The sequence below is a fragment of the Bombina bombina genome, chromosome 1 (genome assembly GCF_027579735.1).
Source record: "Bombina bombina isolate aBomBom1 chromosome 1, aBomBom1.pri, whole genome shotgun sequence".
Taxonomy (NCBI): Eukaryota; Metazoa; Chordata; class Amphibia; order Anura; family Bombinatoridae; genus Bombina; species Bombina bombina.
In genome coordinates, this window is record NC_069499.1 from 242,616,743 (window position 1) to 242,760,921 (window position 144,179).

The window sequence follows — 144,179 nt, forward strand, 5'->3', positions numbered from 1 at the left end:
GAGAAACCTTCTTTGACCAAGAATCAAGCGTTCAAACTCCATACCTTAAAATTTAAGGATTTTAGATCCTGATGGAAAAAAGGACCTTGCGACAGAAAGTCTGGTCTTAACAGAAGAGTCCACAGCTGGCAAGAGGCCATCCGGACAAGATCCGCATACCAAAACCTGTGAGGCCATGCTGGAGCTACCAGCAGGACAAACGAGCATTCCTTTAGAATCTTGGAGAATACTCTTGGAAGAAGAACTAGAGGCGGAAAGATATAGGCAGGATGATACTTCCAAGGAAGTGATAATGTATCCACTGCTTCCGCCCGAGGATCCCGGGATCTGGACAGATACCAGGGAAGTTTCTTGTTTAGATGAGAAGCCATCAGATCTATTTCTGGGAGTTCCCACATTTGAACAATCTGAAGAAATACCTCTGGGTGAAGAGACCATTCGCCCGGATGCAACGTTTGGCGACTGAGATAATCCGCTTCCCAATTGTCTATACCTGGGATATGAACCGCAGAGATTAGACAGGAGCTGGATTCCGCCCAAACCAAAATTCGAGATACTTCTTTCATAGCCAGAGGACTGTGAGTCCCTCCTTGATGATTGATGTATGCCACAGCTGTGACATTGTCTATCTGAAAACAAATGAACAACTCTCTCTTCAGAAAAGGCCAAGACTGAAGAGCTCTGAAAATTGCACGGAGTTCAAAATATTGATCGGTAATCTCACCTCCTGAGATTCCCAAACCCCTTGTGCCGTCAGAGACCCCCACACAGCTCCCCAACCTGTAAGACTTGCATCTGTTGAGATTATAGGCCAGGTCGGAAGAACAAAGAAGCCCCCTGAACTAAACGATGGTGAACTGTCCACCATGTCAGAGAGTGTCGTATAATCGGTTTAAAGATATTAATTGAGATATCTTTGTGTAATCCCTGCACCACTGGTTCAGCATACAGAGCTGAAGAGGTCGCATGTGAAAACGAGCAAAGGAGATCGCATCCGATGCGGCAGTCCTAAGACCTAAAATTTCCATGCATAAGGCTACCAAAGGGAATGATTGTGACTGAAGGTTTTGACAAGCTGATATCAATGTTAAACTTCTCTTATCTGACAAGGACAGAGTCATAGACACTGAATCTATCTGGAAACCTAAAAAGGTTACCCTTGTCTGAGGAAACAATGAACTGAATGGTAAATTGATCCTCCAACCATGATCTTGAAGAAACAACACAAGTCGATTCGTATGAGATTCTGCGAAAATGTGAAGACTGAGCAAGTACCAAGATATCGTCCAAATAAGGAAATACCAAAACCCTGTTCTCTGATTACAGACAGAAGGGCACCGAGAACCTTTGAAAAAAAATTCTTGGAGTTGACGCTAGGCCAAACGGTAGAGCCACAAAACTGGTAATGCTTGTCTAAAAAGAGAATCTCAGAAACTAAAAGTGATCTGGATGAATCGGAATATGCAGATATACATCCTGTAAATCTATTGTAGACATATAATGCCCTTGCTAAACAAAAGGCAGGATAGTCCTACAGTTACCATCTTGAATGTTGGTATCCTTACATAACGATTCAATATAGATAGATCCGGAACTGGTCTGAAGGAATTGACCTTCTTTGGTACAATGAAGAGATAGAATAAAACCCCAGCCCCTGTTCCAGAACTGGAACTGGCATAATTACTCCAGCCAACTCTAGATCTGAAACACATTTCAGAAATGCTGAGCCTTTGCTGTGTTTACTGGGACACGGGAAAGAAAAAAAAATCTCTTTGCAGGAGGCCTTAACTGAAGCCAATTCTGTACCTTTCTGAAACAATGTTCTGAAACTAGAGATTGTGAACGGAATTGATCCAAATTTCCTTGAAGAAAATGTAAACTGCCCCATACCAGCTGAGCTGGAATGAGGGCCGCACCTTCATGGGTATTTAGGAGCTGGCTATAGGTTTCTATAAGGCTTGGATATATTCCAAACTGGAAATGGTTTCCAAACTGAAACCGCTCCTGAGGATGAAGGATCAGGCTTTTGTTCCTTGTTGTGAGGAAAGGAACGAAAAATTATTATTAGACCTAAATTTACCTTAGATTTTTTATCCTTTGGTAAAAAAGTTCCCTTCCCTCCAGTAACAGTTGAGATAATAGAATCCAACTGAAAATCGAATAATTTATTACCCTGGAAAGAAAGGGAAAGCAAAGTTGACTTAGAAGACATATCAGCATTCCAAGTTTTAAGCCATAAAGCTTTTCTAGCTAAAATAGCTAGAGACATATACCTGACATCATCTCTAATGATATCAAAAGATGGTATCACAAATAAAATTATTAGCATGTTATAGAAAAATAATAATGCTATAAAAATATGATATGTTACTTGTTGCGATAAAGCTTCTAACCAAAAAGTTGAAGCTGCAGCAACATCCGCTAAGGAATAGTAGTACGTTTAGCAGGAGTAGAGACAGCCCCATTAACCTTAGAGATTTTGTCCCAAAACTCTAATCTGCCAGATGGCACAGGATATAATTGCTTAAACGTTTAGAAGGAGTAAATGAATTACCCAAATTATTCCATTCCCTGGAATTACTTCAGAAATAGCATCAGGGAGAGAAAACACTTCTGGAATAACTACAGGAGATTTAAAAACCTTATTTAAACGTTTAGATTTAGTATCAAGAGGACCAGAATCCTCTATTTCTAATGCAATTAATACTTCTTTAAGTAAAGAACGAATAAATTCCATCTTGAACAAATACAAAGATTTATCAGCATCAACCTCTGAGACAGAAACCTCTGAACCAGAAGAACCATTATTAGTATCAGAATGATGATGTTCATTTAAAAATTCATCTGAAAAAAGAGAAGTTTTAAAAGACTTTTATGTATACTAGAAGGAGAAATAACAGACATAGCCTTCTTAATGGATTTAAAAAATAAAATCTCTTATGTTATCAGGAACACTCTGAAAATTAGATGTTGACGGAACAGCAACAGGTAATGTAACAGTACTAAAGGAAATTTTATCTGCATTAATAAGTTTGTCATGACATGCAATACAAACAACAGCTGGAGAAACAGATACCAAAAGTTTATAGCAGATAGCTATACCAGCTTGGTAGCTCCAGCACTGGGCAGCGATTTTCCTGAAGTATCTTCTGACTCAGTTGCAACGTGGAACATCTTGCAATATGTAAAAGAAAAAACAACATATAAAGCAAAATTGATCAAATTCCTTAAATGACAGTTTCAGGAATGGGAAAAAAATGCCAGTGAACAAGCTTCTAGCAACCAGAAGCAATAAATGAGACTTAAATAATGTGGAGACAAAAATGACGCCCATATTTTTTAGCGCCAAAAAAGACGCCCACATTATTTGGCGCCTAAATGCTTTTGGCGCCAAAAATGACGCCACATCCGGAACGCCGACACTTTTGACGCAAAAAAAACGTCAAAAAATGACGCAACTTCCAGCGACACGTATGACGCCAGAAACAGAAAAAAAAATTTGCGCCAAAAAAGTCCGCGCCAAGAATGACGCAATAAAATGAAGCATTTTCAGCCCCCGCGAGCCTAACAGCCCACAGGGAAAAAGTCAAATTTTTTAAGGTAAGAAAAAATTATTGAAACAAATGCATTTATCCCAAGTATGAAACTGACTGTCTGAAAATAAGGAATGTTGAACATCCTGAGTCAAGGCAAATAAATGTTTGAATACATATATTTAGAACTTTATAAAAAAGTGCCTAACCATAGCTTAGAGTGTCACAGAAAATAAGCTTACTTACTTACCCCAGGACACTCATCTACATGTTGTAGAAAGCCAAACCAGTACTGAAACGAAAATCAGCAGAGGTAATGGTATATATATATAAGAGTATATCGTCGATCTGAAAAGGGAGGTAAGAGATGAATCTCTACGACCGATAACAGAGAACCTATGAAATAGACCCCGTAGAAGGAGATCATTGCATTCAAATAGGCAATACTCTCCTCACATCCCTCTGACATTCACTGCACGCTGAGAGGAAAACCGGGCTCCAACCTGCTGCGGAGCGCATATCAACGTAGAATCTAGCACAAACTTACTTCACCACCTCCATAGGAGGCAAAGTTTGTAAAACTGAATTGTGGGTGTGGTGAGGGGTGTATTTATAGGCATTTTAAGGTTTGGGAAACTTTGCCCCTCCTGGTAGGAATGTATATCCCATACGTCACTAGCTCATGGACTCTTGCTAATTACATGAAAGAAAAGAACCTTCAGGACAACAATTTAATGTCAACTTCATGCATAGGCTCAAACGGAGCCCGTTGCAAAACCTTAAAAACAAAAATTTAGACTCCAAGGAGGAGCCTTAGATCTAAACACAGGTCTAATCCTAGTCAGAGCCATGACAAATTACTGTACATCTGGAAGCTCTGATAGCCTCTTGTGCAGTAAAACAGACAGGGCCGAAATCTGTCCCCTCAGGTAACTGGCAGAAAGGCCCTTCTCCAGTCCATCCTGGAGAAACAATAGGATCCTGGCAACCTTAACTTTATGCCAGGAAAATCCATGCGCTTCATATCAGAATAAGTAGGCTCTCCACACCTTATGATAGATGCGACGAGTAACCGGTTTACAAGCTTGAAAGAGAGTATCAATAACTCAGAAAAACATCTCTTGGCTAGGACTAAGCGTTCAATCTCCACGCAGTCAGCCTCAGAGAATCTAGATTTTGATGAACAAAAGGACCTTATTCCAGCAGATCCCTGCAACAAGGTAATTTCCACGGAGGAGATGATGACATCCCCATCAGATCCGTGAACCACATCCTTCGCGGCCATGATGGAGCAATCAGTATCACTGATGCCTGCTCCTGCTTGATGCGGGCCTCTGCACGAGGAAGGAGTGGTAACGGCGGGAAAATAAATTAGAAATCCTCCAAGGCACTGCTAATGCATCTATTAGCTCCGCCTGAGGATCCCTGGACCTCGACCCATATCTGGGAAGCTTGGTATTGAGATGGGATGCCATGGGATCTATCTCCAGGGTCCCCCACCTGTTGCATATCTCCGCAAACACTTCGGATGGAGAGACCATTCCCCCGGATGAAAGGATTGTCTGGTGAGAAAATCCGCTTCCCAGTTGTCCACACCTGGAATGTAAATCGCTGACAGCAAACAGCTGTGGGCCTCCGCCCCCTCTACAGAATCCGAGATACTTCCCTCATTGCTAGGGAGCTTCTCGTTCCCCCCTGATGTTTGAAGTAAGCCACCAAGTTATATTGTCTGATTGGAATCTGATAAACCAGGACGTACCCAGAAGGGGACAAGCCTTCAGAGCATTGCCCGAAGTTTCAGAATGTTGATAGGGAGGGAGCAGGCCCTGTGCCTTCTTGACACCCCAAACAGCTCCCCATCCTGATAGGCTTGCGTCCGTAGTCACAATCTTCCACAATGGTCTTAAGAAGGATGTCCCTTGGGACTGATGATCTGGACAGAGCCACCAAGAGAGCGATTCTCTCGACCGGTTGTCCAGAGAAATCTGTTGAGACAGATCCGAATGATCGCCATTCCACTGCCTCAGCATGCACAGTTGCAACAGTCTAAGATGGAACCTGGCAAAGGAGGTCCGGAGGGAAAGACATGCTGAAGCTAGCTTGCAACATCTCTGGTCTGTTAGAAATATCCTCATGGATATGGAGTCTATTATAGTACCCAGAAATTCCTCCATGGTACTTGGGATAAGAGAACTCTTTTCTAGGTTTATCTTCCATCTATGAGATCGAAGAAGAGAGAGAAGAGAGTCCGAATGGTCTTCCTCCAGATGAAAAGATGGTTGTATCAGAATATCGTCCAAGTAGGGAGCTACTGCTATACCCCGGGTTCTGGCAACGGCTAGAAGAGCCCCTAGAACCTTTGTAAAAATTCTTGGAGCAGTAGCTAGACCAAACAGAAGTGCAATGAACTGGAAGTGCTGATCCAGGAAGGCAAACTTTAGGAACTGGAAGTGGTCCTTGTGGATTGGAACGTGAAGGTAAGCATCCTTCAGATCTATAGTGGTCATGAACTGTCCTTCCTGAACTAAGGGAAAGATGGACCTTATCGTCTCCAGCTTGAATGAGGGGATATTTAGAAATGTGTTTTAGCCCTTTAGGTCCAGAATCGGGCAGACAGTTACCTCCTTCTTTGGGACCACGAAGAGGTTTGAATAGTATACCAAACCTCTTTCTGCGATAGGCACCAGGACAATGACTTCTAAGGAGGACATATCCTGCACGCACCCCAGAAAGGCTTCCCTCTTTTCTGGTCTGGAAGACAGAATTGAGAGAAGAAATCTGCCCTTGGGTGGATGAGATTTGAAACCTATCTTGTATCCCTGAGCTATGACCTCAAGGACCCATGGATCCTACACTTCCCTGAACCAAACAGCTGAAAAGAGCGACAGTCTGCAACCTACACGATCCATAGCCGGATCGGGGGTGGCCCCTTCATGACAATTTAGTCTCGGCAGGCTTCTTGCTTTGCTTGGACTTATTTCAGGACTGAGCCGGCTTCCAAGTACTCTTGGTTTGCTCAGGCTTAGCGGACTGCTGTGGTTGGGATTTATCAGAACAAAAGGAACGAACATTAGAAACTTGTCCCTTAGACTTGTTTTTTTATCTTGCGGTAGGAAGGCACCCTTGCCCCCTGTAACCGTAGAGATAATGGAGTCCAAGCCGGGACCAAATAAAATCTTTCCCTAAAGGGGAGGCGAAGAAGTCTGAACTTAGAAGTCATATCCACAGACCAGGACTTCAGCAAGAGCCCCCGACGGGTCTGAACCGAAAAGCCAGGAGCCTTAGCATTTAGGGAAATAATCTGCATGTTTGCATCACAGACAAAAGAATTAGCAATTCTCAAGACCTTAATTCTTTCTTGAATAATGTCGAGGGGACCCTCCACCTCGGTTAATTCCGATAAGGAGTCACACCAGTAGGTAGCTGCTCCAGCAACCGCAGCAACAGCCGTTGCCGGTTGAAACAAATATCCCGTATGCTGAAACATCTTTCTTAGAAGAGTTTCCATCTTTTTATCCATCGCTCTCTGAACAACGAGCTATCCTCAAGCGGGAGAGTAGTGCGTTTGGCAAGCGTGGAGATAGCGCCATCCACCTTAGGGACGGAACCCCACAATTCCAATTGAGAGTCCAGGACCGGAAATAATTTTTTAAAAGAAGACGAAGGGGAAAAGGAAGATCCAATTCTGTCCCATTCTTAATAATGTTCGCCATCTTTACAGGCACAGGAAAAGTTAAAGGCACTACCCTGTCCCCTTAAACTCAGTCTAATTTAGGAATCAAAGGTTCACCAGGCAGCTTGGCCTCTGGAAACTCTAATGTAGACTGGACTTCCTTTAGAATAAAACGTAAGTGTTCAATCTTAAATCTAAAGGCTGGTTCCTCCACAGCAGGCGGCTTAGAGGCAGCAGAATCCGTCTCCAGACTCTAACTTCTGTCAATGCTCTCACTGAGAGGCTGACAAGACTACTTAAAACTCCAGTCCCATATCGAAGGGCAGATACCCTTCCTAAGGAACTACTCTGAAATCTTCTGACAATCTTCACATCCTCCTGTGACGAAAGGCAAAGAATGACTGGGGGATGGGGGAAGTGGGAGAGGTATTTAAGCCTTTGGCTGAGGTGGCTTTGCCTCCTCCTGGTGGCCAGGTTCAGTATTTCCCAACAGTAAGGAATGATGTCGTGGACTCGCCTTATATTAAGAAGGAAATGTGCATTTCATATCCATTTAATGTTGCATGATTTAGCAGCACAAGAATGTGCAAAAGATACAACAGATTAATTCTGACAAAAGTAGCATTGATTTTAATTCGAGTTAACAGGAGCAACCCCTTGTACCATGTTACAAAACACTGCATTCAAATTACTGCCACTAACCCCCTTTAATTGCACTGCGGGCTTGGCCTGATATGACCCAGTGAGGCGTACACAAATTTCAATAGCGCGCCAAGCAGACTATTTCTTACCGGGTCAATCAGACTTGTTCCTTTAGAATAGCACAGCAGCCTCTGCCTTTCATTTTGTATCTATTGACGCTTACCTTTCTAACTATACTATAACGCCATATTCATTGGGAGAGTACTCACTCAACCATGCTTTTGATAGGCCAATTGTATTGTCGTTCAAAAATCATATACATTGATTGGCTGAAATCGATGTCCCTCAAGATCTAATCCTGTAGCATTTTTTGTGCCCGACCATCAGACTGTTAAATGACCTGCCCCTTCACACACTGCGGTAGATAAAGCGGGATCCTTAGCAACAATACTCTACTCACGCCCCATTGTTAAGATCACGTAACTTGACCACATCATTTTGATCATATTGGTCGCCATCTACGAGCAGCTCCTTCGGGATCTACTGGTAGATCCCGATCTACCTATTGAACACCCCTTCTATGGACTATACTCGTCTTACGAAAGAAAATATAATAATAGATATGTTAAAAATATCAGGCTTTAGGTAAATGGTTATATTTACACAGTGTGTGTATGTGTGATAGATATGTATACATACAAATTATTGCTGTATGTTTTCTAAGAATAGGAAGAATTGTAACTTCAATTTGCAATAAAGTATTTATTCAGCAATAAACAATTACATATTTACATGTTTTTACACATAAAGACCAATATAATAACAAACAAAAAAGAAAATGATATTGTAGTGAGAGGAAAAAAAGCAGCATATATAAAATCTACCTATAGTAGTAGATATAAGGCAGGGAAGTGTTACATTTTCAAGTGCTGTAAAGAGATGATAATTTAACATATAAACGTTTGGGAGAGGTTTGCGTTTGCACTTCCTTACGAGCAGTCAAGCTTAACAGTTCTGAGAACAACTTTAATATGCACCTTGTCTATGGTGTATAAAGGAATCGGGCACAGTATACACCCCAATTGACAAGTTTTTTTCAGGGAAAATGACTGCTTTTAATATATACACTCTAGAAACGTTAACAAGTAGTAAACAACAACTTGAAAGAAAAACCTAAACACAATAACGTTTAATCTCCCTCTGTGCAGACAATGTAAACAAGTACAACTGTTATGTGATGTGTTAAAAGTTGTTCCTCTGGATGATACATATACAATGCGCATCCAGCCCCCTCCTTTACATCATAAGTCCAGCCACTGCTCTGCCTGCTGGAGTGCAGCTCGGAACTGATCCAGCTCAATATCAAAATCTTTTTGCTCCTCTAGAAAGACATTTCTGTTCTCCTCTGCCTGATTCCACTTGTCTATAACAGCCTGCAAAGAAAAAGGTGGATTCCTAGGTAAGACTGGCTCATCAACAGTATTTCACTTTATTTTGGAAAAGACCACAATTGCTCTCACTTGGGTATAACAAGAGTTTAGAAGCAGTTATTTAAGTTTTTGCAATAATCAGAACAAGTCAGATTTTACCTGAACTTGTGCTATTTGCTCATTTGCCATTTGACCAAAAATCTTCAGCTCACTTAGAAGATTATCTGTAGAAGCCTGGAAAAAAGAGCATATAATGTGTTTATAAAAAAAATGTACATGGAAATCAGAATTAAGCTTTAATGATTGAGAGAGTGCATACAATTAAAAAAATACAATTTATAGGACAATATTTAATTTGTTCTCTTGGTATTTTTTCCATTGCAGCATACCTAGGAAGGTTGAGTGTTTGCTGCCATATTGATGTTATATGTATAATTCTGAAGTCATGTGCATATTCCTGAATTAACATTAGTATGATCTCATGGAAAGGAGCTATGTTTCAACAACAGATTCCAAGAAAAATAATTTGTTTTTTTTTAGAATTGCATACTTTATCTAAATCATTAAAGTCTAATTTTCAGTTTTATGACCCTAAAATATACACCATGCAATGTTTCACAAAAAAACATACAGTCATTAATTTTGCTCATCCTATTCAACTTCATTGGCAGCTTGTTCTTGACACTCGGGAACAGCCTCTTTTTGACCAATTGTTGCTTTCACAGAAAATCACTTTTCCGAAGTATATGCGTCTGATCTAGCCTATAAAGGTCAGTCCAGCCCCAAAATACCAGGCAATCATCCTTTGAACGAGGAACATGACAACCCCAGACACTCATTTCAGCCTTCTTTGGGCCTAGTGAGTCATATCCCTCTAGGCACATTGGGAAGGGAGGGAGTCCACGTTTGGGTTTAACACACCTCATGAATGAAGCCACGTGCAAGGTTATCCTGGAAGAAAAATTGCTTCAGTCTGCTCTGACAATGTTCCCAAACTCTGAGGATTAGTTTTTCTAGCAGGATAATGCTCCAAGATGCATGAAAGCTGTGATTGAAAATCAGGGCTATTCCATTAAATATTAATTTCTGAACTCTAAGTTAAAACATTAGTAATGTGTTTAAAAATGAATAGGAACTTGTTTTCTTTGAAATATTTGAGGTCTAAAAACAATGCATCTTTTTTGTTATTTTGACCAGTTGTAATTTTCTGCAAATAAATGCTCTAAATGACAATATTTTTATTTGGAATTTGGGAGAAATGTCATTATTTTTTTTATTTTTTATTATTCTATAAACCACTAACACATCTATAATCTCAATAAATAAATAAAGCTTTACTTTTTGCTTCATCCTTTTGGTATAATTTGTTGAAGGAGCAGAAATTATAACAAGAAAATGAAGCAAATTAGATAATAGAAGTAAATTAAAAAGTTGTTTAAAAGTTTTTCTGAATCATGAAAAAATAATTGTAACTTTAATATCTCTTGAATATCATTTTAAGCTGTGTATTGCCAACTTTCTAGGTACTGGTCTCTTACATGAACATACACAAAAAGTCAGTTCCTAAAGTAATTTGCTGTTGGGACATTGCACCACCAGTCACTGGATAATACAAATGACCAGTGACCATAAGCAGACACATTAATTGTCACACAAGTACCACACCTTCGTCTCTGCCCGTAGCTTGCTTTTTTCTTCTGCAGATGCCAGGATAAGTTCTCCTGAAACTAAACAACGCAAATGCATTAACCATGTATACTGTGATGGGGTTTTTTTTTTTACAATATTTATACAAAATACTTTTTCTAAACACAGAATAAACTAATAAATTGACTGTACGGTCATTGATTGCTAGGTATTGGAAGTCAGCCTCTTTTCCCAGCTTCCTCGAATGGAAAGAGAGAACCCAAGAATTGTTAGTAATCGAGGAGTTCTCATATCAGACTAAACAAATTGATCATGTTTCAGGATATTAAAATCTATTGGGAAACATTGCAAACATAAATAGGAACTTAGGCACAACTTGGGCCCCTAGCCAGATACACAACACAGGACGTCTCACCTTCACTACTATCCCTTGTTCATTCTCTATTTCTCTCTTGCCTTATCCCGTCTTAGATCCGGTTTTCTTTCCTCTTCTAAATCCCTTACTCATTTCTCCCTTTTCTTCTTCATTGCTACAAATGTTTTTTGTTGTTGTTATTTTCATATTTAAATGGACATCACTATAGCGGTCAAGTATTAGCTTAGTAACATTTGCTCTGCTGATCTATACAGATTGTTTGGAATGAAGACAATCTATCTTGCTCTAAAATATTCTGCAACTCTCTCTCACAGCTCTATAGCTTATTTTTGGATAGCCCACTGTGGCGAGTTATGTCTTGCATCCAATCTTCTTCATGGTCCAATGTTATATTTATCTTAATTATTGCTGTCAACAGTTTTGCTATGTTTTTCTTCTGTTTGTTTAAAACTCAATAAAAATAAACAAAACTAAAAATAGTAATAAATTGATTATTACTTTATTGATATCATTAATATACAAATGTTTCCATTAATCGGCTATGAATTTCGAATAGGTTATGGAAATAACATAATTTATGCTTACCTGATAAATTCCTTTCTTCTGTTGTGTGATCAGTCCACGGGTCATCATTACTTCTGGGATATAACTCCTCCCCAACAGGAAATGCAAGAGGATTCACCCAGCAGAGCTGCATATAGCTCCTCCCCTCTACGTCAGTCCCAGTCATTCGACCAAGAATCAACGAGAAAGGAGTAACCAAGGGTGAAGTGGTGACTGGAGTATAATTTAAAAGATATCTACCTGCCTTAAAACAGGGCGGGCCGTGGACTGATCACACAACAGAAGAAAGGAATTTATCAGGTAAGCATAAATTATGTTTTCTTCTGTTATGTGTGATCAGTCCACGGGTCATCATTACTTCTGGGATACCAATACCAAAGCAAAAGTACACGGATGACGGGAGGGATAGGCAGGCTCATTATATAGAAGGAACCACTGCCTGAAGAACCTTTCTCCCAAAAATAGCCTCCGAAGAAGCAAAAGTGTCAAATTTGTAAAATTTGGAAAAAGTATGAAGCGAAGACCAAGTTGCAGCCTTGCAAATCTGTTCAACAGAGGCCTCATTCTTAAAGGCCCAAGTGGAAGCCACAGCTCTAGTGGAGTGAGCTGTAATTCTTTCAGGAGGCTGCTGTCCAGCAGTCTCATAGGCTAAACGTATTATGCTACGAAGCCAAAAAGAGAGAGAGGTAGCAGAAGCTTTTTGACCTCTCCTCTGTCCAGAGTAAACGACAAACAAGGAAGAAGTTTGGCGAAAATCTTTAGTTGCCTGCAAGTAGAACTTGAGGGCACGAACTACATCCAGATTGTGTAGAAGACGTTCCTTCTTTGAAGAAGGATTTGGACACAAGGATGGTACAACAATCTCTTGATTGATGTTCCTGTTAGTGACTACCTTAGGTAAGAACCCAGGTTTAGTACGCAGAACTACCTTGTCTGAGTGAAAAATCAGATAAGGGGAATCACAATGTAAGGCTGATAACTCAGAGACTCTTCGAGCCGAGGAAATAGCCATTAAAAACAGAACTTTCCAAGATAACATTTTTATATCAATGGAATGAAGGGGTTCAAACGGAACACCCTGTAAAACGTTAAGAACTAAGTTTAAACTCCATGGTGGAGCAACAGCTTTAAATACAGGCTTGATCCTAGCTAAAGCCTGACAAAAGGACTGGACGTCTGGATTTTCTGACAGACGTCTGTGTAACAAGATGGACAGAGCTGAAATCTGTCCCTTTAATGAACTAGCTGATAAACCCTTTTCTAAACCTTCTTGTAGAAAGGACAATATCCTAGCGATCCTAACCTTACTCCAGGAGTAACCTTTGGATTCGCACCAGTATAGGTATTTCCGCCATATTTTATGGTAAATCCTTCTGGTAACAGGCTTCCTAGCCTGAATCAGGGTATCAATAACCGACTCAGAAAAACCACGTTTTGATAAAATCAAGCGTTCAATTTCCAAGCAGTCAGCTTCAGAGAAGTTAGATTTTGATGTTTGAATGGACCCTGTATCAGAAGGTCCTGTCTTAGAGGTAGAGACCAAGGCGGACAGGATGACATGTCCACCAGATCTGCATACCAAGTCCTGCGTGGCCATGCAGGTGCTATTAGAATTACTGATGCTCTCTCCTGTTTGATTTTGGCAATCAATCGAGGAAGCAGCGGGAAGGGTGGAAACACATAAGCCATCCTGAAGTTCCAAGGTGCTGTCAAAGCATCTATCAGAACTGCTCCCGGATCCCTGGATCTGGACCCGTAGCGAGGAAGTTTGGCGTTCTGGCGAGACGCCATGAGATCTATCTCTGGTTTGCCCCAACGTCGAAGTATTTGGGCAAAGATCTCCGGATGAAGTTCCCACTCCCCCGGATGAAAAGTCTGGCGACTCAAGAAATCCGCTTCCCAGTTCTCCACTCCCGGGATGTGGATTGCTGACAGGTGGCAAGAGTGAGACTCTGCCCAGCGAATTATCTTTGATACTTCCATCATTGCTAGGGAGCTTCTTGTCCCTCCCTGATGGTTGATGTAAGCTACAGTCGTGATGTTGTCCGACTGAAACCTGATGAACCCCCGAGTTGTTAACTGGGGCCAAGCCAGAAGGGCATTGAGAACTGCTCTCAATTCCAGAATGTTTATTGGAAGGAGACTCTCCTCCTGATTCCATAGTCCCTGAGCCTTCAGAGAATTCCAGACAGCGCCCCAACCTAGTAGGCTGGCGTCTGTTGTTACAATTGTCCAGTCTGGCCTGCTGAATGGCATCCCCCTGGACAGGTGTGGCCGATGAAGCCACCATAGAAGAGAATTTCTGGTCTCTTGATTCAGATTCAGAGTAGGGGACAAATCTGAGTAATCCCCATTCCACTGACTTAGCATGCATAATTGCAGCGGTCTGAGGTGTAGACGTGCAAAAGGTACTATGTCCATTGCCGCTACCATTAAGCCGATCACCTCCATGCATTGAGCTACTGACGGGTGTTGAATGGAATGAAGGACGCGGCATGCATTTTGAAGCTTTGTTAACCTGTCTTCTGTCAGGTAAATCTTCATTTCTACAGAATCTATAAGAGTCCCCAAGAATGGAACTCTTGTGAGAGGAAAAAGAGAACTCTTCTTTTCGTTCACCTTCCATCCATGCGACCTTAGAAATGCCAGAACTAACTCTGTATGAGACTTGGCAGTTTGAAAGCTTGAAGCTTGTATTAGAATGTCGTCTAGGTACGGAGCTACCGAAATCCCTCGCGGTCTTAGTACCGCTAGAAGGGCACCCAGAACCTTTGTGAAGATTCTTGGAGCCGTAGCCAGTCCGAATGGAAGAGCTACAAACTGGTAGTGCCTGTCTAAGAAGGCAAACCTTAGGTACCGGTGATGATCTTTGTGGATCGGTATGTGAAGGTAAGCATCCTTTAAATCCACTGTGGTCATGTACTGACCCTCTTGGATCATGGGTAAGATTGTCCGAATAGTTTCCATTTTGAACGATGGAACTCTTAGGAATTTGTTTAGAATCTTTAAATCTAAGATTGGCCTGAAAGTTCCCTCTTTTTTGGGAACCACAAACAGGTTTGAGTAGAACCCTTGTCCTTGTTCCGACCGTGGAACCGGATGGATCACTCCCATTAATAACAGATCTTGTACGCAGCGTAGAAACGCTTCTTTCTTTATCTGGTTTGTTGACAACCTTGACAGATGAAATCTCCCTCTTGGGGGAGATAATTTGAAGTCTAGAAGGTATCCCTGAGATATGATCTCTAGAGCCCAGGGATCCTGAACATCTCTTGCCCAGGCCTGGGCAAAGAGAGAGAGTCTGCCCCCCACTAGATCCGGTCCCGGATCGGGGGGTCTCGGTTCATGCTGTCTTTGGGGCAGCAGCAGGTTTCCTGGCCTGCTTGCTCTTGTTCCAGGACTGGTTAGGCTTCCAGCCTTGCCTGTAACGAGCAACAGCTCCTTCCTGTTTTGGTGCAGTGGAGGTTGATGCTGCTCCCGTTTTGAAATTCCGAAAGGGACGAAAATTAGACTGTCTAGCCTTAGCTTTGGCTTTGTCTTGAGGTAGGGCGTGGCCCTTACCACCTGTAATGTCAGCGATAATTTCTTTCAAACCGGGCCCAAATAAAGACTGCCCCTTGAAAGGTATATTAAGTAATTTGGACTTAGAAGTCACATCAGCTGACCAGGATTTTAGCCACAGCGCCCTACGTGCCTGTATGGCGAATCCTGAGTTCTTAGCCGTGAGTTTAGTTAAATGTACTACGGCCTCCGAAATGAAAGAATTAGCTAGTTTAAGGACTCTAAGCCTGTCCGTAATGTCGTCTAGCGTAGATGAACTAAGGTTCTCTTCCAGCGACTCAATCCAAAATGCTGCCGCAGCCGTAATCGGCGCGATACATGCAAGGGGTTGTAATATAAAACCTTGTTGAACAAACATTTTCTTAAGGTAACCCTCTAACTTTTTATCCATCGGATCTGAAAAAGCACAGCTATCCTCCACCGGGATAGTGGTACGCTTAGCTAAAGTAGAAACTGCTCCCTCCACCTTGGGGACCGTCTGCCATAAGTCCCTAGTGGTGGCGTCTATTGGGAACATCTTTCTAAATATTGGAGGGGGTGAGAACGGCACACCGGGTCTATCCCACTCCTTAGTAACAATTTCAGTTAGTCTCTTAGGTATAGGAAAAACGTCAGTACTCGCCGGTACCGCAAAGTATTTATCCAACCTACACAGTTTCTCTGGTATTGCAACGGTGTTACAATCGTTAAGAGCTGCTAAGACCTCCCCTAGTAATACACGGAGGTTCTCCAATTTAAATTTAAAATTTGAAATATCTGAGTCCAATTTGTTTGGATCAGAACCGTCACCCACAGAATGAAGCTCTCCGTCCTCATGCTCTGCGAGCTGTGACGCAGTATCAGACATGGCCCTAGCATTGTCAGCGCACTCTGTTCTCACCCCAGAGTGATCACGCTTGCCTCTTAGTTCTGGTAATTTAGACAAAACTTCAGTCATAACAGTAGCCATATCTTGTAATGTTATCTGTAATGGCCGCCCAGATGTACTAGGCGCCATAATATCACGCACCTCCCGGGCGGGAGATGCAGGTACTGCCGCGTGAGGCGAGTTAGTCGGCATAACTCTCCCCTCGCTGTTTGGTGAAATTTGTTCACATTGTACAGATTGACTTTTATTTAAAGTAGCATCAATACAGTTAGTACATAAATTTCTATTGGGCTCCACCTTGGCATTGGAACAAATGACACAGATATCTTCCTCTGAGTCAGACATGTTTAACACACTAGCAAAAAACTTACAACTTGGTTATAATCTTTTTTAGCAAAAAAATACTGTGCCTCAAAGAGGTACTAAACGATTAAATAACAGTTGAAATAATGAACTGAAAAACAGTTATAGCATCAAACTTTAAAACAACACAACTCTTAGCAAAGGTTTGTTCCCATTAGTAAAATAACAATAATTAAATTTGACATAAAAAGTACAAAGCAACGTTTTTATGCACAGTCACTATAAGAATTCTCACAGCTCTGCTGAGAGAAGTTACCTCCCTTCAAAGAAGTTTGAAGACCCCTGAGATCTGTCAGAGATGAACCGGATCATGCAGGAAAAATAAAAGTGACTGATTGGAATTTTTTGATGCGTAGTAAAGAGCGCCAAAAACGGCCCCTCCCTCTCCCACACAGCAGTGAAGAGAAACGAAACTGTCACAATTACAAGCAAAAAACTGCCAAGTGGAAAATAATGCCCAAATATCTATTCACACAGTACCTCAGCAATGTAAACGATTTTACATTCCAGCAAAAAACGTTTAACATGATAAATAGTTATTAAAAGTATTAGTGACCTTTAGCAGAGTAGTTCCGGTGAAATACCATCCCCAGAATACTGAAGTGTATACATACATGTCATTTTAACGGTATGGCAGGATTTTCTCATCAATTCCATTCAGAAAATAAAAACTGCTACATACCTCAATGCAGATTCATCTGCCCGCTGTCCCCTGATCTGAAGCCTTTACCTCCCTCAGATGGCCGAGAACAGCAATATGATCTTAACTACTCCGGTTAAAATCATAGTAAAAAACTCTGGCAGATTCTTCCTCAAACTCTGCCAGAGAAGTAATAACACGCTCCGGTGCTATTGTAAAATAACAAACTTTTGATTGAAGTCATAAAAACTAAGTATAATCACCATAGTCCTCTCACACATCCTATCTAGTCGTTGGGTGCAAGAGAATGACTGGGACTGACGTAGAGGGGAGGAGCTATATGCAGCTCTGCTGGGTGAATCCTCTTGCATTTCCTGTTGGGGAGGAGTTATATCCCAGAAGTAATGATGACCCGTGGACTGATCACACATAACAGAAGAAAATTGTCCTATGTTCATTTAATTACCTGGGTCTATGTTTCTGCTCTCCAGAATAATTAGATTTTTCTCTAAACGCCTGTTTAGCTCTTTGATCTCTTCTTTCTGCTCATCTTCATGTTCAGTCATTTGTTTAATAGTTTCCTGACAAAAAAAAAATGTAAACATATTCAGCCCATTGACAATGAATATGGAGATCTAAAAATTAGAAGCAGTTATCAGGTTTAAAAAGTACAATCTAGGAGCAGTCAGAATGTGCGGACTATATGCACACGTTGTACAGTTTGTTATGCTAAGGGATAGATTTATCAAAGCTGAGGCATACAGGGGCACGTATACGCGCCCCTGTACGCCTCAGCTCACCTGTGGTGGGGCGAAATTATCTGCAGGTAATCAACATTGCACACGAGCGCAATTTTGCGCTCGCGTGCAATCCTGCCCCCTGCCCACGCACAGCCAATCACGCGCGGGCAGGAGCTGTCAATCTCCTCGGTCGGACTCGACCACGGAGAATGAATTTCGCCACCTTAGAGGTGGCGAAAAGGTTAAGGAAGCGGCGGTCTGGTGACTGCTGCTTGATAAATTACGGCGAGCAAGTTCTTGTGAGAACTTGCAGCCGTAGGACTTTGGTAAATCGAGCCCTAAGTGTTCAGTAAAGAACACATTTTCTTGCAATACACTAACACCATGTCTGGATTTGTCAATTCTAAAATCACAAAAAAACTAAGAAAATAAACAAACATAATTTATGCTTACCTGTTAAATGTATTTCTTTCATGGTGGTGAGAGACCGCGATTCATTATTCCTGTGAATTACTTTTAACTGCCAGTACGAGGAGACAAAAATTCCCAAATCCAAAGAGCTCTATAAAACCCCTCCCACCTCACTGGTAAATCAGTCTGACCTATAGTCATGCAAAATTGGAGCAGGGAAAAAGGATGTGCACAAAAAAGAAGAAGAAAGAAACCCTAAGAATAAATAGGGTAATATGCAATTAAAATGACCAACAAGCAAAAGTAAAAGTATCCTGTGACAGCTGCCTGAAGGATTTCCTACCAAAGGCTGCCTCGGAAGAAGCAAAAAACAGATCAGAATTATAGAATTTAGTTAAAGTGTGCAAAAAACTACAAAGAAGCTACCTTGCAAAATTGGTCAGATGCCTCATTCTAAAAAGCCCAAGATGTGGAAACTGATCTGAGAGAATGGGTAGTAATAGGTCTAGATGGAGGCTGTCCTATCACCAAGTAAGCCTTATTGATTAAAAGTTTCAACCAAGAAGCCAAAGAAAAAACAGAAGCTTTCTTCTAGAACCAGTAAAGTGAACAAAAACTAGAATTTTGTCTGAAATCCTTATAATACTTCAAAGCTCTTACAACATCCAAGTTATGAAGAAGCCTATCTGAAGAATTCTAAGATTAAGACATATAAAAGAGATACAAAAAAAAAGAGAAAGATCAACTATCTTCTATTGCAACAAAACTGAAAGAGCAGAAATCTGACCTTTCAAATAGATAAACTCTTATATAAATAATTCTACAAAACCAAATGAATTCTAAAATGCCAGGGAAAAAACAAACAAAAACAATCTATACACCAGAAAATAAAAGGCCTTGCAGACCTTATGATAAATCTTACTAGTCCCAGTCCTGTATCAAAGTCTCAACAACAGAACAAGAGAAATCTTGTTCATTAAATTAAAAGCGAAATTGTACAGTTGAAGACACATATGAAGCTAAAGCAGGCAGCTTAACAACTCAATAAAATAGAGCGTACCCAAGAAAAATAATAAATAAAGCGAGATCACAGGTAGAACAAATAAGGAGTATTGATCTATTGAAAGCTAACCTAATGGATGTATAGAAAAGAGATAATGTGAGTTCCATCACACAATATAGTGCCCAATATAACCAGATCTGCAGTATAATAAACACACATTTTCCCTTATTGGTGGCAGAAGAAGGGTTGGTAGACACCGTTAGCAAGGGTAGCAAATTTGCCTACAAGAAAGGATTATCTATTGGTAATCAAGTAGCATCCACTCACCTAAAAAGACAAGACACTCCTAGAAATACATGGCTTACACAACAAGGAGTGTTTAGATGTAGTAATTCTACTTGAAAGGCTTGTGAACATCTTTCAGTGGGTGATGGCTTTAAGTGCTCTGTTATAGGAATAGACGGACGTGTAGGGCGACATGTGGTGTATTTATGGACTTGCTCACTTTGTAACATACAGTATTGTAGGGCTCACATCTAGAGAAAACCGGGTTCGTATAAGAGAACATCTAAATAATATAAAGGAAGGTTTGCTAACCATACCATTGGTACAACATTTTAATACTAAACACCAAAAATGAGGAGATAGTTTAAAATGGACTATTATAGAACAAGTGAGGACGCACCCAAGAGGTGGAGATAGGAATCTCCTGTTAGCTAAAAGGGAGGCCTTCTGGATTTGTAAATTAGCTACGAGGGTCCCAGGAGGACTTAACTCTGAATTTGATCTCATTCATTTTTGGTATTGACACAATTTATCTTTGATTGAACTCCTGTAGAATTGTAACTAATAGTAAGACGATGTTTGGATAGATCTGTTTCCAATGAAGAGGTATCCATGAACACATTTCTGGTACTTTTTTGATAATGTTCAATGTTTTAGTGCAGTAGGCAGAACTAAATAGGTTTCTCGTATTTGTTTGCACATGTATAAACTAAGCATGTATATGTGTGGGAAAAATAAATCAAGAACATCAAAACAAAGCAACCAGTTCTAAATGTATAGGTAGAAAGATTACCCCTCCCACCCCAATGATGACGATACCTTGTTTTTTACCAATTAATGTAGGTTTGGTATTTTAAAAACATGCAGGTATTGAAGTGAAAACACAGCTATGAGTACGGCCCCAGCCGAAATGTGTCAGATGTTTCACGGCTACGTTTGGGGGTTGTGTTATCTGCAATGATGTCCGTTTTGTACAATTTATCCATGTTTTAAGTTAACAATAAAGGTGAAGTTGTATGCATATGCTGGTGCTCCTTGAACTGTTCTAATGTTTTGAAGTCCCCACCCCGTCTGTCTGAAAAAAGAAATGACGCCTATAACATTAACTGGCAAACTTGCTTCCCAAGGAAACCAAACCCTTTGTAACCTCAAAGGCCACCAGATGGCCCCCTCCAAACCTGAAAGACTTGCATCGGAAGGAATCACAGTACAAATAGGACAAGCAAAAGAAGTCCCCTGCATAATAAGCTGATTATTTAGCGACCCAGACAGGGATTAATTTGCCCTGTAATGTACATACATCTTTTAAATACATCAAACTATGATCTCTGCACCATTGCTGTAGCATACAAAACTTCAAATTAGTAGATTTTTTTTCCTGACAAATTTCATTTGAGTCTATTTCCACTCCCTTTGTATCATGTGACAGCTATCAGCCAATCACAAAAGCATATACGTATATTCTGTCAATTTTTGCACATGCTCAGTAGGAGTTGGTGACTCAAAAAAGTGTAAATATAAAAAGACTGTGCACATTTTGTTAATGGTAGTAAATTGTAAAGTTGTTTAAAATTGCCTGCTTTAACTGAATCCTGAAAGTTTGATTTTGACTTGAGTTTCCCTTTAAAATGCATTAAAACATGTAGCATATATATGCTGAAGGTAATACCTCAGACTAAACACATTTAACACTGATAGGAAAGTGTTCAGAGGGTTCAGCTTCTAAAGTAGGTTTAGGGAGAGAAACAAAAGGCTACATAACAGCAGAAAACTACAAAAGTAGTAATGTGCATATAAAATAAAACAGTCATATCCCCAAACAGAGCTTTTGAAAAAAGGGAAAATACTTACCCCCCCCCCAAAAAAAAGCAGCTCTTTAAAAATCTTACTAGGCCAAAAGCTTGCTAATCCGACATACAGAATTACACACTATGATACAGATGCATTACATTCAACCTACAGATATAGCGCACTTAAGAAAAGGAGGGAGAACATGCGTTATCCGGTATCAAAGAAAAAAAATTGTTTCAAAAAAGGATGTGTGCTCTCTCGAGACGCCTACATGCGCTATCCTGACGTGCGCAGACTTGAAAGCTGGAACGTGAAAAACATAATTTATGCTTACCTGATAAATTTATTTCTCTTGTAGTGTATCCAGTCCACGGATCATCCATTACTTATGGAATATATTCTCCTTCCCAACAGGAAGCTGCAAGAGTCCACCCACAGCAAAGCTGCTATATAGCTCCTCCCCTAACTGCCATATTCAGTCATTCGACCGAAAACATGCAGAGAAAGGAAAAACCATAGGGTGCAGTGGTGACTGTAGTTCAAATGAAAAAATTACCTGCCTTAAAGTGACAGGGCGGGCCGTGGACTGGATACACTACAAGAGAAATAAATTTATCAGGTAAGCATAAATTATGTTTTCTCTTGTTAAGTGTATCCAGTCCACGGATCATCCATTACTTATGGAATACCAATACCAAAGCTAAAGTACACGGATGATGGGAGGGACAAGGCAGGTACTTAAACGGAAGTTACCCACTGCCTGTAAAAAACCCTTTCTCCCAAAAATAGCCTCCGAAGAAGCAAGGTATCAAATTTGTTAAATTTGAAAAGTATGAAGCGCAGACCAAGACTCCGTCTTGTAAATCTGTTCAACAGAAGCCACATTTAAAAAAGGCCCAAGTGAAAACCACAGCTCTAGTAGAATGAGCTGTAATCCCTTCAGGAGGCTGCTGTCCAGCAGTCTCATAAGCTAAATGAATTATGCTTTTTAACCAAAAAGACAGAGAGGCTGCTGAAGTCTTTTGACCTCTCCTCTGTCCAGAATAGACAACAAACAAGGTGAACGTTTGATGAAAACTGTAGTAGCTTGTAAGTAAAACTTTAAAGCACAAACCACGTCCAATATTGTGTAATAGACGTTCCTTCTTTGAGGAAGGATTAGGATACAAGCATGGAACAACTATCTCTTGAGTGATGTACTTGTTAGATACCACCTTAGGAAAAAACCCAGGTTGGTACGCAGGACTACCTTATCCGTACGAAGGACCAGATAAGGAGAATCACATTGTAACACAGATAACTTGGAGACTCTACGAGTCGAGGAATTAGCTACCCAAAAGGAACTTTCCAAGATAAAGATTGATATCTATGGAACAAAAAAGGTTCAAACGGAACTTCTTGAAGAACCTTAAGAATCAGGTTTAAGCTCCATGGCGGAGCAACAGTTTTAAACACAGGCTTGGATCTAACCAAAGCCTGACCAAATGCCTGAACGTCTAGAATACCTGCCAGACGCTTGTGCAAAAAAATAGACAGAGTAAAAATCTGTCCCCTTTTAAGGAATTAGCTGACAACCCTTTTCTCAAAAACATCTTGGAGAAAAGATAATATCCTGGGAATCCAGACTTTACTCCATGAGTAACCCTTGGATTCATAACAATCAGATATTTACACCATATCTATGTTCAATTTTCCTAGAGACAGGCTTTCATGTCTGTATTAAGGTATCAATGACTGACTCGGAGAAGCCATGCTTTGATAACATCAAGCGTTCAGTCTCCAGGCAGTCCATCTCAGATTGATTCTATTTAGATGGTTGAAAGGACCCTGAGGTAGAGGGACCTGTCTCTGAAGCAGAGACCGTGATGGAAAGGATGACATGTCCACCAGATCTGCATACCAGGTCCTGCGTGGCTACGCAGGCGCTGTCAAAAACACCAAAGCCCTCTCCTGCTTGGTCTTGACCTCCGGAGGAAATCCCACTCCCCCGGAAGAAAAGTCTGATGACTTAGAAAATCCACCTCCCAGTTCTCAACACCTGGGATATGGATAGCTGATAGACAAGAGTGAGTCTCTGTCCAGTGAATTGTTGTAAGACTTCTAACATCGCTAGGGAACTTCTGTTCCCCCTTGATGGCTGATGTAAGCCACAGTCGTGTATATTGTCCGACTGAGTATGATGTACCTCAGAGTTGCTAACTGAGGCCAAGTCTGAAGAGCATGGAATATCACTCCCAGTTCCAGAATATTTATTAGAAGGAGGGTCTCCTCCTAAGTCCACTATCCCTGAGCCTTCAGGGAGTTCCAGACTGCATCCCAACCTAAAAGGCTGGCATCTATTGTAACAATTGTCCCATCTGACCTGCGGAAGGTCATACCCTTGGACAGATGGACCCGACATAGTCACCAGAGAAGAGAATCTCTGGTCTCTTGGTCCAGGTTTAACAGGGGGACAAATCTGTGTAATCCCCGTTCCTCTGACTGAGCATGCATAGTTGCAGCGGTCTGAAATGTAGACGTGCAAACGGTACTATGTCCCTTGCCGCTACCATTAAGCCGATTTCATTCATGTACTGAGCCACCGAAGGGCGCGGATGGGATGAAAAAAACACGGCAGAAATTTAGAAACTTTGACAACCTGGACTCCGTCAGGTAAATTTTCATTTCTACAGAATTTATCAGAGTCCCTAAGAGGGAAACCCTTGAGATTGGGGATAGAGAACTCTTTCCTTGTTCACTTTCCACCCATGTGATCTCAGAAATGCCAGTACTACGTCCGTATGAGACTGGGCAATTTGGATGTTTGATGCCTGTATCAGGATGTCGTCTAAATAAGGGGCCACTTCTATGCCCCGCGGTCTAAGGACCGCCAAAGCGACCCCAGAACCTCCATAAAGATTCTTGGGGCTGTAGATATCCCAAAGGAAAGAGCTACAAACTGGTAATGCCTGTCTAGAAAGGCAAACCTGAAAAACGATGGTGATCTTTATGCATCACAATGTGAGGATAAGCATCCTTCAAATCCATTGTAGTCCTCTATTGACTCTCCTGGATCATAGTTAAGATGGTACGAATAGTTTCCATCTTAAATGACGGAATTCTGAGGAATTTGTTTAAGATCTTTAGATCCAAAATAGGTCTGAAGGTTCCCTCTCCTTGGGAACCACAAACAGATTTGAGTAAAAACTCTGTCCCTGTTCCTCTCTTGGAACTGGATGGATCTCGTACACAATGTAAGAATGCCTCCTTCTTTATCTGGTTTGCAGATAATTGTGAAAGGCGAAATCTCCCCTTTTTTTGGGGGGGAATTTTTGAAATCCAGAAGATATCTCTGGGATATAAATTCCAATGCCTAGGGATCCTGGGCATCTCTTGCCCACGCCTGGGCAAAGAATGAAAGTCTGTCCCCTATAGGATCCGTTACCGGATAGGGGTCCGTTCCTTCATGCTGCCTTAGAGGCAGCAGCAGGCTCCTTGGCCTGCTTATCTTTGTTCCAGGTCCGATTGTCTCCAGACCGCCTTGGACTGAGCAAAAATTCCCTCTTGTTTTGCCTTAGAGGAAGAGGATGCCACACCTGCCCTGAAGTTTTTAAAAGGTACGAAAATTAGACTTTTTTTTTTTTTTTTTTTGCCCTTGATTTAGACCTATCCTGAGGAAGGGCATGACCTTTTCCTCCAGTGATATAAGCAATAATCACCTTGAAGGGAAGTTAAGTAGCTTATTTATTAAAGTCACGACAGCTGACCATGATATAAGCCATAGCGCTCTGCGCGCCAGTATAGTAAAAAACAGAATTCTTAGCCGTTAGTCTAGTCAAATGAACAAGGCATCAGAAAACAAAGGAATTGGCTAGCATAAGCTTGTCAAATATATTCATCCAATGGAGTCGCTTAACTGTAAAGCCTCATCAAGAGACTCAACCCAGAACGCCGCAGCAGCAGTGACAGAAGCAATGTATGCAAGGGGCTGCAGGATTGAATAAACATTTTTTATCCATTGGATCTAAAAAGCACAACTGTCCTCGTCAGAGGTAGTGGTACGCTTAGCTAGAGTAGAAACTCTTCTCTCCACCTTAGGAACTGTCTGCCAGAAGTCCCGTGTGGTGGAAACTATTAGAAAACATTCTTCTAAAAAATAGGAGGGGAAGAGAACGGCACACCTGGTCTATCCCATTCCTTATTAAAAAAAATTTTTAGTAAACCTCTTTAGGTATTGGAAAAACATCAGTACACACCGGCACTGCATATTATTTATCCAGTCTACACAATTTCTCTGGCCCTGCGATTGTACACATTCATTCAGAGCAGCCAAAGCCTCCCTGAGCAACAAGTGGAGGTTCTCAAGCATAAATTTTAAATGTAGAAATATCAGAATCAGGTTAAATCATCTTCCCTGAGTCAAAAAAAAAAAAAAAATCACCCACAGACTAAGCATATTGTGAGGTAGTATCATACATGGTTCTTAAAGCGTCTGTATGCTCTGTATCTACCCCCAGAGCTAACTGCTTTCCTTTAATTTCAGGTAGTCTGACTAATACTGCTGCCAGAATATTATTCACCACCTTTGCCATGTCTTGTAAAATAAACGCTATGGGCGCCCTTGATGTACTTGGCGCCATTTGAGCGTGAGTCCCTGAAGCGGGAGTCAAAGGGTCTGACACGTGGGGAGAGTTAGTCGGCATAACTTTCCCCTCGACAGAATCCCCTGGTAAAGAAACGCTATGGGTGCCCTTGATGTACTTGGCGCCATTTGAGCGTGAGTCCCTAAAGCGGGAGTCAAAAGGTCTGACACGTGGGGAGAGTTAGTCGGCATAACTACCCCCACGACAGAATCCTCTGGTGATAATGTTTTTAAAGACAAAAAATGATCTTTATTGTTTAACATGAAATCAGTACATCTGGTACACATTCTAAGATGGGGTTCCACCATGGCTTTAAAACATAATGAACACAGAGCTTCCTCTATGTCAGACATGTTAGAACAGACTAATAATGAGACTAGTAAGCTTGGAAAACACTTTAAATCAAGTTAACAAGCAAATATATAAAACGTTACTGTGCCTTTAAGAGAAACAAATTTTGCCAAAATTTGAAATAACAGTGAAAAAAGGCAGTTAAACTAACAAAATTTTTACAGTGTATGTAACAAGTTAGCAGAGCATTGCACCCACTTGCAAATGGATGATTAACCCCTTAATACAAAAAACAGATTAACAAAACGAAAAACAGAATTTATGTTTACCTGATAAATTACTTTCTCCAACGGTGTGTCCGGTCCACGGCGTCATCCTTACTTGTGGGATATTCTCTTCCCCAACAGGAAATGGCAAAGAGCCCAGCAAAGCTGGTCACATGATCCCTCCTAGGCTCCGCCTTCCCCAGTCATTCGACCGACGTAAAGGAGGAATATTTGCATAGGAGAAATCATATGATACCGTGGTGACTGTAGTTAAAGAAAATAAATTATCAGACCTGATTAAAAAACCAGGGCGGGCCGTGGACCGGACACACCGTTGGAGAAAGTAATTTATCAGGTAAACATAAATTCTGTTTTCTCCAACATAGGTGTGTCCGGTCCACGGCGTCATCCTTACTTGTGGGAACCAATACCAAAGCTTTAGGACACGGATGAAGGGAGGGAGCAAATCAGGTCACCTAGATGGAAGGCACCACGGCTTGCAAAACCTTTCTCCCAAAAATAGCCTCAGAAGAAGCAAAAGTATCAAATTTGTAAAATTTAGTAAAAGTGTGCAGTGAAGACCAAGTCGCTGCCCTACATATCTGATCAACAGAAGCCTCGTTCTTGAAGGCCCATGTGGAAGCCACGGCCCTAGTGGAATGAGCTGTGATTCTTTCAGGAGGCTGCCGTCCGGCAGTCTCGTAAGCCAATCTGATGATGCTTTTAAGCCAAAAAGAGAGAGAGGTAGAAGTTGCTTTTTGACCTCTCCTTTTACCAGAATAAACAACAAACAAGGAAGATGTTTGTCTAAAATCCTTTGTAGCATCTAAATAGAATTTTAGAGCACGAACTACATCCAAATTGTGCAACAAACGTTCCTTCTTTGAAACTGGATTCGGACACAAAGAAGGCACGACTATCTCCTGGTTAATGTTTTTGTTAGAAACAACTTTCGGAAGAAAACCAGGTTTAGTATGCAAAACCACCTTATCTGCATGGAACACCAGATAAGGAGGAGAACACTGCAGAGCAGATAACTCTGAAACTCTTCTAGCAGAAGAAATTGCAACCAAAAACAAAACTTTCCAAGATAATAACTTAATATCAACAGAATGTAAGGGTTCAAACGGAACCCCCTGAAGAACTGAAAGAACTAAATTGAGACTCCAAGGAGGAGTCAAAGGTTTGTAAACAGGCTTGATTCTAACCAGAGCCTGAACAAAAGCTTGAACATCTGGCACAGCCGCCAGCTTTTTGTGAAGTAACACAGACAAAGCAGAAATCTGTCCCTTCAAAGAACTTGCAGATAATCCTTTCTCCAAACCTTCTTGAAGAAAGGATAGAATCTTAGGAATTTTTATCTTGTCCCAAGGGAATCCTTTAGATTCACACCAACAGATATATTTTTTCCATATTTTATGGTAGATTTTTCTAGTTACAGGCTTTCTGGCCTGAACAAGAGTATCAATGACAGAATCTGAGAACCCTCGCTTTGATAAAATCAAGCGTTCAATCTCCAAGCAGTCAGTTGGAGTGAGACCAGATTCGGATGTTCGAACGGACCTTGAACAAGAAGGTCCCGTCTCAAAGGTAGCTTCCATGGTGGAGCCGATGACATATTCACCAGGTCTGCATACCAAGTCCTGCGTGGCCACGCAGGAGCTATCAAGATCACCGATGCCCTCTCCTGATTGATCCTGGCTACCAGCCTGGGGATGAGAGGAAACGGTGGGAATACATAATCTAGGTTGAAGGTCCAAGGTGCTACTAGTGCATCTACTAGAGTCGCCTTGGGATCCCTGGATCTGGACCCGTAGCAAGGAACCTTGAAGTTCTGACGAGAGGCCATCAGATCCATGTCTGGAATGCCCCACAACTGAGTAATTTGGGCAAAGATTTCCGGATGGAGTTCCCACTCCCCCGGATGAAAAGTCTGACGACTCAGAAAATCCGCTTCCCAATTTTCCACTCCTGGGATGTGGATTGCAGACAAGTGGCAGGAGTGAGTCTCCGCCCATTGAATGATTTTGGTCACTTCTTCCATCGCCAGGGAACTCCTTGTTCCCCCTTGATGGTTGATATACGCAACAGTCGTCATGTTGTCCGATTGAAACCGTATGAATTTGGCCTTTGCTAGCTGAGGCCAAGCCTTGAGAGCATTGAATATCGCTCTCAGTTCCAGAATATTTATCGGGAGAAGAGATTCTTCCCGAGACCAAAGACCCTGAGCTTTCAGGAGTCCCCAGACCGCGCCCCAGCCCACCAGACTGGCGTCGGTCGTGACAATGACCCACTCTGGTCTGCGGAAGCTCATCCCCTGTGACAGGTTGTCCAGGGACAGCCACCAACGGAGTGAATCTCTGGTCCTCTGATCTACTTGTATCGTCGGAGACAAGTCTGTATAATCCCCATTCCACTGACTGAGCATGCACAGTTGTAATGGTCTCAGATGAATCCGCGCAAAAGGAACTATGTCCATTGCCGCGACCATCAAACCTATTACTTCCATGCACTGCGCTATGGAAGGAAGAGGAACAGAATGAAGTACTTGACAAGAGTTTAGAAGTTTTGATTTTCTGGCCTCTGTCAGAAAAATCCTCATTTCTAAGGAGTCTATTATTGTTCCCAAGAAGGGAACTCTTGTTGACGGAGATAGAGAACTTTTTTCTACGTTCACTTTCCACCCGTGAGATCTGAGAAAGGCCAGGACAATGTCCGTATGAGCCTTTGCTTGTGGAAGGGACGACGCTTGAATCAGAATGTCGTCCAAGTAAGGTACTACTGCAATGCCCCTTGGTCGTAGCACCGCTAGAAGGGACCCCAGTACCTTTGTGAAAATTCTTGGAGCAGTGGCTAATCCGAATGGAAGTGCCACAAACTGGTAATGCTTGTCCAGAAAGGCGAACCTTAGGAACCGATGATGTTCCTTGTGGATAGGAATATGTAGATACGCATCCTTTAAATCCACCGTGGTCATGAATTGACCTTCCTGGATGGAAGGAAGAATTGTTCGAATGGTTTCCATTTTGAACGATGGAACCTTGAGAAACTTGTTTAGGATCTTGAGATCTAAGATTGGTCTGAATGTTCCCTCTTTTTTGGGAACTATGAACAGATTGGAGTAGAACCCCATCCCTTGTTCTCCGAATGGAACAGGATGAATCACTCCCATTTTTAACAGGTCTTCTACACAATGTAAGAATGCCTGTCTTTTTATGTGGTCTGAAGACAATTGAGACCTGTGGAACCTCCCCCTTGGGGGAAGCCCCTTGAATTCCAGAAGATAACCTTGGGAGACTATTTCCAGCGCCCAAGGATCCAGAACATCTCTTGCCCAAGCCTGAGCGAAGAGAGAGAGTCTGCCCCCCACCAGATCCGGTCCTGGATCGGGGGCCAACATCTCATGCTGTCTTGGTAGCAGTGGCAGGTTTCTTGGCCTGCTTACCTTTGTTCCAGCCTTGCATTGGCCTCCAGGCTGGCTTGGCTTGAGAAGTATTACCCTCTTGCTTAGAGGATGTAGCACTTGGGGCTGGTCCGTTTCTGCGAAAGGGACGAAAATTTGGTTTATTCTTAGCCTTGAAAGACCTATCCTGAGGAAGGGCGTGGCCCTTGCCCCCAGTGATATCAGAAATAATCTCTTTCAAGTCAGGGCCAAACAGCGTTTTCCCCTTGAAAGGAATGTTAAGCAATTTGTTCTTGGAAGACGCATCCGCTGACCAAGATTTTAGCCAAAGCGCTCTGCGCGCCACAATAGCAAACCCAGAATTTTTCGCCGCTAATCTAGCCAATTGCAAAGTGGCGTCTAAAGTAAAAGAGTTAGCCAATTTGAGAGCATGAATTCTGTCCAAAATCTCCTCATAAGAAGAATCTTTATTGAGCGCCTTTTCTAGTTCATCGAACCAGAAACACGCTGCTGTAGTGACAGGAACAATGCATGAAATTGGTTGTAGAAGGTAACCTTGCTGAACAAACATCTTTTTAAGCAAACCCTCTAATTTTTTATCCATAGGATCTTTGAAAGCACAACTATCTTCTATGGGGATAGTGGTGCGTTTGTTTAGAGTAGAAACCGCCCCCTCGACCTTGGGGACTGTCTGCCATAAGTCCTTTCTGGGGTCGACCATAGGAAACAATTTCTTAAATATAGGGGGAGGGACGAAAGGTATGCCGGGCCTTTCCCATTCTTTGTTTACAATGTCCGCCACCCGCTTGGGTATAGGAAAAGCTTCGGGGGGCCCCGGGACCTCTAGGAACTTGTCCATCTTACATAATTTCTCTGGAATGACCAAATTCTCACAATCATCCAGAGTAGATAACACCTCCTTAAGCAGAGCGCGGAGATGTTCCAATTTAAATTTGAATGTAATCACATCAGATTCAGCTTGTTGAGAAATTTTCCCTGAATCTGAAATTTCTCCCTCAGACAAAACCTCCCTGGCCCCCTCAGACTGGTGTAGGGGCACTTCAGAACCAATATCATCAGCGTCCTCATGCTCTTCAGTATTTTCTAAAACAGAGCAGTCGCGCTTTCGCTGATAAGTGGGCATTTTGGCTAAAATGTTTTTGATAGAATTATCCATTACAGCCGTTAATTGTTGCATAGTAAGGAGTATTGGCGCACTAGATGTACTAGGGGCCTCCTGTGTGGGCAAGACTGGCGTAGACAAAGGAGGGGATGATGCAGTACCATGCTTACTCCCCTCACTTGAGGAATCATCTTGGGCATCATTTTCTCTAAATTTTGTGTCACATAAATCACATCTATTTAAATGAGAAGGAACCTTGGCTTCCCCACATACAGAACACAGTCTATCTGATAGTTCAGACATGTTAAACAGGCATAAACTTGATAACAAAGTACAAAAAACGTTTTAAAATAAAACCGTTACTGTCACTTTAAATTTTAAACTGAACACACTTTATTACTGCAAATGTGAAAAAGTATGAAGGAATTGTTCAAAATTCACCAAAATTTCACCACAGTGTCTTAAAGCCTTAAAAGTATTGCACACCAAATTTGAAAGCTTTAACTCTTAAAATAACGGAACCGGAGCCGTTTTTATATTTAACCCCTATACAGTCCCTGGTATCTGCTTTGCTGAGACCCAACCAAGCCCAAAGGGGAATACGATACCAAATGACGCCTTCAGAAAGCTTTTTCTATGTATCTGAGCTCCTCACACATGCATCTGCATGTCTTGCTTCCCAAAAACAACTGCGCAATAGAGGCGCGAAAATGAGGCTCTGCCTATGATTAGGGAAAGCCCCAAGAGAAAAAGGTGTCCAATACAGTGCCTGCCGGTTATTTCACATAATTCCCAAGAATAAAATAACTCCTCAAAGCTATGAAGTATGAAAAATGCTTATATATCAATCGTTTTAGCCCAGAAAATGTCTACCAGTCTTAAAAGCCCTTGTGAAGCCCTTTATTCTTATGTAATAAAAATGGCTTACCGGATCCCATAGGGAAAATGACAGCTTCCAGCATTACCTAGTCTTGTTAGAAATGTGTCATACCTCAAGCAGCAAAAGTCTGCTCACTGTTTCCCCCAACTGAAGTTAATTCCTCTCAACAGTCCTGTGTGGAAACAGCCATCGATTTTAGTAACGGTTGCTAAAATCATTTTCCTCTTACAAACAGAAATCTTCATCTCTTTTCTGTTTCAGAGTAAATAGTACATACCAGCACTATTTTAAAATAACAAACTCTTGATTGAAGAATAAAAACTACATTTAAACACCAAAAAACTCTAAGCCATCTCCGTGGAGATGTTGCCTGTACAACGGCAAAGAGAATGACTGGGGAAGGCGGAGCCTAGGAGGGATCATGTGACCAGCTTTGCTGGGCTCTTTGCCATTTCCTGTTGGGGAAGAGAATATCCCACAAGTAAGGATGACGCCGTGGACCGGACACACCTATGTTGGAGAAAATATGTTTTAAACAGTCATAACAGCTCCTACTTTTGAAGCCCTTTTGAGCCCTTCAGAGATGTCCTATAGCATGCAGGGGACTGCTGAGGGAAGCTGAATGTCACTGTTTGTAATTTTAACTGCACCAACTGTAACTTTTATACTATAACAGTGGAAAGCCTCAGGAAACTGTTTCTATGCAAAATTTAAGCCAGCCATGTGGAAAAAACTTAGGCCCCAATAAGTTTTATCACCAAACATATGTTAAAAAACGATTAAACATGCCAGCAAACGTTTTAAAACACATTTTTACAAGAGTATGTATCTCTATTAATAAGCCTGATACCAGTCGCTATCGCTGCATTTAAGGCTTTACTTACATTACTTCGGTATCAGCAGTATTTTCTTAGTCAATTCCATTCCTAGAAAAATATTTTACTGCACATACCTTATCTGCAGGAAAACCTGCACGCCATTCCCCCTCTGAAGTACCTCACTCCTCAGAATGTGTGAGAACAGCAAATGGATCTTAGTTACGTCTGCTAAGATCATAGAAAAACGCAGGCAGATTCTTCTTCCAAATACTGCCTGAGATAAACAGCACACTCCGGTGCCATTTAAAAATAACAAACTTTTGATTGAAGAATAAACTAAGTAGAAAGCACCACAGACTCTCACAACCTCCTATCTATGTTGAGGCTTGCAAGAGAATGACTGAATATGGCAGTTAGGGGAGGAGCTATATAGCAGCTTTGCTGTGGGTGGACTCTTGCAGCTTCCTGTTGGGAAGGAGAATATATTCCATAAGTAATGGATGATCCGTGGACTGGATACACTTAACAAGAGAAAAGATGTACACAAACCTATTGAAAAAAAGATGTGAATAAAAAACCCCAATGCACGCTAAAAAATACTTTGAGGGGAATGCTTCCGGGCGGCGGCCATGATGGTCGCTTATTTTAGAGGCTGAAGAGTCTGGCTAATATATCTGCTGCATATCACCTGACTATGGCACCATCTATGATCTGAATTACTATATACTGAAACTGTAACTCCTGCTAAATCTTTTGATCTAGATTGTGACGCCAACTTCTGTCCTGAGGTACCGGAACGGTGAGGTACGCAGTGGCGGCCTAGAAGTGGGCCAGACCTCCACCTAACTCCCCTGGTAATCCGGGTATAGCAGCGCTGTACGCTGTCCCTTCGCCTGCCAAAGCAAGCTTGTAAAGCTATCTTCTGACACCCTTAACTACATACATTGTCGGCAGAACTATGGCATCCTGTTGGCAAGTTCTCGAAGATACAATTTGCAATATTTTAGAAGAGCACTATCAGAGACTGTCTCGCCTAATTGCGTATAGCTTTAGCACACAACCGCAACTTTGTGCAGGTGATGGAGACATTCCACTGCCTATGCTGCCCCTGAAAGAACAATTACCTACGGAGAAGGCTTTAACTTACCCTAAACCCACAGCTCAGCCAGATGCAGACCCAGTGGACTCCAAGAGTGAGAATCCCTTAACGTTCCAAATACCTATCTCTAGAGCGGAGAGAAACAGCAGAAATAAATATAAAGCTGGCCAGAGAGGTACTCCGAGAAGTGTGGGACTACCTTCTGCAGAACAACCCATACCGGCTAATGCATACAGACCTGGAGTCAACCAGACACATAACAAGGCAAAGTACCGCAACATGAAGAGGAGACAATCGGACCTGAGTCTTCCATGTATGAAGGCCGACCAGCCCTCTGAGCAGGCTACTTGGCGATCTACTCAACTCAGTGGACTGGCAGATCAACGAATCGCTCCTTCAGTTAGTGTCTCCCACGCTATATGGGACCTGCTTACCCCCTCAAAGACAGATTATCACAATGAGGTGAGACACGCTATAGCAGGGCTCAACACGACAGGAGTGGGTTTGTGTGCCGATGGACGGATCATCTTTGGCACATTGCTGGTCTGTTTGCTCTCAACATATGGTCACATCGTAATGTTCGTTTTACCTACACTGGATCCAGCAGGTATAGGCTAGGTACTGATTTGCTTCAGTGATTTTAAGATCACTTATAATTATGTGAGACTTCTCCATATGAACGCTACGCTTTTCTTTCAAAGATGTTCTTCTGAGTCTGGCATGCTACCATAATAGAACGCTACCAAGATATGCCGTATGAGACTTTTCTAATACACTGTTGGATAATTTGTTGTTTCATGTATACGTTACTGGTTAGTAAGTGGGATAAAGATAGTAGCCGTTTTAAGTATATACCATTAGCTGGACAGTGCAAAGCTTAACACATACTGATATGAGGGACCTTTATTTTTGTCATGCACCGTTCCCATTGCTCTACTAGCTAGGATAATTTGCCAGATAGCTTACTATGCCAACCACATTTCATATAGCTATATCCTGTTGCTCATACCCTTTTAAATATGGTAGCTACTCCTGCTTTATGGTTTTATATCTAGCCATGTGGGAAGTCTGTACCATCCCAAGTCCCCTTGTTTCTAAATACTAAGCTATACCAACATTTATCTCTATTCAACTACATATAGGTGGGTGCCTAATTTATTAATCATACCTGATTCATTTTTGATTGTAGTGAGACAGGGTTCTAAAGAGTAAGTACTCCAAAATTAAGTTTAAAGTACCTGATTACTTATATCACGTCCACTACCTGCCTTCAGGGTTTTTTTAAAACAATTTCTTAAAGGGACACTGAACCCAATTTTTTTCTTTTGTGATTCAGATAGAGCATGCAATTTTAAACAACTTTCTAATTTACTCCTATTATCAATTTTTCTTCGTTCTCTTGCTTTCTTTATTTGAAAAAGAAGGCATCTAAGCTATTAATTTGGTTCAGAACCATGGAAAGCGCTTGTTTATTGGTAGGTGAATTTACCCACCAATCAGCAAGAACACCACAGTGTGTTCACCAAAAATGGGCCGGCATCTAAACTTACATTCTTGCATTTCAAATAAAGATACCAAGAGAATGAAAAGAATTTGATAATAAGTAAATCAGAAAGTAGCTTAAAATTGCATGCTCTATCTGAATCACGATAGAAAAAAAATGGGGTTCAGTGTCCCTTTAATAGTAGTATGTCTTTTTTTTTTTTTTTTAATAGATGCTTTTATTTTCTCACTCTTAACCCACTGTGCATTACAACACTAGATAATGGTCTGAACTTCTTAATAGGCCACTGCTTTCACACTTCAATTTCTACTTGGTTTCCCAGTTTCGCTCTGTCAGTGGCTGAGGCGGAGTAAAATATGTGTTTAAAACCATATGATACTCGTGGTGTCCTACTACACAGAATGTATAAGATAGAGAAAACCTAATGCAAAATTTCGAACTGACACAGGACCTATCTAATGTAATCCACTGGGAGAATATATACATAGTTCCTTTCTGGTCCTACAAAAGAGCTTCAAAGGGAAAATAATAATACAATTTACCTCCATATGTAACATGCTAAACGCTCCTCACATTCTTAGAGAAATAGCTTAATGATTTACTAGATAATGTTTAGAGGCAAACATATATATCTTCAGTCTCTATGACATAAAACAGATATTAAGGAAACACATTGGTACGTTCTTGTATTTTAATTGCACATTGATTATTGGTTTATCAGTCACAAATTTATTCCACTGTGCTAGCTGATGCTGTACATCTGAGGATATAAAACTCATTACCTCCCAGGTAACGTTAAAGGGATAGTATAGTCAAAAATAAACTTCCATGATTCAGACAGAGCATGCAATTTGAAGCAACTTTCTAATTTACTCCTATTATCAATTTTTCTTTGTTCTTTTGGTATCTTTATTTAAAAAAACTGGAAAGTAAGTCTAGGAGCCGGACCATTTTTGGTTCAGCACCTGGGTAGCGCATGCTGATTGGATGGCTACATTTAGACACTAATCAGCAAGCACTAGTCAGATGCTGAACCAAAAATGGGCTGGCTTCTAAGCTTACATTCCAGCTTTTTAAAATAAAGATATCAAGAGAACGAAGAAAAATTGATAATAGGAGTAAATTAGAAAATTGCTTAAAATTGCATCCTCTATCTGAATCATACAAGTTTAATTTTGACTAGACTATCCCTATAAGTATTGTTTGTATTACTGTGCCCTCTACTGGTGTGTAGCCCCATATATATATTCTAGCTGAAGCATGAAGGATCCTTATAATTTAGCACTGCGGAATCTGTTGGCGCTCTACAAATAACCGATAATATTACATGGGTACTGTACATTGTTTGTTATCTAGTAGTTGTTGGCATCTAATTTAATAGTTTACTTATACCTTTACTCTATACATTTGTACAATTTACCATGCATAGTCCTCATAAAATATTCTCAGTCAATAAGTCTTGGGCTAATGGTTGCTCCTAGATCTCTACATCAAAGCTCCTGTTATATACAAATGTATTTACCTACTTAGCCATATTAATTTTTGGTACAAATCAAAATATATAAAGCTCACAAACCCCTAGGTAATGTCAAGCATTGTTTATATTACCATGTCCCCTACTAGCTTGTGCCCCTATATATATTCTAGCTAAACTATGATGGATCTTTACATATTATATAAGTACATTGTTTAAGCTACTTATAACTAAAACAGAGGTTTGATATGAGACCCAAAAGTGGTCTCCTTTATTTCAGGATAACCTCTATTATTAGTTTTATATTATGATAATACGAGGTCCAAAAGTGGCCTTTCGAGTATATTGGAGAGTTTACATATTGATTGGCAAGCTACCATATTATTGTATACCAGAACTCTTTCCTAATGGTTCTTTTTCTGGATTTTTCTGTATACAATTTATAATGGAATGTATTTGAAATTTTATTTTCTGTGCTCTTTTGCTTGTACGCCATTCTATAAACCTCAATAACAAAAAAATATATACTTTTTTTTTAATGCGGAATATAAAACTTAATAAAAAAATAAAACTGTCACAGTTTTTATACATATGTTGTTAGTATATGGGTAGGTTACAAAATTATTATTATCTTAGCAGTAACCTCCAATAAAATGTTGTATATATTATTTCAGTAGTTGCCAACCAATAAAATGTATATACGTAACAATATATTTATTAGAAACAATATTTATTCCTTAATTATAGATTAGTTACCTTTATAGACACCTTGAATTATATTTATTTAGAAACTAGATTATGAAGCAATTATATGACTATCCTGTTACAATATTCTTTACAAAGCAAACCAAAATATATCTCTAAAATTAACCTTACTTATAATGAATCACATTAAAATCCCCCAATTGATAATACCAGAATAGTCTATAATTAGCCAATAACTCTAATGCTGAACTTATAACTATCAGAGAAATTGTATATTATTAACTCAATAACGAATTTATATGCAATTAATATGACTAGTTCTAAACTATACCAGGCTATGGAACATAGATTTAAAATACAAAGTATCTCTTAAAGTGCCGGCTTCAATTAAACTATAGCTTTAGAATACCTTGATTTAAATATTAAAAATATAGAGCAACTGTATACATTACAACATAACCAGATGAGTGTTCAGTTTTTTCAGATTAATCCAGTTCACCTCATATGAGAGGTATTGCAATTATGGATAAAGAAAGGTTAGCCCAAATTTTGCTTATAGAGACTGTGTTCCAAAGCCAGTGGTTGTTAGTCAAAAATCCAGCAAAGACCTTTTTTCTCCTATGCATCAGGCTTTTATGTAAAGTCATACAGCCCACCTCTATTCTAATCATTGGTGAATACTTGGATACGTACTCGGTGCTGAACATTTCATTGGCTTACTGGGAATGGATGGGTTTTAACAGTCAATTTGTTTGGCTGTTATACCAGTTTCAGTCCATTAGGGGGCAGCAGACAAAGAAAAAATAGTTTCATTACATTCATTGGTACAGAAAATACAGATTCTTATATATATTTTTTATCAAATGTCTATATTTGATATATTCATATCTTCCAGTTCAGTAAACTTATCTGGTCAGTATCTATCTCCTCTGAATGGTTCACTACACTCCTGGAAAAATCAAGATGATGTTATTTGTTTCATACATCTTTAAAATAAGGCTATACAGTGTTTTCAATTGTTATATGCTTTCAGCACTCACAGGGTTAAAGATGTTTCTCTGTTTTCTCCTGCTATTTTCCATTGAGGCGTATGTCTGAGCTTCGTGTATTTGAACTCATTATGGGACAATTTGAGCTACATCCTCTGAGAATCATCTAGCTTCAAAGATCACTTCAAACTTAGCGACTGCTCCTTCAGATAGGAAAACTCATTATACAGGCTTCCTTTGAAGTGGATAATTGAGACATCCTTGGTTTACAAGCGTCTATTTCTTTGTTCTACAAATCTATGTTTCAGAACAAAGGGGGGTTGATATCACCCATTCCAGCGTTTGTTCTTAAGAAGTCCTGTTTAATGAAACTCTGAACAGCAGGAGGTCTGAGTAAACATTTTTTTTCTGTGCAGTGATACCTTACAGTAATAACTTGATACCATTAGCTTCATATATGATATCTATTTCAATATATATATATATATATATATATATATATATATATATATATATATATATATTTGTGCACATAGCTTCCACTGATATGTCACCTTTTACATGACAATATAGAAAAAAAAAACTATCCTATCTGGCTTAATAAAGTGCATATGTATATATATATATATATATATATATATATATATATATATATATATATATAAATAATATAGGGATGCACCGAAATTTTCAGCCAAAAATGGGCCTATCCTATTTCAGCCGAAAGAGAGGCAAACTGGCCGAAAATTGCATGCTATATTTGTGCCACACTTACACTTGCTGGCCGCCGCTAACCGCATCCACCCACACCTAAATTTAGACCGGTGCAGCTAGAGGCTTTCTAGGCCATTAGGTTAGTAAACTACATTTCCCACAATGCCACTCATGCACGAATAGCACAGCCTCCTCCCCCCCCTATCTAGAGCGGTTCTTTCTGAAGAATCTGCAGTGCGTGCACTTCCTGAAAGGCTCTGGTATTTTGTTGATTTAGTGCGGACCTTAGTGTGGAGGAAGAGTTGCTCCGGTTCAGGTTCAGCTCTGTTAGAGACAATGGAGGTTTGATTTTTTTTGATTTACAACAGCCTAAAACGGAGCAACCCCCAACCCCCCCCCCCCCCCCCTCTACCTCCCCGCACTATAAAGCTGTAAATCAAACCTCTGTTGTCTCTAAGGGAGCTGAACTGCTGAACCGGAGCAACTCTTCTTCCACACTAACAGCAGGTTAACCCATTTCCTCCACGCTAAGCAGCAGCAGTTAACCCTGTGGCAACAAAAACAGCAATATTATGTAGTCCTCAATCAAAGTCCAATTGGCAGGATAATACCATATACGTGGAAACCTTTCAGACTTAATTTTAGTCAGCTGACATGGGAACTGAAATTGCAAGATATTACTAATGCTGCTTTTAAGGATCCACTATTTGTTATGTTTTGTTAGAGAGCACAAGTATTTATCAAATGTTAAACTATTAGAGCTGTCATTCACATAAGTGCCTTAAGAGAGCTGTCATTCATATGTGAATGACAACTCTCTGTATAAAGCACTTATGTTACCGTCTTCTTGCTGTATAAGGTTCTTCTGTGAATGACAGCTCTCTGTATAATGCACTGCTGCTTATTACAGCTCTCTCTTTTATATAGGGCACTCATGTGACTGACAGCTCTCTTAATAATGCACTTCTATTACTAATAACATCTCTCTGTATAATGCTCTTCTGTTACTAAAGGCTCTCTGTATAAGGCACATCTATTACTGACACCACTTTGTTGTATAAGGCTCTTCTGTTACTGGCTTCTCTCTATATAAGGCACTTATGTTACTGGCTGCTCTCTGTATAAGGCACTTATGTGAATGGCATCTCTCTGTATAAGGCACTAAGGTGACCTATTAATAGAGAGAGCTGTAATAAGCAGCGTGCATTATACAGAGAGCTGACATTCACAGAAGAGCTTTATACAGAGAGATGTCAGTAACAGAAGAGCCTTATACAGAGAGATGTCAGTAACAGAAGAGCCTTATACAGAGAGATGTCAGAAACAGAAGAGTCTTATACAGAGAGATGTCAGAAACAGAAGAGGTTTATAGAGAGAGCTGTTAGCAACAAGAGCCTTATACAGAGAGATGTCAGTAACAGCAGAGGTTAATACCGAGAGCTGTTAGTAACAATAGCCTTATACAGAGAGATGTTAGTGACAGGAGAGCTTTATACAGAGAGGTGCTAGTAACTGAAGAGCCTTATACAGAGAGATGTTAGTAACAGGAGAGCATTATACAGAGAGGTGCTAGTAACTGAAGACCCTTATACAGAGAGGTATTAGTAACAGGAGAGCATTATACAGAGAGGTGCTAGTAACTGAAGAGTCTTATACAGAGAGATGTCAGTAACAGCAGAGGTTTATATAGAGAGCTGTTAGTAAAAAAAGAGCCTTATACAGAGAGATGTTAGTAACAGGAGAGCTTTATAGAGAGAGGTGCTAGTAACTGAAGAGCCTTATACAGAGAGATAAATAAAAAAAGAGAGAAGCGCTCAACCTGGAAACGAACAATAGCATAATAGCTTGTTCTATGGCTAGTTACCACCCAAGAAGCAGCCTCTTTTTGCTCAACATGTGCCTTTCACAGAGAAAAACTTTCCTGAAGCATATCAGTCTGATCCTGACTTCACAGTACAGTCCAGCCCCGAAATACCAGGCAATCCTTCTCTGAACGAGAGAAACAGCAAAACCCCAGACGTACGTTTCGGCCTATTGTGGGCCTCGTCAGTGAGGTGCAGCCATATCCCTCTAGGCACACTGAGCAATGGGTCCACGTCTGGATTCCCGCATCACACTTAGGGAGACTTCCCAAAATGTCATAATTTGCATAAATAAAAAGAGAGAAGCGCTCAACCTGGAAACGAACAATAGCATAATAGCTTGTTCTATGGCTAGTTAACACCCAAGAAGCAGCCTCTTTTTGCTCAACATGTGCCTTTCACAGAGAAAAAATTTCCTGAAGCATATCAGTCTGATCCTGACTTCACAGTACAGTCCAGCCCCGAAATACCAGGCAATCCTTCTCTGAACGAGAGAAACAGCAAAACCCCAGAAGTACGTTTCGGCCTATTGTGGGCCTCGTCAGTGAGGTGCAGCCATATCCCTCTAGGCACACTGAGCAACGGGTCCACGTCAGGATTCCCGCATCACACTTAGGGAGACTTCCCAAAATGTCATAATTTGTGGGGTTTTGCTGTTTCTCTCGTTCAGAGAAGAATTGCCTGGTATTTCGGAGCTGGACTGTACTGTGAAGTCAGGATCAGACTGATATGCTTCAGGAAAGTTTTTCTCTGTGAAAGGCACATGTTGAGCAAAAAGAGGCTGCTTCTTGGGTGGTAACTAGCCATAGAACAAGCTATTATGCTATTGTTCGTTTCCAGGTTGAGCGCTTCTCTCTTTTTATTTATGCAAATTATGACATTTTGGGAAGTCTCCCTAAGTGTGATGCGGGAATCCAGACGTGGACCCGTTGCTCAGTGTGCCTAGAGGGATATGGCTGCACCTCACTGACGAGGCCCACAATAGGCCGAAACGTACGTCTGGGGTTTTGCTGTTTCTCTCGTTCAGAGAAGAATTGCCTGGTATTTCGGGGCTGGACTGTACTGTGAAGTCAGGATCAGACTGATATGATTCAGGAAAGTTTTTCTCTGTGAAAGGCACATGTTGAGCAAAAAGAGGCTGCTTCTTGGGAGGTAACTAGCCATAGAACAAGCTATTATGCTATTGTTCGTTTCCAGGTTGAGCGCTTCTCTCTTTTTATTTATACAGAGAGATGTTAGTAACAGGAGAGCTTTATACAGAGAGGTGCTAGTAACTGAAGAGTCTTATACAGAGAGATGTTAGTAACAGGAGAGCTTTATACAGAGAGGTGCTAGTAACTGAAGAGTCTTATACAGAGAGATGTTAGTAACAGGAGAGCTTTATACAGAGAGGTGCTAGTAACTGAAGAGTCATACAGAGAGATGTCAGTAACAGCAGAGGTTTATATAGAGAGCTGTCAGTAAAAAGAGAGCCTTATACAGATAGATGTTAGTAACAGGAGAGCTTTATACAGAGAGGTGCTAGTAACTGAAGAGTCTTATACAGAGAGATGTTAGTAACAGGAGAGCTTTATACAGAGAGGTGCTAGTAACTGAAGAGTCTTATACAGAGAGATGTCAGTAACAGCAGAGGTTTATACAGAGAGCTGTTAGTAAAAAGAGAGCCATATACAGAGATCTGTCAGTAAAAGATGAGCTTTCAACAAACAAATATCAATAGCGAACTTAGAAGAGTCTTATACAGAGATTTGTTTAAAGGGATAGGTAACACAAAATGTTTTTTTCATAATTCAGATACAGCAGTGATTTTAAACAACTTTCTAATTTACTTCTATTAATTTTTTCTTCATTCTCTTGGTATATTTTGTTGAAAAGCAGGGACGTTAGAATAGGAGCCAGCCCATTTCTGGAGCACTATTTAATAACAATATATTATTCTTCATTCAGTCCTATATAACGGAAACAGATTTAAAGGGACAGTCTAGTATAAATTAAACTTTCATTATTCAGATAGGACTTTTAATGTTAATCAACTTTCCAATTTACTTTTATCATCAAATTTGCTTTTTTCTCTTGGTATTCTTAGTTTAAACAAAACATAGGTAGGCTCATATGCTAATGTCTAAGCCTTTGAGGGCTGCCTCTTATCACAGGCTTTTTAAATCTCTTTTCAACACAAAGAGACAGAAAGTACACGTGGGCCACATAGATAACACTGGCCTAGATTTGGAGTTTGGCGGTAGAAGGGCTGTTAACGCTCCGCGGGTTTTTTTCTGGCCGCACCATAAATTTAACTCTGGTATCGAGAGTTCAAACAAATGCTGCGTTAGGCTCCAAAAAAGGAGCGTAGAGCATTTTTACCGCAAATGCAACTCTCGATACCAGAGTTGCTTACGGACGCGGCCAGCCTCAAAAACGTGCTCGTGCACGATTCTCCCATAGGAAACAATGGGACTGTTTGAGCTGAAAAAAAACCTAACACCTGCAAAAAAGCAGCGTTCAGCTCCTAACGCAGCCCCATTGTTTCCTATGGGGAAACACTTCCTACGTCTGCACCTAACACTCTAACATGTACCCCGAGTCTAAACACCCCTAACCTTACACTTATTAACCCCTATTCTGCCGCCCCCGCTATCGCTGACCCCTGCATATTTTTTTTAACCCCTAATCTGCCGCTCCGTAAACCGCCGCAACCTACGTTATCCCTATGTACCCCTAATCTGCTGCCCTAACATCGCCGACCCCTATATTATATTTATTAACCCCTAATCTGCCCTCCCTAACATCGCCGACACCTACCTTCAATTATTAACCCCTAATCTGCCGAGCGGACCTCACCGCTATTCTAATAAATGTATTAACCCCTAAAGCTAAGTCTAACCCTAACACTAACACCCCCCTAACTTAAATATAATTTACATCTAACGAAATAAATTAACTCTTATTAAATAAATTATTCCTATTTAAAGCTAAATACTTACCTGTAAAATAAATCCTAATATAGCTACAATATAAATTATAATTATATTATAGCTATTTTAGGATTAATATTTATTTTACAGGCAACTTTGTAATTATTTTAACCAGGTACAATAGCTATTAAATAGTTAAGAACTATTTAATAGTTACCTAGTTAAAATAATAACAAATTTACCTGTAAAATAAATCCTAACCTAAGATATAATTAAACCTAACACTACCCTATCAATAAATTAATTAAATAAACTACCTACAATTACCTACAATTAACCTAACACTACACTATCAATAAATTAATCAAACACAATTCCTACAAATAAATACAATTAAATAAACTAGCTAAAGTACAAAAAATAAAAAAGAACTAAGTTACAAAAAATAAAAAAATATTTACAAACATCACAAAAATATTACAACAATTTTAAACTAATTACACCTACTCTAAGCCCCCTAATAAAATAACAAAGCCCCCCAAAATAAAAAATTCCCTACCCTATTCTAAATTAAAAAAGTTACAAGCTCTTTTACCTTACCAGCCCTGAACAGGGCCCTTTGCGGGGCATGCCCCAAGAATTTCAGCTCTTTTGCCTGTAAAAAAAAACATACCATACCCCCCCCCCCAAACTTTACAACCCACCACCCACATACCCCTAATCTAACCCAAACCCCCCTTAAATAAACCTAACACTAAGCCCCTGAAGATCTTCCTACCTTGTCTTCACCATCCAGGTATCACCGATCCGTCCTGGCTCCAAAATCTTCATCCAACCCAAGCGGGGGTTGGCGATCCATCATCCGGTGGCTGAAGAGGTCCAGAAGAGGCTCCAAAGTCTTCCTCCTATCCGGCAAGAAGAGGACATCCGGACCGGCAAACATCTTCTCCAAGCGGCATCTTCGATCTTCTTCCATCCGGTGCGGAGCGGGTCCATCTTGAAGCAGGCGACGCGGATCCATCCTCTTCTTCCGTTGTCTCCCGACAAATGACGGTTCCTTTAAGGGACGTCATCCAAGATGGCGTCCCTCGAATTCCGATTGGCTGATAGGATTCTATCAGCCAATCGGATGTCCTCTTCTTGCCGGATAGGAGGAAGACTTTGGAGCCTCTTCTGGACCTCTTCAGCCACCGGATGATGGATCGCCAACCCCCGCTTGGGTTGGATGAAGATTTTGGAGCCAGGACGGATCGGTGATACCTGGATGGTGAAGACAAGGTAGGAAGATCTTCAGGGGCTTAGTGTTAGGTTTATTTAAGGGGGGTTTGGGTTAGATTAGGGGTATGTGGGTGGTGGGTTGTAATGTTGGGGGGGGGGGTATGGTATGTTTTTTTTTACAGGCAAAAGAGCTGAAATTCTTGGGGCATGCCCCGCAAAGGGCCCTGTTCAGGGCTGGTAAGGTAAAAGAGCTTGTAACTTTTTTAATTTAGAATAGGGTAGGGAATTTTTTATTTTGGGGGGCTTTGTTATTTTATTAGGGGGCTTAGAGTAGGTGTAATTAGTTTAAAATTGTTGTAATATTTTTGTGATGTTTGTAAATATTTTTTTATTTTTTGTAACTTAGTTCTTTTTTATTTTTTGTACTTTAGCTAGTTTATTTAATTGTATTTATTTGTAGGAATTGTGTTTAATTAATTTATTGATAGTGTAGTGTTAGGTTAATTGTAGGTAATTGTAGGTAGTTTATTTAATTAATTTATTGATAGGGTAGTGTTAGGTTTAATTATATCTTAGGTTAGGATTTATTTTACAGGTAAATTTGTTATTATTTTAACTAGGTAACTATTAAATAGTTCTTAACTATTTAATAGCTATTGTACCTGGTTAAAATAATTACAAAGTTGCCTGTAAAATAAATATTAATCCTAAAATAGCTATAATATAATTATAATTTATATTGTAGCTATATTAGGATTTATTTTACAGGTAAGTATTTAGCTTTAAATAGGAATAAGTTATTTAATAAGAGTTAATTTATTTCGTTAGATGTAAATTATATTTAAGTTAGGGGGGTGTTAGTGTTAGACTTAGCTTTAGGGGTTAATCCATTTATTATAGTAGCGATGAGCTCCGGTCGTCAGATTAGGGGTTAATAATTGAAGGTAGGTGTCGGCGATGTTAGGGAGGGCAGATTAGGGGTTAATACTATTTATGATAGGGTTAGTGAGGCGGGTTAGAGGTTAATAACTTTATTATAGTAGCGGTGCGGTCCGCTCGGCAGATTAGGGGTTAATAAGTGTAGGCAGGTGTCGGCGACGTTGAGGGGGGCAGATTAGGGGTTAATAAATATAATATAGGGGTCGGCGGTGTTAGGGGCAGCAGATTAGGGGTACATAGGGATAACGTAGGTGGCGGCGCTTTGCGGTCGGAAGATTAGGGGTTAATTATTTTAAGTAGCTGGCGGCGACGTTGTGGGGGGCAGGTTAGGGGTTAATAAATGTAATACAGGGGTCGGCGGGGTTAGGGGCAGCAGATTAGGGGTACATAAGTATAACGTAGGTGGCGGTCAGCAGATTAGGGGTTAAAATATTTTAATCGAGTGGCGGCGATGTGGGGGGAGCTCGGTTTAGGGGTACATAGGTAGTTTATGGGTGTTAGTGTACTTTAGGGTACAGTAGTTAAGAGCTTTATGAACCGGCGTTAGCCAGAAAGCTCTTAACTCCTGCTATTTTCAGGCGGCTGGAGTTTTGTCGTTAGAGCTCTAACGCTCACTTCAGAAACGACTCTAAATACCGGCGTTAGGAAGATCCCATTGAAAAGATAGGATACGCAAATGGCGTAGGGGGATCTGCGGTATGGAAAAGTCGCGGCTGAAAAGTGAGCGTTAGACCCTTTAATCACTGACTCCAAATACCAGCGGGCGGCCAAAACCAGCGTTAGGAGCCTCTAACGCTGGTTTTGACGGCTACCGCCGAACTCCAAATCTAGGCCACTGTGTTCAGGCACAGGGGGTTATTTAAGATTTAGCACAAAACAATGCTAAATTTAAGAAAATAAGATAATAAACAGTCACAGTCATGTGATCAGGGGGCTGGAAGAAGGTTCCAAGATTCAAGGTAATCACAGAGGTAAAAAGTATATTAATATAACTGTGTTGGTTATGCAAAACTGGGGAATGGGTAATAAAGGGATTATCTATCTTTTAAAACAATACAAATTCTATTGTAGACTGTCCCTTTAACATATTTGTATTTATTTTGGTTTATTAAGTTATTTTCTGTCTAATTTTGGCGAGTTACTTTCAATAAAAGTGTGGTTATTTATTTTAATGGCTTGTAGTTTTTCATTTTAGAGTAATTACATTCATTAAAAAAGTCTAATATTATTAATACAATTATAGAAAAAACCTATTTTAAAATCATTTGGGAAAAAGGTCATTTTCGGTTTCAGTTTTCCGCCAAGGGCATCCTGAATTTTCGGTTTCGGTGCATCCCTAATATATAATAAAAAAAATACTTACCTATAAGCCATCATCTACTAGAAACAAACAGCAGAAATACAAACAGTGCTGAATTATATCAGCAGAGGATATGGAATAGGAGTATATCGATGAACCGACAGAAGGAGGCAAAGGACCGGTTCTCACAACACCTGTGGAAGCTTGTGAGTAAATTCCATGAGGTGAAAAAAATAGTCACTACCCATACTCCCAATACATCCCTCCATCAAACACTGCACTCAGAGTGAGTTGAGGCCCATTTCCACTCAAAGAACACCTCTCACTGACAAATAAGATGCATATCTTTATTCTTCACCTTCCTGCAGGGGAGGCAAAGACAAGACTAATTTACCAGTGAGGTGGGGGGGGGGGGTTTATAGCGCTCTTGGGGTTTGGGAATCTTTGCCTCCTAGTGGCAGGGAAGAATAATTCCCAGGAGTAATGAGTCATGGACTCTCAACAACATTATATCTGTGGTACTGATATGGTTGAAGAGTTACTTCTGTTATTTAGGTAGTTTAATGAATCGGCAGTTTTCTCCCTACCTGTGCGTTCGTCAAACTGTTGTGCAGACTAATATTTGCTGCCTCCAGAAGCTGATTCCTATCTTTAAGTTCCGCTTCCAATCTGTACCTGGTAACCGGACTATACAAAACAAATCAGTCAGGCATATAATATTAGGCAAGTTAATAGCAAATGTATATATATAGAAGTATTCTCCCCAGGACAAGTTCAACTAGCACACTAAACAGCTGATTTTACTGACCAACCTGCTTAAATTTAAGCCAATAGTAAGCTAAAATTATCTATTTTTTAATGTTTGTTGCACAAATTACAATAAAATCATTAAATTTAAGTTAAATTATGCAATTAATTTGTGCTTTTGATATTTAAAAATAAGAAACTGTTATAATATTGCAAAGTATTAAACTGCTCCCAGCCAGCTATTTCACAATGCCACCTGGCTGGCAAAATTTTCTATGGCAAACACTGTAAAGAAATTCTTCTTAAAGAATGATGGTCACAAATAACAAAAAATTATGCCCAAAAAATATGTAAATATATATGTGTAGAACGACAAAAGAAAATAAACTACTGTAAAACGTCTAATAGTTATTTCTGTTTATTGCACATATTGAAATATTCTAAAAATGCACAAATCACTATCTGCTAGATTACGAGTCTTGCGTTAGCCGTAAAAGAGGTCCCAACGCTGCTTTTTTCCTAACGCTGGTATTACGAGACTGGCAGGTACAGGTGCACCGCTCACTTTTTTTCCGCGACTCGAGCTTACCGCAAATCCCCTTACGTCAATTGCATATCCTATCTTTTTAATGGGATTTTCCTAACGCCGGTATTACGAGTCTTGGAAGAAGTGAGCGATAGACCCTCTCCTGTCAAGACTCCTACCACATTTAAAAGTCAGTAGTTAAGCGTTTTATGGGCTAACGCTGTATCAGCCAATCGGAATTAAGGTAGGAAAAATCCTATTGGCTGATCCAAACAGCCAATAGGATTGAGCTCACATTCTATTGGCTGATTGGAACAGCCAATAGAATGCAAGCTCAATCCTATTGGCTGATTAGATCAGCCAATAGGATTGAACTTCAATCCTATTGGCTGATTGCATCAGCCAATAGAATTTTTCCTACCTTATTTCCGATTGGCTGATAGAATCCTATCAGCCAATCAGAATTCAAGGGACGTCATCTTGGATGACGTCATTTAAGGGAACCGTCATTCGTCGGTCTGGATGGATGCTCCGCGTCGGCTGGCTTCAAGACGGACCCGCTCCGGATGGATGAAGATAGAAGATGCCGCCCGGATGAAGAATTCTGCCCGTCTGGAGGTCCTCTTCTGCTGGATCGGATGAAGACTTCTGCCCCTCTGGAGGACCACTTCTGCCCGGTTGGGTGAAGATGTCTCACGGTAGGGTGATCTTCAGGGGGTTAGTGTTAGGTTTTATTAAGGGGGGATTGGGTGGGTTTTAGAGTAGGGTTGGGTGTGTGGGTGGTGGGTTTTAATGTTGGGGGGGGGGGGTATTGTCTTTTCTTCTACAAGATACGACGAGTCCACAGATTTCATCCTTACTTGTGGGATATTATCCTCCTGCTAACAGGAAGTGGCAAAGAGCACCACAGCAGAGCTGTATATATAGTTCCTCCCTTCCATCCATCCCCAGTCATTCTCTTTAGCTGTGTTTAGTACTAGGAAGAGGTAAAGTGAGGTGTTAGTTTTAGTTTCTTCAGTCAAGAAGTTTTTTATTTTAAATGGTACCTGTGAGTACTATTTTCCTCAGGGAAGATATGGAAGAAGATTTCTGCCCTGAGGTTGATGATCTAAGCGGATGTAACTAAGATCCATGTTGGTTCCCACAGAGCTTCTGAAGGTAGTACAAGAGAAATCTTCAGTGTGGAGAACGGTTTCATGCTACAAGCAGCATTGAGGTATGTTCAGTCCTTTATTTCTGAGGAGACTTAGTATATCAGAACTGGCTGACATTTTTTCCCTGCAAGGGAAGGGGTAAACAGTAGTCCTGTAAACAAAGGGTATTACTGAAAATCCTGTGTGTATTATTTATTGACATAGTACTGGGCTTAATGCAGCAAAGGGCTTATTGCAGCATATATCAGAGACACTGGGAGAGGCAGCTTAACGGTTTTGTTTTTATTTGGAAAGATAAGAAATAATTATTTGGCTGTTTAATGAGGTTGTGTTGAGGGGACCACATGGCTTATTGCTAAAATGCTTCCCATGCGGTTGTACAGGCTAATGCGAACTCTGACTGAGAAGGCAGCAGGCATTAGCTCCGGTTGGGCCTAAACTGATGTTCTGTTAACCGGATCATTGTCGAGTCATTTTGCAGTACCCTGGGGGCAGGTAGGCGCCACAGCAGAGCTGTGGCGAGGTGCAGGGGTCAGTTTTTTCAAATCAAATAAATTTTTTGCTATAAATATCTTTTAGAGGTTAATTTCACCCTTTGCTCTTAGGGTGCAATAATTTTTGGCACTATTGTATATGTGTAGCTAATTAGATAGCGTTTTTTAAAGTTTTTAGGTAGTTTGGGAAAAATTGTGCGCTTTTTTATTTCTTAAAGGCGCAGTACACGTTTTTAAAAAAATTGTTTAAATCGATAAATAAAGTGTTTAACGACTATTGTGGTTATTACTAGTCTGTTCAACATGTCTGACATTGAGGAAACTCATTGCTCTATGTGTTTGGAAGCCATTGTGGAACCCCTCTTACATTGTGTACCTCTTGTACTGAAAGGGCCTTACATTGTAAAAAGCATATTTTAAGTAAAGAAAGTGTGCCTAAGGATGATTCTCAATCTGAAGAGAATCAGGATATGCCATCCAATTCTCCCCAAGTGTCACAATCTTTAACGCCCACACAAGCGACGCCAAGTACCTCTAGTGCGTCTAATTCTTTTACTCTGCAGGAGATGGCTGCAGTTATGTCAACTACCCTTACAGAGATATTATCTAAATTACCAGTGTTACAGGGTAAACGCAGTAGGTCAGGTATTAATGTGAATACTGAATTCTCTGATGCTTTATTGGCTATATCCGATGTACCCTCACAGTGCTCTGAGTTGGGGGTCAGGGAATTGCTGTCTGAGGGAGAACTTTCAGACTCAGGAAATGTATTACCTCAGACAGATTCGGACGTGATGTCCTTTAAATTTAAGCTTGAACACCTCCGACTGTTACTTCGGGAGGATTTAGCGACTCTGGATGATTGTGACCCTATTGTTATACCACCAGAGAAATTGTGATGGACAACTATCTAGAGGTACCTACATAAACTGATGTTTTTCTGGTTCCTAAAAGAATTTCGGAAATTGTTAAAAAGGAATGGGATAGGCCAGGTATACCGTTCTCTCCCCCTCCTAATTTTAAGAAAATGTTTCCCATATCAGAAACCATTTGGGACTCTTGGCAAATGGTACCTAAGGTGGAGGGAGCTATATCTACCCTGGCTAAGCGTACAACTATACCTATTGAGGACAGTTGTGCTTTCAAAGACCCTATGGATAAAAAGTTAGAGGGTCTTCTAAAGAAATTATTTATTCATCAGGGTTTCCTTTTACAACCTACGGCTTGCATTGTTTCAGTTACTATTGCAGCAGCTTTTTGGTTTGATGCTTTAGCAGAGTCTCTGAAGGTTGAGACTCCATTAGATGAAATTTTGGATCGAATTAAGGCTCTCAAGCTAGCTAATTCTTTTATTACTGATGCCGCTTTTCAAATTGCTAAATTAGCGGCGAAAAATGCAAGATTTGCCATTTTAGCGCGTAGAGCGTTATGGCTCAAATCTTGGTCTGCTGATGTGTCATCAAAATCTAAGCTTTTAGCTATTCCTTTTAAAGGTAAGACCCTATTCAGGCCTGAATTGAAGGAAATTATTTCTGACATTACAGAAGGTAAAGGCCACAAAATCATTTTCGTTCCTTTCGAACCTTTAAAGGAGGACCCACTGCTTCCTCTTCCTCCACAAAGCAGGAAGGGAATTTTGCTCAATCCAAGTCAGTCTGGAGACCCAATCAGGCTTGGAATAAAGGTAAACAATCCAAGAAGCATGCTGCTGCTGCTACAAAGACAGCATGAAGGGGCGGCCCCCGATCCGGGACCGGATCTAGTAGGGGGCAGACTTTCTTTCTTTGCTCAGGCTTGGGCAAGAGATGTTCAGGACCCCTGGGCACTGGAAATTGTGACCCACGGGTATCAACTGGAATTCAAGGATTTTCTCCCAAGAGGGAGATTTCATCTTTCACGATTATCTGTAGACTAGATAAAAAGAGAGGCATTCTTACGCTGCGTAAAATACCTCTCTACCATGGGAGTAATTTGTCCCGTTCCAAAACTGGAACAGGGGCAGGGGTTTTACTCAAATCTTTTCGTGGTTCCCAAAAAAGAGGGAACTTTCAGACCCATTTTAGATCTCAAGTGTCTAAACAAGTTTCTCAGAGTTCCATCATTCAAGATGGAGACTATACGAACAATCTTACCAATGATCCAGGAGGGTCAATATATGACTACCATGGATTTGAAGGATGCATACCTTCATATCCCTATTCACAAGGATCATCATCAGGTACTAAGGTTTGCCTTCCTGGACAAACATTATCAGTTCGTGGCTCTTCCCTTCGGGTTGGCCACAGCACCCAGGATCTTCACAAAGGTTCTAGGGTCCCTTCTGGCGGTTCTCAGACCGCGGGGCATAGCAGTGGCGCCTTATCTGGCCGATATTTTGATCCAGACGTCAACTTATCATCTGACAAAATCTCACACGGACACACGGACACAGTGTTGTCTTTCCTGAGGACTCACGGTTGGAAGGTGAACATAGAAAAGAGTTCACTAGTTCCACAGACAAGGGTTCCCTTCTTGGGAACTCTGATAGACTCGGTAGACATGAAAATATATGAAAATCAAAGATTCTAAATACTTGCCGAGCACTTCAGTTCATTCCTCGGCCATCAGTGGCTCAGTGTATGGAGGTCATTGGATTAATGGTAGCGGCAATGGACATCATTCCGTTTGCTCGCTTTCATCTCAGACCACTGCAGCTGTGCATGCTCGGACAGTGGAATGGGGACTATGCAAATTTATCTCCTCAGATAGATCTGGATCAAGAGACCAGAGACTCTCTTCTTTGGTGGTTGTCACCAGATCATCTGTCCCAGGGGACTTGTTTCCGCAGACCCTCGTGGGTGATAGTGACAACGGACGCCAGTCTACTGGGCTGGGGTGCAGTCTGGAATTCCCTGAAGGCTCAGGGTGTTTGGACTCAAGTGGAGTCTCTACTTCCAATCAATATTCTGTAACTGAGAGCAATATTCAATGCGCTTCAGGTGTGGCCTCAGTTGGCTTCGGCCAAATTCATCAGATTCTAGTCGGACAATATCACGACTGTGGCGTATATCAATTATCAGGGGGGAACAAGGAGTTCCTTAGCAATGATAGAAGTATCAAAGATAATCAGATGGGCGGAGGCCCACTCTTGCTATCTGTCGGCAATCTACATCCCAGGAGTAGAGAACTGGTAAGCGGATTTTCTAAGTCGTCAGACTTTTCATCCGGGGGAGTGGGAACTCCACCCGGAGGTGTTTGCCTCATTGATTCGCCAATGGGGCAGACCGGAATTAGATCTGATGGCATCTCATCAGAATGCCAAGCTTCCACGTTACGGATCCAGGTCGAGGGATCCTCAGGCCGAACTGATAGATGCCTTGGCAGTACCTTGGTCATTCAGCCTAGCTATGTGTTTCCACCGTTTCCTCTCCTTCCACGCGTGATTGCTCAGATCAAACAGGAGAGAGCTTCAGTAATCCTGATAGCGCCTGCATGACCACGCAGGACTTGGTATGCGGATCTAGTGGACATGTCCTCTCTGCCACCATGGAAACTTCCTTTGAGACAGGACCTTCTCATTCAAGGTCCTTTCCAACATCCAAATCTAAATTCTCTGCAGCTGACTGCTTGGAGATTGAACGCTTGATTTTATCTAAGCGGGGTTTCTCTGATTCGGTCATCAATACTTTGATACAGGCTCGTAAGCCTGTCACTAGAAAAATCTATCATAACCTGGACGTGGTCTGTGCCTTGAAGTTTGGCGTAAATATCTTTATTGGTTTGAATCCAAGGGTTACTCATGGAGTAAAGTTAGGATTCCCAGGATTCTGTCTTTTCTCCAAGAAGGATTGGAGAAAGGGTTATCAGCAAGTTCCTTAAAGAGACAGATTTCTGCTTTGTCAATTTTGCTTCACAAACATTTGCCAGATATGCCAGATGTTCAGTCTTTTTGGCAGATATGCCAGATGTTCAGTCTTTTTGTCAGGCTCTATCCAGAATAAAGCCTGTATTTAGACCAATTACTCCTCCCTGGAGTTTGAATTTAGTTCTTCGAGTTCTTCAAGGGGTTCTGTTTGAACCCACGCATTGCATAGATATTAAGTTGTTATCTTGGAAAGTTTTGTTTTTGGTTGCTATTTCTTCTGCTCGAAGAGTTTCGGAGCTTTCAGCGTTACAATGTGATTCATCCTATCTTATATTTCATTCTGATAAGGTGGTTTTGCGTACCAAACCAGGATTTCTTCCTAAGGTTGTTTCAAATAAGAATATTAATCAGGAAATTGTTGTTCCTTCCTTGTGTCCTAATCCTTCTTCTAAGAAGGAGCGTCTGTTACATAACCTGGACGTGTCTGTGCCTTGAAGTTTTACTTACAGTCAATCAAGGATTTCCGTCAATCATCTTCATTATTCATTGTTTATTCTGGAAAGCGTAGGGGTCAGAAAGCAACGGCTACCTCTCTCTCTTTTTGGCTGAGGAGTATCATCCGCCTGGCATATGAGACTGCTGGACAGCAGCCTCCTGAAAGAATTACGGCTCATTCTAATAGGGCTGTGGCTTCCACATGGGCCTTTAAAAATGATGCTTCTGTTGAACAGATTTGTAAGGCTGCGACTTGGTCATCCCTTCATACTTTTTCCAAATTTTCCAAATTTGATGCTTTTGCTTCTTCTGAGGATGTTTTTGGGAGAAAGGTTCTTCAAGCAGTGCTGCCTTCCGTTTAGGTCTCTGTCTTGTCCCTCCCTTTCATCCGTGTCCTGTAGCTTTGGTATTGTATCCCACAAGTAAGGATGAAATACCTGGACTCGTCGTATCTTGTAGAAGACAAGGAAATTTATGCTTACCTGATAAATTGATTTCTTCTACGATACGACGAGCTTACCTGATAAATTGATTTCTTCTACGATACGACGAGTCCACGGCCCTCCCTGTCATTTTAAGACAGATTATATTTTATTTTTACAACTTCAGTCACCTCTGCACCTTTTAGCTTTTCCTTTTTCTTCCTAAACCTTCGTTTGAATGACTGGGGGTGGAGGGAAGGGAGGAGCTATATATACAGCTCTGCTGTGGTGCTCTTTGCCACTTCCTGTTAGCAGGAGGATAATATCCCACAAGTAAGGATGAAATCCGTGGACTTGTCATATCGTAGAAGAAATCAATTGATCAGGTAAGAATAAATTTCCTTTTTTTTTTACAGGTAAAAGAGCTGATTACTTTGGGGCAATGCCCCGCAAAAGGCACTTTTAATGGCTATTTGTCATTTAGTATATGGTAGGGTTTTTTTTTATTTTGGGGGCTTTTTTATTTTATTAGGGAGATTAGAGTAGGTGTTATTAGTTTAAAATTCTTGTAATTATTTTATTTTTTTCTGTAATTTAGTTTTTTTTTTCGTACTTTAGTTTATTTAATTTAATTGTAATTAATTGTAGTTAATTTAGTTCATTTATTTAATGATAGTGTAGTGTTAGGTGTAATTGTAACTTAGGTTAGGGTTTATTTTACAGGTAAATTTGTACTTATTTTAACTAGGACGTTATTAAATAGTTAATAACTATTTAATAACTATTGTAACTAGTTAAAATAAATACAAAGTTGCCTGTAAAATAAAAATAAACCCTGAGATAGCTACAATGTAACTATTAGTTATATTGTAGCTAGCTTAGGATTTTATAGGTAAGTATTTAGTTTAGTTTTTTAAGTTTTTATTTAGGGGTTAATAACTTTATTATAGTGGCAGCGACGTTGTTGGCGGCGGCAGATTAGGGGTTAATAAGTGTAGTTAGGTGGCAGCGACATTGGGGGCGGCAGAGTAGGGGTTAATAAGTGTAAGATTAGGGGTGTTTAGACTCGGGGTGTCAGCGATGTTGGGAGCAGCAGATTAGGGGTTAATAAGTATAATGTAGGTGTTGGCAATGTTGGGGGCGGCAGATTAGGGGTTAATAAGTGTAAGATTAGGGGTGTTTAGACTCGGGGTTCATGTTAGGGTGTTAGGTGTAGACATAACTTTTGTTTCCCCATAGCAATCAATGGGGCTGCGTTAAAAGCTGAACGCTGCTTTTTTCCAGGTGTTAGTTTTTTTCTATCCGATTCTGCCCCATTGATTTCTATGGGGAAATCGTGCACGAGCACGTTTTGCCAGCTCACCGCTACCGTAAGCAACACTGGTATTGAGGTGAGATGTGGAGCTAAATTTTGCTCTACGCTCACTTTTTTGCGGCTAACGCCGGGTTTAAAAAAACCCGTAATACCAGCGTTGTCTTAAGTGAGCGGTGAGAAAAAACTGCTCATTACCGCAAAACTCGAAATCTCTGTGTATGAATGGGAAGGGGAAAAAAAGACACTGGTGATGGTAGTCATTTTTTTTTCTCACAATTTTTTTTCTCTCACAATTTTTTCTTTCTCTGATATTGGGTGAAGCACGACTAAAATATAAATCTAAGGATAATTTGCTGACTGCACTATGTAAAATGTGCCACTAGAGGTCATGAGCATTGATCTAAGTAGATTATGTTTCACAATTTATTCAAATTATAATTTTTGTAATCAAATTAGTAGGTATATATATATAAAAATAAAAAATAGGTACACACATACATATATACATACACACATATATATATAAATTACAATATTTTTATAACAGAACTAGATCAAATAGATTATTAAAATGATAGATATAAATATACAGGTAGCCCTCAGTTTACGCCGGGGTTAGGTTCCAGAAGGAATGGTTGTAAATCGAAACCGTTGTAAATTGAAACCCAGTTTATAATGTAAGTCAATGGGAAGTGAGGGAGATAGGTTTCAGGTCCCTCTCAAAATTGTCATAAGTAACACCTAATACATTATTTTTAAAGCTTTGAAATGAAGACTTTAAATGCTAAACAGCATTATAAACCTAATAAAATAATCACACAACACAGAATATATAATTAAACTAAGTTAAATGAACAAAAACATTTGCTAAACAGCATTATAAACCTAATAAAATAATCACACAACACAGACTTCACTTGCATTTTTCTGCAAACAGTTCTTTCTATGCATTCCAATCTGGACCGATTTATAGACAGGAAGATCTTGTTCCTTTGAAATCTGCTCGATAGCTCAGGTCTGGTTAAACTGATTAATTTCAGCTTGCTTGGCTTTGCTGCAACACAAGCCGACAGCTCCAGCTACTGGCTATTTTAATAAATGCACTGCTTCTCAATGCTTTTCAATAGCAGTCACATGACTAGAAAAAAAGGTTGTTATTCTGAAACGGTGTAAATTGAACCGTAGTAAAACGAGGGCCACCTGTATATACATACCAAGAAAATAAAAGAAGTCTCAGCACTGCTTAATTAAAGTGAATCCTTTATTGAGGTGTAGAGGATAAAACAGAGCGACGTTTCGGGCCTACATAGCCCTTACTCATGCTATGTAGGCCTGAAACGTTGCTGTGTTTTATCAACTACACCTCAATAAAGAATTCACTTTGATTAAGCAGTGCTGAGACTTCTTCTATTTTCTTGGATTGGATAAAGAATGGGGTTAGCAGGACCCTGCAAGTCTACGTGCTCTTGGAAAATGTAAAAAAGTTTTTGGAACTACAGTGCTGTAACCCATCTTATGTATATATATATATATATATATATATATATATATATATATATATATATATATATATATACACATACATATACACACACACATACAAAAAATATTTAAGTTATGGTGGAGATAAAAGTCTGAGATTAAAATCCTCCATGTCTCAAAAGTAAATCAATAAAAATTGTTGCATAGGAAATTGCATAGGAAAATTTGCTTCATACTGTGTTAACACACAGCAATTAAATGCAGCAATACAGAAATCACCACTAGACATTCTGTTTCGTTCTTGTTAGAACTCATCAGTAGCAGATAGATTTCTGATTGCTGCTTAGGTAGAGTTCATTTCAGGGTTAAATCAAAATTCATTTAAATTATGGTGGAGATAAAAGTCTGAAATTAAAATCCTCCAAGTGTCCCCGCTTGCTTTTACCCAGTACAACTCCATATATACTGTTACCAATACAGAAGAGGAGTCTGGGTGAGATATGCAAATTAGATATTCAACATCTCAGATTTTTTTCTTCATACTGTGTTAAGCGGGGACACTTGCCTAAATGCGCTAAAATCCTGATTAATCGCATCATGCAATTAATCGTGCAGTCCTAGTTTTGTGTATCATTTACAAATTACTTTGTATTAATTCTATTTAAAATAAAACTGAAAACAAGTATCAGCTTCCCAGAGATCTTCATTACCTTCTCTAGTTTGGAGAGAAATTATAGTGTAGACTTCCCAGGGCTGAACTATGTGAATTCCATAAGAAGAGGGGTGGAACCTAAAAGTCCCAGAGAGATGCCTTCCCATAGAAAGTAATGACGTTCTCTGGGATACAGAATTTCACAGGGGAGAGAGAACTTAAAACATAAAACCCTAAAAAATGTTCTCATTCATGGTTCAGACTGAGCATACCATTTCAAACAACTTTCCAAAGTTCTTGTGTTATCAAATGTTATTTGTTTTCTTGTTTTCCTTTGCTGAAAAGCAGGAAGGTACGTTCACGAGCGTGCACGAATCTGCCGCACTATATAGCAGCAGTTTTGCAACAATGTTATACATTAGCAAGAGCTCTAGATGATGGCAGCACTATTTCCTGACACGTACATGCTACCTAGCTAGATATCTCTTAAAGGGACAGTCTACACAAAAATTGTTATTGTTTTAAAAAAGATAGATAATGCCTTTACTACCCATTCCCCAGCTTTGCACAACCAACATTGTTAGATTAATATACTTTATAACATTTAAACCTCTACATTTCTGCCTCTTTCAAAGACTCTCTTTACAGCATCTTAATCATATGATTTTGTATTTGCTTTTTCACAACAGGAGACTGCTAGTTCATGTGGGCCATATAGATACCAATGTGTTCATGCCCGGGAATTTATTTAAGAGTTAGCACAACACAGTACTAACTGCAAGTCAATAGATTTTAAATAGTCACAGTCACAGCTGTCAGAAGATGCTTAGTTACAAGGTAATCACAAAGGTAAAAAGTATATTAATATAACTGTGTTGTTTGTGCAAAACTGGGGAATGGGTAATAAAGGGATTATCTATCTTTTAAAACAATACAAATTCTATTGTAGACTGTCCCTTTAAATAAAGAACATGACAAAGCAAATTTGATAACAGAAATAAATTGGAAACTTTTTTTTTTTTTTTTTATCGTAAGCGGTTTCTGGATAATTAAAGAAAACAATGTGGGTTTCATGTACCTTTAACCCCTTAAGGACCGGGCATTTCAGACAAAAACTTCCCTAAAAGACCAGAGCATTTTTAGCATTTTTGCCATCACTACAGAAATAAAGCTTTTTTTTTATATGTACCTATCAAAACTATATATATTTTTTTTAGTACACAACCCAAAGTATTGATCTAGGCCCATTTTTGGTATATTTCATGCCACCATTTCACCGCCAAATGCATTCAAATAAAAAAAATTGCTAGCTTTTTCACAATTTTAGGTATCTCACTGAAATTATTTACAAACAGCTTGTGCAATCATGGCACAAATTGTTGTAAATACTTCTCTGGGATCCCCTTCGTTCAGAAATAGCAGACATATATGGCTTTGCCATTGCTTTTTGGTAATTAGAAGGCCGCTAAATGCCGCTGCGCACCACACTTGTATTATGCCTAGCAGTGAAGGGGTTAATTAGGTAGCTTGTAAGGTTAATTTTAGCTTAAGTGTAGAGATCAGACCCCCAACTGACACATCCCATCCCCTGATCCCTCTTCCCTCCCCCACCCCCAAAAAGGTCACCCCCATCTTTAGCATGGGCAGAAAGTCTGCCAGTACTAAAATAAAAGAGATATATATATATATATATATATACACACATACATACATACACTGTGTATATATATATATATATATATATATATATATATATATATATATATATATATATATATACTGTGTATATATATATATATATTTTTTTTTTTTTTCTGCAGTGTAGGATTCCCCCCTTACCCCCCAACCTACCTGATCCCCCCCCAAACAGCTCTCTAACCCTCCCCCTCTATCTATTTGCCGCCATCTTAGGTACTGGCAGCTGTCTGCCAGTACCCAGTTTGCTGTAAATTAGGCCAATTAAAAAAACAACCAAAAAAACAACCAATTTTTCTGTAGTGTAGCTGCCCCCCCTCAATACCCCCCCTCCCAGATCGACTTCCCACCCCTCAGTATTATAACCAGGATTCCCCTCTCTGTGTTTTTTTCCCTAACCATTGCGCAAAAGTCCTGCCCACCTCCATCGATGGGCCGCCCACCCGTCTCTCTCCTTAAACCAACCGACTGACACCACTGCTGCCTGATGTGGGGCCCTCTCTGCATCGGTAACTTTGCCCGTCTATTTCTGCACTGCCCCACTCGTGGGGCATGCAGAAATAGCGCAATCTCGCTATTTTTAGCGAGATTGCAGCAGAGAGAGACCCTACAGGGTACGGCGCTGGTCGTTAAGGGGCTAATTATTATTATTATCCTTAGTGTAAGATTACCCCCTTACCTTCCAACCTCCCTGATTCCTCCCAAAAAGCTCTCTAAACCTACCCCTTCTAACCAATTCCCTCCCCACTTCCCAATTTTCTATTTTAAATTTATTTTAATCAAAAAAACATTTTTCTCCCTCCCCATCCATGATCCTTTCCCTACTCTCTATTGGTTTCCTCCACAGAGGATCCCCCTCTCCCTCCTTCCCCCTCCTATGCCGCTCTCAGAGTTTTTTTTCTGTAGCGTACGGTAACGGTTCCACCCGCTCCTGCCCACTCCAGCGATGGGCTGCTGACCCGCCTCCCTCCTAACCCTCCCACGACACCAACGATCGGCACCACCGCTGTAGCGAGATCTTTTTAGCGCGATCAAGGCAGAGAAAGGCCCAGGACAGCAGCGTCGTACAGGGTGTGACGCTGTTCCTTAAGGGCTTAACGACCAACATCGTAAAGGGTATAGCCCTGGTCGTTAAGGAGTTAACAAGAGGACACCTGGTCTTAGTCTTAGTTTGCGGCCAATACAAATTAAGCAAATGTTTTCTCTACAATTCAACTTGCCTTTAGATTAGTATATATTACTTTTCTGTCATTTAAATTTATTAACAGCATTTCACAAGAATTACCCTGGTAACTCCCCTGTTCGGCCCATGGAAATCTCCTGTCCCTTCCACTTTCTGAAGCTGTCAGTTTTAGTTTAAAACAGAGCAAAATACAAAGTGCAATGTAATCTGTAAAAGATACACAGAAACATATAAATTATCCTAATTATTTTTCTTTTATGATTCAGAAACATTTAGCCACCAATCAGCCAGCGATGCCCAGGTGCTGAACCAACAATGTGTCGTCTCCTAAGCTTAAATTCCTGCTTTTTAAATAAAGATACCAAGAGAACAAAGAAAAATTGATAATAGGGAGCAAAAAAAAAAATCTGAAGTATAAAGTAATATAAAAATATAAAAACATAAATTATGCTTACCTGATCATTTTTTTTTCTTCTGACGGGAAGAGTCAACAGCTGCATTCATTACTTTTGGGAATTCAGAACCTGGCCACCAGTTGGAGGCAAAGACACCCCAGCCAAAGGCTTTAAATACCTCCCCACTTCCCTCATCCCCAAGTCATTCTGCCAAGGGAACAAGGAACAGTAGGAGAAATATCAGGGTGAAAAAAGATGCCAGAAGAACAAAAAGGCGACAGTACCATAGAAAAAACGCGGGCGGGAGCTGTGGACTCTTCCTGTCAGAAGAAAAAAGAAAATTATCAGGTAAGCATAATTTCTGTTTTTATTTTTAAACCGGAGTCCACAGCTGCATTAATTACTTTCGGGAAAACAATACCCACTGAATGCAAACAAAGGGTGGGTGCAAAAAAAGGCGGCTCCTTCGAAAGGCACCACAGCCTGAAATTACTCAACACCCTTAAAAAAAAACGACATACGACAAGGGAAAAACCAGAAGCCAGGGTAACCATTCATCAGTTACACAACCTGCAAGCCGTGCTAGAGACCATTCAGACCCAGAGTCTGCTGAGCACAAGGCCTCCGAGGAGTCAGCCCTGCGGCACTTAACTCCCTCCAAAAACGTCTGACCTAAACCCAAAAAGAAACCCTCTATCAACCCCCAAGAGGGAGAGTAGAGGATCCATAAGAGATCCGAAGGACCATCCAACACTGGCTCAAGTCAAACTGGTCAAAAAAACCCTATCTTCCCACGAGAGGAAGAAAAGAGAACCCCATGAGATATCCCAAGGACCAAATCAACTCAGAGCAACCCGAGGTTGTCACAGGACCACTGTCCAGGGAAATACTAGGAGGACAAGGACCAGAAGATAAGTCCATAGTCAGGAGAAAACGTCACTAGGACGACCGGAAGGCCACCCTCATATTCCTGACATAGCACCATACCTACTATGATGTTCGAGAAAACCGCAAGTTCCCCCTTGCAACCTAGACAAGTCAAAACCCGTCAGGCTAGACAAGCAAGGACCGGAAAAAAAACGTCCTAGCAGCTTAAAAATAGCTCTCCAAGAAGTCACAGAACCACCTGTGAGCAAAACTCGCGATGACCCATCAATAGGCAGCAAGCCATTGTGGGACCCGCCAAGAAGCGAACCATCCCGGCAGCAGCTGCCACCAGAATAGAGATGGGCACTAAGAGTGCTCCCATCAAAGGGGAGGACAGATGCAATACAAGTAAACAGTCCATACTGCAAAAGCAGACTAATACCTGGCCTTCCTTCCAGGAAAACGGTCCCAGCCCAAGGCTAGTGAAGACCGACGACAAGAGTCTCAGACAATTGAAAGAAAAAAGGATGGATCTAAGAGGAATCGAAACCCCAGAGTAGAACTCTGACCGCTACTAAAAAATTGGCATGCTACCCTGAACCATGACAGGAACCTCATGCTCGGGTCCAAGGACCCCTACACTGCAGCCTTCCATAAGAGGAACACTCCTCAAGGGAAGAAAGCACTTTGACCCACAGCATTCCGATACCAGAATTCAACTTTAAAGGTCTGGGAGGCATTCTGCTCGAAAGAGCTATGTGAGTATTTGAACCTGTGGCTCTGTGCTTACTACACTAATTGCTTGTCTGTTGAGCCACAACCAGTTCTTGAGAATGCAAGAGAGGGAAAAACCCTACGAGACGAGAAAAACAAAGAACCCACGGGCCCTTCACAGATACTGAGGTACCTCCAAATCAAGGAGAAAACGTAAGAACCCCTTCCCCACCCTATGTGAGAAAAAGAGGATTAAGCAATGGTAACCACCCTACCAATAGAGGCAAAACCCCAATATTGTCAGTCCAGTTGGTAAAGCAACTGGAGTCTACCAGAAAGCATCAGATGCCCCAGCAGGCAAGTAGGGATTCGTCAGAAATCTCAAACTGAAGCCTCAGGCTGATATTAATCTCCCATGAGAGTCAAAGGGACACGCGGGAGAAACAAACCCTAAGGTTAAGCAGCACTGTTCATACCCGTTCCAGGCAAGAGACATGGTCCCTAAACCAGAGTACTCGAAAACAGAACCAATCTGAAGATTTAAAGTTCCTGAGGAGCACAGAAGTCTTCTCCTGTGGTTAGGAGCGCCCCGGACAGTACCTTCCGCCATCTAAAGTCCTAAGATGTAAAGAACCAAGCAACATCCCCAACCCCAAGAGTCTGTAAAAAGACTCCAACCGGTTTAGGAAATGGGCAACCAGGTAATCCATATAGACAGGCCTAACGACCTGACCAACACACTGGAGAAGATAAATGGTCAATTTCCTGACCCCAGACTTCCTACCCTTATGCCCAAAAGGGCTAAATCTGCAATAAGATCGACAGCTAGTATCGTAGAGTCTAAAGACCATGGGATGACAAGGGGCAGTTTTTATCTTGAGAAAACGACAGTCTACAGAGATCCTTGCAGGATCGGTTTTACCAACATCCTTGAAACGGGATAACAACGGAAGCCTTGCAGCTCCTGGTAGAGAGGTCCCTGTACTCTACGTTGTAGAGCAAACGAAAAACTGAGAAAAGGAAGAAGGAAATGCCCTCCAGAACAAACGACCCAACCCAGATGGAAGGGAAGGAAACATAGCCACCGCAAAAAGAATGCGACTAGGCCACAGAGTCGTCATCTGGAGATACCACAATAGAAGACGCAAATCGTCCACCAGATACTAGACCTCCGGAAGTCAATTACATCTCCAGAGCCCCCAGGGACCCTAGGAACCACAATGACATCTGAAAAAGTCGGTCACGCATCTCAGTAATAATGCCAGAAAGAACCAATTTATATTGTAGCTCAAAACCTTCCTATCAGAAGTGTTGGATCTACGCCCCAGGCCCCAAACGTCGTAGAAGGATCCGAGCCCGGAGTCCATAACACTAGGCCATAAAATACTTTTTTTTTTTAGAATCCGACAGGATAATCAGCACCATGAGGGTGACATGAACCCAAGAAAACAGCAGACAGCACCCCGACCAGTACCCGCCTGGCACAGGAACACTCCAGAGCTGTCCAAGAAAAATCGACCCTGAAAGTTCAATAATATGAACTATAACCTGGGTCTTAACCAAAGTGTGCAACTTCCGAGGAAGTGCCCAGGCGACCAGAAAATCGCATCAGTTCCAGAGAAAGAACGTTCCCAAAAATGGAAGTTTTATCAGACGTGAACTTAAACAAACAAATCAAATACATCCTATCCTGATCAAAAATAAAAGTAAGGCAGCACCCTCGGGTGAACCCCCAGGAAAAAAGGTACGCCAACCGGACCAGCCGATCAGAGGCCCCCTTCACCCAAACTCAGAACTGGAACTGATACCTAAAAGAAAGAAAAACCAGACGTCAAGGAGATTACTTAATCCCTAAGCGTCTAACCCAGTTTGCCATCCGGCATCTAAGGCCTCTGATCCATTGGCCCACTAGGACTGGGATCCTCTAGCAATGCCAAAACATGTCTTAGTAGGATACGTGCCAACCTATAACGGAAGGCAAAATTATCCCTCACCGGATCGACAAACGACTCCGGCCCCAAGGTTGGGGCCCTTGAAACCTCAGAGGCCCACGCTTCCCCAGGAGCCCGAACTGGATTGGGCGATCCCACGCTCGACGGGCCCTGGTTGACAGAGCACGGACAGTATCTTAAAAATATTTCACTTGGGAGATACAAATGAGCCAGCGCCCTAGATATGGCCATGCGGAACCGTGCAGTAACCTCTGGAGGAAACAAGCCGCCTTCCGGAGAAGTAGTAAAAGCCATAGGGACACCTGCCTGCGTAGCAAAGGAATTTTCTGGGACCTGCGCCTCATAGGACCTAGAATCCTCGGGGCGGATGGCTCAATGCACTCTGAGGACCCGGAATCGGGAGAAGAGAGTACTCTGGAACGAACGGCAATCGGAACATAACAGATGGGCATGGATAACCCGGGCCATTTCTGTCTAAAAAATTTAAATCCTCCATCTTGGGATCACAAAAAAGACAAACACAAACAGGCACCTTTTGACTGGGGCACTCACCACCTCCTGAGAACCAGACACCAATGAGCAGACTCTCACTGTCCTCACACAGTCAGCATACGGAAGTAAAAAAAAACAACGTAACCGCACCCGGTCACGAGGTGCACTGTGCAAGTCATATAAAAAGAGGGCACAAATCTAAAGATCGCGCCAATTGATGAGGCCGAAATGTTCCGAAAAGCCATGAGCTCAAAGTATTACTACACATCAGCAGATAGAACCACATAAACATGATTATAGCCCCCCCGTTCAATAACCCCCCTCAGGAGATATTAACCCATGATTACTATTTTAAGTCAAAAGGAGTCCAACTGGGACCCTACCTTCTTGTTAAAATCACATTCTCATACAGCTAGATTACGAGTTTGGCGTTATGAGTGAAAAAGCATTGTTATGTTTCATAACGCAGCTTTCTCCCTAACGCCGCTATTACAAGTCTTGTAGGTATAGGTGAACCTCACACCTTTTTGGCCGTCACGCAACGTCAGTACTGCACTTTTAAAAAAGTCCTTTTTCAATGGGACTCCCATAGTGCCGGTATTACGAGTTTGCCTGGGAGGCCAAAAGGTGAGCGGTACACCCTATAACCACAAGATCCGTACCGCCATCTAAAGTCAGTAGTTATGAGTTTTATGCTACAGCTTTGTAACGTAAAACTCATAACAAAAGTGTTACAAAGTGTTACAAAGTACACAAACACCCATAAACTACCTATTAACTCCTAAACCGAGGCCCTCCCGCATCGCAAACACTATAATAAATTTATTAACCCCTAATCTGCCGCTCTGGACATCGGCGTCACTACAAAATTTTTTATTAACCCCTATTCCGCCGCTCCCCGACATCGTTGCCACTATAATAAACCTATTAACCCCTAAACCAACCGCCCTCCCACTTTGCAAACACTATTTAAAGATTATTAACCCCTAATCTGCCGTCTGCCCACACCGCCGCTATAATAAACCTATTAACCCCTAAACCTCTAACCTCCCACATCACTAACTCTACATAAATATATTAACCCCTAAACTTAACGTAACCATAACCCTAACACCCCCTAACTTAAATATAATTAAAATAAATATAAATAAACCTTACAATTATTACCTAAATAATTCCTATTTAAAACTAAATACATACTTACCTGTAAATATATATCTTATGTTTTATTTTTATTTCACAGGTAAGTGTGTATTTATTTTAACTATGTAGACTAGTTAGTAAATAGTGATGAACTATTTACTAACTACCTAGTTAAAATAAATACAAAGTTACCTGTAAAATAAAACCTTACCTGCCTTACACTAAAAACTAACATTACAATAAAATAAATTAAACTATTAAAATACAATTTTCTAAATTACAAAAAAAATAAACACTAAATGATCAAAAAAAGATCATTAATCTTTTGAGGGGCATTGCCCCAAAGAAATCAGCTCTTTTACCTGTTAAAAAAAATATACAAACACCCCCCAACAGTAAAACCCACCACCCAACCAACCAACCCCCCCCCAATAAAAACCTAACTAAATAAAAGGGCGTTTAGCTATTTTACATTCCCCAAACCCTAAGCTAAAAAAACTCCCAAAAAAACCTTAAAAAAACCTAACACTAACCCCCGACGATCCACTTACAGTTATCGAAGTCCTGGCATACTCCTCTGACACGATACCTACGCAGATGCTCCCGTACTGCTGAGCGACATTGGAGGAAATCTCGGAGTTCAGCTGACTTTCTTCACTACAAGTTCATCCTGAACTCCTACTATTCTGCCCTTAATCTTTATAAGCAACAATATTTTTCTAATCTCATCTCTACTCTTTCCTCTAACCCTAAACGTCTGTTCTCCACGTTCAACACTCCACCCCCACCTCCTAACACAACCTCTCTCTCAGCTCAAGATTTTGCCAGCCACTTCAACAACAAAATTGATTCCATCAGAAGTGAAATCAGCTCTCAACATACTTCCAATCTCCCACCCCCTCAAAAGCTCACCCAAAACCCAAATATCCAAAAAACATAATTTATGCTTACCTGATAAATTCCTTTCTTCTGTAGTGTGATCAGTCCACGGGTCATCATTACTTCTGGGATATTACTCCTCCCCAACAGGAAGTGCAAGAGGATTCACCCAGCAGAGCTGCATATAGCTCCTCCCCTCTACGTCACTCCCAGTCATTCGACCAAGGACCAACGAGAAAGGAAAAGCCAAGGGTGAAGTGGTGACTGGAGTATAAATCAAAAAATATTTACCTGCCTTAAAAACAGGGCGGGCCGTGGACTGATCACACTACAGAAGAAAGGAATTTATCAGGTAAGCATAAATTATGTTTTCTTCTGTTAAGTGTGATCAGTCCACGGGTCATCATTACTTCTGGGATACCAATACCAAAGCAAAAGTACACGGATGACGGGAGGGATAGGCAGGCTCTTTATACAGAAGGAACCACTGCCTGAAGAACCTTACTCCCAAAAATAGCCTCCGATGAAGCAAAAGTGTCAAATTTGTAAAATTTGGAAAAAGTATGAAGCGAAGACCAAGTTGCAGCCTTGCAAATCTGTTCAACAGAGGCCTCATTCTTGAAGGCCCAAGTGGAAGCCACAGCTCTAGTAGAATGAGCTGTAATTCTTTCAGGAGGCTGCTGTCCAGCAGTCTCATAAGCTAAACGAATTATGCTACGAAACCAAAAAGAAAGAGAGGTAGCGGAAGCTTTTTGACCTCTCCTCTGCCCAGAGTAAATGACAAACAGAGAAGACGTTTGTCGAAATTCCTTAGTTGCCTGTAAGTAAAATTTTAGAGCACGGACTACATCCAGGTTGTGCAGTAGACGTTCCTTCTTTGAAGAAGGATTTGGGCATAAAGAAGGAACAACAATCTCTTGATTGATATTCCTGTTAGTAACTACCTTAGGTAAGAACCCAGGTTTAGTACGCAGGACTACCTTATCCGAATGAAAAATCAAATAAGGAGAATCACAATGTAAGGCTGATAATTCAGAGACTCTTCGAGCCGAGGAAATAGCCATTAAAAATAGAACTTTCCAAGATAACAACTTTATATCAATGGAATGAAGGGGTTCAAACGGAACGCCCTGTAAAACATTAAGAACAAGGTTTAAACTCCATGGTGGAGCAACAGTTTTAAACACAGGCTTAATTCTGGCCAAAGCCTGACAAAAAGCCTGGACGTCAGGAACTTCTGACAGACGTTTGTGTAACAGAATGGACAGAGCTGAGATCTGTCCCTTTAATGAACTAGCAGATAAACCCTTTTCTAAACCTTCTTGTAGAAAAGACAATATCCTAGGAATCCTAACCTTACTCCAAGAGTAACCTTTGGATTCACACCAATATAGGTATTTACGCCATATCTTATGGTAAATCTTTCTGGTAACAGGTTTCCTAGCCTGTATTAAGGTATCAATAACTGACTCAGAAAATCCATGTCTTGATAAAATCAAGCGTTCAATTTCCAAGCAGTCAGCTTCAGAGAAGTTAGATTTTGATGTTTGAAGGGACCCTGTATCAGAAGGTCCTGTTTCAGAGGTAGAGACCAAGGTGGACAGGATGACATGTCCACCAGGTCTGCATACCAAGTCCTGCGTGGCCACGCAGGTGCTATTAGAATCACTGATGCTCTCTCTTGTTTGATTCTGGCAATCAATCGAGGAAGCAACGGGAAGGGTGGAAACACGTAAGCCATCCTGAAGTCCCAAGGTGCTGTCAGAGCATCTATCAGGACTGCTCCTGGATCCCTGGATCTGGACCCGTAACGAGGAAGCTTGGCGTTCTGTCGAGACGCCATGAGATCTATCTCTGGTTTGCCCCAACGTCGAAGTATTTGGGCAAAGACCTCCGGATGAAGTTCCCACTCCCCCGGATGAAAAGTCTGACGACTTAAGAAATCCGCCTCCCAGTTCTCCACTCCCGGGATGTGGATTGCTGACAGGTGGCAAGAGTGAGACTCTGCCCAGCAAATTATCTTTGATACTTCCATCATAGCTAGGGAGCTTCTTGTCCCTCCCTGATGGTTGATGTAAGCTACAGTCGTGATGTTGTCCGACTGAAACCTGATGAACCCCCGAGTTGTCAACTGGGGCCAAGCCAGGAGGGCATTGAGAACTGCTCTCAATTCCAGAATGTTTATTGGCAGGAGACTCTCCTCCTGACTCCATTGTCCCTGAGCCTTCAGAGAATTCCAGACGGCACCCCAACCTAGAAGGCTGGCGTCTGTTGTTACAATTGTCCAGTCTGGTCTGCTGAATGGCATCCCCCTGGACAGATGTGGCCGAGAAAGCCACCATAGAAGAGAATTTCTGGTCTCTTGATCCAGATTCAGAGAAGGGGATAAGTCTGAGTAATCCCCATTCCACTGACTTAGCATGCACAGTTGCAGTGGTCTGAGGTGTAAGCGTGCAAAGGGTACTATGTCCATTGCCGCTACCATTAAGCCGATTACCTCCATGCATTGAGCCACTGACGGGTGTTGAATGGAATGAAGGGTGCGGCAAGCACTTTGAAGTCTTGTTAGCCTGTCCTCTGTCAGGTAAATCTTCATTTTTACAGAATCTATAAGAGTCCCCAGGAAGGGAACTCTTGTGAGTGGAACGAGTGAACTTTTCTTTTCGTTCACCTTCCATCCATGTGACCTTAGAAATGCCAGCACTAACTCTGTATGAGACTTGGCAGATTGAAAGCTTGAAGCTTGTATCAGAATGTCGTCTAGGTATGGAGCAACCGAGATTCCCCGCGGTCTTAGTACCGCCAGAAGAGCGCCCAGAACCTTTGTGAAGATTCTTGGAGCTGTAGCCAATCCGAATGGAAGAGCCACAAACTGGTAATGCCTGTCTAGGAAGGCAAACCTTAGGTACCGATAATGATCTTTGTGAATCGGTATGTGAAGGTAAGCATCTTTTAAATCTACAGTGGTCATGTATTGACCCTCTTGGATCATAGGTAAAATTGTCCGAATAGTCTCCATCTTGAACGATGGAACTCTTAGGAATTTGTTTAGGATCTTTAAGTCCAGGATTGGTCTGAAAGTTCCCTCTTTTTTGGGAACCACAAACAGATTTGAGTAAAACCCCTGTCCCTGTTCCGATCGTGGAACTGGATGGATTACTCCCATTAACAAGAGCTCTTGTACGCAGCGTAGAAACGCCTCTTTCTTTGTCTGGATTGTTGACAATCTTGACAGATGAAATCTCTCTCTTGGAGGAGAGTATTTGAAGTCCAGAAGGTATCCCTGAGATATTATCTCTAGCGCCCAGGGATCCTGAACATCTCTTGCCCAAGCCTGGGCGAAGAGAGAAAGTCTGCCCCCCACTAGATCCGATCCCGGATCGGGGGCCCTCAATTCATGCTGTTTTAGGGGCAGCAGCAGGTTTCCTAGTCTGCTTGCCCTTGTTCCAGGACTGGTTAGGTTTCCAGCCTTGTCTGTAGCGAGCAACAGCTCCTTCCTGTTTTGGTGCAGAGGAAGTTGATGCTGCTCCTGCTTTGAAATTACGAAAGGAACGAAAATTAGACTGTCTAGTCTTGGCTTTGGCTTTGTCCTGAGGCAGGGCATGGCCTTTACCTCCTGTAATGTCAGCGATAATCTCTTTCAACCCAGGCCCGAATAAGGTCTGCCCTTTGAAAGGTATATTAAGCAATTTAGACTTAGAAGTAACATCAGCTGACCAGGATTTTAGCCACAGCGCCCTGCGTGCCTGAATGGCGAATCCTGAATTTTTCGCCGTAAGTTTAGTAAGATGTACTACGGCCTCCGAAATGAATGAATTAGCTAGTTTAAGGACTCTAAGCCTGTCCGTAATGTCGTCCAGAGTAGCTGAACCAATGTTCTCTTCCAGAGACCCAATCCAGAATGCCGCTGCAGCCGTGATCGGCGCAATGCATGCAAGGGGTTGCAATATAAAACCTTGTTGAACAAACATTTTCTTAAGGTAACCCTCTAACTTTTTATCCATTGGATCTGAAAAAGCACAGCTATCCTCCACCGGGATAGTGGTACGCTTAGCTAAGGTAGAAACTGCTCCCTCCACCTTAGGGACCGTTTGCCATAAGTCCCTTGTGGTGGCGTCTATTGGAAACATTTTTCTAAATATCGGAGGGGGTGAGAACGGCACACCGGGTCTATCCCACTCCTTAGTAACAATTTCAGTAAGTCTCTTAGGTATAGGAAAAACCTCAGTACTCGTCGGTACCGCAAAATATTTATCCAACCTACACATTTTCTCTGGTATTGCAACTGTGTTACAATCATTCAGAGCCGCTAACACCTCCCCTAGTAATACACGGAGGTTTTCCAGTTTAAATTTAAAATTTTAAATATCTGAATCCAGTCTGTTTGGATCAGAACCGTCACCCACAGAATGAAGTTCTCCGTCCTCATGTTCTGCCACCTGTGACGCAGTGTCTGACATGGCCCTAATATTATCAGCGCACTCTGTTCTCACCCCAGAGTGATCACGCTTACCTCTTAGTTCTGGTAATTTAGCCAAAACCTCAGTCATAACAGTAGCCATATCCTGTAATGTGATTTGTAATGGCCGCCCAGATGTACTCGGCGCTACAATATCACGCACCTCCCTCTGAGCGGGAGATGTAGGTACTGACACGTGAGGCGAGTTAGTCGGCATAACTCTCCCCTCGTTGTTTGGTGAAATTTGTTCAATTTGTACAGATTGACTTTTATTTAAAGTAGCATCAATACAGTTAGTACATAAATTTCTATTGGGCTCCACTTTGGCATTGCAACAAATGACACAGGTATCATCCTCTGAATCAGACATGTTTAACACACTAGCAAATAAACTTGCAACTTGGAAATACAATTCAATTAGAATAATATTAAAATGTACTGTGCCTTTAAGAAGCACAGAAGATCTATGACAGTTGAAAATTAATAAATTGAAACAGTTATAGCCTCAATCCTTGTAAACAACACAACTTTAGCAAAGGTTTAATCCCATTAGCAAAGATAACAAATTCTGAAAGCAGGAAACAAAATACAGAATAAACGTTTTTTATCTCAGTCAAACTATAATTCTCACAGCTCTGCTGAGAGAAATTACCTCCCTCAAAATAAGTTTTGAAGACCCCTGAGCTCTGTAGAGATGAACCGGATCATGCAGGGAATACAATGAGTTGCTGACTGAAATATTTGATGCATAGAAAAAGCGCCAAAAAACGGCCCCTCCCCCTCACACACAGCAGTGAGGGAGAACAGAAACTGTCAGAAAAACAGATTAAGCAACTGCCAAGTGGAAAAATAGTGCCCAAACATTTATTCACACAGTACCTCAGCAAATGAAAACGATTTTACATTCCAGCAAAAACGTTAAACATAATCTCTAGTTATTAAACAGCTTTATGTATTTCTTACAGTGTAATTCTAGTGAAGTACCATTCCCCAGAATACTGAAGTGTAAAGTATACATACATGACATTATATCGGTATGGCAGGATTTTCTCATCAATTCCATTGTCAGAAAATAAAAACTGCTACATACCTCTATGCAGATTCATCTGCCCGCTGTCCCCTGATCTGAAGTTTACCTTACTCCTCAGATGGCCGAGAACAGCAATATGATCTTAACTACTCCGGCTAAAATCATAGCAAAACTCTGGTAGATTCTTCTTCAAACTCTGCCAGAGAGGTAATAACACACTCCGGTGCTATTTTAAAATAACAAACTTTTGATTGAAGATATAAAACTAAGTATAATCACCATAGTCCTCTCACACATCCTATCTAGTCGTTGGGTGCAAGAGAATGACTGGGAGTGACGTAGAGGGGAGGAGCTATATGCAGCTCTGCTGGGTGAATCCTCTTGCACTTCCTGTTGGGGAGGAGTAATATCCCAGAAGTAATGATGACCCGTGGACTGATCACACTTAACAGAAGAAATGCAGCTCTTTTGCCCCTGTTAATGAGGATGAGGTTTCTGCCCTTATACTGTCCTCCCACCACACCAACTGTCCCCTCGACACCATCCCCTCACAGCTACTCCCATCCCTCTCTTCTACCCTCACCCCCATACTCACACACATGTTCAACCTCTCCCTCAGCACTGGTATATTTCCCTCATCTCTAAAACATGCACTGGTCACACCTATCCTCAAAAAACCATCCCTCGATCCAACCTCCCCTTCCAATTACCGCCCTATTTCTCTACTCCCTCTTGCCTCAAAGCTCCTCGAAAAGCTAGTTTATGCACGTCTATCCCATTTCCTTACACTAAACTCTCTTCTTGACCCACCGCAATCTGGATTTCGTTCCCATCACTCTACAGAGACAGCAATTGTCAAGGTTACCAATGACCTACTTACAGCAAAATCCAAAGGCCACTTCTCTCTGATTACCCTCCTTGACCTGTCTGCAGCCTTTGACACTGTTGACCACCCTCTTCTGCTCCAACCCCTCCAATCCTTCGGCATCTGTGACACAGCTCTCTCGTGGTTCTCTTCTTATCTGACTAACCGTACATTTAGTGTAGCCTTCTCCGGAGCATCCTCTGCCCCGTTACCACTTTCTGTTGGGGTACCTCAAGGCTCTGTCCTTGGTCCCCTTCTCTTTTCAATCTACACGTCGTCACTAGGTTCCTTAATAAAGTCCCATGGGTTTCAATACCATTTGTATGCCAATGACACCCAAATCTACCTCTCTGCACCAGACCTACCTCCTTCCTTACTAACCCGTGTCACTAACTGTTTTTCTCACATCTCATCTTGAATGTCCTCTCACTACCTTAAGCAAAATCTCTCCAAAACTGAACTCCTTATTTTTCCCGCTTCTTCCAATGTCTCCACCACCAAAATTTCTATAACTGTTGATAATTCCATCATTACCCCTACCCCGCAAGCCCGATGTCTTGGGGTCACACTTGACTCAGATCTTTCCTTCACTCCTCACATTCAGTCCTTGGCTAAAGCCTGCCGCTTCCACCTTAAAAACATCGCTAAAATTAGACATTTCCTTACACAAGATACAACCAGGATTTTAATCCACTCTCTCATCCTTTCCCGCCTCGACTACTGCAACTCCGTCCTCTCTGGTCTACCTAGCTGCCGCATAGCTCCTTTACAATCCATTATGAATGCCTCTGCCAGGCTCATCTTCCTTACTTGTCGCTCTTCATCTGCTGCACCTCTCTGCCAATCCCTTCACTGGCTTCCTCTTGCCTCTAGGATTAAACATAAAATCCTCACTCTGACATACAAAGCTCTCAACTGCACTGCTCCCCCCTACATCTCAGAACTTGTCTCTAGATACTCTCCCTCCCGTCCCCTTCGATCAGCTCAGGATCTCCTCCTCTCCTGTTACTTCCTCACATTCCCGTTTACAGGACTTCTCCAGACTGGCCCCCATCTTGTGGAATTCCCTGCTTCGCTCCATAAGACTCTCCCCTAGTTTTAACAGCTTCAAGCACTCCCTAAAAACTCTACTATTCAGGGATGCATACAACTAACACTAACCTTTCCCAACTCCATTGCTTTCCCCTTGAACCCCTTAGAATGTAAGCCTATGGGCCCAGCTGTTTACAGATCGCTTCACAAGAGCCGACTACAACAGTGAAACTCTCGGCAGGGCCCTCTACCCATTTGACCCCTACAAAAGCTATCCTGTACACCGACTATGTTTACAGTGCTGCGGAATCTGTTGGCGCTCTACAAATACCTGATAATAATAATATTGGCTGATTGCAACAGCCAATAGGATTTTTTCCCCTTTAATTCCTATTGGCTGAAAGAAATCTTTCAGCCAATAGTGTTAGGCTTCTTTTTTGCCGGCTCTCCACATTAATGTCTATGGGGAAATAAAGCACGAGCACGTCAAAGCAGCGCTTGTATTTCGGTGCGGTATGGAGCTCAACGCCACCATATCGCCCGCACAAGCCTGCTTTTTGAAAACCTGTAATAGCAGCACTATAGGGAGGTGAAATAACACCGTTTTTGTGGCAGTCGGTAATTTCCATTTAGCGCTGAAAACTCGTAATCTAACTGATGATGAAGTAAAATGAAACAATCTTACCGGAATCTACGCAGTGGAACAGGAATACGGCCCTTCAAGTGTGACAGATGGTAGCCTCGCTTCTGACATGGACTTGAGTGAATAAAGGCAGGCAGCGAAACTCGTCAACGCTGATTGCCAAGGAGCTGTTACTCTGAGTCGGGATGGTTTCGCAGAAAGACACTCCCTGCATCTCCGGCCTCTAACTTTCATCCATGCTCTCACTGAGAGGCTGACAGGATTACTTAAAACTCCAGTCCCATTTCGAAGAGTACTAACCTCCTTAAGAAAGAGACTATCTCGAACTTCTGACACTTTTCTGCCAACCTGCAAAGAACGACTGGGGGATGAGGTAAGTGGGGAGGTATTTAAGCCTTTGGCTGGGGTGTATTTGCCTCCTCCTGGTGGCCAGGTTCTAAATTCCCAAAAGTAATGAATGTAGCTGTGGACTCTTCCCGTTTAAGAAGAAAATACAAAAGCACAAAGTATAAGTGTACCTAAAAATCTCATATCATGCAGTGCTATACTGCACTGGGCTTGTCTCTCCTTCACATACAGAAAAACAGAGAACAACTCTTAGACAAGTATAGCAAAACTTGCCTGTGTAGAACCTTGTGAGAGACCTTGCAGTGCTGGAGTGATCCATCGTTTTTCGTTTAGCATTTAGTGAGTTCAGCTCCTGTGAAGTCTGCACTGCAATTTCTCTCCAAGCAAGAGTCTAATCATCAGGCTCTAAGTGTTGGAGTTTGATATTTAGAGATAATATAAAGAAGTATGTGTGTCTACAGAAAATGATAAAATAAGGAAATCTGATTTCCCTGCAAGCTCAACCTCTTTTAATGGGTTGTGGTTTTAAAGATTTTAGCCAGCTATTTCACAACAAAAACAAACAAAAATAAGCAATTTCCCATACAGCTGGTTATTGTAAAACATATTAAGGGAAAAACTATTTTACAGTACACTACCTAATAATAGTATTCATTATCAATCTTTTCTTCACAAGATTAACAGATGTAAAAAATGTTTTATATATTTTCTCAGTTTGGTTACTCACCCTCGTGTAGGAGCAGCTGCAGCCTTCTTATTCACAACAGTTCTTTTACTGTTTATGAAAAATTACAAACATAATTTATGGTTAATGCCATTTGGGGTAATAGAAACAGCATATCTCAAATACATTTACTTTACCATTCAGATAAAAACTGCACGACATGAACTGAAACAATACTCACGTACTAGTTGTAGCTTTAAAAACACCATTGTCAGGAACATTGGCTGTGAAATTGATGTTGGGATCCTTACTATAGAGAGGTAAAACCGGCTTCGGGGGACAGGTTTTTTTAAGACACGGGTATGCTAATTCCGAGTCTGAAAAAACAACAACAAAAAAACATAAAAGAATATAATGACAGCAATGCTTAAAGGGACATTCAACACTTAGTGTAACATGTTTTGATATTGTAAATTAAAAAACGGAGGTCCGTCTACACTATACCCCTCCTCCCTTGCCGCCTTCTGTCCTAATCAGCGGCGCTAACTACTCTAATACCCGGTCAATATGGATGCCGAACTCCCCCCACTATTACGTAGCTGCCTTCTTCTTCAACTGATAAGCAAATCAGAATCCAGTCCTCGGACAGAAATTGCACGCGCTTGCAATTTCTGTCCGAGGACTGGATTCTGGGAGGAGGGTGGAGGAGGGGTATAGTGTAGGCGGACCTCCGTTTTTTAATTTACAATATCAAAACATGTTACACTAAGTGTTGAATGTCCCTTTAACAGTGAGCAGACTATAATGAAAAGGCCCTGGGGAAAAAAGGAAAAATTGGGGGGAGATTGGGCTTGGAGTATAGAATATTTTCTTTACAATGATAAATTATATATTTATGACATAGTGTTCATATATTTAAACCTCCAAAATTATTTCTAAAAAACTATAAAACATGAAGACTTTTATGAAAGACTTATGAAACTTTTTGACTGCAATTTTTTCTGAGCAAAGAACTGCAATTTGCAAATACTGTCAGAAGAAATATGCTTTCCCAAATGCTACCAGAGTAACAAAACAATAGGCGCCCTAAAGACATTAAAAACAGACAACAAAATTAAAGGGATATTAAACAGTGCACATATTAAATAAAAGTAAGCATAAAAAGTAACAGATTGTGTAACAAAAAAAAAATTAAATTACTTTCTTTAAAAATTACCACTTAGAAATTCTCAGTGTAGCTCTGGCCCCAGTGTGATAAGAGTGGAACATTTTTAAAAACATAAATTATGCTTACCTGATAATTTCATTTCCATCGAGGGGAGGAGAGTCCACAGCTTCATTCATTACTGTTGGGAATTTAGAACCTGGCCACCAGGAGGAGGCAAAGACACCCCAGCCAAAGGCTTAAATACCTTCCCCACTTCCCTCATCCCCCAGTCATTCTGAGGAGGAAACAAGGAACAGTAGGAGAAATATCAGGGTATAAATGGTGCCAGAAGATAATTAAATTTAGGTCCGCCCATCGCAGATAAGGGCGGGAGCCGTGGACTCTCCTCCCCTCGATAGAAATGAAATTATCAGGTAGGCATAATTTATGTTTTCCATCTAAAGGGGAGGAGAGTCCACGGCTTCATTCATTACTTTTGGGAAACACATACCCAAACTCTAGAGGACACTGAATTAAACCGGGAGGGTAAAAGGCGGACCCTAATCTGAGGGCACCACAGCCTGCAAAACCTCTCTCCCAAAACCAGCTTAGGCAGAAGAAAAAACGTCAAATTTATAAAACTTTGTAAAAAAGTGTATAAGGAGGACCAGGTAGCCCCTTTAAAAAATTCTTGAAGGCCCAAGACAAAGCCACAGCTCTAGTTGAATGAGCCATGATCCTCTGAGGAGGCTCATGTCCCGCTGTCTCATAGGCCAATCGAATCAAGCTCCTCAACCAAAAGGACAAAGAAGTAGAAGAGGCTTTCTGCCCCTTGCGCTTCCCTGAATACACGATAAAAAGAGATGTAGACTGTTAAATCGTTTGTAGCCTGAAGATAAAACTTTAGGGCACGAACCACATCCAGGTTATGAAGTAACCTCTTTTTAGAAGAAGAAGGGTTAGGACACAAAGAAGGAACCACTATTTCCTGATTGATGTTACGGTTAGACACCACCTTGGGAAGAAAACCCAAACCAGTGCGAAGCACAGCCTTATCCGCATAAAAAAAAAAAAACAGATAAAGGAGGCTTACATTGCAAGGCAGCTAGTTCAGAAACTCTGTGCACCGATGCAATGGCCAACAGGAAGAGAACCTTCCAGGATAGAATCTTAATGTTAAAAGAATGCATAGGCTTAAACAGAACCTTCTGCAATACTTTACGGACCAAGTTTAAGCTCCATAGGGGAGCAGACTGTCTAAAGACTGACCAGATTCTGGACAGAGCCTGAACAAAAGATTGGATGCAAGGGAGCTCAGAGAGTCTCCTATGCAAAAAGACTGATAATGCCTTTAAGGAACTGGCGCCAAGATCCTTCTCCAAACCATCTTGGTGAAAGGACAGCATCCTAGATACCTTCACCATATGCCAAGGATATCCATGCTTCTCACACCAGGACAAGTAAGTCCTCCACACCTTATAGTAGTTGCGACGAGTGTCTGGCTTCCTTGCCTGAATTAGAGTATCAATCACACCTTCAGAAAAGGGTCTCTTGGCAAAGACTAGGTGTTCAATCTCCACGTAGTTAGCCTAAGAGAATCAAGATTTTGATGTTGAAACGGGTCCTGTTCGAGCAGATCCCTGCGACAGGGTAACCTCCACCGTGGAGAGGATGACATCCCCACCAGATCCGCAAACCACGCCCTCCATGGCCATGATGGACCAATCAGAATGGCCGAAGCTCGCTCCTGTTTGACACGTGTAACAAAACGAGGTAGAAGTGGTAACGGTGGAAAAATGTAAGCTAGGCTGAACCCCCAAGGCACCGCTAATGCATCTATCAGCTCTCCCTGGGGATCCCTAGACCTCGGCCCGTATCGGGGTAGCTTGTAATTGAGTCTGGACGCCATGAGATCTATCTCCGGCGTTCCCCACCTGAGACAAATCTCTGCAAACACTTTAGGTTGAAGAGACCATTCTCCCAGATTGAAGGATTGCCTGCTGAGAAAGTCTGCTTCTCAGTTGTCCACACCTGGAATGTGAATCGCTGAGAGCGAGCAGCCGTGGGACTCCGCCCACTCCAAGATCCGAGACACCTCCCTCATGGAGCTCCTCGTACCCCCTTGATGGTTGATGTAAGACACCGAGGTAATGTTGTCGGTCTGGACTCTGATGAAGCTGAACGACCCCCAGAGGAGGCCATACCTTCAGAGCATTGTAGATTGCTCGGAGTTCCAGAATATTTATCGGAAGCAGAGACTCCTCCTGGGACCATTTTCCTTGTGCCATCCTGGCACCCCAAACAGCTCCCCATCCTGCCAGCCTCGCGCCCGTGGTCACAATCTCCCAAGATGGTCTCAAGAAGTATGTTCCCATGGACAGTTGCTCCGGACGGATCCACAAAGAGGGAAATCCAAGTCCGAGCATCCATGGATATCCGCTGTGATATGATCGCCGTTCCACTGTTTCAACATGCACAATTGAAGAGGTCTGAGATGGAACCTGGCGAACGGAATGACGTCTATGCTGGAAACCATGAGTCGATCACCTCCATACACTGAGCCAGAGGGGCTTGAGGAGGACTGAAGGGCAAGACGTGTTTAAACACTTTAGGTCCAGAATCGGTCGGAATGTGTCCACCTTCTTTTGGAACCACAAAAAGTTTTGAATAGTACCCTAGACCCTTTCTACTAGGGGTACTGGAACGATAACACAGAGAGAAGAGAGATCTCTCACACACTCTAGAAAGGCCTCTCTCTTTTCAAGTCTTGAAGACAAGTTTGACAGGAGGAATCTGCCCCTGGGAAGATGAGATCTGAACCCTATCCTGTAACCCTGGGCGACAACCTTCAGAGCCCAAGGGCCCTGAACGTCCTGTAACCAGGCCTCTGAGAAGAGAGATAATCTGCCCCCTACTTGGTCCGGAGACCGGTCGAGGGCCGCCCATTCATGCCGATTTTGTCTCAGTGTGCTTCTTGCTCTGCTTAGACTTGTTCCAAGAATGAGTCGGCTTCAAAGTTCCCTTGGACTGGTCCGCTTTTGCAGCGGGCTGCTGGCGCTGGGCCTTGTCCGCACGAAAGGAACGAAAAGTAGATCCTTTAGGCTTCGCCTTCTTATCCTGCAGTAGGAAAGCTCCCTTGCCTCCCGTAACCGTGGATATGATCAAATACAATCCTGGATCGAAGAGAATCTTTCCTTAAAAAGGCAGGGACAACAGCCTCAACTTAGAGGTCATGTCCACAGACCAAGACTTTAGCCACAGAGCCCTGCGAGCTAAAACGGAAAAACCTGACACCTTAGCGTTCAGGCGAATAATTTGCATATTGGCATCACAGATGAAAGAATTGGCGACCTTCAGCGCTTTAATCTTATCCTGTATCTCATCGAGGGAAGTCTCCTCCTCGACCATTTCACACAGGGATTCACATCAATATGTCGCAACTCCAGCAACCGCGGCTATGGCTGCGGCCGGCTGTATAAACAAACCCTGTATGTTTAAACACCTCCCTAACATGTTTTCCAACTTTTTATCCATGGGCTCTTTAAAACGACGAACTATCCTCGAGGGGAACAGTTATTCGCTTCGTGAGCGTGGAGATAGCACCATCCACCTTAGGGACAGTACCTCACAGCTCAAGCTGAGAGTCCGGAATGGGAAAAGGAAGAACCTAATCGCTCCCATTCATTCTTAATAATATTAGCCATCTTAACAGGAACCGGGAAGGCCAAAAGGTACCACCCTGTCCTCATATACCTTATAAAGCTTAGGAATCGCAGGTTCCTCCGAAAGCTTTGGTTCCGGAACCTCTAGAGTAACAAGCACTTGCTGCAGCAAAAAGCGCAAATTCTCTATCCTAATCCTAAAGTCAGGCTTCTCCGCAGCCGGAGGTTTAGATGACACAGACTATGACCCAGAAGGGGCCTCTCCTCTGACGAGTCGGAGTGAGCCTCGTCATCGTATAACGCCTCTGATATTTCCATTGGCGTAGACAACCGCTGGGGCGGGCCACCATGATACGCCCTATGCTTGCGCTTAGCAGAACGTGGTAAGGCATGGATCACTTTCAATACCGCCGTTTGCAGTTGATCCGCAAAATCTGACGGCCAACTAATCTCTCCCGCAGGAGTAATGGTTGGACCCTGGGGCTCTGCAATGACACAATAAACAATATCATGTATAAACCCCTTGTGTTCAATAATCCCCTTTCCAGGAATATTAACCTTTGATTCTTAAAAGATAAAAGGCATCACACTGTGACCCTGTCTTCCGTGTTATCATTATGTAATAAAAAATGAAACGATCTTGCCAGAATCTACGCCGTGGAACAGGAACAAGGCCCTTCAAGTGTGACAGGTTAGAAGCCTCGCTCCTGACATGGACTTGAGTGTAAAAAGCAGGCAGCGAAACTCGTCAACGCTGATTACTTGTGGAGCTGTTAATATGAGTCGGGATGGTTTCGCAGAAAGACTCTCCCTGCATCTCCAGACTCTAACTTTCGCCCAGGCTCTCAATGAGAGGCTGACAGGAATACTTAAACCTCCAGTCACAATGCGAAGAGTACTACCCTCCATAAGAGACTACTCTGATCTTTGGCACTTCTATGCCGTCCTTCTGTGACGAAAGGCAAAGAATGACTGGGGGATGAGGGAAGTAGGGAAGGTATTTAAGCCTTTGGCTGGGGTGTCTTTGCGTCCTCCTGGTGTCCAGGTTCTAAATTCCCAACAGTAATGAATGAAGCCGTGGACTCTCTTCCCCTTTAGATGGAAACCTGAGTTTTTACTCTGTCAGTTTTGGGCGTGAGCAAATTTGACTCCTTGTTACCTGGTCGTTTTAGGACATTAAGCTAAGAAACCTCCCTGCAAAGGCCCCCTCCTGCTTGTATGACTCTGACAGGAAGTAAAAGACACTGCACAAATGTAGTGTAAAAAAATAAATAAAAAAGGTAAAATCCATTTAAATAGATTAATACTACATGCTACAATGCTTTCTATTAAAGGGACACTCAAGTCAAAATAAACTTTTATGATTCAGAGAAATCATGCAGTTTTAAGACACTTTCCAATTTACTACCGTTCACAAATTCTGCACAAACCTGGTTATATACACACACTTTCTGGGGAACAAGATCCTACTGAGCATCTGCACAAGTACATCTACTAGTCTGATTGGCTAATGTATGTCATATGATACAGTGGGCTTAAAAATTGGGAGAAAAAATAAATTTGTCAGAAAACAAAATATGTATTGCTTATTTTAAATTCAGAAGAGGTATTACATTGTTTTTTTTATTAAGCAATTCTACTTCATTGAGTGCTCCTTAAGTATAAGCAACTGCTTAGTGCTTTAATACTACAATGAAACCGACTGTTTAACATCCCTTTATATGAAGATCTTGATAAAGCTCTATTGAGCGAAACGCGTCGACCTTGTGACTGCTGACCCTGCAATTGTGTGAAATAAATACACAAAGAGACTGTCTTTTTCTGGATACCTTACGATTTCAGTTTATAAGCTGTAACAACCCGGGTTGCCTATTACACTCCTATTGGAACCTTCAATATCCTGCGTGCATTTAGCACTAAGTGCAGGATCCATCTACAAATATCGTTACTTTATAAAAGTTTTCTTCTCATCATTCAAAAGAATTTGTCTGTTCTTTAACAAATCCCAGCCAATCCCACCCGAGATACCAAGCTGTGACGTCAGACGCCAGGACACATGCGGCGCTGATCAGTTACCAGGTGAGAAGGGGATTCGGACGCTGCAGACGGGTTTGGAGAATAACAGGTACTGAGAAAATATTGTATAGTAACCTGTCTCACCCGGAGAAAATACCTGTCTAGAAGTAACTTTTGTAACATCGGCTAAAGTGTTATGCAAATCTGAACTGCACCGCTGTTATTAAGTAACTTTTGTAACATCGGCTAAAGTGTTATGCAAATCTGAACTGCACCGCTGTTATTATCTACCTGAATATAGCAGGATATACAAACACCAACTATTTGCCTATACGTTCAATAGAGACGGACACTTGCATAAATTTGTGTATGGGGCAGCATATGTAAACACTATTAAAGTGTCAAATATTCTATGCATGTTTTTATATCTGAGAATTTTATATAACAAGGGAGACGTCCCTTTAAATTGATGTTTTTAGTATAACTATTATATTGTTAATATGCTTTTTTTTAAAAATCTATAAAATATATTTTCCACTCACAGTGACTCATATTTTCTTTATCATCTCACCAAGTGCTATAAAAATAGCAATTTAATAATGAACACTATTTAGTAATGAACACTATTTAGTTTTATTCAGTATTCACATTCTTATATTGCTCACTTATCTTTCTTTGATATATATCGATTATATTTTAAGTATACCTTTAGCTATAAGTAGCGCACCTATCACTCCCAATCACACACTCTATCGTTTTTTGAAAGACGGAAGGATCTTTCGACCCTTTAGGTGTTTGGTTACTACCTTTTTTACCAGCGCACTACTAAACCCTCCACATCTACAGCAGGAAGAAGCAGTGCCCCTGTTTTTAATAGTTTTTATCATGAAAGTTGACATTCACTTTAATTAAATCCAGCAAGTGCGGCCGTATTACATTTTATACTATTACCTTGTCCAGCACTCTGGTTGTTGTTTATATATTGTCAGCGAGAGTGCAAATCCTTACGTATATATATATATATATATATATATATATATATATATAAATAAATAAATAAATGAAGAACAGCAAGTGCAGTCTCCAGGACTTTTAGAAAATTCCTGGAGAGTGCACTTTCTGTTCTTCTTTTGTTTACTATTTTTGTTGCACCCTGGGCACTGGAATATTGGAAAAATATTGGAAAATATCTCTCTCTCATATATATATATATATATATATATATTTTTTTTTTTTTAAAGGGACAGTCTACTCCATAATTTTTATTGTTTAAAAAGATAGATGATCCTTTTATTCCCAAATGTCCACTATTTTGCATAACACCAGAAATTGCAAGCGCGCGCAATTTCTGACCGAGGATTGAATCCTGATTTGCTGATCATTTGAAGAAGAAGGCAGCTACGTAACGGTGGGGGGAGTTCGGCTGCCATTTTTACCTGGTATTAGAGAAGTTAGCGACGGTGATTAGTACAGAAGCAAGGCGGCAAGGCAGAAGGGGTATAGTGCAGGCGGATCTTCGGTTTTTATTTTTCAATATCAAATAAATAATTTTAACGGAAGTGTTGACTGTCCCTTTAACCCCCCCCAACAAATGCAGGTCACCTACCTACCCACCTACCAGTCATAGCTATGCCCCCCTGCAATATACAAGCTACAACTCTTTAAAGCAATGTTAAACAGTAAACACATGCTAGACGCAATGATGTATTCAAAGGACAGATTAGCCTTTGAATAATATGTAGATGTATTCTTACAATTATAGTGTTTCAATATTGAAAATGTACGTGTAACGGTTTAGTTTCTTTACAGTACTTTAGTTTTTATAAAATAATGGGCACCAACATGTTTGAACTAGTTTTTGATTTATCTCTGCTTTTACAAACAAAGCTGCGTGGAATACCTTCTTTTACTGCCTGTTTTACATCTGTCCATAATTGTCTTTGGCAGGAGAAACAGATAAGGGACAGTAAAGTCATAGACATTTATGATTTAGACAGAGCATACAATTTACAACAACTTTCCAATTTATTTCTATTATTTGATTTGCTTCCTTCTCTTGTTATCCTTTGCTGAAAGGTTTATCTAGGTAAGCTCAGGAGCAGCAAATAACCTAGGTTCTAGCTGCTGATTGGTGGCTGCATATATATATACAGATTGTGATTGACTCACCCGTGTGTTCAGTTAGAAACCAGTAGTGCATTGTTGCTCCTTCAACAAATGATACCAAAAGAATGAAGCAAATTTGATAATAAAAGTAAACTGGAAAGTTGTTTAAAATTGTATGTTCTAACTAAATCATAAAATAAAATGTTTAGGTTTCATGTCCCTTTAAGTTCAAACATGGTGGCACCATTTACTTTATAGAAAGTCAGTAGAATTTAGAAAACCAACAATTTTCAAAGTTAGAGGGACATGAAACATTTTTTCTTTCATGAGAGCGTGCAATTTTAAACAAATTTTCCAATGTACTTCATTCTCTTGATATACTTTGTTGAAAATAATATCTAAATAGGCTCAGTAGCTGCTGATTGGTGGCTGCAAATAGATGCCTTGTGTGATTGGCTTAGCCATGTACATTGCTATTTCTTCAACAAAGGGTATCTAAAGAATAAAGCAAATTACATAATAGAAGTAAATTGGAATATTGTTTACAATTGTATTCTCTATCTGAATCATGAAAGAAATATTTTGGGTTATGTGTCCCTTTAAATTACAGGAAAAGGGAAGAAAATAATGAAATTATATTGCAAAATTTCTTAAATATACAAACATTCTATAATATTATATAATCTCTTACTGTTTAATATCACTTTAACACTAAACTATTAATGAAAAATGATAAATCCCTGGCCTATATACACACACAGTATCTAGGTAATCCCCACACCTGGCTTCAACGATATAGGGTTACCAAAAAGCAGGCAAAAACACAGGAATATTCCAAAAAAGCCTTTATAAAATAAGTAGAAAGACAAGGGCCTTAACCCATGACATTTCAGCTCTTGCAGGAGCCTTTCTCAAATGGAGGCCGTGAAGACATACTAAGCACCACAGAACCCCTGAAACTTAAATACCATAATCAATTTACCTGAGACCTATCAGTTGATCCTGAGCAGGGCCGTGCATCACTCCACCCAAGGCCACTACACCTCACGCTGACACACAATGCGCAGAGTACTGACGTCATCAGTCTGCACCGGCCCAATCAGATAGCAACGTGATGAGTTGCCATAGCAATTGGGTAAACAAACAGACCCGAACCTGTAAACTGGGTTTGTAATTACATGTTGTGCATGCATTTTATTTCACTGTGTTATAATAGTTTTTCCCTGTTGATATTACCGCTCAGGATGGTTGTGACCATGATCGTGCACTATCACCCAGTTTACAGGTTCGGGTCTGTTCGTTTGTTTACCCAATTGCTATGGCAACTCATCACGCTGCTATCTGATTGGGCCGGTGCGGACTGATGATGTCCGTACTCGGCGCATTGTGTCTCAGCGTGACCTTGGGGGGGGGGGGGGGGGAGTGATGCACGGTCCCGCTCAGGATCAACTTATTGGTCTCAGGTAAATTGAATATCAGGGGTTCTGTGGTGCCGAAACGTCATGGGTTAAGGCCCTTGTCTTTCTACTTATTTTATAAAGGCTTTTTTGGAATATTCCTGTGTTTTTGCCTGCTTTTTGGTAACCTTATATCGTTGAAGCCAGACGTGGGGATTACCTAGATACTGTATACTTTGTTTCTAGCAGAGCACCAGGTGGATGAAATTGATGGTGTGTGCCGTTTCCACTGCACTGATATATATATATAAAAAAACAACATGCACTCCAATGGGAATCTTTTTCCAAATCCAGTCACTTTATTGTGAGCGTTTTCGGACCTACAGGTCCGTCCTCGGACAAAAAAGGTGTTTTTGTCTGAGGACGGACTTGTAGGTCCGAAAACGTTCACATTAAAGTGACTGGATTTGGAAAAGGATTCCCATTGGAGTGCACGTTGTTTTCTTCTATTGATTCCTGTTTGCTGCACCCTGCGTTATATACATACATATATACACACACAAAACACGGAAGAGGACTGCACTCTCATACCGGACCGAGTACACATGCCATGACCCTGTAACATGCTCAGCCCTGTGTGCTCACGGGCACTCACAGGAAGCTGTGCTGTCCCCAGAGTCACAGGCAGTTAACCCCAGACAGGTCTGGGTGCAAGAACCATAGTGAAATTACAAAACAAATTAATACAACACACAGAGAAAGTCCAGCACTCACTTACAAGCGCTCAGCTAAGATTTAAAAGCAAAAATGGAAAGGTTAGTTACCGCATCTGGCCAAATGGGACAAGCCCAGGTACCACATCAAGTTTGGATTTGAGAGCTTGCATTGTGTGGATGTTTTAAAAAATGGAAAGGTTAGTTACCGCATTTGGCCAAATGGGAAAAGCCCAGGTACCACATCAAGGTCCTTTCCAATACCTGGGACCCTAAAACAGCCACACAATGCAAGCTCTCAAATCCAAACTGGGAACAAAGGAAGGGTGCACAGGCTTATGTAATCACCTTAGACATATACAAAACACGGAAGGGGACTGCACTCTCATACCGGACCGGGTACACATCCCATGACCCTGTAACATACTCAGCCCTGGGTGCTCACGGGCACTCACAGGAAGCTGTGCTGTCCCCAGAGTCACAGGCAGTTAACCCAGACAGGTCTGGGTGCAAGAACCATAGGGAAATTACAAAACAAATTAATACAACACACAGAGAAAGTCCAGCACTCACTCACAAGCTCTCAGCTAAGATTTAAAAGCAAAAATGGAAAGGTTAGTTACCGCATCTGGCCAAATGGGACAAGCCCAGGTACCACATCAAGTTTGGATTTGAGAGCTTGCATTGTGTGGATGTTTTAGAGTCCCAGGTATTGGAAAGGACCTTAATGTGGTACCTGGGCTCGTCCCATTTGGCCAAATTCGGTAACTAACCTTTCCATTTTTGCTTTTAAATCTTAGCTGAGAGCTTGTAAGTGAGTGCTGGACTTTCTCTGTGTGTTATATATATATATATATATATACACACACATAATCTATCTATATTTATATATAGCAGTTAGGACTGCACGATTAATCCCGCGAGAAACCGCGAGAGTATGCAATTTTTAGCCCCGCCCTATTTGACAGCACCTATGACATGCAGGAGGGCCGCCGACTTGCCGTGCCCGCCTTGCGACATTGAGCCGACTTACCAGGGAGCGCTGTGGCTGATGCGGGTTATAGGGAGGGGGGTGCACTGTGGCTGATGCGGGTTACAGGGAGGGGGTGCACTCGGACTTATGTGGGTTGGGGGCTGATGGTGGTTAAAGGCGGTGCTTATGATGTTAAAGGAGGTGCTTATTGGGGGGTTACAGTGAGAGCTGATGGGACTTATGTAGGTTACAGAGGGGGGCTTATGGGGGGTTACATTGGGAGCTGATGGGGCTTATGTAGATTACAGAGGAGGGGCTGACGTTAAAATGATTAAATCGCAATTCCCCCCCCCCCCCATATCGCCCAGCCCTAATAGCAGTATGTGTAGTTACACTGACTGCAATAAAAACAAAATCTGATTATGCACACAAATAGTTTATTCCCCCCCCCCCCCAAAAAAAATGCACTTGCAGCTGACAGAGGCATACATCACTGAACTGTTCAGAAGCTAAAGTGATTTAAGATGGCCGATATCTACTTAGACTACCACCTCCCTATGCTACCTTGAAAAGTGGATTAGACAAACATGTTTGACATTTAAAGGGACAGTATATGTAATAGACACTACTATAAAGAAGAATATGCATAGGTACCGATATAAAAATCCAGTATAAAACCTTTAAAAAAACAAACAAAAAACAACATAAAAGCTCCACTTTAGCACTGTTGATGAGGTTAGGCTGGGGCACCCAGTGGAAGGGGCTTGAAAACCAGGAAAAGCAGATCCCCCCACATATGAAAAGACAGATTGGACAATCAGGAGCCAGCTGTAGTCTGGAAACGAGCGCATACATCTGACACTTTGTGCTGATTTTCAGACTCCTAACCAAGTTCCAATGTTATAAAAAAATATAAGCAAAACTATACATTGTTACAAAAACACTCTCAGATGGGCTACATAAATGGATAATCTACAAAACATGTATACAAATGAAAATCTAGTGTACAAGCATGTCCCTTTAATGCCGGACATGGCCTTCACATCAATCGTTTAGTAATGTTCTTTAAGGTTAGGAGAGAAGTTGTACACATGAATGGTCAGACCCCTGTACATCAATGCAAACAAAATGTGCTAATTTGTTAAACTATCTCAGGTACTTCCCCCTTTCCTATGTTCTCTGCCTCTTTTTTTGGCGCAGAAAGTCCCAAAGAAAAACTAAACACAATGTGACTAATAAATATAAAGAAATGTTGTTATCTTGCCATTTTTATAATCCATTCATCTACATGTTATGTGGATAAATGGGCCAAAATTCAGAAATACATATTAGTCCAAAGACAAATGCACTTTAATAACAAATACATTTTGAAACATGTTTTAGATTACAGAATTTTTTAGCTTCATGTCCATTTAACAATTAAAAAAATGTAATATACAATCATTTCCCCCTCCACAGTTTGTAAAATATTTATGCTTGGCAAAAAACTACATTGTAATATTTTATTTGCTCTATTTTCCTGCAATTTAACTCCGATAAAGCAGAGGATTGAGTGGATTAATCCACTACTCTGCTTGTAAACTTTGTAGAATGTTGTATTATTATAGTGTCAAACACATACTAAGCATAGCTATAACATAACTTAAAAGGACATAATACTCATATGCTAAATCACTTGAAACTGATGCAGTATAACTGTAAAAAGCTGACAGGAAAATATCACCTGAGCATCTCTATGTAAAAAAGGAAGATATTTTACCTCACAAGTTCTGTGTAAAAAGTTATACTTCACCTGCTCCCAGCTGCAGGTAAAAATTAAAAAAAAATGAAGAAATGAAGAGCAGCCAATCAGCATCAGCAGTGCTGAGGTCATGAACTCTTACTGTGATCTCATGAGATTTGACTTAACTCTCATGAGATTTCATAGTAAGCTTCCTTTACCTGATTGGTGAAATAATATGAGAGTTCACGAGGCTCATCCCCCTAAGCTGTCCAAGGACAGACACACTAAAATGCTGCTTAGAAATCCTTTACAATGGGAGGTGGCTACTGAGGAACTTTTGAGGTAAAAACATAATTTATGCTTACCTGATAAATTCCTTTCTCCTGTAGTGTAGTCAGTCCACGGGTCATCCATTACTTATGGGATATTAACTCCTCCCCAACAGGAAGTGCAAGAGGATCACCCAAGCAGAGCTGCTATATAGCTCCTCCCCTCTACGTCACACCCAGTCATTCGACCGAAACCAAACGAGAAAGGAGAAACTATAGGGTGCAGTGGTGACTGGAGTTTAATTTAAATTTAGACCTGCCATAAAAAACAGGGCGGGCCGTGGACTGACTACACTACAGGAGAAAGGAATTTATCAGGTAAGCATAAATTATGTTTTCTCCTGTTAAGTGTAGTCAGTCCACGGGTCATCCATTACTTATGGGATACCAATACCAAAGCTAAAGTACACGGATGACGGGAGGGACAGGCAGGATCTTTACACGGAAGGAACCACTGCCTGAAGAACCTTTCTCCCAAAAACAGCCTCAGAAGAAGCAAAAGTGTCAAATTTGTAAAATTTGGAAAAAGTATGAAGAGAAGACCAAGTTGCAGCCTTGCAAATCTGTTCAACAGAGGCCTCATTCTTAAAGGCCCACGTGGAAGCCACAGCTCTCGTAGAATGAGCTGTAATTCTTTCAGGAGGCTGCTGTCCAGCAGTCTCATAGGCTAAACGTATTATACTACGAAGCCAAAAAGAGAGAGAGGTAGCAGATGCTTTTTGACCTCTCCTCTGTCCAGAGTAAACTACAAACAGGGAAGAAGTTTGTCGAAAATCTTTAGTTGCCAGTAAATAAAATTTCAAGGCACGGACTACGTCTAGATTGTGCAGAAGTCGTTCCTTCTTCGAAGAAGGATTAGGGCACAATGATGGAACAACAATCTCTTGATTGATATTCTTGTTAGTGACTACCTTAGGTAAGAACCCAGGTTTAGTACGCAGAACTACCTTGTCTGAATGAAAAATCAGATAAGGAGAATCACAATGTAAGGCCGATAACTCAGAAACTCTACGAGCCGAGGAAATAGCCATTAAAAACAGAACTTTCCAAGATAACAGCTTGATATCAATGGAATGAAGGGGTTCAAACGGAACACCCTGTAAAACGTTAAGAACTAAGTTTAAGCTCCATGGTGGAGCAACAGTCTTAAACACAGGCTTAATCCTGGCCAAAGCCTGACAAAAAGCCTGAACGTCTGGAACTTCTGACAGACGTTTGTGTAAAAGGATGGACAGAGCTGAGATCTGTCCCTTTAAAGAACTTGCAGATAAACCCTTTTCTAAACCTTCTTGTAGAAAAGACAATATCCTAGGAATCCTAACCTTACTCCATGAGTAACTCTTGGATTCGCACCAGTGTAAATATTTACGCCATATCTTATGGTAAATTTACCTGGTAACAGGTTTCCTAGCCTGTATTAAGGTATCAATTACTGACTCCGAAAATCCACGCTTTGATAAAATCAAGCGTTCAATCTCCATGCAGTCAGCTTCAGAGAAATTAGATTTTGATGTTTGAAAGGACCCTGGATTAGAATGTCCTGTCTCAGAGGCAGTGACCAAGGTGGACAGGATGACATGTCCACTAGATCTGCATACCAGGTCCTGCGTGGCCACGCAGGCGCTATTAGAATCACCGATGCTTTCTCCTGTTTGATCCTGGCAATCAATCGAGGAAGCATCGGGAATGGTGGAAACACATAAGCCATCTTGAAGGTCCAAGGTGCTGTCAGAGCATCTATCAGGACCGCTCCCGGGTCCCTGGATCTGGACCTGTAACAAGGAAGCTTGGCGTTCTGGCGAGACGCCATGAGATCCATATCTGGTATGCCCCAACGTCGAAGTATTTGGGCAAAGACCTCCGGATGAAGTTCCCACTCCCCCGGATGAAAAGTCTGGCGACTTAGGAAATCCGCCTCCCAGTTCTCTACACCTGGGATGTGGATCGCTGACAGGTGGCTAGAGTGAGACTCTGCCCAGCGAATTATCTTTGAAACTTCCATCATCGCTAGGGAACTCCTTGTCCCTCCCTGATGGTTGATGTAAGCCACAGTCGTGATGTTGTCCGACTGAAACCTGATGAACCTCAGAGTTGCTAACTGAGGCCAAGACAGAAGGGCATTGAGAACTGCTCTCAATTCCAGGATGTTTATTGGAAGGAGACTCTCCTCCTGAGTCCATGATCCCTGAGCCTTCAGGGAATTCCAGACAGCGCCCCAACCTAATAGGCTGGCGTCTGTTGTTACAATTGTCCAGTCTGGCCTGCTGAAGGGCATCCCCCTGGATAGATGTGGCCGAGAAAGCCACCATAGAAGAGAATCTCTGGTCTCTTGATCCAGATTCAGCATAGGGGACAAATCTGAGTAATCCCCATTCCACTGACTTAGCATGCACAATTGCAGCGGTCTGAGATGTAGGCGTGCAAAAGGTACTATGTCCATTGCCGCTACCATTAAGCCGATTACCTCCATGCATTGAGCCACTGACGGGTGTGGAATGGAATGAAGAACACGGCAAGCATTTAGAAGTTTTGTTAACCTGTCCTCTGTCAAGTAAATTTTCATTTCTACAGAATCTATAAGAGTCCCCAAGAAGGGAACTCTTGTGAGTGGTAATAGAGAACTCTTTTCTACGTTCACCTTCCACCCATGCGACCTTAGAAATGCCAGAACTAACTCTGTATGAGACTTGGCAGTTTGGAAATTTGACGCTTGTATCAGAATGTCGTCTAGGTACGGAGATACCGCTATTCCTCGCGGTCTTAGTACCGCCAGAAGAGAGCCCAGGACCTTTGTAAAGATTCTTGGAGCCGTAGCTAATCCGAAGGGAAGAGCTACAAACTGATAATGCCTGTCTAGGAAGGCAAACCTTAGGTACCGGTAATGATCCTTGTGAATCGGTATGTGAAGGTACGCATCCTTTAGATCCACTGTGGTCATGTACTGACCCCTTTGGATCATGGGTAAAATTGTCCGAATAGTTTCCATTTTGAACGATGGAACTCTTAGGAATTTGTTTAGTATCTTTAAATCCAAGATTGGTCTGAAGGTTCCTTCTTTCTTGGGAACCACAAACAGATTTGAGTAAAACCCTTGTCCGTGTTCCGACCGCGGAACCGGGTGGATCACTCCCATTAGCAAGAGATCTTGAACACAGCGTAGAAACGCCTCCTCCTTTGTCTGGTTTGTTGACAACCTTGAAAGATGAAATCTCCCTTTGGGAGGAGAAGCTTTGAAGTCCAGAAGATATCCCTGAGATATGATCTCTAACGCCCAGGGATCCTGGACATCTCTTGCCCAAGCCTGGGCGAAGAGAGAAAGTCTGCCCCCCACTAGATCCGTTTCCGGATCGGGGGCCCTCACTTCATGCTGTCTTAGGGGCAGCAGCAGGTTTTCTGGCCTGCTTGCCCTTGTTCCAGGTCTGGTTAGGTTTCCAGCCCTGTCTGTAGCGAGCAACAGTTCCTTCCTGTTTTGGAGCGGAGGAAGTTGATGCTGCTCCTGCCTTGAAGTTGCGAAAGGCACGAAAATTAGACTGTCTAGCCCTTGGTTTGGCTCTGTCTTGAGGCAGGGCATGTCCCTTACCTCCAGTAATGTCAGCGATAATTTCTTTCAAACCGGGCCCGAATAAGGTCTGCCCCTTGAAAGGTATGTTAAGCAATTTAGATTTAGAAGTCACATCAGCTGACCAGGATTTAAGCCACAGCGCTCTGCGCGCCTGAATGGCGAATCCGGAGTTCTTAGCCGTAAGTTTAGTTAAATGTACTACGGCATCAGAAATAAATGAATTAGCTAGCTTAAGGACTCTAAGCTTGTCTGTAATCTCATCCAATGTAGCTGAGCTAATGGTCTCTTCCAGAGACTCAAACCAGAATGCCGCCGCAGCCGTGACAGGCGCAATGCATGCAAGGGGTTGCAATATAAAACCTTGTTGAACAAACATTTTCTTAAGGTAACCCTCTAACTTTTTATCCATTGGATCTGAAAAAGCACAGCTATCCTCCACCGGGATAGTGGTACGCTTAGCTAAAATAGAAACTGCTCCCTCCACCTTAGGGACCGTCTGCCATAAGTCCCGTGTGGTGGCGTCTATTGGAAACATTTTTCTAAATATAGGAGGGGGTGAGAAAGGCACACCGGGTCTATCCCACTCCTTGTTAACAATTTCTGTAAGCCTTTTAGGTATAGGAAAAACGTCAGTACACGTCGGTACCGCAAAATATTTATCCAGCCTACATATTTTCTCTGGGATTGCAACCGTGTTACAATCATTCAGAGCCGCTAATACCTCCCCTAGTAACACACGGAGGTTCTCAAGCTTAAATTTAAAATTTGAAATGTCTGAATCCAGTTTATTTGGATCAGATCCGTCACCCACAGAATGAAGCTCTCCGTCTTCATGTTCTGCCATTTGTGACGCAGTATCAGACATGGCTCTAACATTATCAGCGTACTCTGTTCTCACCCCAGAGTGGTCGCGTTTACCTCCAAGTTCTGGTAATTTAGATAAAACTTCAGTCATAACATTAGCCATGTCTTGTAAAGTGATTTGTAATGGACGCCCTGATGTACTTGGCGTCGCAATATCACGCACCTCCTGAGCGGGAGATGCAGGTACTGACACGTGAGGAGAGTTAGTCGGCATAACTTTCCCCTCGTTGTCTGGTGAAATTTTCTTAAAATGTACAGATTGGCTTTTATTTAAAGTAGCATCAATGCAATTAGTACACAAATTTCTATTGGGCTCCACATTGGCTTTTGAACATATTGCACAAAGAGTTTCCTCTATGTCAGACATGTTAAAACAAACTAGCAATTAGACTAGCAAGCTTGGAAAATACTTTTCAAATAAATTTGCAAGCAATATAAAAAACGTTACTGTGCCTTTAAGAAGCACACAAAAGTGTCACAGTTGAAATAACAATGAACCGGATTAGTTATAGAAATCAAATTTTCACAGTAAATGCATAAAGTTAGCAAAGGATTGCACTCAGTAGCAATGGATGATTAACCCCTTAATATCAGAAAAACGGTTAACAATTGAAAATATAATCGTTTTAATCACAGTCAAAGCACAGTCTCACAGGTCTGCTGTGAGTGATTACCTCCCTCAAAACTAGTTTTGAAGACCCCTGAGCTCTGTAGAGACGTCCTGGATCATGCAGGGAGAAGAAGGCAGACTGTGACTGAATTTCTAATGCGCAGTAAAAGCGCCAAAATAGGCCCCTCCCACTCACAATACAACAGTGAGGGAAGCTCAGTAAACTGTTTTAATTCAAAACAAACGACAGCCATGTGGAAAATAACGCCCAAAACAATTTTTCACCAAGTACCTCAGATAAATAAACGATTAACATGCCAGCAAACGTTTAAATAAAATCTATGAAATGTTATTAAAAAGCCTGCTGCTAGTCGCTCACACTGCAGATTAGACTAAAAGTTATATGTATACAGTATTTTCCCAGTGAAGTGCCATTCCCCAGAAATACTTAATTGTAAACATACATATATATCAGCCTGATACCAGTCTACTACTGAATTTAAGGCTGTACTTACATTACATCGGTATTAGCAGTATTTTCTCAGTCAATTCCATTCCTTAGAAAATAATATACTGCAACATACCTCTTTGCAGGTGAACCTGCCTGCTGTCCCCTGTTCTGAAGTTACCTCGCTCCTCAGAATGGCCGAGAACAGCAAATGGATCTTAGTTACGTCCGCTAAGATCATACACAAACTCAGGTAGATTCTTCATCTAATGCTGCCTGAGAAAAAACAACACACTCCGGTGCCGTTTAAAATAACAAACTTTTGATTGAAGAAATAAAAACTAAGTTTAACAACCACAGTCCTCTCACACATCCTATCTATTAGTTGGGTGCAAGAGAATGACTGGGTGTGACGTAGAGGGGAGGAGCTATATAGCAGCTCTGCTTGGGTGATCCTCTTGCACTTCCTGTTGGGGAGGAGTTAATATCCCATAAGTAATGGATGACCCGTGGACTGACTACACTTAACAGGAGAAATATCTTTCTTTTTTACATAGAGATGTTCAGGAGATATTTTCTAGTCAGCTTTTTACAGCTATGCTGCATCACTTTCAAGTGTTTAAACATTTGGGTATTATGGTCCTTTAAAGGGACACTGAACCCAAATTTTTTCTTTCATGATTCAGATAGAGCATGCAATTTTAAGCAACTTTCTAATTTACTCTTTTTATCAAATTTTCTTCGTTCTCTTGATATCTTTATTTGAAAAAGAAGGCATCTAAGCTTTTTTATTAGTTTAGAACTCTGGACAGCACTTTTTTATTGGTGGATGAATTTATCCACCAATCAGCAAGAACAACCCAGGTTGTTCACCAAAAATGGGCCGGCATCTAAACTTACATTCTTGCATTTCAAATAAAGATACCAAGAAAATGAAGAAAATTAGATAATAGGAGTAAACTAGAAAGTTGCTTAAAATTTCATGCTCTATCTGAATCACGAAAGAAAAAATTTGGGTTCAGTGTCCCTTTAACCCCTTAATGACCGGACCATTTTTCAATTTTCTTACCCTTAACGACAATGGCTATTTTTACATTTCTGCAGTGTTTGTGTTTAGCTGTAATTTTCCTCTTACTCATTTACTGTACCCACACATATTATATACTGTTTTTCTCGCCATTAAATGGACTTTCTAAAGATACCATTATTTTCATCATGTCTTATAATTTACTAAAAAAATAATAATAAAATAGGAGGAAAAAAATGGAAAAAAACACACTTTTTCTAACTTTGACCCCCAAAATATGTTACACATCTACAATCACCAAAAAACACCCATGCTAAATAGTTTCTAAATTTTGTCCTGAGTTTAGAAATACCCAATGTTTACACGTTCTTTGCTTTTTTTGCAATTTATGGGGCAATAAATACAAGTAGCACTTCGCTATTTCCAAACCACTTTTTTTCAAAATTAGCGCTAGTTACATTGGAACCCTGATATCTGTCAGGAATACCTGAATATCCCTTGACATGTATATATTTTTTTTAGAAGACATCCCAAAGTATTGATCTAGGCCCATTTTGGTATATTTCATGCCACCATTTCACCGCCAAATGCGATAAAAAAAAAAAGTTCACTTTTTCACAAAATTTGTCACAAACTTTAGGTTTCCCACTGAAATTATTTATAAACAGCTTCTGCAATTATGGCACAAATGGTTGTAAATTGATCTAGACTTATATGGCTTTGGCGTTGCTTTTTGTTAATTAGAAGGCCACTAAATGCTGCTGCGCACCAGACGTTAATTATGCCCAGCAGTGAAGGGGTTAAATTAGGTAGCTTGTAGGGAGCTTGCAGGGTTAATTTTAGAGATCAGCTTCCCACCTGACACATCCCACCCCCTGATCCCTCCCAAACAGCTCTCTTCCCTCCCCCACCCCACAATTGTTCCCGCCATCTTAAGTACTGGCAGAAAGTCTGCCAGTACTAAATAAGAGTTGTTTTTGTTTTTTTAAATAAAAATAATAAAATATTTTAGCTGTGATGGACCCCTGCCTTAGCCCCAACCTCCCTGATCCCCCCTCCAGCTCTCTAACCCTCTCCCCTACCTAATTACCGCCATCTTGGGTACTGGCAGCTGTCTGCCAGTACCCAGTTTGGCCCCAAAAACCCCCCAAAAAGTTTTTTTATTTTTTTTTATTTTTAACTTTAAAACTATTTCTGTAGTGTAGCAGCCCCCCCACAATACCCCCACCCCCTCACCCTCCCAGATCCTTTTATATTTGAAATTTTTTTTTTTTGCCTTTTTCTCCCTTTCTGCCTCATTCATTGGTGTCAGTGTGGCTAATGTGTGCACGTGCACGCACACGCGCCCCGTGCACACGCCCATGCACGTTCACATGCACCCTCACCCTTGTGCACGCGCACGCGCATCGTGAACGCGCACGCGCACACCCGGACAGTGCACTACCGGACACTGGCACCATCGCTACCGGTGCAGAGAGGGCCACAGAGTGGCTCTCTCTGCATCGGAGGCTTGTAAAGTGGTATTGCAGGATGCCTCCATATCGAGGCATCACTGCAATACCCTCAGAGCTGCTGGAAGCATTTGTGATCGCTTCCAGCACTCTGTCAGACAACTGACGTACCAGGTACGTCCATTGTCATTAACTGTTCGTTTTTGCATGACGTACCTGGTACGTCAGTTGTCATTAAGGGGTTAAAGGGACAGTTTAGTCAAAATTAAAAACTTTCATGATTTAGAAAGGACATGCAACTTTAAACAACTTTCCAATTAACTTTTATCATCAAATTTGCTTTGTTCTCTTGCTATTCATTGTTGAAAGCTACATCTAGGTAGGATCATATGCTAATTTCTAAGCGCTTGAAGGCCGCCTCTTATCTCAGTGCATTTTGACAGTTTTTCCACAGCTAGACAGCACTAGTTAATGTGTGCCATTTAGATAACATTGTGCCCACTCCCATTAAGTTATTTATGAGTCAGCACTGATTGGCTAAAATGCAAGTCTGTCAAAAGAGCTGAAATAAGGGGGTACTCTGCAGAGGCTTAGATAAAAGGCAATCACAGAAGTAAAAAGTATATTAATATAACTACGTTGGTTATGCAAAACTGGGGAATGGCAATAAAAGGATTATCTATATTTTTAAACAATAAAAAAACAAAAAAAAACCAATTATGCTTACCGGATTAATTTTCTTTCGTTCCAAGCATGGAGAGTCCATGAATTAATTCCAATTACTAGTGAGATATTCACTCAAGGCCAGCAAAGAGCACCCCCAGCAGAGCCGTTAAGTGTCACTTCCCTTACCCATAATCCCCAGTCATTCGGCCGAAGGAAAATGGAAAAAAAAAAAAGAGAACACAAAAAGGTATAGAGTTGCCTGAGGTTTATACCAAAAACTATGCCGTTTAAACATAAAATAAGGACGGGTCGTGGACTCTCCATGCTTGGAAAGAAAGAAATTTATCAGGTAAGCATACATTTTGTTTTCTTTCCTATGGCATGGAGAGTCCACAAATTCATTCCAATTACTAGTGGGAACCAGTACCCAAGCTAGAATACAAATGAAAGGGAGGGAGAACAAGACAGGCGGACCTAAACAGAAGGCACCACCGCTTGAAGAACTTTTCTCCCAAAAGAAGCGTCAGCCGAGGCAAAAATATCAAATTTGTAGAATTTGTAAAAAGTATGCAATGAGGCCCAAGTGGCCGCCTTGAAGATTTGCTCCACAAATGCTTCATGTTTGAAAGCCCAAGAAGAGACAGCCCTAGTGGAATGAGCCGTAATTCTCTCAGGAGGCTAATGACCAGCAGTCTCATATGCTAATCTAATAAAACTTCTCAGCAGGAATAAAGAGTAGTAGAAGTAGCCTTCTGACCCTTATGCTTTCCAGCGAAAACAACGAACAGAGCAGAGGACTGTCTAAAATCTTTAGTTGCTTGTAGATAAAATTTTAGAACATGCACCACGTCAAGGTTGTGTAACAGTCGATCTGAGAAGAAGGATTCGGACAAAAAAGAAGGAACAACATTATCCTAATTGATGTTGTGATTCGATACCACCATGGGAAGAAAAACCCAATTTAATACAAAAGACCGTCTTATGCACATGAAAAATAAGGAAAGGAGAATCACATTGCAGAGCCGAAAGTTTGGAAACTCTGCGAGCAGACGAAATAGCAAGTAGAAATAAAACTTTCCACGATAATAATCAAAAATCAACCAAATGCATAGGCTCAAACAGAGCCTGCAGCAAAACCTTTTAGAACAAGGTTAAGGCTCCAGGGAGGAGCAACAGGTTTAAACACAGGCCTGATTCTGAACAAGGCCTGAACATCTAGCAGATCAGCCAGACGTTTGAGCAAAGGAATAGACAGTACAGAAAAACTGACCCTTCAGAGTACTGACAAAACCTTTCTCCAGGTTCTCCTGAAAAAACGATAGAATGTGAGGATCCCTCACCCGAGTCCAAGAGAAACCTTTCGATTCACACCAATACAGGAATTTAGGCCATACCTAATAGCAAGTCTACGAGTAACAGGCTTATGAGCCTGAATCACAGATCAATGACCCTTTTCGAGAAAAACACGCCTTGTTAAGACTAGGTGTTCAATCTCCAAGCAGCCCTCTTCAGAGAATCTAGATTTGCATGTGACCCTAAAGTAGAAGGTCCTTCCTCAGAGGCTCCAAGGGATGACATCTTCACCAAAAAGATGACATCTTCACCAAATCCGCAAACCAGATCCTGCGAGACCAGGCAGGAGCTATTAGAATCACAGACACCCTCTCCTGATTGATACGAGCAATATTCAAGGAAGGAGAGAAACAAGTATGCCATACTAAAGTTCCAAGACACCACTAGACCGTCGATCAGAGTCGATTGACATCTCTAGAACTAGAACTGTACCCTGTAAGCTTGGCGAAAAGGCTAGACACCATCAGATCTAAATCTGGAACTCCGCACCATAGGGTTATTATTGAATTACCTCCGGGCAGAGACTCCATTCCCCAAGAAAGGTCTGTCTGCTCAGAAAAACCGCAACCCAGATATCCACCCCTGGGATGAGGAAGGAAAAGAGGAGACAAACATGAGACCCACTGGAGAATACGAGGAACCGCCTACATAGCTAACTAACACCGGGATACTCTCCCTGGTGGAAGATGTATACCACCTAGGTTAAGAAGTTTGACTGGAAACTGATAAACTGGACCAAACCTAGTTGAGGCCAAGCAAAATAAGTATTGAAGATAGCTCTCAGCTCTAGGACGATTATGATAAAAGAAGAATCCTCTAGAGTCCAGAGAACCTGAGCCAATAAAGAAAACCAAACTCTCCCCATCCCGGCAGGCTGGCATCAGAGGTCACAATCAACCAGGAAGGCTTCAGGGAGCAAGGACCCTGCGATAGAAGGTCCTGTGAAATCACCAAGATAGAGAGACTCTTGTAGAGGGTCTAGAGATATCCTCTGCGAGAAATCCGAGAGGTCTCCGTTCTATAGTCTGAGCATGTTAGGAAAGCCAAACTGCAGGTCCTAATACTGCTACAGAAATTCCTGAAAGAAACAGGCTAAACAACCAGTTCCAAAAGGAGCTACTCCTACAACGGAAGATCTCAGATGGAAAACTCACAAAAGGAGATAATGTCCATGGAAAACAAATACTTCCATTTAATGGATGTATGGAGGACTGAACAGAAAGCAAGAATCAATAAGATAGGATTTTCTGACATCCGTCAGAAAAATCTGCATGGACAGAGATCTAAACTCGTTCCCAAGAAACACATCCTGTTGTGAGACACTAGGGAACTCATCTCCAGATCCACTATCCACCCGTGAGAAAGAGGAAAGACAACATATTTTATGGGATCTATCTAACTGAAGAGATGGCAACTGAACCAAGATGTCGTCCAGGCAATGAGCCACCATATTCCCTGCGATCTGACCACCACCATAGCAAGGTCAAGGGGAATGACAACTAGCTAGAAGTGTCAGACCAGAAGCAAACCGCAGGAATTGGAGAAGTTCCCTGAGAGGGAACATTAATATACGCGTCCTTCAGGACTATGGTAGACTTGAACTAACCCCCCGAACCAAGGGAGAAAGGAACAAAACATCTCCATTTTGAAGGACGGAACCTTGAGGAGTTTGACACTTGATGCTCAATACGGGGCGGAAAGTTCCCTCCTACTCGGGAACCACAAAAAAGGATTGATAGAATCCTAGACCCTGTTCTGCCACGGAAACGGGAACAATCATTCCCAGAGAGAATAGGTCCCTTACGCAGATTAAGAAGGCCTCTCTCTTCACCTAGATTGCAGAGGACATTGGCAGGATAAATTTACCCCAGAGGGGACAAGATTAAAACCCTATCCTGTATCCCTAGAATACTAGTTCCATAGCGCAAGGAACTGAGACATCATGGGTCCAAGCTAGTCAAAAGAATGAAAGTCTGCCCCTAAACAGATGTGGATTGGGGGAGATCCTTCATAGTGAATCAAATTCAGAGGAAGGTTTCTTGGATTGAAACCCTTTATTCCAAGCAAGACAAGATCTCCATGAAATTTTGGATAGATCTGGCTTGGAAGAGGAAGACCTTAGTCCCTTGAGTTACGTACCCTTAGGTCTACCTTCTTGTCCTGAGGAAGGAAGAGTCCTATCCCTCAGAAAATTTGTGATTTCGAAAACAGCTTGCGAGCAGACATTCAAGGTGCAAGTAGCTGCAGCTGGTTTCAAACTGCAAACCTTCCACTCGCTAGGCAACTAAGCTAACCATCAGGCTACTACAGCTGGTTTCGGCGAGAAAAATTGCAAGAGTGCACAAGAATAAAGCCCTCAATTAAATTAAGACTGGTAGACGAAAGAGAGGGAAAAGCTGAGAGAAAAATGGACAAATGGCACATACAAATAACGCTCTGCCGCCATGACTACAGCCCTCTGAGAATCCTTTATGAGGCAAAAAATGAAGCAGTCAAATTGACATAAAAAAACGCATCTCATATGTGACAGAAGTATGAAGACAGCACATGAATAAAAAGATACATAATACTGTTCACATCATCGCCTAGAATTTACAGATGAGATAAAGCGCTACTGAGGGGGGAGACGAAGGCGCCAAAATCAATTAGATGCGTAACTGCCATGCAGAATGAAGATACATATCCATAAACTTAGAGAAAAATCGCTAAATCTTCATCATACCCCTTGACTGATTTCACCCAAATAGAGGTAGAAAAAATAGCATTGGCTACTAAAATCTCTCGCCAATAAATGCTCAATAAAAAGGGTATATATTTTTACACCATGTAATGAGTCCGCTATGTATAGAAAGCTTTCTCAAATCCCCTTCCAGGGACATATAGACTCCATTCTTCTCGGAAGGAATGGAAATGGCTGCATAAAACCCCTTTACTCAATAGAGATTATGAACTGCCAGCCTATTTGAAAGTAGCATGTGGCTGTCTCTTATTAAAGATTAGTAAACAGAGAAGAAAACTGCTGCTTCAGGGAGAGAGTATTTAAGCCCAGCCAGATAAAAAAAACTTCACTAGAAGTAATATAGTCAGGGCTAGAATATCACCTTCCCTCATTGCCCACCCTCACTGGAGTGCACCCAGCAAATAAATTAAAGTCCCTCACCCCATTAAGCTCAATATATCCACAAGCCCAGGGGGATAGGATACAGGGTCTTCATTCTTCTCATCAACTCCAAGTTTGACAGGTTCAGCCGACCTGACAAGGACCTGTAGGAAAAGAAAATACAGAGTAACCAACCCTGGTTTTCTATAGAGGGGTAGCATTAATGTTAGAAGGTAAGCAAAGACCACCTTGCTGTCTTCTAACTGCTAAAAGCCACCATTACTCTTAGTAAAGATTGACATGGACACAGCATAGCCCCAATCCTTGCTTGCAGGGAAAAGTACCCATTAAAGGATTAAATATCTTCAGACACCATCTTCGCATATCCTCCCGTGATAGAGACAAATAGAATGACTGATTATGGGTAAGGGAAGTGACAGTGCTCTTCTGCTGGCCAGGAGTGAATATCCCACTAGAAATTGGAATGAATTTGTGGACTCTCCATGCCATAGGAAAGAAATTGGCGTAGATTGTCCCTTTAGGTTTTGCTTATCTCAGGGCAGGCCATAATATGTAGCCTCATCACAAGATATACACACACCTATCTATATCTATACATAAATCTATCTATTCACATATACATACTTTGAATAGTACGGGAATGCCACATTACTGATTTTAAGGAAACCTACTGACCTGTACTTGGGAGTTTCTGTGATGTGTTTACAACATTGGATTTAGGGATAGGAATTTTGGATTTATCCATTTTGACAAGGTTTTTTTCTTCCACTGATCCAGAAAGTTTATGAACTAAAAAAATAAATAAAATATTATAAATAGTAAAGAAGGCACTATTTCCTCTCAAGACATGTCAATAAAATAAGTCCACATATATATTTTTTTACTTATTGGTGAATCCACACTATGAACACAACAGCATAGCAAAAGAAAGAGAAGCATTATTAAAGGGATAGTAAACTTATTTTTTTTCTACGCTTTAATGTGTTCCAAATGTTCTGTTATACATGCTAGAGTGTATCAAATTGTTATCAAACATTTACTTTATCCATATTTTGTCATTCAAAGGGACAGCCTACACCAGAATTGTTATTGTTTTCAAAGATAGATAACTATTTCTTCTGTTATGTGTGATCAGTCCACGGGTCATCATTACTTCTGGGATATAACTCCTCCCCAACAGGAAATGCAAGAGGATTCACCCAGCAGAGCTGCATATAGCTCCTCCCCTCTACGTCAGTCCCAGTCATTCTCTTGCACCCAACGACTAGATAGGATGTGTGAGAGGACTATGGTGATTATACTTAGTTTTTATGACTTCAATCAAAAGTTTGTTATTTTAAAATAGCACCGGAGCGTGTTATTACTTCTCTGGCAGAGTTTGAGGAAGAATCTGACAGAGATTTTTTACTATGATTTTAACCGGAGTCGTTAAGATCATATTGCTGTTCTCGACCATCTGAGGGAGGTAATGGCTTCAGATCAGGGGACAGCGGGCAGATGAATCTGCATTGAGGTATGTGGCAGTTTTTATTTTCTGAATGGAATTGATGAGAAAAGCCTGCCATACCGTTAAAATGACATGTATGTATACACTTCAGTATTCTGGGGATGGTATTTCACCGGAACTACTGTGTTAAGGTCACTAATCCTTTTAATAACTATTCTCATGTTAAACGTTTTTGCTGGAATGTAGAATCGTTTACATTGCTGAGGTACTGTGTGAATAAATGTTTGGGCATTATTTTCCACTTGGCAGTTTTTTGCTTTAATTGTGACAGTTTCGTTTCTCTTCACTGCTGTGTGGGAGAGGGAGGGGCCGTTTTTGGCGCTCTTTGCTACGCATCAAAAAATTCCAGTCAGCTACTTTTATATGTCCTGCATGATCCGGTTCATTTCTGACAGATCTCAGGGGTCTTCAAACTTCTTTGAAGGGAGGTAAATTCTCTCAGCGGAGCTGTGAGAATTCTTATAGTGACTGTGTATAAAAAACGTTGTTTTGTTTTCTTATGTACAAATTTAATTAGTGTTGTTTTTTACTAATGGGAACAGACCTTTGCTAAAAGTTGTGTTGTTTTAAAATTTGATGCAATAACTGTTTTTCAGTTCATTATTTCAACTGTCATTTAATCGTTAGTACCTCTTTGAGGCACAGTACGTTTTTTGCTAAAAAAGATTATAACCAAGTTGTAAGTTTTTTGCTAGTGTGTTAAACATGTCTGACTCAGAGGAAGATATCTGTGTCATTTGTTCCAATGCCAAGGTGGAGCCCAATAGAAATTTATGTACTAACTGTATTGATGCTACTTTAAATAAAAGTCAATCTGTACAATGTGAACAAATTTCACCAAACAGCGAGGGGAGAGTTATGCCGACTAACTCGCCTCACGCGACAGTACCTGCATCTCCCGCCCGGGAGGTGCGTGATATTTTGGCGCCTAGTACATCTGGGCGGCCATTACAGATAACATTACAAGATATGGCTACTGTTATGACTGAAGTTTTGTCTAAATTACCTGAACTAAGAGGCAAGCGTGATCACTCTGGGGTGAGAACAGAGTGCGCTGACAATGCTAGGGCCATGTCTGATACTGCGTCACAGCTCGCAGAGCATGAGGACGGAGAGCTTCATTCTGTGGGTGACGGTTCTGATCCAAACAGATTGGACTCAGATATTTCAAATTTTAAATTTAAATTGGAGAACCTCCGTGTACTACTAGGGGAGGTCTTAGCAGCTCTCAACGATTGTAACACTGTTGCAATACCAGAGAAACTGTGTAGGTTGGATAAATACTTTGCGGTACCGGCGAGTACTGACGTTTTTCCTATACCTAAGAGACTAACTGAAATTGTTACTAAGGAGTGGGATAGACCCGGTGTGCCGTTCTCACCCCCTCCAATATTTAGAAAGATGTTTCCAATAGACGCCACCACTCGGGACTTATGGCAAACGGTCCCCAAGGTGGAGGGAGCAGTTTCTACTTTAGCTAAGCGTACCACTATCCCGGTGGAGGATAGCTGTGCTTTCTCAGATCCAATGGATAAAAAATTAGAGGGTTACCTTAAGAAAATGTTTGTTCAACAAGGTTTTATATTACAACCCCTTGCATGTATCGCGCCGATTACGGCTGCGGCAGCATTTTGGATTGAGTCGCTTGAAGAGAACCTTAGTTCCTCTACGCTAGACGACATTACGGACAGGCTTAGAGTCCTTAAACTAGCTAATTCTTTCATTTCGGAGGCCGTAGTACATTTAACCAAACTTACGGCTAAGAACTCAGGATTCGCCATACAGGCACGCAGGGCACTGTGGCTAAAATCCTGGTCAGCTGATGTTACTTCTAAGTCCAAATTACTTAATATACCTTTCAAGGGGCAGTCCTTATTCGGGCCCGGTTTGAAAGAAATTATCGCTGACATTACGGGAGGTAAGGGCCACGCCCTACCTCAAGACAAGGCCAAAGCTAAGGCTAGACAGTCTAATTTTCGTCCCTTTCGGAATTTCAAAACAGGAGCAGCATCAACCTCCACTGCACCAAAACAGGAAGGAGCTGTTGCTCGTTACAGGCAAGGCTGGAAGCCTAACCAGTCCTGGAACAAAAGCAAGCAGGCCAGGAAACCTGCTGCTGCCCCAAAGACAGCATGAACCGAGAGCCCCCGATCCGGGACCGGATCTAGTAGGGGGCAGACTCTCTCTCTTCGCCCAGGCCTGGGCAAGAGATGTTCAGGATCCCTGGGCACTAGAGATCATATCTCAGGGATACCTTCTAGACTTCAAATTATCTCCCCCAAGAGGGAGATTTCATCTGTCAAGGTTGTCAACAAACCAGATAAAGAAAGAAGCGTTTCTACGCTGCGTACAAGATCTGTTAACAATGGGAGTGATCCATCCGGTTCCGTGGTCGGAACAAGGACAAGGGTTCTACTCAAACCTGTTTGTGGTTCCCAAAAAAGAGGAAACTTTCAGGCCAATCTTAGATTTAAAGACTCTAAACAAATTCCTAAGAGTTCCATCGTTCAAAATGGAAACTATTCGGACTATTTTACCCATGATCCAAGAGGGTCAGTACATGACCACAGTGGATTTAAAGGATGCTTACCTTCACATACCGATCCACAAAGATCATCACCGGTATCTAAGGTTTGCCTTCTTAGACAGGCACTACCAGTTTGTAGCTCTTCCATTCGGATTGGCTACGGCTCCAAGAATCTTCACAAAGGTTCTGGGTGCCCTTCTAGCGGTACTAAGACCGCGAGGGATTTCGGTAGCTCCGTACCTAGACGACATTCTAATACAAGCTTCAAGCTTTCAAACTGCCAAGTCTCATACAGAGTTAGTTCTGGCATTTCTAAGGTCGCATGGATGGAAAGTGAACGAAAAGAAGAGTTCTCTCTTTCCTCTCACAAGAGTTCCATTCTTGGGGACTCTTATAGATTCTGTAGAAATGAAGATTTACCTGACAGAAGACAGGTTAACAAAACTTCAAAATGCATGCCGCGTCCTTCATTCCATTCAACACCCGTCAGTAGCTCAATGCATGGAGGTGATCGGCTTAATGGTAGCGGCAATGGACATAGTACCTTTTGCACGCCTACACCTCAGACCGCTGCAACTATGCATGCTAAGTCAGTGGAATGGGGATTACTCAGATTTGTCCCCTACTCTGAATCTGAATCAAGAGACCAGAAATTCTCTTCTATGGTGGCTTCATCGGCCACACCTGTCCAGGGGAATGCCATTCAGCAGGCCAGACTGGACAATTGTAACAACAGACGCCAGCCTACTAGGTTGGGGCGCTGTCTGGAATTCTCTGAAGGCTCAGGGACTATGGAATCAGGAGGAGAGTCTCCTTCCAATAAACATTCTGGAATTGAGAGCAGTTCTCAATGCCCTTCTGGCTTGGCCCCAGTTAATAACTCGGGGGTTCATCAGGTTTCAGTCGGACAACATCACGACTGTAGCTTACATCAACCATCAGGGAGGGACAAGAAGCTCCCTAGCAATGATGGAAGTATCAAAGATAATTCGCTGGGCAGAGTCTCACTCTTGCCACCTGTCAGCAATCCACATCCCGGGAGTGGAGAACTGGGAGGCGGATTTCTTGAGTCGCCAGACTCTTCATCCGGGGGAGTGGGAACTTCATCCGGAGGTCTTTGCCCAAATACTTCGACGTTGGGGCAAACCAGAGATAGATCTCATGGCGTCTCGCCAGAACGCCAAACTTCCTCGCTACGGGTCCAGATCCAGGGATCCGGGAGCAGTTCTGATAGATGCTTTGACAGCACCTTGGAACTTCAGGATGGCTTATGTGTTTCCACCCTTCCCGCTGCTTCCTCGATTGATTGCCAAAATCAAACAGGAGAGAGCATCAGTAATTCTAATAGCACCTGCTTGGCCACGCAGGACTTGGTATGCAGATCTAGTGGACATGTCATCCTGTCCGCCTTGGTCTCTACCTCTGAGACAGGACCTTCTGATACAGGGTCCATTCAAACATCAAAATCTAACTTCTCTGAAGCTGACTGCTTGGAAATTGAACGCTTGATTTTATCAAAACGTGGTTTTTCTGAGTCGGTTATTGATACCCTGATTCAGGCTAGGAAGCCTGTTACCAGAAGGATTTACCATAAAATATGGCGGAAATACCTATACTGGTGCGAATCCAAAGGTTACTCCTGGAGTAAGGTTAGGATCGCTAGGATATTGTCTTTTCTACAAGAAGGTTTAGAAAAGGGTTTATCAGCTAGTTCATTAAAGGGACAGATTTCAGCTCTGTCCATCTTGTTACACAGACGTCTGTCAGAAAATCCAGACGTCCAGTCCTTTTGTCAGGCTTTAGCTAGGATCAAGCCTGTGTTTAAAGCTGTTGCTCCACCATGGAGTTTAAACTTAGTTCTTAACGTTTTACAGGGTGTTCCGTTTGAACCCCTTCATTCCATTGATATAAAAATGTTATCTTGGAAAGTTCTGTTTTTAATGGCTATTTCCTCGGCTCGAAGAGTCTCTGAGTTATCAGCCTTACATTGTGATTCCCCTTATCTGATTTTTCACTCAGACAAGGTAGTTCTGCGTACTAATCCTGGGTTCTTACCTAAGGTAGTCACTAACAGGAACATCAATCAAGAGATTGTTGTCCCATCCTTGTGTCCAAATCCTTCTTCAAAGAAGGAACGTCTTTTACACAATCTGGATGTAGTTCGTGCCCTCAAGTTCTACTTGCAGGCAACTAAAGATTTTCGCCAAACTTCTTCCTTGTTTGTCGTTTACTCTGGACAGAGGAGAGGTCAAAAAGCTTCTGCTACCTCTCTCTCTTTTTGGCTTCGTAGCATAATACGTTTAGCCTATGAGACTGCTGGACAGCAGCCTCCTGAAAGAATTACAGCTCACTCCACTAGAGCTGTGGCTTCCACTTGGGCCTTTAAGAATGAGGCCTCTGTTGAACAGATTTGCAAGGCTGCAACTTGGTCTTCGCTTCATACTTTTTCCAAATTTTACAAATTTGACACTTTTGCTTCTTCGGAGGCTATTTTTGGGAGAAAGGTTCTTCAGGCAGTGGTTCCTTCTGTATAATGAGCCTGCCTATCCCTCCCGTCATCCGTGTACTTTTGCTTTGGTATTGGTATCCCAGAAGTAATGATGACCCGTGGACTGATCACACATAACAGAAGAAAACATAATTTATGCTTACCTGATAAATTCCTTTCTTCTGTTGTGTGATCAGTCCACGGCCCGCCCTGTTTTAAGGCAGGTAAATATCTTTTAAATTATACTCCAGTCACCACTTCACCCTTGGTTACTCCTTTCTCGTTGTTTCTTGGTCGAATGACTGGGACTGACGTAGAGGGGAGGAGCTATATGCAGCTCTGCTGGGTGAATCCTCTTGCATTTCCTGTTGGGGAGGAGTTATATCCCAGAAGTAATGATGACCCGTGGACTGATCACACAACAGAAGAAAGGAATTTATCAGGTAAGCATAAATTATGTTTTTACTACCCATTCCCCAGCTTTGCACAACCAACATTATTATATTAATATACTTTATAACATTTAAACCTCTAATTTCTGCCTGTTTCTAAGCCACTACAGACAGCCTCTTATCACATACTTTCACAACAAGAGACTGATAATCCATGTGGACCATACAGATAACTTTGTTCTCTCTCCAGTGAAGTTGTGCATGAGACTGCACTAATTTGCTAAAAATGCAAGTCAATAGATAATAAATAAATAGCCATGTGATAAGGGGATGTCAGAAGAGGCTTAGATACAAGGTAATCACAGATGTTAAAAGTATATTAATATAACCCTGTTGGCTGTGCAAACATGGGGAATGGGTAAGATAGCTATCTTTTTAAATAATAAAAAAATTGGAGTTGACTGTCCCATTAAAATAGTTTATTTTGCATCACCTCTACTGAAAATAGCAATACTTATGTCTTCTCTATGTAAAATCTATGTAAACAGAAGACAGCACGCAGCACACAAGTTCCCAGTAGGGGGTAGAATAATTATTACAATTTTCCTTTTCAATTGTCCTCTCCAAGTATGGGCCATTGTTTAAAGACAGATATATAAGATAAGGAGGCAGTCAATTAGAATTTTACAAACATGCATTGTAGCCAATTAGTGCTGGTTCTGTTATCTATATTGCACACGTGAACTAGCACTGTCTGGGTGTGAAAAGCCAATAACATGCACTGATATAAAAGGTGGGCTTAGAAACAGACAGAGGTTTTGTGGTTACAAAGTGTGTTAATATAACAGTGTTGATTGTGCAAAACTGGGGAATGGGTTTTAAAAAACGTTACCTATCATTTTAAACAACAACAAAATAAAATAGAGTAGACTGTCCCTTTAATGTATAAAGATAGCTAAGATTACGAGGTCTGCTGTTTCTGCAGGCTCAGCCCATTTATATGGGTGTGTTCTTGAGGAAAAATAGACTGCGGCTTCAATCAGCAAAAATGGCTATTTCATATGTATAAAAATGCATCTAAATGAACAATTAATCATACATTTTATTCTCTGCAGCTACTACAAGAAGTCATTGGGAACACATTGAAAATAATCCAATTTTGCAGTACAATATCCCTATATGTGCAGCCATCAATCAGCAAAAAGCACCCAAGTGCTGAGCCTACCTAGCTATGCTTTTCAACAAATGATACCTTAAAGGGAAAGTACCACTGTAAAAATTGTTTTTCCATTAATGTATTTTAAATGACTTGTTATACCAAATGCAGAGTATAAAATATTTGAGAAATTCCATTTTCATGCTTATTTGTGTATATGAAGTAGCTGATTTTGTGCTTTGAAACCACAGCCTATTACAATGGGTTGAACTTAAAGGTGATATCAGATCTCATTATATTATAACTTTGTATAAACAGACTTGCTTCCTTATCTTTTATTTGGCTGGAACACCAAAGCTCAATGCATAGAGAGAACAATGGAAAATGATCATTTTATTACTTAACTATCCTGCATCCCACTGAGAGTGTAATCTCTGCTGCTGGCTGTGTATATTTAGGCTATTCAATAGCCTATACTCCAGTATTAATTTGTTCAGTGTAGATGGCGATACCACAGGCTAAATCAGCTATTTCAAATGCTGAAATAGGAGTAAAGGAGCTACTTGTAACCAATTTAATACACTCTAGCAGGTTAAAATGATCATTGGGAATAATTTAAAGGGGAGAATTTTTTTGGGTGAACTGTCCCTTTAATAATGAAGCAAATTGGAAAGTAGGGATGCACCAAAATTTTGCCCGCAGAAACGTTCGGCTGAAAATGGCATTTTCGGTTATTTCAGTTTCCAGGTTTTTTGCCTTTTTGTTTCGGTAAATGTATTGTGTAGCATATTTCAAATTTGATGCTAGCCTAGTAGAGCTGCTGTTGGAGTTCATTACTTGACTTACTGTTTTGCATATAATAATAGTTTTCTAGGACTATACTTTATTTGGATAATAGGTAAAAAAACAAAACAAAAAAAAACGTTAAATCTGGTTCTGTTACACAGAACTAAATAAAGAATAACACAGTATATTGATATTTAATATTGTTTTAAGTAGGGATGCACCAGAATTTTGGTCACAGAAACATTTTGGCCGAAAATGGTATTATCGTTTTTTCTGTTTTGTTTTTTTGCCTGTTTTTTCTTTATAAAATTATCGTGTAGCATATTATTGTTTTAAAGGTATTTTTTGTCTAATTTTTAGTGTGTTACTTTCAATAAAAGTGTGGTTATTTTATTTTATTGGCTTGCAGTATTTTAATTCAGCTTCATTCAATAAATAGTTAAATTGTGCAATAAAAAAAGATTTTTTTTAAATAATAAAAACAAAAAAAACACCCCCCAAAAAAAACACATTTTCTGGTTTCGGCCAAGTGCATCCTGGATTTTTGGGTTCAGTTTCGGTCTAGAATTTTCATTTTGGTGCATCACTATTGGAAAGTTGTTTAAAATTGTATGCTCTATCAGAATCATGAAAGAAAAAGGATTGAGTTTCCTGTCCCTTTAAAGTGCCATAAAACATGGTTATGTGCATATTATAAAAGGGATAACTGCGGTAAAATAGTGTGTGTGGGGGAAAAAACAAAGTGTAAAAAAAATAAATGGTAAAATCTTAGTTTAGCGTTCTAAATTATTTTCTCAGCCATATCTTATTATTTTCCTACAAAAATTGGCGTGGCTGAGAAAATAATTTAGAACGCTAAACTAAGATTTTACCAAAAAAAAAAAAAAATAATTGGTAAAATCTTAGTTTAGCGTTCTAAATTATTTAAGGTTGCGCTGCATGAACATTACTGCGATCTGTCCCTTTAAGACTGTGTGCGTGTGGTGCTAGTTGACCCTTTCAAGGCTGTGTGTTTTTTTTTTTGTCTGTCCCTTTAAGAATGTGTGACCAGGTGCTATCCTGCCCTTTAAGGCTATGTGAACATTATTTCCTCAGCAGTTTGTACAGTTGTTACTGAGAGGGCTGCTTTAAGTGTCTGTGCACAGTAAAGCTGCCCTTTAAGTTTGCGCTGCATGAACATTACTGCGATCTGTCCCTTTAAGACTGTGTGCGTGTGGTGCTAGTTGACCCTTTCAAGGCTGTGTTGTTTTATTGTCTGTCCCTTTAAGACTGTGTGACCAGGTGCGATCCTGCCCTTTAAGGCTATGTGAACATTATTTCCTCAGCAGTTTGTACAGTTGTTACTGAGAGGGCTGCTTTAGTGTCTGTGTACAGTTGTTACCGAGAGGGCTGCTTTACTGTCTGTGTACAGTTGTTACTGAGAGGGCTGCTTTAGTGTCTGTGTACAGTTGTTACTGAGAGGGCTGCTTTAGTGTCTGTGTACAGTTGTTACTGAGAGGGCTGCTTTAGTGTCTGTGTACAGTTGTTACTGAGAGGGCTGCTTTACTGTCTGTGTACAGTTGTTACTGAGAGGGCTGCTTTAGTGTCTGTGTACAGTTGTTACTGAGAGGGCTGCTTTAGTGTCTGTGTACAGTTGTTACTGAGAGGGCTGCTTTAGTGTCTGTGTACAGTTGTTACTGAGAGGGCTGCTTTAGTGTCTGTGTACAGTTGTTACTAGGGTTGCCACCTGTCCCTTAAAGTGAATGTAAATGTTGATGCTAAAGTGCCCGGTTTTTAAAACTTTGATTAAAAACAGGGGCACTTTAATTCATAAAAATTTACATTTCACTCCTGTTGTGACAAAAAACTTACCTTTTAAACTTCACAGCAGCTCCAGCTTTCTCCGGTCTCACAAGCCATTTCTGATGTCAGAAATGATTGATAGGTCATTCTCCAATCACAGCTTCCCCCCCGGGGGATTCAGTGTCTGATTCACTGCTGTGATTGGAGGAAGCCGATGCCTCATTTTAGACCCAGGAAGAGGCTTTGAAACAGGTGGAGGAAGCTGGAGCTGCTGTGAAGATTAAAAGGTAAGTTTTTTTTTCACAACAGGAGTGAAATGAAAATTTTTATGAATTAAAGTGCCCCTGTTTTTAATCAAAGTTTTAAAAACCGGGCACTTTAGCATAAAAATTTACATTCACTTTAAAATACAGAACACTTATAAGTTACACATGCTGCAGGGTGTGCAGGGAGGAACATGAATAGTGCTGTTCAGAAACACAATACATGTTCCTCCCTGCACACCCTGCAGCATGTGTAACTCATAAGTGTCCAGGAAAACATGGCTGAGGTGGCAACCCTAGTTGTTACCGAGAGGGCTGCTTTAGTGTCTGTGTACAGTAAACAGTTACAAATGTATAAAAACCTGTAGGCTGAGGGTTTGATACAAAGTATCCATGTAGGTGAGCAGAGCTGGCTGTGGAAAGTCTATGGGGAAAACAGTGACTTTACACCCCAAAATAGGGCTCCCCTTTTTGTTCCTGGAGACACAAACATTGCAGCATTGTTGGTAGCCCTCATCTGAACCCCCACGCCAATCTTTGTAGGAAAATAATAAGATATGGCTGAGAAAATAATTTAGAACGCTAAACTAAGATTTTACCTAATAATTTTATAAGTATTTTAATAAAATTTCCAAAAATCTGCAAAATTACTTACAATTTAGTTTTGCCATGTGTAGCCTGTTCCACCCCCCTTATCAGTGTCCTACTACTCCAAACCCTGTAGTCAGTGCCTATGGTCAGGTCAAACTAGAAAAGTATCCAAAGCTATAGAAGTCAGACAATACATATATATGAGACTATACTGCTTATAATAAAGTAGTTGTGCAGTTGTAAAATCCAAAATAACTAAAAATTTAATTTGCTCTAGTACCATCTATTTAATGTGTACGATTCCATGTTTTGAATTTCAGGCAGGCATAAGTGCGCAGTTTTCAATGCAATTACGACTTCGTGTACAGTGCTGTCTCCATGCTAATCACTAGCTCCGTTTTATAAAGCAATTGCTTGTCCTGTATTATTCCCGTTGCACTTGCTGCACGTAACGCCCTAACAGTTGACTATTTACTGGGCGTGCCACATACAATATTTATTGCACACTCAGCATCCTAAAGTTCTAACATGCAAATGACATACAGCCGCCTGTAACAGCTAAAACTGAGTGTATTCATTGCAGAAGTCGCACATATTACCGCTGTTTCACACAGACGAATCAATTAGAAATACATTATTTATTATATGCTGCCCAATACAGGACAATATAAACAACTAAACACATACTCCACTTCCATCGCATTTACCTTATAGTCCTGGCACACCCGCCAATCGTTTGTTTCAAATATTACTGACGCCATTTCCGGTGGGTGACGTCACTGAAGTTGTGTACTTCCGCAAGATGCAGGTTTATTTGCGTTGCTATGACAGCATGCGTTTTTCAATTGTTTTATTTGATAGCTGTAGAGAGTGCTTATTCAAAGACAAGCGTGTATGTAAAGGACGGAGATTCAACTGGAGACAACTGAACGCTCATATTCACAAAGTACCGCAACATATCATCTGCCTGCAGTTTAGGTGAAGAAGATTGCACAGCTGAGAATCAATTGTTGTATAAATTAACGGTGCAAGTATTAGGTTAAAAAAATGTTTTTTAGATATACATATATACAGGCATACCTCATTTTATTGCGCTTTGCTGATTGCACTTTTACAAATTGAAAGTTACAATCCTGTGTCGAGTAAGGCTATAAGCACCATTTGTCCAGCATATATACATATATTAGCACATAAATACACATGTATACACATACACACACCAGCATCAAAAAGATTATGACTCAAAGAAGGCTTAGATGAGGGTTGGCATTTTTAAGCAGTAAAGTACCAGGGGGCCCTCGGTTTACGCCGGTTAAATTTGAGCCGTTTCAGAATAACAACCTTTTTTTCAGTCATGTGACTGCTATTGGAAAGCAGTGCACTAATTAAAATAGCCAGTAGGTGGAGCTGTCCGCTTGTGTTGCAGTAAAGTTATCTTAGCAGACTGAAATTGATCTGTGTACACAGAGCAGACCAAACCTATTGAGCAACAAGATCTAGCAGCCACTTCCCTTTTAGCTTCCTGTCCAGCTGCTTGAGATGAGGGTGCCTAACTGCCTATTAATCACTGCAGATTGAAATGCATAGAATATGTGCAGACTCAGTATTATCTAACATGCTAACAATGCAGAGAACTGTTTGCAGAAAAATGCAAGTAAAAAAAACGTTTTTGTTCATTAAACTTAGTTTGATGATGATACAATCTGTTGTGTAATTGTTTCATTAGGTGCTGTTTAGTAAATGTTTTTGTTCATTAAACTTAGTTTGATGATGATACAATCTATATTATTAGGTTTATAATGCTGTTTAGCATTTACAGTCTTCATTACAAAGCTTTAAAAATAATGTATTAGATGTTACTTATGAGAATTTTGAGAGGGGCCTGGAACCTAACTCCCTCACTTCCCATTGACTTGCATTATAAACTGGGTTTCAATTTCCTACTGTTTCGATTTACAACCATTCCTTCTGGAACCTAACCCCAGCGTAAACTGAGGGCTACCTGTATTTTTTAATTAAAGTTATTGTAAAGTTTAATAAATTAATGCCCAGTATATAAAAGTAATCTTTAAAACTGGAGCACTTTAATTCATTAACATTTTGAAAGACGCTACTTTTTAAAAATATTTCCCTTTGAGTGCTTGTAAACATTGTGCTGTTCCTCCGCCCACATCTCATACTGTATTTAGTAGATATATGATCCAGCTTTCTCCAATTATTTGCGTACCCCACGAGCTGGATGCCAGATGGGGCACGCAATGTTTGTAGGAAGCCGGATTTGTCATCAATCTGATAAATACATTATGAGATGCGGGCAGAGGAACACAGCAATGTTTACCAGCACTCAATGGTAAGTATTTTAAAAAAGAAGCGTCTTTCAAAATGTTAATTAATTAAAGTGCCCCTGTTTTAAAGATTACTTTTATATACTGATCATTCATTTATTAAAGGGACACTAAACCCAATTTTTTTTTCTTCGTGATTCAGATAGAGCATGCAATTTTAAGCAACTTTCTAATTTACTCCAATTATCACATTTTATTCATTCTCTTGGTATGTTTATTTGAAAAGCAAGAATGTAAGTTTAGATGCCGGCCCATTTTTGGTGAACAACCTGGGTTGTCCTTGCTGATTGGACAGCATCAATAAACAAGTGCTGTCCATGATGCTGAACCAAACATTTGCTGGCTCCTTAGCTTAGATGCCTTCTTTTTAAAATAAAGATAGCAAGAGAATGAAGAAAAATTGATAATAGGAGTAAATTAGAAAGTTGCTTAAAATTGCATGCTCTATCTGAATCACAAAAGAAAAAATTTGGGTTCAGTGTCCCTTTAAACTTTACAATCACTTTAAAGGACCCGTATGCAATAGCACTTGGTCTGAACTTAAAATGAGTAGTAGATTTTTTTTGTTGAAAGTTATGTCTATTCCCACTCCTGTATATTGTAGAAAGCAAGAAGCGCTAAACTTCAACCCTGTGTGCTATTTAAAAGATCAGTCTCACTACTAATCCAAAAAGTATATGTAGAAAAGGGGACAATAAACAGCGCTAAATAAATTCTAAAAGTATTAGAAAGCTAGGGTTGTACATCAAACAATTATTCTCTCTAATATCTTGATCATATATAATACACAGAATACCACCATTTGATCAAAGTGTAAAATAAAATGTATTAACTTAACTGTATAATATAGATTTCAGTAATAAAAATCTTTGCAATAAAAATCATTGCAGAGAGGAGGTAACATAGACAAGCTACTATGTATAAAAGAAGCAGAATACATATATAAATATGATACTCTATATCCAGCTGGTTTGAACTCTGAACTAGACATTTCACCCTTTGTTCTAGACTAATGCTGTAGTTTGAGAACAATTTATTTAAAAAAAAAATTCTGTTTAATTTTAAATATATTCTCACCTTCACCCCTTTTTTTCACCCCTTTTTTTAATTTAAAAGTTTTAATTAATAGCCACATGATACAAAGGTGAATAAGATACTTTTTTCAACATGGGGTGTACACATACACACGTATGTATCCTTTGAATCTGATCACAATTTTTCTGTGACAATTTAAAAATTTAAGAATAATAGTCACTGTCCTTAAATCTATATTCGATCACTTGTTATAATACAAGCACATGTATATATCTTTTACACATTAGCAGAAAAAACTGCAGTTTATTATCTCTCTTTTATTATAATTTTTTGCAGCATACGTATATGCTTTTTTTCTATGCACATAAGTAAATATCCTCAGTCTCTATACTTAGTACTAATTCACAAGACTGATAACCACTAAGTGGGATATATTGTCGTTCTCTTAAGTAACATTTTTTCAGTAACACTAATACTGCTCTTTGAAGGCATATAAGCGGTTGTACCTAAGTGGGGTTATAATTATATATATTAAATTTATGCAAGTATGTAGTTATCTATATCTCTATATATATATATATATATATATATATATATATATATATATATATATATATATATATATATATATATATATATATATATTCTTTTCAGTAAGAATGTTTGTTTTTAGAAAAGTTCTGTTGTCTTTTTATATGAAGTTGCCAATACTGTTGCCAATAGATCAATTGTAGTGAGCACACCTGTTATACTGATTGATCCAACCTGACCAATAGGTATGAATCTGGACTGTTTAAAAGGAAGCTGTGACTGGAGCTAATTCATCTTGAGAAAGCCCTGCAAGAGGGAGAAACGCGTTGATGATAAGCCACAGCTATCCTGTACTTTATATTATGTCTATAAGGACTTAAATACTTTGTTGAAGTACCAGGTTTTCAGCTATTTCATTTTAATCCACGGAGAGCACTAGGACCGCATTGTGAAAGGATGTACATTGAAGCCCGTAGGCTACAACAAGGTCTGAAAGAGAGATCTGGACACATTCTAACCCTGCGTGCTGTTCTGCACTAAGAGCGGGGATATTACATCTTTTCTACAATATAGCGGCCGCTATAGTTCGTCTGTCAAGTTATCCTGACCAATAGGATTTCTCTTCAGAGACGACGCCTCCCGATCAGTGACGTCACGGGACACGCATACTCCTCACGGAGGTGGCTTCACACAAACGGACGGTACTTTTGAAGGTAATACGGGTACATTTTACCTGGCACTGATCCTTTTTTAATTGTTTCTGAGGATCCAAGTTTTTTTTATCTGATCGACACAGAGACATATTCTATCATATTGGCAACAGTAGTCATTTGCTCTTTGTTTTTTATTTATTTGTGTTTTATTATATCGGAGACGTCCGATTTTTTAATGTCTTTACATTTATGTACTTTATCTTTACAGGATTTGTACCACGTTTGAGTGTCTGATTAAATCATATTTGCATAGCAAGTTATATATCTCACATTGTATTCATTGTAGCACCTATAGCTTTTTTTAGCGCTTCTCCTATTTTTTACTCTTTGAATAAAAATCATACAATAAAATTCATACAATAAACCGACCATATGATAAAAAAGCATATACTATTATTCTTATATGAGGACGTCTCCTCTTGGTAACAATAACCGGTTTAAAATTGGTATATACCACCTATCATACATCTGTTTCAAAGTTCATATCTACCTTAAAGTGATGGTAAACTTACCCGACTTCAAATTAAAAAAATAAGTAGACTTTCATTCATGAAAACATGCAAACCGCTCGTTCTATTTAATTTTTTGTCCGAAATAGCAGAATTTTAACATATTTTCCTCCTCCCGTACAACGGCCGCCATTGATTTACTAATCCCACGTGTTTTAACATACCAATAACAGCCCAGGCCAGTCGGCGACACTGATATAATCAAACACGCCCTAAGTTAACAATGCGCTAGACATTGGATCGATGAGACCGTAGAATAATGTATTTGAAACGCATGCGCATAGCTAAAGTTGAAGATTTGGATTCCAATACTATGGGCTCCATGTACTAAGCAGTCAGCGAGCTACCCGCAACAAATCTCTCGTCAAAACTCGCAAACTGATATGTACAAAGTCGTCAACTATGTTCAAACTCGCATCTTTAAAATTGCGAGCGTACTTATCCGCCAAACCTCGCTACCTCTCCATTTTTCACTGTAATTAGACACATTTGACCACCAACTCGCCAAAAACGAATGTACTAAAAAATCTATTTGTCCGCTCGCTACAATTTCCGCTCCCACCTCGTTATTTTTGCCTCGCCACCTTTTAGGTGGCGGGCAAGGTACAAAACAATAGGAAAGTCAATCTAGACGCCAGTCTAGACATATATAAAAGGCAGTAATATCAGCATTGTACAGCATAACTGGCGTCTAATTTGTCTCTCATTTCCATGTACATAAATTGCGCCAAATTTGTCGACTGTAATTAAAGAGTAATCTATATTTTAAATTTGTATTGTATAGTTGTCAATCTTTATAATTATTTTTATATTAATATTTATATATTATCAGATCCAGATGAAGCCATATCCAAATTGTAAATAAATATTACAAAAATAACGCTCTGTTATCACTCTTCAAAAAATTTAGAACAATAATAAAGTTGTTTAGATAAGTTGAACTTTTATAGGAGCAAGATTCTATTCCCGCGACTACTATGATGTTCGTGACACCTTGCATGTCACGTGTTAATAATTGGCCAGACAATTCAACTGAAAGTTAAAAGTACATCAGCTTAGTCGCGGCGAGCGAGACGTCAAATTTATCAATAATCCGCCACTGCTCGCGGCGGGCTAGACTTGTCTATTTATTGGGGGATTATTAGTACATAGTGACAGCGGACACCATTTCGCCCGCGGCGAGTAACGGCGAGTTTATACGCGTCTAAAATGACGGATGAATTGACGGCTTAGTACATGGAGCCCTATGACGTCGCGACGGGTGGTTCTGCTTTCTGTCCGGCTATAAAAAATAACAGGAAGTAATGACAGGGGCGGAGGAAGGAGCGATAACGCTCTGTGAGTAATACATGATTTATTATAGAAAATAATCAAATAAATAAGGAATAAACATAGCGACTTCGGTTAGAAAGAACTGAGGATTAATAATATATTTCCCAAATATTGAAAATTTACCATCACTTTAAGGATCAATACCACCTTTAAAGCTTGTGGGTGATGAGGTTATAGTTGTTTCAATATTACTTGTTATAATGTTGCACACTTCACTTGTTGTTAGAAAGAATACTTATTCATTATATCAATCATAATATGCTTTAGTCCAGTGAACTTTATAACTTCAGGGCTTGTGACAAATCACACCTGATACGTAATATATTGAATTGTTGCAGATGTATACTGTAGTGATATACTGCAGTGATTGCTAAAATGTGCTGTCCATTATAAGCCAATAGACACAATACCATGAACGCACTGCTATGTGTAGTGGAGCTACGTTACCAGTCCCTTTGCCGTTTCTGTTTCAGAATTAGATGGCGTGTTGTTAACACGTTTGTGGTCTATCCTTGGACCGTTGAACTTCCGATCAAACCTCTGACCCCTTGGAGTGTGACAACGTCACTTTCGAAATGCTATATATGTGTATTATATATGATCAAGATATTAGAGAGAATAATTGTTTGATGTACAACCCTAGCTTTATAATACTTTTAATATTTCTTTAGCGCTGTTTATTGTCCCCTTTTCTACATATTCCCACTCCAGTGTCATGTGACAGCCATCAGCCAATCACAAATGCATATATGTATAAACTTTGAATTCTTGCACATGCTCAGTAGGAGCTGGTAACACAAAAAAGTGTAATAATAAAAAGTCTGTGCACATTTTGTTAATGGAAGTAAATTAGAAAGTTGTTTAAAATTGCATGCTCTATCTGAATCATTAAAGGGACAGTCTACATCAGAATTTTTATTGTTTAAAAAGATAGATAATCCCTTTTATACCCAATCCCCAGTTTTGCATAACCAACACAGTTATATTGATATACTTTTTATCTTTGTGATTGCCTTGTATCTAAGCCCTTATTTCAGTTTTGACAGACTTGCAGTTTAGCCAATTAGTGCTGGCTCCTTACGTAACTCCATGGGCGTGAGAACAATGTTATCTATATGGCACACATGAACTATCGGCCTCTAGTTGTGAAAAAATGTTAAAATGCATTCAAATAAGAGGCAGCCTTCAAGGGCCAAGAAATCAGCATATGAGACTCTTAGGTTTAGTTTTCAACTAAGAATACCAAGAGAACAAAGCAAAATTGATGATAAAAGTAAATTGGAAAGGGGGGGCGGAGTCAGCCCTGTATCTGAGCGGTCGCACTTCACATTAGCTCCGGCTGTATTTTTCAGACTTTTTATTTCTCTGACCGCTCAGAACAGGCAACTTCATACTGAATAGAGGCTGATTAAGAGGCAAAATACTGGGATCAATTATGACGGCTTAGGAGACTTGAGCAATGGTACATGATACGATACTTCTCCACTGAGAGAATCACAGTGAATTTGCTGAAACCGCCATCTTGCACACCAGACCATGCTGGATTATCTCTCCCGTGAGTAACTCGCAGCAACACTGAGGACTTAGTGGCTCCTTCAACATGAACAGCCACACATTCCATACAGCGGTAGCTGATCTGTTGGCAGCTTTCGAGCGGCAAATAGATAGATGTTTTGGGGACCTACTACTCTCACTCCACCCGGAGCACACAAGCGCTGACATCAGCCCTGAGAAACTGGAGACTAAGCCGTATACCCAGAGCGGTATCCTGAACTCTCAAGATCCCACTCAGCTAGAATGCAATATTGTCCCTACTGCGGCACAGACTAAGCTGATATCTCCGATGGGCACTATGCGGTCACTTATGTCAGCTCAATTTACTATTACACAGCAGCCGACACCCGGGCTAATTGGAGATCTGCCTAGATGTGATACCCAGCACCCGGTGAGATCCGGGCCGCAACTACACAATTCCTTATCTCTTCTTGCCCTTACCGAGAACACTACGCTTTTCTTGTATCACAGACCTTCATCTGAAGCTCTGCAGAGGCCGGGAGGAAGCGTGAGAGAGCCGTGTATGCATGGATCACTATGTCCTGACGACTTCAGCGCTGAACTACCTACCCTGAGAAACCGGGGTCTGTCTGGCCACTTGTCTCAGCGGAGTGGTGGATGGGGGATGTGTGCCTTCATATCAATGTGGATTATACAGGGAGCGTCATCTTCAAGGTCCTGCAGGTCGAATCCCACATGTCGCATTTACATGCTCTGGGGCCCTTTCGATCCGGGAGGCTGCTCTTAGCGTCAGCTAGCTGATCTACATGGTGTGGCTGAGGAACCTTGGTAGAGCATGGATGCATATTACACTCCGGTTAGATTTGTGGGGATGATGTGAAACTCTCTAGCAAATTGTTCACAGGACATCTACAAATACTGTACTTTATTAGCTTGTTTGGCATTACTCAGGGTGCTGTTCATACCCAAACGTGTCAGTTAGACTAAATGAAGGCTCTAAAATGTCCACAGGTTTAGATAGGATCGTTGGGATCCTTTCAAAATGGGGTTTTAGTTCTGCAATGCGTTAACTGGTCTGTATATGTGGATATAAGATCTATTATATATGTGAAACTACTAGCTTTAATAATATTACTGTGCCATCAGATATTAATGCCTTTTGACCAGGTATTGTTTTTTTTCTTCAAATTAGAAGCATTTATTTGTATAATAACTTATCCCTTCTTCTATAATTTTTTTTTTTATTAATGGTTTTCCCTCTGCATTTCTAGTCCCTGTTTAGTATCTCCCCCTATTACATACCTTACAAGCAGTACCTCACAGTTTAGAATATCAGATATTACAAGGAAGAAACTAGTGGTACTATTCTAGGGTTTATTCGCTTAGGAAGTTTAACTATATATTTGCAATTTTTTTAACTACTGTCAGAAGGTTTGTGATACATAAATTTGCATTGATCTTATTGTTGATACTATATATGTCCCTTTTCATAAAATACAGACATAACATAGTTTCCAAGCTAAGGTGGTAAAGTATGGGAGGGGACATATTCAAACATATATACTGTTTATTGTGATGTGGGCTGTAAATAATTATAATTTTCCCTACAAACTAGCTACATGAGCGGGTTGATACATATGTTTTTATACATATATCCTGTTACCCATGTTACTTATATTTGAATTACTGGTAAGGTTGTGTCACCTCTGGATTAGTAATCCCTTTGCTTCTGATTGAACTTTTAATATGTTTCTAACCTAATGTTTTCATCTATTTTAAGAGTGTCTTACTGACAAGTATGTTTATGCTGGTTGAGATTCATGACAGATATACCCCTTGCTCTAAACACACTGGTTTGTTAGCTAAGTGGGGAATGCTTTTTTATACTGTCTACTGTATCATATACCATGCTATTTCTATCTTTATGTTTGCAATGTTTTATTGGTATGTGTATACAGCACAGTATTCTCTCTTGAGTAAGGGTTATGTACTAGACTCTGATGCACACCTTGCATACTTTAACTAGCAGAGTTGCAGCTCACTAAAGTCATGTAGCACTTACGCAGGGAGTCAACATAGTATGCCTAATAAGCCCCATTTAAAGATTTATTGAAAATAGTTTGTTCTTTTGATATGTTTCAGTCTCATGAACTAAGGTTGAGATTCATTTATTTTACTATTGTAATATCAGGAGTTTCTATCCCTTATAGATCAGGTTTAACGTTTACAGATATTACATTAGCACATAGATAAGCTGAGGTAAATTTATCTGCATTGTATAGTCAGAGTTGAAAGATAGGTGCAATTTTCATGCATTTGAGCCATATGCATGTTATATGTGTCTCACATGCTTATCTTAATGGCAGAATTGATACTTTGTATTTATGCACAAATCCATATAGTAAACAATTGCTTTACACTCTTACTTCACCCCTATATGAGTCTCTCTTCTAACAGTGGAATAAGGGTTATGTACTAGACTCCGATGCACACTTTGCATACTTTAACTAGCAGAGTTGCAGCTTACTAAAGTCATGTAGAACCTACGCAGGGAGTCAGCATAATATGCCCAATAAGCCTAATTTAAAGATTACATTTAAATGCACTTCAATAGGGCTACTATTCCATAACATAAGCTTGCTCCAGATAGGTAACCTTTTCTTAGTATATCATTGACATTTGTCAGGGTTATACTTTCTAAACATTCTAGGTTGGTAAGTTTGCTTTAGACACCCTAATTGTGAGCCAGGATGTAGCAGTATACATGGATAATGTATGTTTACTTAGAAGGGTTCGGTAAACCAATCTAGGCTTGTTCTGCTGGTTGCGGCCGGGCCAGTGGAATTGGCATTATACGTAACTAATACAGAAGTGACTCCTCTCCTCCCTTTCCCGTCGGTACTTGTTGCCTACGGGTCATACCCCTACTCCCTTTTCCCTTGTCGCCGGTAGATGGCACCTCCCCAGGAGAGGAGTCCCTCTAGAAGCCCTTTATATCTCGTTTTATACTATGTTTCATATTATCTACCTCATATTTCATGTTACATACATCCTGATACTTTGCTATGAGAATAATTGTTCCAGAATGTAATCTGACCCGTATTATACACAAAAACCCAGGATATTTGAACAGGTCTCTACGTAAGAGTATATATAGAGTTCAGCTTTAATGATGACAGCCTGGAAAGTTTGTAAACTCTAATTGAATCTATAACTCCGTCCCCCCCGCTCTCATAGCTATAATCCACTCTTATATTAGGTGGATAAATAAGCGGTATTAATCCGCTACAAACATTATTTTGTCATAAGTTGCTCTTAGTCTTGTATTTAATAGGAGCAACTTGTTTTGATTCCCTATAATTTGTCAATCCTTCAAAAATAAATACACCTCTATTATAATAAACGTATCATCCTATAGGAAGTATAATTTACCAGGGTTGTTTAAATTCTTTCATTCTTTCATTATTATCTTTATGTTATGACATAGGAAACGAAATAGAAAAGAGGTAAATTCAGAATGTAAAAATTGTACTTCGCATTTACAGCCAATGTCTTATTAATAACATATGTTATGTTCTATAACAAGCTGCTGATTGTATACTGTTTGATGTTTTGTATCTTTGATATTGCCTCAATAAAAAACTTTGATTTAAAAAAAAAAAAAAAAAAAAGTAAATTGGAAAGTTGTTTAAAATGACATGGGCATGAATCATGAAAGTTTATTTTTGACTAGACTTGACTTGAGTGTCCCTTTAAGGTATGTACATTGTTTTTTTTAGGCATAATGCTATAGCACACTTAAAGGACGATTTACATAATCAACAAATGCATTATAACAAGAAAATGCAATAGCACTTAGTCTGAACTTCAAATAAGTAGTAGATTTGTTTGACAAATTTAAAAGTTATCTCTATTCCCACTCCTTCTGTATCATGTGACAGCCATCAGCCAATCACAAACACATATATGTATATTCTGTAAATTCTCACACATGCTAAGTAGGAGCTGGTGACTCAAAAATTGTAAATATAAAATGGCTTTGCACATTTTATTAATGGAAGCAAATTGGAAAGTTAGTTAAAGGGACAGTTCACCCAAAATGTTTCTCCTCTTTAAATTGTTCCAATGATCTCTTTTACCTGCAGGAGTGTATTAAATTGTTTACAAGTCTCCTTTGCCCCTATTTTGGCATTTGAAATAGCTGATTTAGCCTTTGTGATCCCCACCTATAGTAAAGTTTGCATACTGGAGTTTAGGCTATTGATAAGCCTAAGTAAACACAGCCAGCAGAATAAATTAGACTCCCAGTGGGGTGCAGGGTAGTTAAGTAATACAATTATAATTTTTCATTGTTCTCTCTAAGCATTGAGCTTTGGTTTTTAAGACAAATATAAGATAAAAAAACAAGTGTGTGTACAAAAAGTGATAAAAGAGATGATATTACCTGAAACTCAACCCATTGTAATAGGCTGTGGTTTAAAAACACAAAACCTGCTACTTCATATACACAAATAAACCTGAAAATGCAAATTCTCATACATTTTATACTCTGCAGCTGGTATAACAAGTCATTGAAAATACATTAATATAAAAAACAATTTTGCAGTCTACAGTCCCTTTAAAATTGCATGCTCTGTCTGAATCATGAAAGTTTAATTTTGACTTGAGTGTACCTTTAATAGACTACAGTATAGTATAAATATAACTTTTATATGCACTAGGAACCCAATAAATGATTGTGACTCGCTTTGTTGCTATATTCGCTTTATTGCAGTGGTCTGGAACCGAACCCGCAATATCTCTGAGGTACGCCTGTATTTGTGTTGCTAAGGATCTACATTCATAAGGCGCCATGTACTAAGCTTCGAAGTGACTGTCCGTCTGTATTTCCGCGTCAAAATTCGCTCACGATCTGCTTCTCGTATGTACCAATCTGCGATCTGGTCGAAAAACCACTATTTTCATCAGCGATCGTAATTTTACGCAACTGATCGTTCCGAAGCCTTTTTCCACTTACTACATGTTCGATCGCACGTAAATTCGCTGTAATCGGAAATTATGAATGTTACAACTAATCCGTCCGCTCCAACTTTCACTGTAACTTCGCGTGATTTGCTTCGCGACCATTTAGGTAGCGAATACAATAGAAAACTATAGGGTGTCTCAACCTGACGCCAGGTAGACGTACTTAAGTGAAAGGACTAGACTACTATTGTAGCATTATTGGTTTTTGGATCACTGAATGAAGATGGAGACACTTTTACACATGTTTCTTTTCCGATTAATTCAATTACGAGGAAGAAGGGCTATACAGGCACCGGTTGACAACTTGCAAAGAAGGAGAGGTAGAAGAATCAGAGTCCCTAGAGTTTTCCTTCCACGTATGGGTTTGGAAAGCATTTCTGATCGAGAGATTATCCAGAGATTCCGTTTGGACAGAGAAGCTATTATGGAACTTTACTATGAAATAGCAGAATACCTGGAACCTATGACAGCGCGTTCACAAGCCATACCCGGACTATTAAAACTGTTGGCAGCCTTACACTTTTTTGCCACCGGTTCATTCCAAGCTGTGTCTAGCGTTATAATTGGCATCAGCCAGTCTGCTTTTTCGAGGCACCTAACCAAGGTTATTGATGCTTTTGATGGTCGTCTTTCCAAGGTACGTGTGCCTTCCATCGACTCCAGAAGAGTGGCAATCTGTGAAGTCTAATTTTTATAGAATGGCCGGAATGCCCAATGTACTTGGAGCCATCGATTGCACCCAAACCATCCCGAGAACGTGAGGAAGTTTTCCAGAACAGAAAACAGTACCATTCCCTCAATGTTCAGATGGTGTGTGACCATAACATGAAAATAATCAGTGTCCGTTCCAACTTCCCTGGATCCTGCCATGATTCGTATATCTTGCGTCAGTCTGGGTTATATCGGAAGTTTGAGGAGGGAGAGATGCCTGAAGGATGGCTGTTAGGTAATTATATTATGTGATGTTATGTTACAGTATTATTATTATTTGGAAAATGCACATTCTTATACATGTCAGCAGCCAGACGTTGCCGCTTGTCTGACGATTATGACACCTAGATCGTCACGTGGGTAAAGAACTAAACCAATCAGGTCGCAGACTGCTTCTTAACTTTGCTCTTTTGCGCCGAACGAAGCTTCAAAGTTATCAATAATCCGATTGTCTTCGGCACACAATAGACGCGAAATTTTACAGCTTGGTTTTTAGTACATTCATGTAACAAAGTGCCATCCGCATGGTGCGAATGCCGGCGGGTTATTTCGATGCGGTCTGTGCGAAAAAATTGACGCCTTAGTACATGGCGCCCATAATATGTATTTTAAAATAATTTAGATCTAATTTTATTGTCAAGCGGTTACAGTCCAGGGACTTACCTATTGAAGGAAAAGCCTATCAAGTGTGGCTACCTGTAGTGGTGAATTAGGGGCATATATAAATGAGTTCATACACTGATCAATCACTGTAAAGAATATTGTAAGATTGGGTTTTCTAATCCTGCAGGAAACACTCCATCTTTTTTGGGGATAGTAAAAAAACTTTTTCAAAAGATAAAGGGACAAACAAGTGTCATAACGAAATAATCTAATGTGTTAGCACATTTTATTATTGCACTGTTGCTTGCATATAATTGGGATTATCCTAGCTAAAGTGTATGTACAATCTAAATTTTATTAAGGACAAGGAGACGAGTATTTTGCTTTAACTTTCTTTACTACTACCAATGCAGCCATTAAAAGTATAACAGAACATAAACAGTTAACATTACAGCGAAAATAAATGCCAGACATATTGAACCAATGAGAGCATTTTCTTAACGAATGTAGAAAAGAAGAACCAATCAGCTTTCTCATATCCACCATAAAGGGACCAATGACCCCCAGTTATTCCTCTTTCGGATTTGCTGCTGAGATGGAACAGGAAAAAGTAATTGAAAAATAAAACAAACAAGAACAGTCCAAACATAAAGATGAAACTGAGGAAACATTTCAATCCGAAGTTGATTGAGGAAGATGAAGAAAAACCATTTAATTGGAACAAGGATGGTGCATGTGATGAAACTTGAAATGTAGATAACTCAGATGAAGGAGAGAAGGATCCTGTAGAAGAATGCAGATTCTTGGAATGTGGAGACATCTTAGACTGTAGGAGCTAGGTGAATAAACACCATAATTAGTAATACATAAAGGCATATTAATAAAATTTCCTGAGGGAGGGAAAAAACTTTCACTATGGGGGGGGGGAATACTCGTCTCCTTGTCCTTAATAAAATCTACATTATACCTACACTTTAGCTAGGATAATACCAATGTTTTTACAGGACAGGAGACTCCTATTTTGCTAGTTTAAAGCTGAGGCAAAAAGGAAGAAGGATGAAAAATGGGTTTGAAATAAAACTAACGAAATGTGGAGTCAGAGGACCAATCTGCGGCGTTAAGTATATCCTGAAGAGAAGCTGAATTTACAAAGGCTTTAGAGGCCGCAGAACTTTGAACAGAGTGGGCAGAAAATATGGAGTCCACACCAGCTTCCTTCATGATCCACTTAACCCAGCGAGCAATGGAGGTAGATGGGCTTGTGAGGAGGAACAAAATATAAAAGGAGTTGATCAGATGATAAAGGAGAACGAAAAGGATTAGTTCTTTTGAGATATTCTTTAAAACAGATGACTACACAAAGATTGGGAGAAGAAGGAGAAGAAGGATAAAATTAGGTGGAAGAAAAAGTTTTTGTCCTACGAGAGATGAAAAAGGTTAGACCTTCAAGAGAGAAAGAAATATAATTGAAATCGATAGCTCTGACATCCGAGACTCTTCTAAAAGAAAGAAGGCAAAGAAGAGTAGCAAGTTTGCAAGTGAGTTGTTTTAAAGAAAGAAGGTCATTAGAGGGCCAGGAGTTGAAAAAGATAAGAACCAAATCTACATCCCAAAATTGAGAATGTTTGGGAATAGGAGGACGTTTGATTCTGATGGCTTTGAGAATTCTACAAACGTGAGGATGCCGACCCACTGGAAAATTATTGATAAGAGAATGTCGAGAGGAAATAGCTGATATAATTACATTAATAGTTCTATAAGAGAGACTCAAAAAGAGAGGATAAAACATTGATAATTTGGGTAGAGGGGCTGAAAAGGAATCCAATTTCCTTTCCAAGCACCAACAATTCCATTTAGACCAGGCTGATGAATAGGATCTGTTGGTACCTGGGGCCAGGGATTCTCGTAATAGTTGTAAAGCCCCTGACGAAAGGTCAGAGACAGGGAAGGGATTCCTGATATCTTCCAGGCTAGATGAAGGGATCCTTGGAGTACTAGGCTGTGGGGATTGTCGTTTGGATCTAAGAGGAGATCTGGAGAAGACGGGAGAAGAAGGGGAAGTTCTATTGCCATCTCCAGGAGAGAGGGAAACCAAGGTTGGAAAGGCCAAAAGGGAGTGATTAGAAGAAGGGAGAGGGATTCCCGACAAACTCTAGAAAGGATCCTGGGAATCATGATGAAAGGAGGGAAGGCATAAGCTCCGGACTGAGGACAATGTTGGAGAAAAGCATCCGTTGCTTGCGCCTCCGGATCTGGACGCCAACTGAAGAATGGGCGAATTTGACAATTGAGGCGAGACGCAAACAGGTTTTTCGAGAAGGGGCCTCGGAGATGACGGAGGCGAAGGAAAATCAAATGATTGAGTTTCCAGTCGCTTGAGTCTTTGAAGAATCTGGAACCCCAGTCTGTCGCAGAATTCGAATGTCCGGGAAGTTATTTGGCTTTCACCATAATGTTTTGGGCTATGTAAAAATGAATTAAATCCTTTTGTAATGACTCATAGAACTTTTGACTTGGTACCTCCGAGACGATTCAGATACTGAACCGTTGAGACATTGTCCATCCTCAACAGAATGGATGTGGGATGGTTGAAGAGAGAAAAACGTTTGATGGCAAAAGATCCAGCGAGAAGCTCTAGAGTTTATGTGAAGAGATTTCTCTTTGGAAGACCATTTCCCGCCTGTAATGGAAGGACCACATCTTGCACCCCAGCCAGAAAGACTGGCATCTGATTTGATGTCTAAATCCGGGATAGAAACAAAAATGGCTCTCCCATTCCAGGCTTCTATATGATTGAGCCACCAAGAGAGTTCTTGTTTGGCTTCGAGAGAGAAAGGAATTTTGTGGGAGTAAGAAAAACCTTTTTGAAAGTAAAATATTTTTAATCTCTGCAGGGCCCGATAATGAAGGGGAGCAGGATAAATAGCTTGAATCGAAGATGATAGTAACCCTACAATCCGAGCCACCATCCTCAGGGAAATAAGATATTTGGATAGAGTACAAGAAATTTCCTTCCTTATTTTTTTTATTTTGTCTTTTGGAAGACTGAGGGTAGAGGATTTTGTGTTTATCAGAAAACCTAGAAAAGTAAGGGATTTGAAAGGAATGAGTTCTGATTTTTCCTGATTGATGAGAAAACCTAATTTGGAAAGGAGATTGACTGTGAGTTGAAGTTGTTGGAGAAGGGAAAGACGATCTTGGTTCATTATCAAGATGTTGTCCAGGTATACAATAAGCCTGACTCCGCAAAGGCGGAGCCAGGAAACAACTGGTTTAATTATTTTGGTAAATACCCAAGGTGCGGAAGATAAACCAAAGGGAAGGCATGTAAACGCTAAAAGAGATTGTTCCATTGAAATTTCAGAAATTTTTGAAATTCCTGAGCTATAGGGACTGTCAGGTAAACGTCTGTAAGGTCTAGGTGAACAAGCCAGTCTCTGTCCTAAAGGCAATCTCTGAGAAGGTAGATACCCTCCATTTTAAAATGATGATAAGTTACATAAAAAGTTAAGGAACGCAAGTTTATGACGGGGCGAAATTTGCCGTTTTTCTTTTTTACCAAAAAGAGATTGCTTAGAAAATCTTAGGAAGGACATGGAGATAGCTCTATGGCCTGTTTTTGAATAAGATTGTATACTTCTGAGTGCAAGAGTTGTTTGTCTTGAAGGGAAAAATTAATGGGCTGAGGTAAGGCAATCTGAATAGGAAGGGAAAAAAATTCTATTTGAAATCCCTGAATAGTATTTAGAACCCAAGGATCTGAGGAAATAACCTCCCAATTTTTTATAAAAAGAGAATATTTTTGTGAGATAAAGGCAGACTTACTTGAAGGTGTTCTTGAGCGGGTTCGTGATCTAAAACCTCTAGACTGCCACAGTCTGGAACGGGATGGAAATAACTGAGGGTATGCTGAGGAATAGTTTTCAGCAAAGTGTCTCTGATTGTTGTATTGGGACTGATATTGGTATTGATATTGAAATTGGGGTCTGTATGTATTATATGATCTGCCAAGAAAGCGACCCCTACCTTTCCCAGCCCTGTCAAAAACACGATTGGGATTTAAAAAAAATTTCATAGATGTTTTCCTTGTTGAGGGAAGAAAAGGTGCTAACGTAATTATCAAGTTCTTTAATAAAGTCATCTCCAAAAAGGAGGCCATTAGCATAGGAACCAGATTCAGACTGAGCCATATCTGTGAGTTTTGGGTCAATTTTCCTGAGAATATATTTCCTTCTTTCAATAGAAATAGCAGAGTTAGTGTTACCAATATAAGGCTCTCTGAAGCCATTGACTGACTAAAGCCTGGTCTAGGGCAGAATTATTTACTAAAGCTTTGTCAGAAAGTTCTAGAATTTTTGTGAGGAGACAAATGGAATCCAGGAGCTTATCCTGACAAATCTTCCATGATCTGTCAAGACCCTTTTTTACATTAAAACCTGGAGTGGAAATAAATTTAACAATTTTAGGGTCCACTTCTGGAAAAAATAGCAGTGTTATTAGGTAGATTGGGGCGAGGACATTCCGCCTGCATTTTATTCCTAACTTCTCTTTTAAGGGGACGTCTAATCCAATGTTCCATAAATTCAGAAACGTCTTTAGAAAGGAACCATTCTGATGAACGAGGATGTTGGAGCTCATCAGGATTAAATCTAGGATTCCCAATTTTGTCAGTGAAATTTATAAGGTTTAATAGATTTAGAGAGAGAATTTTTTTTGCGTCTTTTGGGAGCAGGGGATTCATCTGAGTGAGAATCATTTTCTGAAATAAATTTTTTATTTTCTGAAAAATTATCAGTCAGACTGACTGAAATGATCTTAGAAGGCTAGATGTGGTTAAAGAGATAACCACCAAGAAAGGGTACACTTATAGCACTCAAGAGCAAATTACAAGTAATTGTATTTGTGAATTTCAATGTGGTACAGAATTTAAAGAGACAGCATTAGTCTCCAAATATACTAAAACTAAACTAAATTAAAACTTAACATTTATTAATTTCACAGTGCTAAAAATGTGCGGAAAACAAGAAAAATTAAAAACGCTAACCAGGTTGGTGCTATGATTGTAATAAAACAAGATAATGTGTTTAGGCTAGTAAGACTGTTACAAGGGTCACTGGAGAGTATGTTCCTCCTTAGAGGTCTATGAGTGTAGATATTATTGTCAAGGGATTGTATAGGCTCTGGGATTAGATAAGATACACAAGTAGTATAGTAAGGATATAATATACCCCCAACTTTAACGTTTTAACAGGTTTAATAACTGAAGCCTGAAGTGTAGTAACATTAGTGTTTCATTTAGATTGTAACAATAGATAATCAGTTATAAGTACAGTATAGAACAGTGTATTGAGATCGTGGGTTAACTCAGAATAATCAAAGCAAACACGTGTTTTGTGAATCTCAATATCAGTCTACTCTGTACCCACTGTGGTGGTGTACATTGTATTGAGATATATCATAATATCATTTACTTAAGTCCTCTATTGGATTTATCCACTTTTGTGATAATAGTACGATACCTCTATTAGATTACACCACTTTTGTTACCATAATATGGTTAAATCACAATGAATTAAAAGTATATTTGTATATGACTGGGAATTCAGTTGAATAATTTAACTGCCAGATACACTTATATAGCTAGGGGTTCCATTGTGTAACACAACTCATTGATTATGAATATAGATATCCAAGTTCAGTTAATATAATGATACCTGTTACGATTGTTTATTGCATTGTAACTATTTCAACTGTGTTTGTGTAAACGTTAGTTGTACTGGAAATTATAACTCATTTATTGGCAGTGCAGACTTGTGATTTTGCTTTAAGTAAGCCAGACTTTGAATAGATATTAGGGCTTAATTCATATATCACCAATTAAAGTTAAACTATTAGGTTTTTATTTGCAAACAGTTGCAAACATGTTGCCAATTTTAAGCTGTATGGCTGTGATGTGATTGCTTTGTGCTTGTTATTGATTAAATAGTTAAGTCAGTTGTGACAAGTAAGTGTTTGGGTGTTTCAACAAACCACTTTTCAAGTTTGAGCATATCAGTTGTCAGTATATTTTGACATATATTCTAAATTATTCAACATTCAGGTTTGAGCTGTCTGCACCAATCCAATTTTAGTTGTGTGCCTTATTAGCATATAGTAGGAAAAATAACAATTTCCCTTCTCATAGTTATACTCTTGTGATGTTTAACATTTATCACAGTATTTGGTGGCTAGGATTGAATAATTGTCTACTATCAATACCGTGTGCTTGACATTTACTATATATATATATATATATATATATATATATATATATATATATATATATATATCTTTCCTATGAGTTATCAAAAAATATTGCTTAGTCGATAGCTAATAATACTGTGAAGGCATAGATTTGATCAGTTGCTGGCTTTGGCAAGCGGGTATTACCCGGTACTTGTATTAGCAAAATTCAGCGCTTTCCTAGTGTTTGTATTTTTAAATTAACCGTTAGAGCAATTGCGTTTCTAACCGGTACTAGGAAACAAAAGGTAGCCTATTAGTATCGTATCCAGAGCCAGCCTCTGATCCCAAGAGAAACCCTTGTTAGCGTATAAATTCAAGTAGATTATAATATCAATACATAGCCTAAGTATAATGGCTGATTAACATAATAGCACCATTCAAAGTTAGCTTCTAAAATACAGGAGCTCGCAATGACTCCTCACCTTTTCCCTAACTCCCTAACATGTTTCGCCGTCTAACACGGCTTTGTCAAAGGGTTATCGCGATTGCACTGTTTGCATACGCCTTATAAACCCGGTAAGTAGTTAGCTCCGCCTAATGGGAGGTTGCATGGACGTTACGTGTTGGTGTAATGGCTGACATAATCACGGAGAGTTCTGGGTAATGTAGTTTCTGGAGAGACATATATTTCATACTGATTTTCGCCAGTCCTTATCTTGTTGCATTAGTTCTAATATATTTGTGACACGAATCAAAACGGAATTCAAGTATTTAATGTATTACATGCTTAGTTCTCCTAAGTTTCCAACAATCACTTATTTCTAGTTTGTAGAGAATTATAAAAATAATTATTATCCTCATAACTGAAGTATTAATTGTGTCATAATCATGATTTGAAAAAGGGTCATTGGAGAAATACAACTTTTATTATTTTTGTGGTTCTAGAACTTCAAATACAAGGTTTAGAATGAAAGATGTATATCACAAGTCGTTTGCTTGTTATTCTAGTATATATCCTGATTATACAGTGCTGTATATTCCATTTTGAGAAAGGATGTGAGACAGTTATTAACCACTGTGTGAAAAGATTTTTATTATAGTGTTTCCTGTTATTAACTTGGTTATTAATGTGAACTTTCGTCAAATTAAAATATTTGTGTAAGTGATAACTCATATGAGGTGCAAAGGTCTATTAGTGTCCTATGATTCTGTAGGGGTCCTGTGCTGAAAGGTAACCTTAGTCTTAAAGATATCCTGTGGGGATAATTGAGAAATTATTATAATGTGTATTAGTTGTGTGATACACGGTTGGTGACAGTGAGAAAATAATAATAAGGACCTAAATAAAGAGTGACAAAATCGTCACAGAAGGTCAATTTATTCAAAGTGTGAAAAAAGAGAAAGGAAAGTGAAAAGAACATCACAAAAGAGGAGAGTGTCCTATCAAAAACAAGTGAATGCTTGATGACTTTAAATAGAGATATCTAAAATTATAAATAAATATATCAGTGATTTATTTAGCAGTGAAAATTCAGATTATTATAACCTTGGTGTCAGGAACCTAGCTCCTTCTAGGACCCAGCGGAATCCTTCAAGCAACAAACTTGCAGCTTGCCTTTAAAAACCACCCCAAATCAATTCTCTTTGCTTAGTAATTTGGAGTACAAGGCTACCCTATTTACCTGAGCCTAACTACTTTGAATAACTTGTTTTCTGAACTTTTTTCCTCACAGGAACTTTTTCATACTTTGTTCAACTTTAACTGGAATTCATCCAAACAACTGCAGTGTTCATTAACTTAGGAGCTGACATGCAATCAATTGAATGAACTGCCTGAACCAAACTGCAAGTATTATTCTATGTGTTCTAATGCTTTGTTACTTGGAGAACTTTCACTGTGTAGTTAGTATTTAAAGGAGAGTTACCACAGAACTTGTCACTGAAAATCTGGCTTTAACCCTTATTGAAACATCCTGACTGCAGATTAATAAACAACACAGCTTCCACAGTGAAACTGGAACTTCCACAGAACAGGCTGTGCATTCATTACAGCTCTGCCACACTACAAGTGCAACACAAGACAAGGTACAAGTAATCTCTGCAAATAAAATAGCAATACTGCATGAGCATATGTATAACTGTTAACAGAACCTGGTTACTAGTTAAATATTTATGTGTTACACTGCATAAGACTCTGAGAGTTAATAGAACCATTACTACACCTGCAACTTAAGAACGAAAGCTAACTTAATATTGAGAACAATTTCTACAAATCCTATTCAAGTTTGCTTAACCCTAACTGCATAATCTGGGGTGTGGCAAAATAAAACACTAAACTATCACTATTAGGTGAGAATATCACTAAGCCATAGTGATATTCCTTTACAATAGTGAAACAAAACAATTATTAATAAATTAAGATCTGTGAATTGTGTTCCATCGTTAACTTCATATTTGTAGCCTGACATAAAATTCATTAGAAACTTTTCCAAGATAGCAAAACCACTGACGAAATTAACCAGCATTAACTCATCTTATAACTGGGATCCAGACGCTAATTCAGCTTTTGAATATTTAAAGGATAGTTTTACATCAGCACCCATTCTAAGATTTCCGAACCCCGAACACCACTATGTGTTGGAAGTTGATTCCTCTGATTTTGCCTTAGGCTCAGTTCTCTCTCAACAGGAAACACCAAACGATCCCATCCATCCAGTTTCTTACTTCTCACAGATGATGTCAACAGCTGAAATAAATTATTCCATAGGAGATAAAGAACTCCTCGCAATAAAAAGATCACTGGAACACTGGAGGCATCTTCTCGAAGGTACCAAGTTTCCTATTACCATTTTCACAGATCACAGGAACCTACTTTATTTAGAAAACAACAAAACTCTTTCAGCAAGACAGGTCCGTTGGAGTTTATTCTTCTCGCGCTTCAACTTCAATATTGTATATAGACCTGCCTCCAGGAATGGTAAAGCAGATGCTCTGTCTCGCCTACCTGAGAAACCTAAAACAACAACCCAAAATACCACTATCTTACCTACCGAATGTTTTGTAGGTCTAACCACCGATGTGATAACCGAAATCAAACGTCATTGTCTCAAGGAGCCGGAGCTACCTCACCCTTCTGTGCATAAGATTGATGACCTGTACTACCATGAAGGGAAATTATACATTCCCAAAGCATTGCGAATAAATTTGCTCAAGTTATACCATGACTCTCCATTAGCCGGACACCCAGGAATTTACCGAACCTTGGAACAGCTTTCACGGGATTGTTGGTGGCCAAAAATGAAAGAATCCATCCGAGACTATATCTTAACTTGTGCCATTTGTGCCACTTCGAAATCCGAGAGAAGAGCTCCGTATGGATTATTAACTCCATTACCAGTACCGAAGAGACCCTGGTACCATCTATCGATGGATTTCATAGTGGATTTACCTGAATCAAATAAACAGACAACAATCCTAGTGGTCATAGATATATTTACTAAGATGGCCCATTTTGTGCCGTATCACAAAGTACCCACATCCTCTGAGACAGCACATTTATTCATAGATAACATACTCAAGCTACATGGGTTACCAAAGATAATAACCACCGATAGAGGAACACAATTCACCTCACATTTCTGGACAAAACTTTGTGACTTAACACAGATCGATCATCGTTTCTCGACATCATTTCACCCTCAGACCAATGGTCAATCAGAGAGACTGAATCAATGGCTGGAACAATATCTTCGGTGCTATTGTTCCTACCATCAAGAACATTGGATGAACTTCCTCTCCATGGCTGAATTTGCCTATAACAATGCTGTAAACTCATCTACAAAATCTACACCATTTTATGCAAATTATGCCTACCATCCAACAATATCTTTCATTGCAACAGACACCTTAAATTCACCCTTAATCGATGATCTACATGATTCCTTACAAGACAATTTCCGCTTAATTGAGGAGAACATAAAAAATGCTCAGCTCACTCAAAAGCATTATTACGACCTCAAGAGAAGACCACCACCTATATACGCCATAGGTGATCTCGTTTGGCTATCCACCAAAAACATGAAATTACAGATACCGAGTAAGAAACTCTCGGGTCTGTTCATAGGACCATTCCCTATAGTTAGAATTGTCAATGAAAACGCAATGACTCTTAAATTACCTGATAGTATTAAGGTCCACCCCACATTTCATGTGTCACTATTGAAACCATACAGAGCCACTCGTCACTCTCAACTCATTCTTCCACCACCTCCTCAGGCACTGGATCCAGACGAATATGAAGTGCATTCCCTGCTGGATTCCAGGTTCCATAGAGGTGAATTACAATATCTGGTACGCTGGAAAAATTATTCAGCTGATGACGACACATGGGAACCTGCAACCAATCTTAGAGCTCAACGGCTGGTCACTCTCTTCCATCGCAGAAATCCAAATCGTCCCAGACCGGCAACTGTGGGACCGTTGCCCTGAGTGGGGGGTCATGTCAGGAACCTAGCTCCTTCTAGGACCCAGCGGAATCCTTCAAGCAACAAACTTGCAGCTTGCCTTTAAAAACCACCCCAAATCAATTCTCTTTGCTTAGTAATTTGGAGTACAAGGCTACCCTATTTACCTGAGCCTAACTACTTTGAATAACTTGTTTTCTGAACTTTTTTCCTCACAGGAACTTTTTCATACTTTGTTCAACTTTAACTGGAATTCATCCAAACAACTGCAGTGTTCATTAACTTAGGAGCTGACATGCAATCAATTGAATGAACTGCCTGAACCAAACTGCAAGTATTATTCTATGTGTTCTAATGCTTTGTTACTTGGAGAACTTTCACTGTGTAGTTAGTATTTAAAGGAGAGTTACCACAGAACTTGTCACTGAAAATCTGGCTTTAACCCTTATTGAAACATCCTGACTGCAGATTAATAAACAACACAGCTTCCACAGTGAAACTGGAACTTCCACAGAACAGGCTGTGCATTCATTACAGCTCTGCCACACTACAAGTGCAACACAAGACAAGGTACAAGTAATCTCTGCAAATAAAATAGCAATACTGCATGAGCATATGTATAACTGTTAACAGAACCTGGTTACTAGTTAAATATTTATGTGTTACACTGCATAAGACTCTGAGAGTTAATAGAACCATTACTACACCTGCAACTTAAGAACGAAAGCTAACTTAATATTGAGAACAATTTCTACAAATCCTATTCAAGTTTGCTTAACCCTAACTGCATAATCTGGGGTGTGGCAAAATAAAACACTAAACTATCACTATTAGGTGAGAATATCACTAAGCCATAGTGATATTCCTTTACAATAGTGAAACAAAACAATTATTAATAAATTAAGATCTGTGAATTGTGTTCCATCGTTAACTTCATATTTGTAGCCTGACACTTGGTGACTAAATAATCTTGATTTTATTAAAGACAGGAGGCGAATATTTTGCATTATTCTTTACTGACACCAAAAACAACAGAAAAGAAACTGAAAGGAAGAAAAAATAATGACATAGCAACAGCGTATAACCAATCAGGATACAGCATAAGAATAAAGAGTCCTGAACAATCTAAGTCCTTCCTCTTTTCTTTGGTGAAGAACTAGTAGATTATAGAAGAACGAACATCAACAACATCCTGGGAAGTGAGGAATTCGAAGGTTTGAAGAAGATTCTAGCGAAGCCTTGAGAGAACCACCGGATTACACTGGAAAGAAAAATAAAATGACAATAATAATTGTTCTCTTAGACATATCTAAATAAAATTAAAGAGCATACATAACATTTCAATATCCTTATCAGAATTTTTATTTTTTTTATTTTTTATAAACCTGTATTGGGAGAGGCAATAAAAAAGGGGTGGGAAAATATTCGCCTCCTGTCTTTAATAAAATCAAGATTATTTAGTCACCAAGGTTATAATAATCTGAATTTTATGTCAAGACAGGAGGCTTCATATTTTGCAATTTTAACGCAATAAAAGTAAAGACTCAGAAGCGTGAAGAATGGGTTTAAAATAGAAACGAGAAAAGGTGGTTGAAGAAGACCAGTCTGCAGCTTTAAGGATATCTTGAAGGCTACTACCCGATAAAAGAGCTCTGGATGCAGCCGCACCCCGAACAGAATGAGCTCCAAAAGAAAGGTCAATGCCTGCGGCGGACATGAGCCAACGGACCCATCTGGCCAAAGTGGGAGAAGAGACAGGACGGAAGGGTGGAACAAAAGAAATTAGCAATTGACCTCCGGAGGAAGGGCGGGAGGAATTAGTCCTAGAAAGATAAGATTTTAAACAGAGAGCCACACAGAGTTGAGGGTCGTCAGGGAAATAAGGGTAAAAAATGGAAGATGACATGGATTTTGTGCGTTTAGAGATGGAAAAGGTAACGCCCTCAGGGGAAAAAGAAATGCCTTCAATATCCAACGCACGGATGTCCGAAATTCTGCGGAAGGAAACTAAGCAGAGCAGCATCGCCAACTTGGCCGACAACTGTTTAAGAGAAAGTTCTATATTGGAAGGCCAATCCCTAAGAAAGGCTAGCATGATGGAGACATCCCAAAGGTGAGTGTATCGAGCAGAAGGGGGAACTTTCAAACGAATAGCTTTTTAAAATCCTGCAAACCAAGGGGTGTCTACCAACCGGGTTGCCATCGACTGGAAAATGGCCTGCTGAAATTGCGGAGCGGACGACATTAATGGAGCGATAAGCTTTCCCTTGGGAAAACAGTTCTGAAAGAAAATTTGCAATAAGAACAACAGGGGCTGAAAAGGGATCAACTTGCCTGCGAGAACACCAACAAGCCCATGCCGTCCAGGCTGAAGCGTAACATTTCCTGGTGCCAGGGGCCCAAGATTCTCGAAGGAGGAGCTGAACGTCTCTTGAAAGGCCTTCTGAAGACCAAGATCCCCTGAAATCTGCCAAGCTAGCAGGGGAAGGCAGTTCTGGAGAACCAGGGGATGTGGTTCCCCTTGTGGGTCTGAAAGAATATCTAACTGATTGGGCAGAAGGAGAGGAGGGGAGACTACCATCTCCAGAAGAAGAGGGAACCAAGGTTGCATTGGCCAGAAGGGGGTAACTATTGTCAGGGAGCATTTGAGTCTCCTGACCGACCAAAGGGTTCTCGTGATGAGTGAGAAGGGGGGAAAAGCATAAGCTCCGCATTGAGGCCAATTCTGTAGAAAAGCATCCGAAGCTTCGCTCCCCGGATCTGGAAGCCAGCTGAAGTAGCGGGGCAATTGATGGTTGATCCTGGAAGCGAAAAGGTCCACTGAAAAGGGACCGAGAATACTCTGAATTTGCAGAAAAATGGGGCGAAGAAGTCGCCAATCGCTGGAGTCTCTCCAGAAACGAGAAAACCAGTCCGCGACAATGTTGGTGACCCCAGGAATATATTGAGCCCGTAGGGAAATGTTGCGGGAGGCACAGAATCTGAACAATTCTGAGGTAAGGTCTGATAGCATCTTGGATTTCGTTCCTCCTAAACGATTGATGTATTGGACCGCAGATATGTTGTCCATACGAAGGAGGATGCAACAATTCGTAAACTGTTTGGAGAACGAGCGGATGGCAAAAGAACCTGCCAAGAGCTCTAGACAATTGATGTGAAGCGACTGTTCTAGAGGGGACCAAGATCCCCCCGTCGCTGAGGTCTCGAAAGACGCCCCCCAACCCAGCAGACTGGCATCTGAGGAAAGCACAAAGTCTGGCGTGGATCCGAAGATAGCCTTGCCATTCCAGGATTCCATGTGACGGAGCCACCAGGACATCTCTGCACGGACCTCCTCGTTCAAACAAATCATCTGCTGATATGAACGACATTCT

General features: G+C 40.5%; 1 protein-coding gene across 1 annotated transcript; it reads right to left on the minus strand.

Moving 5' to 3' along the window:
* Positions 1-8,595: 8,595 nt before the first annotated feature.
* On the minus strand, positions 8,596-116,543 carry KNSTRN (kinetochore localized astrin (SPAG5) binding protein). Its single transcript, XM_053697897.1, has 9 exons — positions 116,506-116,543; positions 104,982-105,095; positions 77,380-77,515; positions 77,202-77,249; positions 48,234-48,333; positions 17,764-17,878; positions 10,944-11,005; positions 9,438-9,512; positions 8,596-9,281 (listed from the first exon to the last, which is right to left on the minus strand). Exons 2-9 carry the CDS (start codon positions 105,049-105,051, stop codon positions 9,150-9,152), a joined length of 738 nt encoding a protein of 245 aa, XP_053553872.1. The 5' UTR covers positions 105,052-105,095; positions 116,506-116,543; the 3' UTR covers positions 8,596-9,149.
* Between the last annotated feature and the right edge of the window lie 27,636 nt (positions 116,544-144,179).

Bases quoted from the DNA above. Each gene is read 5' to 3' on its own strand.
- KNSTRN (XM_053697897.1), bottom strand. From the start codon at position 105,051: ATGGATAAATCCAAAATTCCTATCCCTAAATCCAATGTTGTAAACACA. The intron at 77,250-77,379 runs GTGAGTATTGTT...TTTCATAAACAG, and splicing joins TTTAAAGCTACAACTAGTAC to TAAAAGAACTGTTGTGAATA. The intron at 17,879-48,233 runs GTAGGGAGAAAA...TTTTTTTGTCAG, and splicing joins ACAGTTTGACGAACGCACAG to GAAACTATTAAACAAATGAC.